This window comes from Pimephales promelas, chromosome 8 (assembly GCF_988280905.1).
Source record: "Pimephales promelas chromosome 8, fPimPro1.hap1.1, whole genome shotgun sequence".
Taxonomy (NCBI): Eukaryota; Metazoa; Chordata; class Actinopteri; order Cypriniformes; family Leuciscidae; genus Pimephales; species Pimephales promelas.
In genome coordinates, this window is record NC_142776.1 from 21,338,729 (window position 1) to 21,457,528 (window position 118,800).

At 37.2% G+C, this 118,800-nt stretch overlaps 4 protein-coding genes, 1 long non-coding RNA gene and 2 other non-coding genes across 15 annotated transcripts; 4 read left to right on the plus strand and 3 right to left on the minus strand.

Moving 5' to 3' along the window:
- Nucleotides 1–297: 297 nt before the first annotated feature.
- On the minus strand, nucleotides 298–4,115 carry LOC120493013 (uncharacterized). Its single transcript, XM_039691379.2, has 4 exons — nucleotides 3,977–4,115; nucleotides 2,250–2,671; nucleotides 1,055–1,159; nucleotides 298–770 (listed from the first exon to the last, which is right to left on the minus strand). Exons 2-4 carry the CDS (start codon nucleotides 2,600–2,602, stop codon nucleotides 725–727), a joined length of 504 nt encoding a protein of 167 aa, XP_039547313.2. The 5' UTR covers nucleotides 2,603–2,671; nucleotides 3,977–4,115; the 3' UTR covers nucleotides 298–724.
- A 789-nt stretch (nucleotides 4,116–4,904) lies between these two features.
- trnap-ugg (transfer RNA proline (anticodon UGG)) lies at nucleotides 4,905–4,976 on the minus strand. Its single transcript has one exon. It is a non-coding gene; the product is annotated as a tRNA-Pro (tRNA).
- A 316-nt stretch (nucleotides 4,977–5,292) lies between these two features.
- On the minus strand, nucleotides 5,293–5,364 carry trnap-cgg (transfer RNA proline (anticodon CGG)). The gene has a single exon. It is a non-coding gene; the product is annotated as a tRNA-Pro (tRNA).
- Nucleotides 5,365–6,566: 1,202 nt separating this feature from the next.
- Nucleotides 6,567–22,081, plus strand: cep63 (centrosomal protein 63). Of its 3 annotated transcripts, none has more exons than XM_039691650.2 (15): nucleotides 6,567–6,725; nucleotides 7,277–7,369; nucleotides 7,516–7,693; nucleotides 11,998–12,093; nucleotides 12,230–12,352; nucleotides 12,456–12,569; nucleotides 15,011–15,202; nucleotides 16,247–16,392; nucleotides 16,514–16,660; nucleotides 16,763–16,865; nucleotides 17,040–17,237; nucleotides 17,336–17,422; nucleotides 18,042–18,244; nucleotides 19,998–20,319; nucleotides 21,410–22,081. In XM_039691650.2, exons 2-15 carry the CDS (start codon nucleotides 7,329–7,331, stop codon nucleotides 21,584–21,586), a joined length of 2,127 nt encoding a protein of 708 aa, XP_039547584.2. In that variant the 5' UTR covers nucleotides 6,567–6,725; nucleotides 7,277–7,328; the 3' UTR covers nucleotides 21,587–22,081. The 3 variants fall into 3 exon arrangements, with proteins under 3 accessions (XP_039547584.2, XP_039547585.2, XP_039547586.2); XM_039691651.2 differs by having other exon boundaries at nucleotides 19,998–20,298; XM_039691652.2 differs by having other exon boundaries at nucleotides 15,011–15,166.
- Nucleotides 22,082–23,280: 1,199 nt separating this feature from the next.
- LOC148977718 (uncharacterized) lies at nucleotides 23,281–60,243 on the plus strand. Its single transcript, XR_016169495.1, has 3 exons — nucleotides 23,281–23,543; nucleotides 23,693–23,799; nucleotides 60,210–60,243. It is a non-coding gene; the product is annotated as an uncharacterized LOC148977718 (long non-coding RNA).
- Nucleotides 60,244–60,733: 490 nt separating this feature from the next.
- amotl2a (angiomotin like 2a) lies at nucleotides 60,734–69,838 on the plus strand. Of its 2 annotated transcripts, none has more exons than XM_039691630.2 (11): nucleotides 60,734–60,926; nucleotides 61,575–62,305; nucleotides 62,391–62,583; nucleotides 64,142–64,286; nucleotides 64,382–64,468; nucleotides 65,888–66,183; nucleotides 66,270–66,469; nucleotides 66,568–66,669; nucleotides 66,786–66,952; nucleotides 67,461–67,634; nucleotides 67,950–69,838. In XM_039691630.2, exons 2-11 carry the CDS (start codon nucleotides 61,581–61,583, stop codon nucleotides 68,018–68,020), a joined length of 2,160 nt encoding a protein of 719 aa, XP_039547564.2. In that variant the 5' UTR covers nucleotides 60,734–60,926; nucleotides 61,575–61,580; the 3' UTR covers nucleotides 68,021–69,838. The 2 variants fall into 2 exon arrangements, with proteins under 2 accessions (XP_039547564.2, XP_039547563.2); XM_039691629.2 differs by having other exon boundaries at nucleotides 60,736–60,926; nucleotides 61,515–62,305.
- A 17,692-nt stretch (nucleotides 69,839–87,530) lies between these two features.
- On the plus strand, nucleotides 87,531–117,435 carry sap130a (Sin3A associated protein 130 a). Of its 6 annotated transcripts, none has more exons than XM_089134145.1 (21): nucleotides 87,531–87,550; nucleotides 91,477–91,587; nucleotides 93,624–93,895; nucleotides 96,876–97,040; nucleotides 97,143–97,263; nucleotides 100,511–100,635; nucleotides 101,132–101,256; nucleotides 101,367–101,511; nucleotides 101,681–101,771; nucleotides 101,853–101,954; nucleotides 103,702–103,843; nucleotides 104,106–104,224; nucleotides 104,318–104,602; nucleotides 105,051–105,231; nucleotides 105,448–105,546; nucleotides 108,310–108,665; nucleotides 110,538–110,786; nucleotides 113,335–113,460; nucleotides 113,617–113,720; nucleotides 114,643–114,756; nucleotides 116,292–117,435. In XM_089134145.1, the coding sequence occupies exons 2-21, from the start codon at nucleotides 91,491–91,493 to the stop codon at nucleotides 116,448–116,450; spliced, it is 3,177 nt and encodes a 1,058-aa protein (XP_088990271.1). In that variant the 5' UTR covers nucleotides 87,531–87,550; nucleotides 91,477–91,490; the 3' UTR covers nucleotides 116,451–117,435. The 6 variants fall into 6 exon arrangements, with proteins under 6 accessions (XP_088990271.1, XP_088990272.1, XP_088990274.1 ...); XM_089134146.1 differs by having other exon boundaries at nucleotides 93,624–93,874; XM_039691512.2 differs by lacking the exon at nucleotides 87,531–87,550 and adding an exon at nucleotides 90,549–90,670.
- The last annotated feature ends 1,365 nt before the right edge of the window (nucleotides 117,436–118,800 follow it).

The window sequence follows — 118,800 nt, forward strand, 5'->3', positions numbered from 1 at the left end:
CAAGTACCATGCAATTTTAACATGCTATAAAAAATGATCTGTGGGGTATTTTTCAGCTAAATCTTTACATAGGCCTACACACTCTTGGGGACATCAGAAATATATTTTACATCTCGTAAAAAAAGGAATTATACCATCCCTTTAAGATTTATCTCATAAATTGGTCTTTATATTAAAAAAAGGATGTTAAGAAGGGAGTCCCTAAATGTGGGGTCCTTGGTATCAAAACGTTTGAAGCCCCTTGTTGTAGCTAGTCATGTAAAAAAAAAAAAGTCAGAGAGAAAGAGACCAACAACATTTAGCAATCAAGATGTTTAATTTACAATAAGTAATAAATTATATAAATAACAAAATATCTTTAGGGGATCAGAATCTTTTGACAAGATGCCATCTGCTCCAAACGTCCCGTTTCGCATCTGGGACCCTACCCCTCTCGGGACAGCTGAAACAAATCCGGCCTCAGCAGCTGGGATGGATTAAGGATGGAATATCTAATGAGAAGTTCCCCTCAGATGGAGGAGCGGGATGCAGGCTTCTGGCTATTCAAGTGGAAAATGCAGTCGGAGAAGCACATGGAGGGGATTGTGTTTGTTTAAACGACCTTTTCCATTGCTCCAGCTTTCTCGGTACATCAGGCGTAATTAACACATGGCAAACACTTTTAAGGACAGCAAAAAAACAGACGGCGAAACGTCTATTGTTAATCCACTGTCTCTTCTGCTTTTCAGAATATCTCTTCTGGTGAAATCCTTCGCCATGACATCATTTCTCTGTGTTGAAAGACAAAGCTAAAATCAGTAAAACTAAAAAAGGTTGACATGTTTTCTTTATTGCTTTACTTTTGATGAATCAAGCTGCCGCAATAATGTTTAAAAAATATTCACCCAGAAATGAACGTCCTGTAATCATTTACTCTCCTGAATATCATTCCTTTTTTATTTTCTGATTTTGACTGAAATGACTGAATTTTCATTTGTGGGTGAATGAACTAGATATAAAATGCAAAATGACTTTTTGAACTGGTGTCATACATTACAGTAGACGGACGACTCACACATTGCAGGTGGGAACAATCCTCTCTTCAGGATGTCTCGAAAAAATCATTCTTTTCAGGAAAGATGGGAGTCGGAGTTTAGGTCTGTATTGTTTCGGCACTGGACTAAAAACCAGAGACAAGAGGAAGAAGGTATGAATAGGAACACTGATGCATTCAAGACTTACTTTTTTGTCACAACAGAGTTATACAACACAAGATTTAAGAACAAAATGCTCTACTAACAAGACCAAATGTAACAACGGATGTGCGTTTTCTGCTGGTTTTCTGGCTACTTATAAACAGAATCATGTGAGGTTGCTTTTTTAAAAGGCTCACTTTACTCTGTAAATTAATTTCAGCATCTGGTTGCATGTTACACATTAGTCACCAGTCACTATACTGTACTTGAAGGGTCAATGAAGTAAAAGAAAGAAAAAGACTTCTAGTTTAAAATGCATAAAATACATTTTTAACAAACATTTACATTTAATGACTCTCAAAATTTAATCAAATAAAAATGAATAACATATTTTCTTTATAACTCGAATGTATTTGAGTGTTTCTGAAAGTTTTAGAACATATTTTTCAATGCAAATATAATTATGTTTTTGGGGAGAACCTGACATTTTTCAAGTGAGCCTGAACTAACGGTCAAATAATCTGATATTTTAAGAGAAGTATTGATATAATTATTATACATGTTGATATAATACCTGTTTGTATCACAGGAGGACCTTTTTCAAAATATTAATAATATTTTGTTATATTTATATCTTTTAATATTTTATTATTAACTGCTTTTTTCCCATAAGGAATAATAACAGCTTTTGCCGTTCAACCAAAAATGAAAATTCTGTCATCATTTACTCTCCCTCAAGTTGTTCCAAACATGTATGAATGTCTTTCGTCTGCTCAACAAAACAGAAAATATTTTGAAGAATATGTTTTTTCCATAGTATAGAAAAAAATACTGTGGAAGTCAATGGGGCCCTTCTTTTGAAGAAGAAAATAAGTCCATACCGGTTTGGAACAACTTAAAGGCGAGTAAATGATGACAGAATTTTCATTTTTCTTGGTGAATTACTGTCATCATCATCATCAGGATCAGTTTTTACTTAATGCCCCAATGAATACATTTAATTCAGAAATTAAAAACACACTCCTCACAGAAGTCACTCAAGTCACTGTATCAATAGATCATGTTGTCACTCACCATTCAGCCTGCGATGAGGGCAGAACCTGTATATTAGAGTTTTTCTCCTCTTCCTCCTTTTCCTGCTTTCTCTCGTTCTCCTCCTCCTCCTCCTCCTCCTGTTCAGCAGAAATGTTGTCCCACAGTTGGCTATTGACAAAAAGAGCCTTCTGCAAGCTGAGCCCACAGTCCAGACAGGTCACCTGACGACAGAGGGGACAGCGAATGGTGCGCAGGCCGCTGTAATGCAGCCCCATAGTCTCCAGACAGGGGGTGCAGAATGTGTGGTTACAGTGGAGAGTTCTGGGAACACGGTCGGTGCGAGAGTAACGCAGGTAACAGACCCCACATTCCTGATCCTCAAACAGCACCATGGCGGAAAACTTTTATACAGTTGCTGATATAATGTTTTTGTAGTTCTGTCTTCTGGACAGTGTTTAGTACTGTGAAAAAAAAAAGAAAAAGATGAAACTTTTAGGTGTACCTCGTGCACATGGACATAACTGTTGTGTAAAGGCAGCGTTCACCCAAAAATTACTTTCTTGAAACTTAAAAGAGGATATTTTTAAAATGTCTCTGTGTTGTTTCGATCCAAAGTTGGTCTAAAGTTGTTAGGATATCACTATGTTCTCAAAAATATCTTCTTTTGTATTCCTCATTAAAAAAAAAAAAGCATATAGATTTGGAATGATGAGTAAACAGTGACAGAATTTTCATATTTGGGTTAAACCTTTAATAACAAAAAGTTTAAATCTTGAAGCAGATGGCAAAGCCAGCATTGACAACCAACCAAGCATCCATCCTTATAGTATTCAACTCTAATGCTGCAGACCACCTGTTCGTCTAGAATATTATATTAGTATTTAATTTGACCTCTGAGTGTTGACCTCTGACCTAATGCAGACAATAGGCCTACTGCATGAAAAAGAATGGTGACAAGATCTCTGGTTTCTGCAGCCAAGAACCTCTATATTTAAGTTCACCAGAATATTCCATAACAGTGCTCTTACATAATATTACATGTTACGTTTTGCTCTCTTGTTAGTGATGGTCAAAGATTATATGAGATACATCTTTAGTCAAACTGTAACTTAACTTTTATGTCAAACCATTTGAACAGTATGCTCTTTGTTTATTGAAACAGCACACTGCAAACATCACTAAATTAATGATTGTTTATGTCCTTTTCCAGTGAAAATATCTAAACAACCAACAAATGTAATATACATGACAAACGATAGTTAGAATTAAGCTTATATCTCACAAACCGTTAGATTAAGATAAACACTTTTCAATCTTGTTGGAAGAAAAATATCAAACTCAAGTTGTGTTTTTTTTTTTAAAGTCTTAATATCGCATGCAGTTTTGTTTATAAAGTACATTTATTTAGTTTTAAGGATGTTTGGATATATTTTACTGGAAAAGAAGACAAAATACTGATTAAGAGACTTTAATCAGAGACTATAATATCTTAAAATATGCCAATGGCATTGTTTTTGCCTCAAGATGACCACCAGTAATGTTTTTTTCTCCTAAGGCATGTTTATAAAAACTATACTAACTAACTAAAGTCTACTCATGACTTATTCTAAGCCCTATCTCTAAAAAAAACAGGCTTAAGATAGCTTGTCATGTAAATTAATATTAAAATGATTTTTAGTCTATTCAATGACACACACACACACACACAAAAATGTAAATCAACCTTAGTTTAAGAAAGAAACTAAGAAATCAAGAAATATACTTACAGAACAGTGACTAGTAGTTCAGCCTAATTCAGTTATCTGTATAGACTGTTGCAGCTCTTTGTCTGAAGATTAACTCGTCTGAGTGAGAAATAGTAGGTGTGTGAATAACAGCAAACTGGCTCTGCTGTCAGTGTGAATAACCGCGGCGTGCTTTAAGGAGGCTGTGGAGTCGTGGGGGTGGTTATATCTGCCTTTCTCCTCCCCCATTGGCAATTCTAGCATGTATTTCTAGCTAACCTCTAGGTTATTTGGGATTTCAGAGTAGCTCACCTCAGTTTCCTTACGGGAAAAGTCAAGAAATACTGTAGGCCTAAGTTCAGAAATTCCATTCTTAAAGATGTCATAACTTGACATGAAAAAACTTTTTAGGAGAGAAGGAAAAAACCCTGAAGGGGAACTGTCATCAGTGACAAATATTGAAATGCAATCTATAAAATTATAATAATTTGAATGTAATGATTATAATATTTGTAAATGGATAATTAAAAAATATAGTCAACTATCAAATAATGGGTTATCAAATGGCTTAATTTCCAAAAACCGTTTAAGGGATACAAGTTAATATCCTTCAATAGCATGTCAGTCAAGATTTGAGGGACTTGCGAGGGTTCATATCAGCAGAGTGCTGGATAGGAAAAGAGAAGAAAAAGGGGAAAAAAATACTGATCAGTATGTTTGATATTATCGGTAGGCTATAGTGTCTTAAACTTAAAAAGGAGGTCATATTATTTATAAATTATAATAGATTAGGTCTAATTCTGAAATGATAGATTTGTAAAGTATCTTTCTTATCTTAATGTTTTGACAATGACATCAACATCAACGATATCAACAATGATATCAGTATGTACATTACTATTGTTAAATGTTATTATAAAACTTTATCAAAAAAAAGTATCTTCATATAGCCTAACAAATTACAAAATATGGGCTCGTCCGGGATTTGAACCCGGGACCTCTCGCACCCAAAGCGAGAATCATACCCCTAGACCAACGAGCCGCTTACAAAATCCTCCGCACTATTAGTAAATGAATCATTATGTAAAATTAACTAACTACAAAATTATCATGATGCTGTGAGTAAATTGTTCTTATTAACCAATTCTTTGACCTTGAGTGCAATTATTGTTCGTTTTCTGCATAAAGGCCCTTTCACACCGGACGCGTAACGGAAAAGCGAAACGAAAAAGCGAATAGTTCGCCTGAGTCTAGGTCTGTGTTTACGTACTCTTTACGTTGTACGTACATCCCGTCATGCATAACATATCGTAATTTTCCGGTGTATCTATATTTTATCACTAATCCTAAAAAACATTGGGCTCGTCCGGGATTTGAACCCGGGACCTCTCGCACCCGAAGCGAGAATCATACCCCTAGACCAACGAGCCACGTGCATCAAACAGTGCAACCTGAGAGAGTATAAACTTTAAATTCCACCACCATATACGGAAGTCACTATAACTTTAGTGTTGTTTCTGTATGCAAATACAATGTCATCAACTGAGCGACATCAAAACAATAATTAACGAATCTTATTATCCACGTTCAATATTGAAATACTGTAATATAATTGTTTAGCACATTTTACATTGTAGAACATGCATAATTCTTTTGAGCTCATTTATTTATTGACATTAATTACATAAATCACAGGAAAAATCCGCATACTTAGTGTCCATTACTAATTAGCTAACTACTTACCAAAAACACGTGTTTTTGTAAACACTCATGTGCGGTATTATAAAGTGTGAAGTGTTTTCATTTTGTTAAAACCTAGTCACTTAGGTTATGCAGTAGTCGGTAGGTGAACTAATGTTTTGAAGCTCTCTCGTATTCTCTGCTAAAGCTTACTGATGCTGCTTCTCTGAAGATGGGAGAATAAATTACCCACAGTCCTTTACGATAATGTCGAGTGTTTATACAGCTGCTAGTCTTGTGCCTGTCACCGTAGTCGTGAAAAGATTGATATTCTGTTGTGTTTATGTTTAGATCCAAAGTGACACCACAAATATATTGGGTTTGAATATACTCATCATGGTTTATGAGGGCGCAAAAACTCATAAAAATCATTATTGTGCTTTTCTTGCGAGTCGACAACCAAATAAGCCTACAATCTCTTATAGTTTATGAGTTCTAAAGTACAGAGTACTTAGAGAGAAAGGCACTATTAACTATTGGTATAAAACGACTCCAATGAGGAACGACTCCAATAGCCGTACTGTACTGTATGATATGTAAGCCCATTTTTTGCCAAATAAGAAAAAAAAATGCATTGATAAATCGTAATGAAGGGAAATCGAAATTATGAAAGGTTATGAAATAAAAGTTCAAAATGGCACTAAATAATTATTTCAATTTAATTTCATAATTATGAGATACAAAAATGAAATTATGAGTTTTAAGTCAAATTTATGTTTTTTTATATTATATCAAATTTTATATTTAGTATGTCGTTTATTTCAACGTTTCATCTCATTAACATAAAATATAAAATCGACTTTTATAATTATTAATTATTATTTCCAAAAGCATGATTCCCCCACTATGTGTTGGAAACCAAATGGGCTTCCGTTTCCGATGGGTTTCCATAGTACTGCACACGTGACACACAGTGCGGAAGCATAGGGAGAGTGGCTGACTTCTGTTCGCTTGTTGTGATGTTCTTGGTTGTTGTTCGCTTTCAACTGTTGCGTTTCTGTCACCCCTACAACCCCAGTTGACAAACATGATGTCAAGTGTCCCTGGAGTTGTAAGTGAGATTTGTAATTTCGAAATATAAACGTTAACAATAACTTTATTTTGAATTCAAAGGTCGTGGAGTACGTTCATTTTCTCGGCAAACTGACAAGTAGCTAACGTTAGACAATGCGCGAACTTGTTCTCCACGCTTATAGGCTAATTTTAGCCAAGTAGTTATTTGGTACTAACATAATAGTACATTAATAAGACCCAGTGTGCAAGCCAGTTATCAGCTTGATTTTATCACTTTATATAACTTTAGTTAGTTGTTCAGCTTTCAATAATAGCTCAGCATGTAATACCTCTTTATAATTGGAAGACCACTGGCTCATTCATCTATTTATTTGTTAACATTTGTTTATTTGATACCAGTGATATACTGTTTTATCTGATTCCCGAAAGCCTGAAATCACAATATGTCAGAAGTTCATTCTACTTCAGCACACATATTATATAAATGGCATTTGTAGTATAGTTGCCCTTGGTAACTAATGCAAATACACTACTAGATGTGATATTGTGATGTACACACCAATGATCTCTCTTTTCTCTTGCATGCAGTCCAGATTTTGATCATGTAATAACTATGTACATGGAAGGTCACTGAGAAATAATGGAGGAATTTCTGAGCACGCTCCGTGATCATGATGTCAGGTAAGGGGGATAATTCAAATTTTGCTCAATCTTCATTTATATATATATATATATATAAATTGCTGACTTAAATGCTGTGTTATGTATTTAGGAATACAGAATTCACTATTGTTTACATGCTGTTTGTCTTCTCTTCATCTCCTCAGCTCTGTCCTGTCATCCTGTGAGCCAGAATTACAGGAGTTGATGCGGCAGATTGACATCATGGTGGGGCACAAGCGGCGTGAGTGGGAAGCTGAGGTTCAAACCATGGAGCTGCGACTGCAGAATACACAGGAGGAACTCAAGTCAGCCAGGGCTCTGCTCGACAAGAGGAGCTCAGAGGTACTATATCACACCTTGATCACCTGGCTATGGTCATATTTAAGTTTGGAGTTTGAGGCTATTGTGTTACACCAAACAAAGAATGTCCACATTTTTTTATTGTTCAATCAATGTATAAATTAATCATTAATGAAGCACAATTATTTTTCCCTATGTTCAGTTAAAGAGCACCTATCATGGATTTTTGCTCTAAGGGAATGAAAACATCCAGCAAAGATTTATATCTGAAAGTGCACCGTATATAAAGTTACTGTCTTTCAAAAGTGAGAGTCGACTCTGAGTCTATGAAATGAATCGTTTTTGTTCGTCACATCGTGACGTAGAGAGGTCATGGCCGCTCCCAACAACTGGGCGCGCAGACTTGAAGTGACGTCTAGAACACATTCAAATACTTCAGCTGTATCGCATCATGTCGAGAAGACGCTGTGTTCTACATTGCAAAGACAGGTCAGCCACTTGCTTCCATTGTCCAGGGATGAGCATGTGAAGAATCAGTGGTCAGAGTTCATATTTGCAACAGTATAGAGAGCCTAAGTCCTGCCCCTCCTCTTCCGGCTCATGGGACCTTATTTCGGAAAAAATATGTATGGTAGTCAATGGCGAGAGACAACTTATCTTTTTATTCTGTCTGAACTGTGCCCTCAATTACACATATGATGTTTGTCAATTTAAACGATAATTCTGAAAGTAAAAAATGTCACCGTTTGTCATAAAACAGGAGAGTAACTTTTAGTTTTATGTGAAAATCGCTCAATGAACTACATCTGCGAATCAACGAGCAAGGTCCGCTGCTTGTGTGTGTGCAGTCTGGTACAAAACACTCAGGCATGACGGCGTAACATTATGATTATAACGTAAGACTACAGAAACAATGACAGACATTAGCCTCAGTAAAGTTACCTTCATTCATTGAGAGAAAATGTGCACCTTTGGGGGTTGTAGTCTTTGCAATTATGTATTTCTTATACCTTATACCTTAACGGTTTCGCATAAAACGGCGACTTTCTTTACTTTAAAAATGTATCTTTTAAATTGACAAACATCATATGTGCAATTCAGGGCACAATTCAAACGAGATCAAAATATTTGTTGTCTCTCACCATTGACTACCATACAATATTTTTCCGAAATAAGGTCCCATGGTGGTCGACCGGAAAGGGAGGGACTTAGGCCCTCTATAGCCCGAACCTTGTGTTCTCATCATTTTAATGACGAATCATTCGCAAGCCGGTTGTTCATGGATCAGGTTCGTCCTCCTCCGAATCACAATCTGTAAGTAATATTGATAATGTTTGCTGTTATGTTTTCTGTAGCATGCACAATATAGTTATATTGTGTTGTGTGTGTTGTGTTGTGAACTGAAGCTGCCAGTATCCCAATATGGTGCTGATATCTTGGAACTTGAGTCTGCACAGTAGCAATTTTGGGACCAGCCATGCGCAGTAGTGAGGAGGAAGTAAAGCCGCGAAATCAAGGCCTCGCCCTCACTCTCACAGAATCAATCGCAAGCACACACTCGGGCACTTTAAAAAAAAATGAATTATAGAAATGTATATAGTAAATTTAAAGCTCCAATCTCCTCAGTCCTCAGAAGATCCGAAAAAAAAAGTCTGTTGGTGCTTCAGTGACTTTTTTTTTTTTGGCTTTCTTTTTTTTATTGCAGAAAGGTAACATACAGACAATAACAGAACATAAACAACCAAAACAAAAATAAATACATAAATAAATAATACAGCATAGTTCACATTCAATTTTAACAAATAAGAGTATTACAAAACACCAGGGGTATTGAAGAGTGCATCATAGCTTTGTAAATATTTCACAGATTTTTCATTTTTTAACAATCTTAGCAAAATTTCACATGCATAAACAAAAATTCCTTAATTCATCTCCTATGTTAAATTTATTTTGGTATGACTTTGATTCCTACATTGCTTCAGTGACTACTTCGCTCAGAGAACCTGTCAATCATGACATCACACCACCGCATCAAATAAATGACTAAAAACTAACTTATTTTAAAAGCAAACTCTTGAAATTACATCAGAGTGATAAAAACTATCATTAATGACAGAAATAGTCTTGGGAAAAATGATATTTGATGTGTTCAGTTGGTCTCGCGTGCTGTTGAATAACATGGGGAGGCGGGGTTTATGATCTATACTAGGACCGTCCACCGGGGTGCGATCGAGACGTATATAGGGCATCTAGTAACATTATTGGTCACTCACTCATGGTTTACCACTACACCTGGGGTAAAATTTTGTGTTGCCACCCTGTGGTGATTTTACGAGACTACATGATTTGTACATTTGATGTAACGGGCCACATGTTGTATATTTTAACTGATAAGCTGCAGGCCGTTTGAAATCCATCCCTGGGCCGAGATTGGCCCGTGGCATCTGATCGATTTTTGTAGGCAACATTGCCCACAAGATATCCCACAATCCTCTGTTCGATTCCATGACAGTTTTAAAAAAATTAAAATGCCATTTTAATAATACGCTTTTGACCTACCTTTGCCATGTTTGATGTCGTTTGTAGTATGGTATTAAACATTTGCTTAGTTACTTACCAAAGCTCTCTCTATTTGTTGTAGATCAACTGTTCATTGGCTGATTTGTGATTAGTACTATACTTTATGAGACACAGTATGTTCCAGACTGCATTCAACACAATGAAACAAAAAATTTGGCCACAAGTTATTCGTAAGGACTAAGTTGGTTTTGTTTTACTCTTTCAATGGTGAGATCTCTTTGTAAATATTGTGGCTCAGCAAAATCACGTCATTTGCTCTGCCTTCACCCCTGGCAGATGCTTAGGGTGAGAGAGGTGATGATGTCCCTGCTGGAGCTCCAGGATGGTGGTTTCCAAATGTTGAAGTTGGTAGTGGAAAAGGGAATACAGCAGGTGATCTGCATGAAGGCGTGGGTCTCCCTGCATGACTGGACTAGACCAAACTCTGTGCTTTTGTTTGAGCATTAACTACGTGACCTATTAGTTAGATCAGGAGTGTTAACAAAGCTACGTTGATTGTTGTTTTGATTGGCTCTAAACGTCTATGTTGCTTTAAGTTTCTCTGATCAGAAATCATCATGATCATGACACCACTACTGTAATATTGTGAGTAATATAGGCCAAGGCAGTATTCTGTTATGTTTCTGTTATATTTTTAAAGGTATTTCATTTATAATTTAGTTTTGTTAGATCAGCTAGACATGACGCATCATATCAGTATAACTGACTTAATGAATTAGATTTAAAGTGTAGATACATGCATCTAATGTTGCTTTAAATAAAATACTATATTATATGATATATTATGAGATCATGTTGAAAATCTGTGCTTCAATATCTAATGTTAAACTAAACAAAGAGTTTCAAAATCTGAAATATAAAAAAACTGTAAAAAGACAAATACAGGGGTTGGACAAAAAAAACTGAAACACCTGGTTTTACTACACAATAATTTGTTAGAATGGTGAGGGCCTCATTTTGCATCCAAATACAGCACCAATTGACAGATAGAAGTCCTTCACAGTGACCAGAGGGATTATGAGCCGTTCCTCTTCCAGAACAGTGTCCAGGTCACTATATGATGCTGGTGGACTCGCTCCTCCAAAACACCTCAATAATATTCAGATCTGGTGACTGTGCAGACCATGGTTCAACGTCACTTTCATCTTCATCAAACCCTTCTGTCACAAGTCTTGCTGTGTGTGTTGGTGCATGATCATGCGGTTTGAGCATCAGGTGCTCATGATCCTCCAGAAGGGTTTGGTAGTCCTCGGCAGTGTCGTGTCCATCAAATCCAATCAGGATTGTCATGATATTGGAGCTCAAACCATCACTGATCCACCCGTGCTTCACTCTGAAGATTGGCCGCCAGGCATATAGATGTGAAACCTCCAACATTGGCCAGTGTTTCAGTTTCATTGTCCAACCCCTGTAAGTAAAATTGTGACAGAGAGTTCTGCTGTCATTGCAAAAATTAGACGGCAAATACTACAGGAAGTTCATATTATTCTTTTTTTAATTAAATTTGAATAAATCTAAAATTGAAATGCTGATAATATAATTTGCAATGAAAAATGTTTCATTTCAGAGAAAAAAAAGCATTTTGACTAGTGGTCTCAGACCCCAGCATCATGTACATCTGTGTTGACTGCATTGTTATGCATTATATGCTATAAAAAAAAGTGAACGGCCATCTTTCATTGTAAGAAGATCACACTCCACACTAGGTGTCATGTTTGAGCTGCAGTTCACACAGGCTCTGACAAGCATGATCTTATGTTCTTCAGATCAAGGTGCTCGGGAAACAGCTAGATGAGATGCAAGCTGGAAAACAAGAGCTGGTTGTGAAGTATGAAGAACATCTGCAGCATGTAAAAGATGAGGTAAGATCAGCATTTATTTTAGCCAAAGTAGTGGTGGTACATATTATTGTTACATACACAGTATTTTACTCAAACACGCGGTATGACCTGATTCTACAAAACATTTCTTTTTTTTAACAATAACTCCTTTCAACAGTTGTCTAAATTGAAACGCAGCTATGAAAAGCTACAGCGTAAACATCTGAAGGAGACTCGAGACGGAGCTCTGAGCAGAGAGGAGGACAGGACTGAGATGTCCCTCCTCAATAGAAAAATGGAGGTACAGAGACTGGCTAAATATAAAGTGGACTTCATTGTTTGTATCAGAATAATTTAATAGTTTTAGTTCAATAATTATTTTTTTATTTATTTTTTTAATGTAGGAGTTTCGTCTGCGTTCAGCAGAATGGGAACAGCAGAGAATGCAGTATCAAAGACAAGTGACCTCACTGGAGGAACAAAGGAAGAATCTGGCTGAACAGTTTTCCCTCATTCAGGTGGACTTTATTTCAAAGCTAACTTTTATACCAGGTTTGACAATTGAGTCAAGCATGACATTTTTGAGGTTTCTGGTACAAGAACCCACAAATTAGCTCTGAGCTCAACACTGTTAGGATTGTTTAATAGTACGGGTGGTTGGCTTCCAGGAGTTGCGTTAAGATGGTTTTTCTCATAACTTCTTCATGGAAGATGTGGCATTTTGGACCCCCTGCTTTTCTATGCTTCTTGTAGAAGTACAGTGTCGCTTATCATTATGCTGAAGATACATTACTATTAGGGGTGGGGAAAAAATCGATTCTCGATGCATCGCGATGCGGACGTGGACGATCCTGAATCGATTCACAAATGTCAAAAAATCGATTTCAAAAAAAAATTTTGATATGTATTTATAATAACGTAAAATTGACGGAACGCGAAAGACGGAACTCTGAAGCGCGGAAGTGCAGTGGCGGGACCGTCTGTGGCGTGCACATAACAGAGATGAGATGGCACGCGAGATCCAAACACTTTCCTTGTTAGGTTAAAAGCTGACGTGTGGAAATATTTTGGCTTCTGAAGTTGAAGGGGGAAAGGAGCTGGACAAGAGCCGCACTAGTTGTACGCTTTGTGGAATAAAACCAACGACGGAAACACGACAAATATGATAAGCCATATGACACCTTTCCAGGCAGCCAGACGAGGAAAAACACTCGGCTGCACCAGTCGTTATATTATTTATTTACTGCAAGTATGCTCCTAGTTTAAGCACACATTTAATTTCCTGGTCGGTCTTTGTAATGTTAATAAAATATATTGTGCATTAATTCTTTATGGGTCATTAATTTGTACTTTTAAAGCAAATTATTTATAGTCACACACAAAAGATTCAGATAATCGATTTGTATCATTATAAATGTCTTGTACTTTAACTTTTGATCAACTTAATTTATCCTTGATGAATAAAAGTATAGATTTCTTTTGCCCAAAAAATTAAATAAAAATTCTTACCGACTCCAAACATTTGAACGGTATTTTTTAATGTTACAAAAGCTTTCTATTTCAGATAAATGCTGTTCTTTTGAATTTCTGGGTGATTCTCTGAATCGGGTGCCCTTCAAGTCCCCCAAACTTGCTTCAAATATTTTCAATTGAAGGAAATCACAAAATACATTTTAATGCTGTCAATTAATAGAACCAGGTGCATTTGCATTATAATGCAACAAAATTGCTTTTGAAATTTTTTTTAAAGTTAATAAATTTAAAGATAATGAGTTGCCTAAGTAGTAGACAACAAGCATGTTTTCATGTCCTCACTAACCATCATTATATTTTCAATGAATATCAAACAAATAAAAAGTGCAATTAATACCAAAATGTTGCTGCTGCTAATATAATCATATGTTGATCTAGTGTATTTTCGTTTACTGTTGTGAAATGGAAAATCAATAATCGGTAATCGAGAATCGTTAATAATTGAAAATCGACTGTAATCGAATCGGGACTTCAATAATCGTAATCGAATCGAATCGGGAAATCAGACAGATTAACCACCCCTAATTACTATATTACTTTCCTTCCAGGTCTAATGTTTATTGTTCCAGTAATAATTTCTTGTCTTGAGGGAGTTAAATTTCCTAAAGCTTAATGAGGATTAAAAAGTGAGGTCATTGCATTTGGTTCTTTGTTGTATATTTCTGGCATTGAAAACCAGTGAAGTACTTTAACCTTGCACAGTAGAGGTAAGAACTTGGGTATCATCTTTGATTTTGTTTTGTTTTTTCATCTCAGGTTCATTGCCAAATTAAAACAGTTCCTCTCACAGAAGGATTTGGATATAATGATTCTTATTATTACATCCCGGCTGGATTATTGTAAAGCTTTGTATGTGGGTTTGTTGTCTATTTCACGTCTGCAATTCGTGCAAAATTCAGCATTAAGACCATTTTCCGAGTACCAGGATATATACGTATCAACCCCGTTCTTGCTTGCCTACTTGGCTTCCAGTTAATTAGAGAGCTAAATGTAAGTTTCTGCTATATGTTTATAAGGTCTTGCAAGCCACACAGTACATTTGCTGATCTCCTTGAATCACACTTTATATCTAAGTCTCTTCCTTTATCAAATCAGTTACTTCTCTCTGTTCTCCATTCCTGCTTGAAAACCAATGGTGATCGGGCATTCGTAGTTGTGGATGCACTTCCATTTTATGTTAGGTCCTCTTCTTCATTGGCCATATTTAAATCTACAAAAAAAAAAATGCTGTTTGAGGTATTTATAGGGTTTTGTAATGTTTTACTTGTTTATTTTATTTGTAACACTTTGCTAATATTGTTTAATTCTGGTATTACATTTTTCTTAACTGTACTAGACTTTGGTACAACTTTTGTTGTTTTAAAATGTGCTTCATAAATAAACTTGAATTTATTATTAAATATGTGTCAAATTTTGGGTGTCTCAGTCTCAGGGTGTAGGTCGGTCGCAGGAGCAGGGGGAACTCCAGCGGTTGCGCTCTCAGCTGCAGAGGGCTCAGGGCACCCTACATACACAAGAACTGGAACTGGAGAGACTTCGGCTGCTACAGGATGAGCTGGGAGACTCCATCAAGGAACAGCAGGTCAGCTGCCCCGCTGCAGCCCACATACGGGGACAGGTAGATGCAGATCCACAAGTAAAGTAGAGCTAGAAATGGTGTCTTGAGTGTTGTACATAGTGTAGTACGTACTACTTGAGAATCAAGAGAAAAAGTAGGTATATGCCTTCATCTTTTATATCCCCCTGGGGAGTTCCTGCTTAAGACCTTAAAGGGTTAATGAAAGGTCTGGCATGGTGTATTCACCGTCATGTCGTTCCAAATCCAATAAGATTTTAGTTTATTTCCAGAACGCATGAAGATATTTTTTAATATTCTTAACATTATAATTTTTGTCCTTCCATTAAGAGTCCATGAAACGAAAATTTTCAAGCTTCAAAAAGTATATAAAGGCATTGTAAATTAGAGACACTTCTGAAGAGACACAAATGCTTTATTTGATGAACAGATTTAAATTAGGCTTTTATCCACATAGGAACATTGATCAATGTACATACAAAAAGCACTTCAAATATGGTCAAATAAAGCTTAAACGTGCTTGTTTGATGCACAAGAACCAATGAGGCCCAAAATTGGTTCTTGTCCAAACCTCAAGCCCAAATTAAATCTGTTCATCATGTAAAGCAATCATATATGTTTATAAGACTTGGATTAAACTGCTCTATTAATATGGATTACTTTTTTTACTCTCTGTATGAACCTTTTGAAGCTTGAAAAATGTCTTTCATTTTTAATGATTTTTCATGAATCTGATTGGGTTCTTTAGTTCAGCTCACTTATTCAATGTTTCATTCTCAGCAGTTATCAGGTAACGGTATCAGTGGGTAAATTAAAATTTTGGGTTGTTTCACACATGACTTCAGTTATATAGTGCACACATTTTATGGATAAATTCTCTGATAGTTTTTTGGTGCTTTTCTTTTAAAATTTTGAAAGCTCGGAGTCAAAGCACATCATTCCACCATAACCTGAAGGCTGCATTAAATGATGTTTTAATAGCTGCTGCATCACTATTATTGTAAAGTGTACAAGAAAAGTGGTGAATGTGGTTTTAAATCAAATATGTTATAATAATAGAAATAATAGTAAAGCTATTCTCTGCAGGTTTTGAGTGAAGAGGGAGAGGAGCTGAAGGCCACACTGAATGCTCAGGATCAGTTTGTACGTAGCACAGGAGTCCAGCAGCAGCAGTTACGCCGGGAAGTGTCCCGACTCAACCAAACTCTGCAAGCAAAAGAGCAAGTCATAAGGTAAGTTATCATAATCATTTCAATGTTCCATGGTCATTTAACAACAGTCTATATTGTTACTTGCTAGGTATCAAGCTCAGTATGCAACCATGATTTACAAACCACTTATCCTTTTGTTTAGGTCTTTAGAGGAATGTTTAGCATCACACGGTTCGTCTCCAAGCTTGGCCTCCCTTAGACAAGATCTAGAGAAAGCCACAGCCAAGCTGAACAGTTCCCAGGCCTGTGAGAGTCACTTGAAAACTGAGGTTATCAAACTCCGAGACAAGTGAGATGTTTTCTTCAAGAGAATATACAACAGCGGTTGTGTAACTAATAATTAAAAGCTCATTCTGGAATATAAACCTTGAACTTCATTTTGTTTTGTCAGGTTGGAGAGCATGCGAAAGCATAAAGCAGAGATGAGCAGACGAGAAAATGAGTGGAAACAGATGGAAGAGGAACACGCTCGCTGTTCGGCCGAAATCAAACGTGTATGAGCAATACAGTTTTTACAGATTTTAATGTATAATCAGTGTGTAGTTAGGCAGCTTTATCCATTTTTAACTCACTTGGCTGTCTCATTCACAACGAGAGAAATGATTGTGAAAGATGTATTAATGTCAAATTACTGACAAACAAATGTTGATAACTCTTTGTGCCTGTAGTTGCGTGAAGAGATTGAGAGGGCCGAACAGACTCGTTGTGGGGAGTTGGAGGGAATGAGAAAGGAGGTGTCTCAGTTAACCAGTGAACTTCATCAGCGTGACATCACCATTGCCACACTCACTGGCTCCGCCTCTAGTATTGAGCGACAGCTACAGGCAGAAGTAGAAAGAGCAGAGCGTCGGGCATCAGAACTCAAGGTCCACAAAAACCTGCTATTCATGGCCCTATATTAATAGACTTACTAGTTTATTAAATCATGCATAAACTGATTGTGTTCTCATTTTGGATTTTGTAGGTGACACAGGTCCAGCTTGAAACTCTAAAGCTTGAGAATCAGCATCTGAATGATCTTCTAGAGAGAGTCGAGTCAAGATCACCTAAGGTTTCCATCCTTTGCTCAGTTAACCTTCATTTTAACTTAAGTGTTCATGTTTAAGTAATGTTTTGGACTTTATTAAAGCTGCATCAACACTATTGATATTTGAAATCCATTGCTCTGCCCCCAATCATACTGAACATGCTATGCAACACAGGTAACGACTAACAGCTGGTGTATCAGACAGCTTGCGCATGTGTGGATGAATTGGCTGTGAATCAAAAACAACAATAGTATTTCTTGGTTCTGTGAAACATGGCAAAACCAATGTTACTCATGTATCGAGCAGAAAGAAAGCAACCTCGGCATCCTTTTTCAGGCCTTCCCGCTCTCTAATGTTTCTACAGACTTTTCCACGATGCAGTTAAGTGCTCACGAAAGATATGAGTTTTCAGCTGTTTCTTGAAAATTGTCAGAGATTCGATTGGGAAGATCATTCCACCAGCAAGCAACAGTGAACAAAAACGTTTTTGAGAGTGATTTTGTGCCTCTCTGTGATGGTACCTTACAACTGGTATTTGAATTTCTGATGCAATGCAGATTATTTATTTCTGTTTTGCATCCTTTCAATTTTTCATGTCATTGTTGCTCATTCATTTTCATTTTCTCTTTGTTTCTGTCTTAGAGGGGTAATGGAGAACTGGCAAGTCTTAGAGACAGCTACGTGTCATCTCTGAACAGTTTGGAGGAGGAGAACAGGCAGCTGAGGCTGGAAATGACTGAGCTACGAGCTCGCATGGAGGCCAACAACCAGACCTGGCAGGACAAGTATGAGAGAGCGTTACTACAAAATCAGAACAAGAACCATTCACACAATGCCCAAAACAGGTACAAAGTACTTCCAAATAAAAATGTTCTCTCATCTAAACCCATACAGTCTGAGAATTATAAGTCTAAGACCGCATTGAAAATTTGGGAGGAACAGAATTTTTTAAGGTTTTAAAGAGAATTATTTCTGAATCATCAAATTAGCAAAAATGTGACATTGACCATATGGTAGGGATGGGCAAATGAACGAAGCCTCATGATGCACTGAGGCTTTCCCATGAATGATTTCCCCTGAATCAAAGCATCAAGAGTGCTGAAAACAGTGCCATCTTGTGGCAGGTCAAATTTATAGCAGCCATGTTTATGAGAAGCTGAGTGTGCAGCGCCATTGTTTTACCCATTAAGCACAAATAATAGCCTGAACACTGAATGTTCAGTTTTCTTATAATATAATTCACATATTAAAGTGTGGCATTAAAATAAATGTAACAATTATATTTGACTAAATATAAAAGTACCGTCACAGTTGCTTGATGCAAGTAAATGTTGGTCTAATGATTTTATGGTTTTATTTTATGGTCAGAATATTTGATCATGTAACATAGGCTATATATATATATTATATATAAAAATGTTAGTAAATGGACTTAAACTTTTAAACTTCCGACACGCAAAGTGTAGCATTCACATGACTGGAAAGAAATTGAGGCTTCATTTCTCATTGATCTCGTGTTTCACTACTATACATCACTACTATATAGACTCTTTGTATAAAAAGTCAGATTTCCTTGCTTCATTTGATAGGAACAAGTATGCTGTCATACAAACATACAAATTGGGGTCGGTAAGACTTTTGCTGCCTCCCAATTCGCCTACTTATACTATGCCCTAAAAGTATGTACTCTTTTTTTTTTTTTCTGAAAAAAGTACATACTTTTGAGGCTGTAGCAAAAGTAGACAAGCTTTGGGACATCTTTAACGGATAGATCTGTCGTGTGCATCCTATCACCGCAAACTGCCCTGTCAATCATCTTGTCACAGTTAAAATCCTCCATTTAATAATAAAGATCCTCTACTCGTTTCAGAGAGAAATGTAGTAGCACGTTCATCTGCCATGCAGAGACTCTCGTCATGTGTTTGCAATTTGAATGTAATTATCTATTTAAAAGTTAATGGCTAAACGTGTCTTTACAAAATTTCACAATGCTCCTGCAGATGCAATATAATGTAGCCAACATTGAATAAATACATTTTCGTTTTTTAACTCGTGTTTGTAGTTCTATTTGAATCCTTGTCCAACGTGCGATGGGTTGTGGGCAATATTAGCCAACAGAGTGTGCATCGATCTGCACTTTGGATTCTGACCGGAAATAGTAGACCATCCGGGTATCTTTGGAGCACTCATTTCAACATACTACGATTTGGGTCGTACTAATTCTATTTTGGAAATACTATTTAGGACGGATGGCATATGAATTGGGGCGCAGCATTATTTTAAAAATACAGTGAAACAGCTAAAAAAATGTTTTCTATTCAATATATTTTAAAAAGTAAGTTATTCCTGTGATGGCAAAGTTACTTTTTCAGCAGCCATTACTGCAGTAATCCGTGTCTCATGATCCTTTAGAAGTATTTCTAATATTCTGATTTGGTATCCAAGAAACCTTTCTTCTTATAATTACCTTATATATTAAAAAGGGTTTAAATAGAAACATGTTTGTAACATAAATGTCCTTGCTGAATAAGAGTATGTATTTCTTTATAGTGTAAAACGCTAGTTAATATTAAGCAAGTCTGTAATGTGCTGTCATAGATTTGATGAGGATGTACAGCGCAGACACCAGGAGGAGCTGCAGGCCATGGAGACTCGGATGCAGGAAAGAGCCTCGCAATATGAGGACCAAATACAGACTCTCCTCAAACAGCTTGAGAACCTGGCACGAACTTCCCCTCATCACTCCTATGGCCAATCACAAGAGACCAGGATGGCTGTGTCTCCAGTCGACTCGTCTGCGTCATCTGCCTCATCCTCATCTTCAACTCGTAAAGCTCATAGGATGGCAACTCTGCTCAGTGCGGCAGTTAATGGAGAAGACGCTCAAGCTTCCAGCTCGGTAGACAACTTTCTGCCTTTGGTCAGTAATAGAGATATGGGTCAGTGACATGATGCTAATTTGTTTGTCCCCATCTCTTAATTTATTCTAAAAGATATATAAAAAAAATCTACATTAAAATTCATTTAGTATGATTTTTGGGGGATAATGTAAAAAAAAATGTCAGGGTGATGCAATGGGTGTTTGTGTACAGTCTTATTTGACACTGACCCATGTACACAAATTAGAGCCAGACCGATATATCAGCAGGTCGATATTCCAAAATATCGGTATCGGGAGTTATAATGGCCGATAAATGAACATTTCAAAAATAAAATAAAAACGGACGAAACATGCTTGAACCATGTCATGAGTGTTGGAGTTGTGTTGTTTGTCCACCAGAGGGCACTCTACACCGTCACCGTCCCTGTTGACAAAACAAACATTGCTTGAATAACAATTAAAAGAACATCCCCATCAGTTCTCTTAACTCAAATAAGCATGACAAAAATTGACTATCATGTCCAGTTTTGCTGCTGTTAAATAAGCCGAGAGGTGAAGCGGAATTAGCTAGTAATAATTACGTTACGTTGTTACAGTGTAGTTGACTGACTGTCCTTTTAACTTTAGACAATGTGACTGAAGTATTTCTTTAATAGTGCGTGACTGTTATAGCAATGAGACGTCTCATCTCTCCTTGTCCTGTTATATTGAAAATGTATTACAATTTGCAGTATGACGTTATCCATTGCTAAATTATGGCTCATCATAGACTAGCTAACCACAAAGCTAGCTAATGCCACTATCATCAGTCTGTTCTGTTATGACAATAATGTTATGACAATAACAAAATGCATTATCATATTATTTTAGTTAAAACTCATAAATAACTACAAATAACTAATGTCAGGGAAATCTGTTAATTTTTTGTTGCGTGTTTCTTAAAAAATAAATCGGCTGATATATCGAAATATAGGATTTTAAAACCAACAAATATTTGTATCGGCCTTCAAAATCCTTTATCGGTCGGGCTCTAACACAAATCTGAAATCTTTTTCTGAGACAAGCCAACTGTGTAATACTGTGACACTGCACAACATCCTTAACGGTCAGTTCCTCCCTCTTCCTCCAGGACTCCACTGTATCTCCAAATGGCTCAGTGACCAAACGGTTTCTAGAGGAGGAAGCGCTGCGGTCTCAAGAGCTGCTTCAGAAACTTGAAGGTCACATTCAGAGCATGGAGCAGGAAAACGCCAACACCGTCTGCAAATACCTGGGCAAGGACAGCAGCCCTCAAAACGACCACTGAGTCCTAAGTGCCTCGACATGTACTTGCGGAGATATATACAGGTCATGAAGACATCTTCACATGGCCATTTTTATTTGAGAGGTATAATAGGTTTTGGCAGCTTGTTGAGATTCATAGTTGCTGCGAGATGATTGGACAAGACCCTTGTAACACCAGGGCAGCTCTACACAAAAATGCCACCAAAAGCAGTGCCAAAACTTTTGTCCAAAAAAGTGCTGAATACCTCCAAGTTTATTGCGCTAGTGAAGGAAAGACCATGTGCATGCTCCCTTTTTCACTGTACCTTGACCTTTCAAATGGCCCATTGCATCTACCGTCATCATCTATTTGAGCACTTTAGACATATCTGTACTGTTTTTGCTGTGCCTTTTTCTCTCTTTCCTTTCTTTATTATATAATCAATATTTATATACAGTATCTTTTTTGTAAACCTAACTGACATGATTGTGACGAACGTATGTTTTAAGGGTTGAATTAAAAGAAATTGTTTTCATAGCCGTGTTTGTTATGGGAGTGGATGAGGTTGTGTGAATGGTTTTATTTCTTCGTCATTTTGTGTTTCAAGCAAAAGGCTGTTTGGACATGTGATGGGATCAGATACATTCTCTGGGGTCGTATCCTTTGGCGGTGTTGCAAAGCGGAGATATGAAGTTGACGTCAAACACACAAGCTTTCTCTCGAGTCTCCACCAATGTTAAGTGGCCTATAACAGACCGCTGTAATGATTTAGTAAAGTTTCACCCCAAGAATGCACGGACTATTCCAGGCCTGACAGTTTACAGCACACACACACACGTTCGACATGAGAACGCACATGGAATGTTAATGTCATCCTCCTGCACACATGGAAATAGCTAAAGGCTGTTATTTAGCACAGAGGGGAAAGACTTATATTTTACCAACGGAATGATCCTGAGTGGGAGACGTGCTCCCTCACTTTTTAAAAAATGGGGGGAATAGGAATATTCTAAAATCTAATTTGCTTTGGAATGTCTCTCTCTCTCTCTCTATCCCCCACTCCTTCTCTCCTTCTTCCCTTCCTTAGCTTACCAAGTGCTGGAAATATGTTTTGCCGGGCTCCGGTCCAGCAGTTTTGCGATCGGAATTCCATAACCTTGGTTACCAGGCCTGCAAAGCTCAACAAACAGCGCTGAGGAATTTGGCAGTGTGGAAGTTTACTCTTTTGCTTGCAGAGGAAAAGCATTTTTTTATTTGCATGGATCTTATGAATCTTGAGGCCCTGGACAAAGTCAAGGGCGAACTGAGATTAATCAACACTTGACTTGCTTGACTGGTTGAACAGAGACCAAGAATGTATCTGATAATTTTGTTTCGAAACTTTTACTTTAAAAGGTCAAAACTTTCAGAATGTAATACTTTTTTTTTTAAATTACTTTTTGCATAATAGACTTTTTGACCATGTAATATATGGAATTCAGCCATAAAACCCTTGTAAAGTGAGACTAGCTTCAAACCTAAAGACAAAAATTCAGTCATTATCTGTAACTATGAACTTTTTTGGGTTCTGTGGAAAACAAAAAAAACATATATTTAAAATAAAACCCCCTAAATGTTTTTTTCATACAGTTATTGTCTGTGGGGTTTACTGTTGTTTAGACCCCTGATATTCTGCAGTTCAATTAGGTTTGGAACGTAAGGAGGGTGATTCAATGATGACAATTTTAATTTGTTGTTTGAACTCCTGCTGGACCTCAAACGTTAGGAATGTGTGAAAAGTTCACCTCGTTTGAGATCGCGCGAGCGAACGTAATCTTAATGTTTTATATAGGTTGCGGCATCCAGGAAAAGCACAAGTGTGCCATTTACATCTTACCTCTCTGTTGTAAACACAGCATCAGCTCACGTGTGTTGCTAGACGTCATTAGGCGACAGGAAGCTCGTGCTCAAGACTGCCATGATTGTGTTCAGGACGTTTTTCCTAGGTTGTGGATTACAGGTAATATTGTTCAGTTTCTTCAACAGACCGATTTTTTCGCTTCATAAGACCTCAATGTATCGTCAGGAGCCACATGTTTTGATTTTATTATTTTATTTTGCATGTAATATGTTTATGTTTTTGTTCTGTTTTGTTTTTAACTCTTGAAGTGACGGCACTTGATACATGATGAATTACCAAGGACCACGGTTTAGCAAAACATCTTTACAATCCTACTGAAAAAAAAAAAAATCACCTACATCTTGGATGGCCAAGGGTGAGTAAATTTAAAATATATTACCTTTACAACCCAAATAGATGGCGCAAGCACGATTCGCAATGTATTTACATTAATTCTATAACATTTGTAATGAGTTTTTTTTTTACAGTTATAATGGTAACACTTTATTTTACAGCGTTGTTGTTATACGTTAGCTTACTTGCATAATAATAAAAATTGTGCATAATTATATGCAATTTGCCCAGCCTAAAGCAAAATCTAACCTGAATCCAGTTACTCAGTACTTTTTTGTAATTAACTTACTCTGTAACAACGACACTTACACAAAAAGCGTAATCTGTAAAAAATAATATTAAATTGTATTTTGAAACTCAGTTTTACAACAGACCCCCAAAACCTCCCACCCTCAGGTAGGGTATTATACTATTCAGTAGCTCCTTTTGGTGTTCCTTTGGCTTTCTCAAAGTAATACTTTAAAGTGGTCCAATTATACTTTTCCCCCCCACTTTTTCTGCTTTAGTTAGTGTGTAATGTTGCTGTTTGAGCATACATATATATATATATATATATATATATTTTTTTTTTTTTTTGCAAGGTTACTATGCTCCACTCCAAAGGGATATATTTCATTTAACAGAAGCCCCTTTTCAACAACTACTACAACGAACTGCTCGTTTAACTTTGCACTACAACATTTTCCGGATCTGATGAAGTCACATTGTTACTCATTTAAATAATGAAGTTATTCACAGAAGTTACGCCAAAAAGGGAACGAGGCCTGGTTGAGCTGCATTAGAGATGACAGTGTTGTTGCTATGTTAAAGAGATACTGTTTTTTCCACAATGTTTTCAAAAATATTTGCTTGACCTTCCTAAGACTGATGAACTTGGTTAAAATCGATTCGAATTGAATCGATCGATTACTGTTTGTATTACCATAGTTTTCTGACAAATATCACAATTAAATGATGGCTAACATTGTCAGGATCTGAATCAGGCTCGAATTGTTTTGAAATACCATACCAACTTTATTTGTAATGCACATTTAAAAACAACAAAATAAATAACTTTAATATTTATACTAGAGAAGAACTACAGTTTTGAGGGGACTGGGGAGGGACATTTCCGGAAAACTTGTTTAGCGCTGCCACAACACATTGGGCCAGCTAATCAATCACAGCACATTTCGTATTTCGGAAGGAGGGGCTTCATCGAAATTGGCGTGTTTGAGTCAGACTGAGGAGAGAGGTGCTGTAATAATGTAAAATATGTAAAAATAATGCGTTCTCTGAACAATCAAGCATGAAAACATATTCTAGTACACCCCAATCAATAACATCAAAATCAAGACTTCATAAAAAGGCACAATAGGACCCCTTTAAAACTAGCATTTGTAGCCCATCAGGCCTGTTATGGATTAATCTCTTTCATTCTTTAGCACGAGACCATAATGGCCCTGATCCAGATTGAAGAGGCTGTTTCAGTTGTAATTCATGGCACCAGGTGACTAGTGGTTGAATACACTTCTTTAACAAGTAAACTAACATTTTCCATCAAGCTCTTCCAAAGTAATACTCCCCGTCATGTTGTTTCAAAAACCTTTATGACATTATTTCTTCTGCAGAACACAAAAGAAGATATTTTAATCTAGAGAATGTTCTTGCTCGCACAATGAAACCCACTGGGGTCCAAAACATCACTACTTATTGAGTTCCATTCTAAAAACACACACACACACACACACACACGCACACACGTCTTTTTCTGGGTAGTCCATTGTCGTCTGATGATAACTCCTCCTATAATTTTTGGCTTCTTTGATCACTGTATAGTCCGATGCGGGATGCACACGGCCTTTTCCAGACAGGCCATATAAAAGTTTCTCCTGATTGTCTTAAGGGGGCAGAAACAAGCATGGCGTAGTTTCTCTGGTGTCTTTTTAGTCAGGCGATGTTCAGTTCTCCTGTCTTCATAACTTTGAACTCCATTCTGATAAAGTTACTACCAGAGCTTGCGATTTACTGCACTAGGGGCTTTATCACACACTTCTTAAGAAAGCCTTTTAGATAAAGTACATTATCTTATGTGGACGGCGACTTGGCAGCATTCTCACACACAACATGACCAAGCCATCTAAGTTGGTAGAGCATTAAGGTTGCTTAATACTCCAACAGTTTCAGGATCTTAATATGTGGCACTCGATCTTGCCATGTCACTTTGAATGCGCTGCAGGCATCTAATGTGGAAAGATTCCAACATTTTCAGATGTCGAGCATAGATGGTCCATGTTTCACAACCATAGAGGAGGGTGATGAGGCAGATTGCCCGATAAACAGCAATCTTTGTGTGTTGATGTAAGTTAGTATTGCTGAACACTCTTGTCCTCAGTCTCCCGAATAAAGATGTAGCCTGTTTGATCCTGTGTTGAATATCTTACACACTACACACACACACACACACACGCACACTCACAGAGAGATATTTTTGCAGTTTTTGAATTCCACAGATGTTTGAAAAGACATGAGAGTAAATACATTTTTGGCTGAACTATCCCTTTAACAGCAGCATATTCCACCAACCATTATTAATCATGGTTACTAAGAACAGTTTGCATGAAACATGCTTTGTTGAGCAATGAGATAACGATGTCATGAATGTTCCAACCAATTGCATGTTCTCCTAAGCTATTGGATCAGTTGAAGCCATGTGCCCCCAGAGGCAGAAGTACCAAACATGACCTGACCCTCAGCAAGAAAATGTTCCACTACATAGCTTCCAATAGACAAACATGTAGGTGTAATCATAGGCTTGTAAAACTGCAGAGGTGATGTCAATGCTGGCCTTTACACTGCACATATCAATGCCAGAGAATCTTTAATATAAGAAGTGGAGCTGAAGCAAACAGACAAACAACACAGTTCATGTGCTTGCAGCATCTCCACTTTAAGTGTTTAGAACCATGACGTCTTTATCTCATTCCTGAATGTAGCTTGCTTGCATATCTGAGCTTCTAATGTGACTAACAGGTGTATGCGTTATATCTTTATACATGCACCACATTCCGTACATTTAGTGTAATAAATAGCTTCTTTAAAAGAGTGAAATTCCATTTCTGACACCACAGGATTTAATTTTGCTTTGTAACTGAAGACGTAAAAAAGGATCAGAGCTACCTGATACTGAGTTCAGACTCAGAGACTCCACTCACTATGTATAAATGCAAGAGAATATATTTATTAACTGTAAGGTCATTCCGTGTCAACTTAACCAGATGTCCCCGGCTAAAAATGATTTAATTTGATTTCTTTCTGGTGACAGAAATACTTTATATTTATTAGAAGCCAAAATATGAAATGTCATATGTTGGACTCTCTTTTGCTTTCAGAACTGCCTTTAATTATTTTTTGGCTTAGATTCAACAAGTTGCTGGAAATATTCCTCAGAGATTTTGGCCCATATTGACATGATGGCATTAGGCAGTTGCTGCAGATTTGTCGGCTGTAAATCTCCCGTTCCACCACATCACAAAGTTGCTCTATTGGATTGAGATCCGGTGAATGTGGAAGCCATTTAACTCATTGTCATGTTTAAGAAACCAGTTTGAGATGATCTGAGCTTTGTGACATGGTGCATTATCCTGCTGGAAGTAGCCATCAGAGGATGGCACACTGTGGTCATAAAGAGATGGATATGGTCAGCAACAATACTCAGGTAGGCTGTGGCATTAAAACAATGCTCTGTTGGTACTAAGGGACCCAAAGTGTGCGAAAAAAAAATCCCCAATATTATTAAAGGGATAGTTTACTTTGAAATTAATTTTTGATATGTTTTAGCTTACCTCAAGGGCATGTAGGTGTCAAGATGTAGGTGTCTTTGTTTCCACTTTTCAATTTTGATATTTTTAGGTCAAACCGTTCTTGTCTCTCAGTCAAATAATGGAGATTTATGGTGTCCACCCTGGGTTCACCTCAAAGAGCATGCACAGAGAAGTCCAAATTAAACATGATTTAATGACTCGTAAATGTAAGTACACATTGATGGCCTAAGACACGAAACTAGCGTTTTTTGTGAGTAAGCGAACAGTATTTATATCGTTTTTACCTCTTGTACCCACAGCCACGTCCAAGTGATCTGAAGGCACGGGCGCTTCGGTCTGAAGGAAGTGATGTATTGCGTGGTTGCGGAAAAAAAATCGACGTTGTCTGTTGTTATATCGAAATCGTCTTCCATTGCAATTTCCTGTAAATCCGGGGCTTTCCGACGCTTGCTGGCGCTTGCGCAGACAGAAGCGCCCTCGCCCTCAGAGTACTTGGACGTGACTGTGATTACAAGAGGTAAAAACGAATCTGAATATGAATCCTGTTCGTTTTCTCACACAAACCGTTCATTTCTGGTCTTAGGCCATCAATGTGTACTTACATTTATGAGTCATTAAATCATGTTTAATTTTGACTTCTCTGTGCATGCTCTTTGAGGTGGACCCATGGGTGGACCCCATAGACTTCCATTATATGACTGACAGACAAGATCGGTTTGACCTAAAAATATTAAAATTGAAAATACTGTGCAAACAAACACACCTACATCTTGGATGCCCTTGAGATAAGCTAAAACATATCAAAAAATCATTCTTATTTCGAAAAATATAAACTGTGTATTATACACTGTACACTTTTAACATAAATAAAGATTATTAGAGTATGCTTTGCTAGAAAATACTATTTTAGTCTTTCTACTTAAAAAATTCACGTTTAATCCAATGTGTTTCTTGCTATTTCTTTGTAATTTGTTTGTGAAGTTGATCTTCCTCATAAAATACAACTGCATGAATAGAATATGACCCAGTTCACCGTCCCTTGTTTGCTTTTATTCTTGGAAATATCCTTCCTGTAAAAAATGACTTGCAAAGGTAGGATTCTTTCTTCCTTTCTCTTTTCAGGAAGCATCTGTTGCATTGCTGTTCTAGATAGCTTGCATTCCTTGACGAGATAAGAGGAGTAAGAGACACTTTCCCACGTTTGCTGTTGCTGACCATACAGTGCTTACGCCTTTATCTCACATTCCAGAGCCTGGCGAAACCTCCGGGGGGCAGCGTGCCTCACTTCCAGCCCACAGTCTGTGTGTTTGTGTACATGATTGTGTATGGAGGAGCTCATTGTTCATCTCTGTCATGAAAGTGAGTAAAGGCCTGGCTGGCAAGACCTCACATTAAACTGCTCCAAACGCCCTCAGGATTCTCCGAATGTCTCGCAGACAGACGTGGGCTGGGTTTTATCAGAATGATTCAATGTGTGAGGAACAATGCCAAGGATCCTCTGAACAAACAGCTTGCCTATGAGCACCTCCATTCAAGGATTAATGCGCCATGGTCAATTCATTCTAGACTAGTCTCCTTTGCCCTGAATATAGCAATATTTGCCTTATCAGTTTGTCCATGGGGAAGTTATTCAGCACTGACTGCTCGCTCTTATCTAGGTTCAGTGTGTAACAGAGATAGTGAATTCTTTTTGCATTTCACAAAGCAGTCAATGGACAAAGCATTCAACCATTTTAGCCATGTTTAAAACATGTCTATTTAGCATTCATTCATGGAAAAGGGCCAGTTCCTGTTTTGGTCCTGATATGGTGCCACTCTGAGGTGCCGTCTCAACCTGACAGGCCGCCACTGTGTCATATAGCAGCCAGATGGAAACGTTCATGCGATTGGTCACCTATCTGATCTAAATTCAGTGGAAACAGGCTGTGGCGTGACTATCTGTATAGCAATGTGTGAGGTAGAAAGAAACTGGGTTATTTTGGTGCCTGCACATAACGAATTATGGCAATGGGACTGGGACTGTGTGGGGCCGAGGCATCATGCAGCTTTATATGTAAAGGTTTATTCGTTGTTGTTTTTTTAAGAGAAGGAGGCACCAGTAAAAGTCTTATTTTTCTTTTGTCACCATTAAATTAAAATTGCCAATTCTTTTTTTTCATGGGATATTGATGTATTTGTTATAAATGTTTTTTACCATGCACATCAAATTCATGTGCTCTCATCATTTTTTAATAAAAATAATATCCCCTCTTTGCAACGACACTCTGATGACGTGTTTGCTGGCAACATGGCATTGTGACTTTTGCGTAAACATACGCCACTTTCAAGTCAAGTGGCGTGTTATGTATACGCATTTTCGTGAATGCGTGTATTTTTACGCCGTTAGATGTCCGAGTGATTCCATGTGTATACTAAATACATGGCGTTAAATCTGGGGAGCGATATTTTTTTTTCCCTAGGATGGTAGGGGAAGACTCATAAATGGTATTAACCCCAGTGACGGGTAGGTTTAGGGACGGGGTTGGGGTAGGTCATAGATTTACAGCAAATATACAGTAATGTAACGTTAAGTCAACAGCGTTCATAAACACGCCGAAAAGCGATTATGCGTGTTGATAGCACGCCAAAAATGAAAATGCGTGTAATACATACGCCATTTCATGAGAACAGTCTGTTACTGACGTGATGGCTGGACAACTTGTCACTATCTGATTGCTGCAATAGTAAAACATGGTGAACAAACTCAAGTCCCGTCCTACGTATTTATTTATACAGTGGGGGGAACTGTTTTTGATACACTGCCGATTTTGCAGGTTTTGCAACCAAAGCATGTAGAAGTAATTTGTATCAGGTACTCTTTAACTGCGAGTGAGAATCTAAAACAAAAATCCAGAAAATCACATTGTATGATTTTTGAGTAATTAATTTGCATTTTATTGCATGACATACGTATTTGATATATCAGAAAAAAGATCATACGTTTCCAGTAGTTCTTGATCAGGTTTGCACGCACTGCACTGCAGGAGGGATTTTGGCCCACTCCTCCATACAATCCTTCTCCAGGTCCTTCAGGTTTCGGAGCTTTCGCTGGGCAATGCAGACTTTCAACTCGCTCCAAAGATTTTCTGTTGGGTTCAGGTCTGCACTGACTAGGCCACTTCAGGACCTTGAGACGCAGAGTGCACATGCTGCTGTTTTGAAGCATGCGATCATCTGAGAAAAATACATTTTTCACGTAAATCTGACCTTTAAATTAAATGAAAATTAAATCCTAAAACTCTTAGGCTTTTTTTTAACAAATTAGTCCTATTATATTTTTTTGACGAGTGCTGCAAACTACAAACACTCATGTTACAATATTACTCACTGCTCCTAATGTGTGTGCACCAACTTGGATGGGTTGGTTAAACGTTGAAGACAGACAAATTCCGAGAATGAGTTACCATACTTGGCCTTCACTTCACTTGTCAGAAATAATAACACCATGCTCTAATTTTATCGCAGGATATTTACTTCCCTCCCTTCTGTCTTTAGGTAGGACTATGTGTAGTGTAACCACTAGTATTATGTAATCCTAAATTGTGTCATAGCCTCTTTGAGCCCTAATGAGGGCGGCCATTTGTCGTAATTAGATTGGGTTGCCCTTTATGCGCAGCATTCAATCTCTGCTTTGCCCATCTCTCCACCACTAAGAACTTATGTAATAGAATGGACACACACCCCAGGGTGTGTATGCATCCATTTTGGGTGTAATTCTGTTGTGTTGGTATAGCAATAGACTTGAATTTGTGTCCTTCTGTGTGTCATTTGCCCCATTTAGGAATGACAAAAGCAGAATATGAGGATTAGAACACCTTCATTTGTGAATCAATGGCAGCTCTTGGGCCTAAGGTGAAGAAAGTCATTCATATTCAAACCCTTTCATAACTGTTGTCTTTCCAGGAAGAAATCAAACTGAAAAGTTTCAGCCTGTTATTTAGCTTTATTGAGTTTAGGTAATATTTTGGTAAATGGTTTAACTGTAAAGTCCAAGAATAAGAGTTTTCAGACCTGTACATTATTTGCTTTGGTTCAAAACAGGGTCTTAAAAGTTACAATATTGCATGTTCTTGGTTCGGTTTGCTTTTACAAAGCGTAGTGTAGCAAAATTTGTCAACGCAAGTCACATGCGAGCAAATATTCACATTTTCACTCGTAGGCGATCTCGGACTGATTATTTTGGTGAGGGTCTGAGCACTATTTCTGGTGTCATTTATGTATATATTAACTAACCAAACAAAGGGAGAGGGATAAGAATCCTCTTTAAAGAAATAGTTTACGCAATGGTTTTTCGCACTTGAAATAGCTGGGTCATTCTAAACATCAGGTAAATGGAATACTGTTTTTTTTTTTTCTTTTAATATTTCACACCTGGGGTTAAAAATTAATCCTGGCTATTCATAAGCTAATGTTTCACACTGTACATCTCTACACCTTGGGCTAACGTGCATATTTGCAGTGTCCGTGTCATTGAGTGGATGAACATTCCAAGCGACCCGTTTAACTAAATGCCCTACCTAGCATTGCACATCCTCCTATTATTTGTACCTGTATCTGCAAACCTTTCCTGAATAGACTTTTGGACTATAAATATAAGAATAAAACTCTTTTTTACTCCAATTAACATGTTTTCTTTCGCCATTTGACATTTCCCCTCAAACACTAAAATCAATATACAATGCAATGTGTTTCCGTGACTTTCCAAAGCATGTGTATAATACGGAGTATGTTATTGTCTGTTGCTAAGCATTTATCCATAATATTCTGTGATAAATGTAACAGTAAACATTTTTCTAAATATCTCTGTTAGTGCTTCTTAAAACAAAGAAATACACTATGGGTATGGAACGTAATGGGGGCGAGTAAATATTGACAGACGTTTCACTTTTGGGTGAACTATCACTTAGTGTGTGTGTTTGTTTATGTTGATGCTGATGTTTATGATTGTGACACCGCAAAAGCTAACAACCTTGAAGCGATTTTTTTATCTTTTGCATATCAGTGTATTGCACTGTTTTTCTTCACAGCTTTTTCCTGTAGAGAATTCAACTCCACTCTTTTATCGACATACATTATTATGCAGTAGCAGCTTAGTGCTTCTTATCTGGACCTGCCAACATGCTGACATTCCTTTCAGCTGTTGATTGTGCTGGATTCTCGTTTGCTGTTTTCCTAGAACTGAAGAGGTGGAGGGGAAGTGTGATTGTGTTTAAGGAATGCGAAATGTGCAGGGAGAGGGTGTGCCAACTTTGGAGGGTCAAAGCCGAGGCTCATTGTACATACGGGAGTCTGATTTCTTCATGTGCTCTTGCTGTACTGACGATAGAGTCTTTCAGGAGGGATTGCCTGTTTACATTCTTACTTGGAGGATTGACGCAAACTCAGAAAATATTTTGGTTTTGAAGGCCCCTTAGAAATGTGTTGAGGGGTGTTTTGAGAATTTGTGGATTTGCCTCAGTGTGTGAGAAAATGACTGCTCTCGATTTGTTCTTATTTGGGCCTGTGGTGTAGACTTGACTCCACAAGGCAGTCAGACTAGCGATTTCTATCCTCATGCTAACTTGCTTTCTTAGTTTATGCGAGACCAGGGCCAGTTGCCACAATTCCTCCAAATAAAATTTGATGAAGTGTCAAGTTGGGGGTAAATTGTAAAAAAAAATTATTTTCTTTACCTTTTACAGTTTTGCTCTTTCATGAATTGTTTTGCATGTTTTACTTCAGACTGCGGGCAAAAGTGAACCAAATCAATATGTTTTGCTCATATATGTCTCCAATTTGGTTTCCCAAAACAGTGTGAACAGCACAAACCACATGGAATCTGATCTTTTTAATTCTGATTTGGGCCACTTTCATATGTGTTCCTAAATCAGGTACAGGTCTGATTATTTATTTAGACTATATTGTTTGGCAGTGCACTCTTAGAAAAAAAGGGTTCATTCGGGTTCTATATATGAAGCATATGGTTCTTTACTCAACTCCAAAGAACTTTTTAAATAGGCTAACTAAGGTTCTATAATGACAAGAAAGACCCCTTTTGGCACAAAGGTTCTTTATAAGCTATTATTCATTCATATATAGATTAGTCTGCAACATTTTGTAGTTGTAATTCAATTATTGTATATTAAACTGTTGTTGTAACTTAATATCACATTTTAATCATGCTGATTTTTGGAGGAGAAAAACTGAAATTGCACTCTTCGTGTGATATTGATTAACTACATTAAATGATATAAATATATAAATTTTCTAACCCCCATATCTTGAATTTTGTGATTATTCACATGCATTCACAAATACATTTTAGGGTCTTGATGTTTGTCAATAATATGAAATAATTAATCCAGAAAGGACAAAACAAATGATAATGAATGCACCTCATCAAATGTTACATATAGAACCTTTTTTCCTGGTTGCATAGAACCCTAAAGTGTTCTTATGATTTATTCTGTATAGAACCTTTTATGGGTTTCAAATACGTAGCGCTTATAGAACCTTTTCTTCTAAGAGTGCGCGACCTCACACCAACACAAATTACATTTGATCCAATTTTCGCATTCGATTTTGCCTGTTAAAAGTGCTGTATGCGATTTTTAGCGGAATGCAACAAGAGCGCTCATGCTCGTGTGCTGCTAGATCTCAAAAGCGAGCAGTCATTACCGGCCACATGGAGACTTTCAACGCAACGGCGAAATAATCACACAACATGCTAGAAACTAATGTAAACTCCCACTGCAGGTACAATAATAGCCTACTTTTGTCAGCTTGACGTTGAACTAATGCTCTGTGCTCGTACCATGATAATGTTACAATAAACTGCATTTAGCCGACATGTGATGCTATATAGCATAAGCCATTTCACTTACTATTTTCGTGTATCTTTCACAATCAGCAATGTCAACATAGGTGAATGTATAATATGATAACGAAAACGGTTAGTGAACTTAACTGAACAGTTTCAGTGTATCAGTAAGATCGTAGGAAGTAACATTACTGTACTGAACGTGTCTGGAAATGGGTATTATAAACAAAATGATAGTAGTGGGATGAGTGGCGTTAGTCAGTAGATCTAGTAAATAAAATAAGTTACATCCTAAAGCACCGACTTTTTGTTATCGTGGAACATTCTTTTGTATTCATGTCATGTTTCATGTAGTTTGCTATTTCACTAGACTTTACTATGTTGATCCACTTTTTCGTCCGGAGTCGATCAGATTCACGTTTTGCCTGACGAGCTTGGGCAGATGAAACTTTTTTGTTTTTATATTTATGTGGAGTTTGTGTTGGAGTCTGTGTTGTGCTGGAGGCAGGACGTTTTGGGGGGTTATCAGACTCCATGTCGTCAGCTGAAGTGCCGTTTGTCGCATGGTTGACTGTATAAAGACTGGATAGAGACATGGTTGACTGGATAGAGAGGCTCGGGAGCGCGCATGCACGTCACATCTGATGGATTTCACAGGAAATCCGACCCGGAGATCTCACTTATAAATATGAATATTGGCCTTCAGAGGTAATAGCAAAACCCGAAAAGTGGATCATTGCAATGTGTGATTACAACCCCTTCAAACACAGGCAATAAAAAAGGATTCATTTTATAAAAAAAAGTTACATATAGGACCTTTAAGACAAATGCATAAATTAGTTAACCGGTTTTCTTTACAGTGCAATGCTGATTAAAATACCTCTCCATAAAAACAAATCTGTTTCATCACATGTGAATTTTCTTGTCAGTCTGAACAGATGCATTAACAGCCATTTCATTTTCGACCCAAATGTTTGTCTTGGTGTGAACGGGCCTTCAGTCTGAATAGTCATGTAATCGAAATTCAATCTACTTTTGTATCACTCTTGATCAACATTGACATTCGTTCAAAATTCTACAGTGGTTGAAGTCACTCCAAATATTTTACATACCAGTAGTTCTTTCGCCACTCATTGAATATGGAAGACAGCTGCGAAGGTAGTCAGTGGTGGTGGGACAGTAAGATGTTAGAATTCTTAAGTGAAGCCATTCACGTCACAATCCCTCCACTTGACTCTAGCAGGTTCCAGTGCATCAGCTATTTACCCAGCCAACATTACGATGCGATGGTGCTCATTTTAGTTCAACAATTCAAAGTCATCATGTTGTGAGGATACTGGTGTAAACTAACTTTCAATCAAAACTCAAATTGCAGAGTCATTTTTGTTAATATAGTCATTCTTTTGTAATACAATCCAACTATTCTCCCTTTAATTCCCGTAAATAGTGTTGTTACAGTAACACAATAAGTTGCACATTATAATGATATTTATTTAAGGTGTCTCCCACGTTGGAGGGTTACTTCCTTAATGGAATAGGATATTCAGAACAGATTGAGCCTATAATCATAATTTAATCAGCCCTGTTGCCCAGTATTTTGTTGTTGTCACACCTGGTTTATGGTCAATCACTGTTGCAGCAGCTATTTTAAAAAATGAATTAGAGAGGATACTGTGCTACTGCTGAATTGAAACGAATTGCAAAATCTGTTATCTGCTACGCATAATATTTTGGATACTTTGAAAATACTTTCAGCTAGTAATAAGCTCCATTTCACAGATTGTATACAATAGTTAACTATGCAGTCTACAGAATTCCCACTATAATATAGGCAGAAAATGAAAAAAAAAAAGATGCGTGCGAGCGAGATCCATTGGTCTACCGATGGGTAAACAAACCAAGAATGTTGCCTATTACAATGAATCTGGCAAAGCATATCGGCCCTCAGATCTGAATCGATGGTCCTCATTAATTACACCGTTATGATGGAAAACAGGTCAGGGGTGACAGAAGGAGAGGGGGTCCATTCAGGGGGTCACATGCACTCTTATCTCATCCATCTAAAAGCAGGAAATGATAACACTGCCTCTGTGGATCCACAGGGAGAAATTGAGGCATTTGTGGAATCCAGCATGACAGCAGGAGGCCATACAATAGGAGTGACAATGTTAATGTGTGCTTGCAGGCATAGAGCAAAGCCTGTGAACTCCTACTGAGTTAATGGGCAATCAGATTCTCTTCTGTTCAGCCTCGTTTGATCTTTTATAATGCAACAACAGATGGGCTCATTTGAATTTATGCAGTGTTTTTCATGCCATCTTGAAACTTGTATCCGTATACCATTCACAGTTTTGAAATTCAGAGAGCTCATTGTAAAATAGCAGCGGGGTGAAGCACATTCCTTTGAGGAGACGGAGATGTGTTTTTCATCATATTTGAGGCCCTTCTCCAAAGTTGCCTCAATCCTGACATGTTTTGTTCTCTCTGTCTTTCTGTCTTCCTGTCTTCTTCTTAATGTTTAATTGTAGTGTGTTTCGCTGGAATGACGAAAACCATATTGCCAAAGCATTTGCAGCAGAACTGCGTATGTTGAGAATTTGTGTAATGTAAAGTAGCAATAAAAATAGTACACATAAACAAGTAATATTAACAAACATATAAGATTTGTTGGTAACACTTTATAATAACTGCACACTATTAATCATTTGTTAAGCATGAGTAAACAGTTAATTCATCATTTATAAAGCATTAATAGACATTAATAAGCAGTTTAAAGCTATAAATGTTTTTTTCTTGATTTATAAGCATATCTATAATGCATTTAATAATTGTATTTTCATCCTTTGTTAATGATCGATTAATAATTTCTTAATGAAGTAGAGCATTATTTACAAACCCGTTATTTAAGAGTTGCCAGTCATTCAAGATCACTTAGGAAGTGTAGGTAAGTGTAGTAAATATAGTTATAAAGCATTTAGTAGTGGTCAGTTAACTGTTTTGTGAGCTCATCTAAAATGAGGACTAGTTATGCCTTGTAAAGCATTATAAAGGAGTTTTAAAGGCGCATCAATTTTAAACAGTGATATGTAACTAACACAACACAGTGACACAGATCATAGAAATATTTAACAGACTTTAAATCTCCTTTATAAATGCTTTACAAGGCATGAATAGTCCTCACAGTTGACTGGCATTACTAAATGCTTTATAACTATCCGACTTATCCCTGAATTACAGCATAAATACATGTTAATAAAGCATTTATTAACACATTGTGTAACCATCACAAGTCCCGCCCCTTCCGCTAACCCCGCTGGACCTCTAGGTTGAAAAATCGTCAATGCAAGTGAATGAGAGAAAATAATTATTTTCTAATCCCGTTGTCTGTGAATTTTTTATATAATTCTCATGTAAAGAATGCCACAATTTAGTGGGTAGAATTTTCATACGGTTAGACTTTGTGTGAGAGCACTTTGTGGACTACAACTCTTCGCTGCTTTCGACGCGTTTGATGTACGTCACCACCACTAGTAGCACATGGATCCCGCTAAACAAACCATTGTTTGAATGGTGACATTTGGGTACAAAACAACACACAGACATCTCGATCTAATTCCTTAGATTATTGCATCGTGATTTGTGGAGGGAAAATGTGTTATGCGGCGACGTCACATATGTGACGTGTAGTCTTTCTCGTTATGTCTATTCCACAACTGCTAGCCAAAGAATCATACAATATACTGTCAAACTCATTACATGAGAAATTATATAAAAAAATTCACAGACAACATACACAATTCAAACGGGATCAGAAAATTATTTTTTCTCATTCTTGCATTGACAGTTTTTCAACCTAGAGGTCCACTTGGAGTTTTACGGATGGGCGGGACTTACCAGCTCTATATATCTGAATAATAAGATGAATGATTGTACATTTAAATAGTTTATTAATCATTTACTTACACGTTCTAAGTAATCTTATGAACCACTGACAACTCTTAAATAACTGGTTTATAAAAAATGCAATTCTTCATTTAGAAATGATAAATTGATCATTAATAAAGGATGAAAATACAATTATTAAATAAATTATAGATATATTTTTAAATCAAGAAGAAAGCATTTATAGCTGTATTTATAAACTGCTTATTAATGTCTATTAAGGCTTTATGAATGATGAATTAACTGTTTACTCATGCTTAACTAATGATTATTAGCGTGTAGTTATTATAAAGTGTTACCGATTTGTTTGTTTCTGAAAGAACTATATTCACCAAGACTGCATTTACATTGATCAAAAATAGAGTAAAACAGATAAGATGGGATTGTACTGATAGTCAATGGAATGCAAAAAAGAAAAGACAGCAACAGAAGATCAGTGAATAGCTCTGTTTCAAAATATTGAAAATATCTATCTAAATATTTTTGATATTTAGGGGGAAAAAACAGTAATATCAATATTACAATATTGTTTTTTAGGGCTGTCAAACGATTAATCGTGATTAATCGCATCCAAAATAAAAGTCTGTGTTTAAATATATGTGGGTGCACTGTGTATAATTATTTTATATATAAATAAAAATGAATAAATAAATGTATATAGATTTATATATATATATATATATATATATATATATATATATATACTTTATAATATATATATATATATAAATATAAATATTTTAGATATAATATTTTTTTCTTAATTATACATGCCTGTGTGTATTTATATAAATGTACAAAATAATTATAGTGCACCCACATATATTATGTAAACACAAACTTTTATTTTGGATGCGATTAATCGCGATTAATCGTTTGACAGCCCTAATTTATATATAATGTTTCAAAAGGCACTTCATATTTCCACAGTGGAAAACTGTTATGTTATGCTACTCATTCTTTGATGAATAGAGTAGTTCAAAAGAAGACCTTTTGAAAGTTTTTACTGTCATTTTTGATTAATTGAATTAAAAATATATATCACTGACCGCAAACATTTGAACAGTAGTGTATAAAATACAAAGTAACTACAATCTAAGAATAAACTTAAGAAAGTAGCGATTTACTAAACTACTTGTGAACAACTAATTATTAAAAAAAAAAACTTAACCAAAGATTTAAAAAAAAAAAAGACAAAAAATAGTGATAATGAGTTTAAGTTTAGTGATGAAGACTTTCTGGTGTATGATGAGCAGGTGTGAGGCTGGTCTTATCTCGTCTGCTCTCATCCATGTCCTGAGAAAGCTCCGGGTCTGTGCATGACATTAACCGCTCCATTGCACGTCTGGCGAGGGCTATCAGCAGGTCAAATGTCCCTCCCATCCTTAATGATCAGCACACACATACAATAGGAGGATGTAACAGGTCCTGCCCTACCATGGGTCCTTTTACAGTACATTAGTGTGTGTGTGTGTGTGTGTGTGTGTGTGTGTTTCTTCATTCCGATCATCACTGACCACCCATCTGCGCTGTCTCTCTGGTATGTCATCTTTAGCTGCACTGGCAGCGTGGTGAGTTGGGTCAGTCGGAGCATTCCCGTGGTCAGTAGTAAGATGTTTGTTCAGTTGGCTCCATATGTTTTCTCAGGCTGTAACCTATGGCTATGCGGGTCAAAGACTCATCAGGAAAAAGGAGAGACTGCCAAACTAAAGTAGCATTGCAATACTCAATACAAAATCAATACTTAAAATCTAAATAATTTATCATCAAGCAATATATTTTTTTATTTGTATAAATTTGATTGCCCATTCTGGCCTTGTTTGTTTGTGGGCATAATTTATATAAAAAAAAAAATAATAATAACAAAAAATTAATATAAAATTAATATATTTAAAATATATTTTATTTTATTTACTTTTATTTATTTAAATAAATGTGTGTGTGTGTGTGTGTGTGTAGATTATATATATATATATATATATATAAACATTTTCCTCCTATTTCACATTTCTCCTATTTCGACGTTCTTTGAAATTTCAGTATTATTATTGTTTCATTGGTGTATGCAGTAGCATGCCGATGAATATTTGTTGATTTTTAAATCAAATTTTATCATCTAGTATTGTTTTTTATTATTATTATTAAATGTGATTGCTCATGTTCTGTTCAGTTTTTTGTGGACAGATTTTATTTTATTTTAAATATGTATTCTTATTTTCATTTATTAATTCAAGTATTTTTTTAAACCTTGGCTCTCTCTCTCTCTCTCTCTCTCTCTCTCTCTCTCTCTCTCTCTCTCTCTCTCTCTCTCTCTCTCTATCCTCCCCCCTTAATTTACTCTTTATTTATTTCACCTTATGATTTTTTAAATGTCAATATCCTTATATTTGCTTGTGTAGTGTATATCTGCAGAATTTACTTGATTAACTAATATAAAAAGACTGAATTAGAGATACTGCTAGAAAAATACATGATCAATATATGATGCAATATGATCTTACACCATGTTTATTGACATGCTATCTTTCATATCTCAGTGAGTTCACACGTGGAAAGGAATGTTGATTACATAAAGATGCTCACCTGACAAATGTTCTGCATGCTGCTATATGCCCTAGAGCAGAAGCCAGTAAACAAGCAGTCTTCTTGTCTACAACTACAGACTTCCCTGTTTAGCTCTGTGATGCATCCCTGGAATGTTGGGAAATACAGAAATAGTCACTATAAAAATAGTGTTAGGAAAATGAGATATAATCTAAGAGGTCTCTCTCTCTCTCACACACACACTCTTACATTCACACTGAGAAAAACAGAGCAATGTCAGCTCCATTCTTGTCTCAGTTTACATACTAGCTAAAGTTAAAGAGCAACAGATAGGTGCCAAGACAAGAATGTGGAAATTCAGGTTTGGATGAAGGTAGTCCAGAAAGCGGGAGAAATAGAGATCTTCTTGTTAGCAAAAATTATCACCTCTATACTTACAAAGAGTTCTTTGGAACTGTTTTTGTATTTTTTTTTTTTTTGGCTGTTTGTAAATTATATATGTGTGTGTGTGTGTGTGTGTGTGTGTGTGTGTGTGTGTGCCAGGATGCAATAAATACAAAGCAAAATTACATTGTTACATAGAAATATATTTCAAATAAATGGTGTTCTTTTGACGTTTAAAAAAAATCCCCCAAAAAGTATCACGGTTTCCACGAAAATATTAAGCAGCACAACGGTTTTCAACATTGATAATAAAAACAAATGTTTCTTTAACATTAAATCGGCATCAGACTGGAGTAGTGGCTGCGGAAAATACTGCTTTTTACAGGATTAAATTACATTTTAAAATGAATTACAATAACATTTATATTTAATTATAGTAAGATTTCACAATATTACTGTTTTTACTGCAGCCTCTGTGTGAGCATAAGAGACTCCTTTAAAAACATTACAAAATGTTGCTGAACTTTGAACAGTAGAGAATAAAAAAAAATGTTACATAGGAATTTTGTCATTTGATCCACAGAAGATCATAACATTTCATCATAAAACATAAAACTAATTATTTTCAGGTTAATTTACACCAGATCTTTAATGTGGCCTCAGACCTTTGGGCATACTGTATAGTGGATGAAAGCTTTTCAGCGTGCTGGAATGAACATGACTTTCTGATTCCAACTCGTGTTTCTCTCACAGTGTCTGTTCTTTCTTTCCCACACATTTCCTCCCGCTCTCTTTGTGTGTTTGGCAGTACATTGTTCTGAATGGCAGTAGGAGTGAGCTGTGGTCTCAGGTAACTGACTGGAAGTGAAGGCCTCGTTGAGTCTTTCCATGGCTGCTGTATTTTTTACGCTCATTCATTACGCTCCTTCTCTTATTCCCCTTTTTGGCTTTATGTGGTTTTGGCTGGGCTAGTTTAACACAGCCTCTGGGTATGGAGCCCCATTTCCTCTTGCCCAGTCAAATGGTAATTACACTCTTTAATGTTAAAAGGTGAGTCGGCTTTCGTACTTCAACTATTGTGATGTGCTTATAATGGAAGGAAGTAAAGGAGGGCTGTTAAATGCGTCTCATGTTACCCTTGGATGGGTGTTAAGTATGTCATGTATTGTCATATTTATGCCAGTGTCATAATATGGAATGAAGTTGGATGACTAGGATTTTGCAATCCGAATATTCAAAACAGTTACTCAACCCACAGTGACACACAATCATTTTTCTTGCATTAATGTTGTATATGAATCACACTTAATTTGAGCATACAATTTTTATGCTTTTTTGAAGAGTTGTGGACCCTCCTCCTCCTCTTCCATGTGAGGTTCCAGGCACGTACATTGTTGCCATGAGGGCCCCCCATCCCCCTACCCCGATGTCCTCTTTTTAAAAGGCGTCTGCTTCACTTCCAGCGACACGGTTTCAGGGTTCAGGCTCTGTGTGTTAAATGTGTGTATAGCCGGAAGCACTCGCTCCAGACGCCAGGCTGGAAAATAGCAGGAATTGCATTTTGAAATCCCAGGAAACATCCGTAATTTCTGCCTGCATTCCTTTGCAGTTGACTGAACGCTCTCTGCCCAAGCACCTCCCATCAGGAAGTGCCTGACAATGGGAGCAGAGTGCCAGAAACAGGCAGACAGACAGGCAGGACAGAGCTGGGGGCAGCCAGGGGTATCCAAAGTCCATTCCCCTTGCCCTCCTACCCTAATTAAACAAACCAATGCTTGTATAACACAAGCAATGGTGGTTATTTACAGGCGATACCAAAAACTTTGTCTTTACAAATATATATTTTAATTTACAGAATAATTTACAGTAGTGGTCCCAGACTTTTTGAACCATTTGTTTATAGAAAAATGCATTCTCTCCTACATTAAAAAAAATACTAATTAACAGATAATGAGGCGTATACATGGAAAAATATACAAGCTATTTTTTATATTAAAACTACTGAAAGCATTCTTTTCTCTCACATTCTGCTTATTTTTTTTTTTTTTTCGTGTGTCTTTTTAATGAATTGTTAGTCATTCCTTAAACTCGCAATACACTCCCATTCAAGATTTTGGGGTCAGTAAGATTTTTTTTTAAATTGGAATTTTTTCTTTTTAATTGAGAGAGAGAAAATTATACATTTATACACAATTCCGAAAGTGACACTAAAGATATTTGTAATGTTACAACATATTTCTATTTCAAATTAATACTGTTCTTTTTAACTCTTTATTTTAAAGTATCCTGAAAAAAAAAATGTTTCATGTATCCACAAAAATATTAAGCAGTACTGCATCGTTGATAATAAGAAATGTTTCTTGAGCACAAAATCAGCAAATTAGAATATAATAATAATTTCTGAAGGAACATGTGACTCTATAGACTGTAATTGGCTGCTGAAAACACATTGGGTATAATGATGAATGAAACTGCCTGTTTAAACAAGAAACTTATTTGAACTTCAGTAAATAAAATAAAAAATTGGACCAACATAGGAACATTTTGTTTGACAAATGTAAAAGTTACACATACTGGGAGATTCACTTCATGTTGCCCCAAAACTAATTTATTACTGATTTATTTTTAATGAGCTGAATTAAAATATGTGTAAAAAAAAACATTCTTCAATTAAATTAATGGTAATGGCAACTTATCACATTCATTTGGAGGGGTTTAGTCTAATTCTAAAGTGTCCATGTGTATTTTTTATTGTCTAATAGCATGAACAGTCAATCTGTTGTTTACGTATGGCTTTATATTATTGGTTCATTATCATGTTGCAACATCTTTTGAGTTGAAGATCTTATACAGATGCCCATTATGCTGTACTGTTATTTGACACAGCTTAGAATTCATTGGCCCCTAAATGACTAAGCTAAGCAGCAATGCACTTCTTTGCTTTATGCAAGAGGTTTTGTTATTGTCATGTTGTGTTACTCTCTTGTTGTGCAAAAGATCAAACGTCTCAGTTTCCTATGTAATGGTGTCAGTTGAATGCATTTTTTAGTAGGCTACTCTGTTAGAGTGCTAAACATGGTTCTGTTCACACACAACAGAACTATCTTTCTAATAAAAAGAAAGTGCTGTAACATTGGTTTTGGATTTTGTTCATGTCTTGTATTAAGTTCATGTTCACAGTGTTAATTCAGTCATGTCTTGATTCCCTGTTTCGCTCATATGATCCTGTCATGTGCATCCCCTGTTCTTCTGACCTTGTTTCATGCGTCACGTTCTCTTTGGTTGTTTCATCAATTCTGTCTTGTCATTGGTTTATCGTCTTAATTATTCATATCTGTATCTTGTTAGTCTTTAGACTGTGTTTATTTAGACTCTGTACTGTAAAAAGCACTATATACATACATTCTCGACTTGACTTGACTAAGTGTGTGTGTGTGCGTATGTGTGTATATATACCGTTTCCATGTTTCCATTTTTTTCCTGTCTTTGTTAACCTGCTGTTGGTGAGTCTTTGTTTCAATGTATGGTCAAGTTTATGTCAAGTCACTGTCTAGTTTTGTTTATTTTGCTGTGTTAAATAAGCTGTGCATGGATTCAACTTTAAATTGCGTTTTGACTGTTACTGTTACAGTGCCACATTCCACATTAATGTAACCAAACTGACTGAGTTTTCATGACTCGTTTGTGAATTTGAGGACAGGTTTGACTTATATTTGCTTTATGAACTGGTGTTCTGTCACATCGGATCTATCTATTAATTATTTAATGACAACACTTGCTCATCTATCTTTTTTAATCTTAAAAATTTTAAGGGGTAGTTCACCCAAAAATGAAAATTCTGTCAGTATTTACTCACCCTCATGTTGTTTTAACCCCGTAAGACCACTCCTGCATACTAGTCCATAGGCTTCTTGAGGAATAGAAATTTGCCGGCCTCGAAAAGTTAACTTAAAGACATCGTTAAAATAGTCCAAGTGACTACAGTGGCTCAATCGTAACTTTATCAAGCAACGAGAACACTTTTGTGCACAAAAACAAACAAAAATAACGACTTTATTTCAACTATTCATTTACTTCTCTATGGGCCTGTATCAGTTAACGTAGCATGATAGCGTATAGCTACGTCACACGTAGGCTCACTATTGGCCGACGCTGGTCATGTGTGTGATGCGTGTGACGTACAATATCAGAAGCTTACGCTATTAAACTAGTAACCTGACTCGATGCAGAGAGAGAAGTAAATTAATAGTTGAAATAAAGTCGTTATTTTTGTTGTTTTTGCGCACAAAAAGTATTCTCGTTGCTTGATAAACTTAAGATTGAGCCACTGTCGTCACTTTGACTATTTTAATGATGTCTTTAATACATTTTCGAGGCCGGCAAGTTTCAATTCCTCAAGAAGCCTATATGGACTAGTATGCAGGAGTGATCCAGCTCTCAGATTTCATCTAAAATATCTTAATTTGTGTTCTGAAGATGAACGAAGGTCTTACGGGGTTGGAACAACATGAGGGTGAGTAAATACTAACAGGATTTTCATTTTTGGGTGAACTAACCCTTTAAACTCTAAACTGACCTTTACAGACTCTATAGATAAGTATTGTTTACTCTGAAAATATACATATTGGTATCATAAAATGAAAACATACAGATTCATACAATCAATACAGATCTGTTTTTATTTATTTATTTTAAATAGGCATTCAGCATTTTTAAGGAAACAGCCTCTTTGAAGCCAAATTATGAAAAGAACTTCATCCGGCACCATATATGCAGACAAAAAAAGAAGCAGAAGGCGCCACAACAATCATGCTGCAACAATACTGTGAGATTCCACTCAGCAGCTGGACAGTGAGATACACAGCCCAGCCCTATCCCTTCAGTCCTGCTCTTCGCCACCTGGCCTATGCGTGTCTCTGTATGTGTGCGAGTCTTGTCACTAGGCATAGAAGGCTTAGAAGCATCCATCTGATTTCAATGGTTGACGAGACATCCCATGGATCCCCAGTCAAAATGGCCTAGAGAGACAACTTTATCAAAGCTGGTGGGGGAGGTTTCCAGACCATCTGCTCTTGTGTCCTGGTGCTGCACATGAGACCTGATCCGTTTAGATCGTTATCACATACTGAAGAAAATGCTAAATGCTGTATCAGCAATGAACGTTGAGTTTACTATGACTTTAATATGAGCTGAGCTCTGGGATTAATTAAATAACAGAAAGGGATCTGATTGAGAACTTGCTGAAGGTTTCTATCCTCACTGTATAAAAAAGCAAACATGTAAAAGGTAATATATATACCATTGGAAAGTTTGAGGTCAGTAAAAATGTTTTTGAAATAAATCTATTAAGTTAAAGAAGGCTGTTTATTTGATTAAAAAATACAGTGAAAAAAATTAGTATTGTGACATTTTATTACAGTTTAAAATAACTGCCATAATAACTGTTTATAATAATCTTCATCGGATTTTGTGCTGAAGGAACATTTCTTATTCAGTTTAAAGGGGTCATGAATTGACAAATCAAAATTTCCTTGATCTTGTTTTGACACGTCATAGTACTATTATAAAAACCCTGTAAATTTCAAACTTCCTTATTAATCCAAAAATAGTTTTATTGAAACCAGGCTACAAAAATGAGTCGTTTCAGATTTTGTCACATTATTATGTCATAGTGTGACGAAAGATCAGTGTCTACGTCATTGCCTCTTTAGCCCCGCCAACCCATTTCACACGTCATGATATAGACGGAAACAGGTTTACTCCAGCAAGAAAACGATAGATGTGCCTTTTACAAGACATTTTACAGTGCCATGTTGTGGAAAATAGTCTTTGCATTAGCATCCTTGTGATCCTAACACATCTAGAAAGTGTGGATGAATTTTATTTTTAACGCCGTTCCAGATTGTGTCGACAAGACAATGTTTGTTCGCTTCATTTTACTTCAGATTTGTTTTTTTCAAACAAGACAGTTCGAAGCAGACTGAAAATAAACGATTGATGCCGTGTCGACAGCAATGTGTGTGTGAGCAACAACACTGTAAAAAGTGATCAGTTGACTTAACTTATAAAAGTGAGGAAACCTGTTCACTTGCAATTATTAAGTAATTATAGTATATAAAAGTATATATAATAAATAAATAATTGTTCATAAAATAAAAGTTCACACAATTGATTTTTTTTCAATTGCACATGAAGTTTTTTTTTTCTTAATAATTTACTTAATAAGGCAGTGGGTTTTTTCACTTTTTTTAGTCAACTCGACTGAATGTTTTCAGAATATGTCACTATTGCTTTGTCTGTTACTGATCGTTTGATTAGTATTGAGTATTTATCGCGCAGCCAAACTGAATAGTTCTGAATAGTTGTGATTTGCTGTTTTTTCCTTTGCTTCGGCATAGGGTTAATAGGGGATTCCAACGCTGTCTCACGACCAATTCGCACAAATTCGTACGAGTGATTAAAAAGTGGCTAATTCGTACTAATTCATATACAAATTCGTACGATTTGTCTAAACCCACGTGATGGGTAGGTTTAGGGGCAGGTCATTCGTACGAATCATACGAATTGGCCAATCCGTAAAATATGTACGAATTAGCTAAAATCGTACTAATTCTTACAAGTGAGGTCGTACGAATTGTTACGAATTAGCCACCTCCGTATACGGAAGAAAACGCAAACAATGTTGATTTAAGCCATTTGCTGTAATCCTAAAAAAAACCTGAGTGAACGACATCTCATTGTCATCTCATCAACATTACAACACATTTGATTTTATTTAAAACACAATGTATATGTTTTTCGCTAAATAAGAATAGGACAAACGAATAGCGCAAGAATGACATTGCGACAAACAATGGTACGTTCAATTATCATCTAAAATTGTGGTAAAGTTTATTTGCCACAACTGAGACTTAGAAAGCAATACGTATAAATATTTGACATTGTATGTTATATATACTGTCAGTAGCTACATTTACATAGACACAATCGGATTGAAATCAATATGATTGATGAATCCGATCAAGGTGTTTACATGAATTATAACTAAAGTGATCAGGTTGATGTGCGCGTTTATATGTCACAAGATTCAAATCGGAATTGATTTTTTGACATGCGCACACTGCACGGATATGCACTGTTCATGCATAAGCATAACTATTAGTTCTGTATTTGTTTTAAACAACAGACTTTTTATCCATCTTTTTAATTTTTATCCGTCTCTGGTCATGATTTGGTGACGATGAGCATGAACCGTTTTGCCGTGCTGATTGTATTTATCACACAGTAAAAGTCCGCGCCCAAAAGTTGTGTGTGGATGAGAATGTAAAACAAGCACTGTTGGGACGTTGTCCTGCTTCACTTCACAGACATGGAGTGAAATGAGAATTTTTTAACAAAGGAACATTCATTTGTATGACACTTTATTCAACAGGAAGAACAGCTCGTTCCGTGCGTCATACGTCATTACGCTATTTCAACGTCATTGCACATGCGCAGTCCTTTTAGTTTCGGCTTTCAATCCGATCAAGTGTTTACATGTTTTCTCGCTCGGATTACAAAAAGAGTAAACCACCCCTTTCAATCCGATCGAAATTCTAGTCGGATTCTAGTTTACTTGGTTTTTTGTCCGATTGAGCCGTCAATCCGATTAAAAGGGTCCATGTAAACGCAGCTACTGTTGGCAAACAAGTATATAATTACAGCATTTGCTAACAAAGTGAAACATTTATGCATATTATGCTTTAATGAGTGGTATCTGTAAGACTTTTTTTTCTGAGAAAGAAAGTAATACTTTTAATTCAGCAAAGACACACACACATATATACATCCCCCTAAATAATATATGGGGTAGGTTAGGTTCACATCGTGGAAGACCTCAATAACAATTGCCCCTTATGATGGCTGAAAGACTCTCCTGATGTGAAGCTGAAACGCTATCCAGCCCAGACTATTTTACACCTGCTCTCGTCATAATAGCCGTGTGGAATGCGGGGAGAAAGTGAGAGAATACCTCTTATTCATAAAGCTGCTCTGAGGGGGGACAGGTGCTGTCAAGGGGGGAAACCTTGCAGCGTATGGGGGGACTGTTGGTAAACACATTAAGGGAGTTTGGAACAGAAGTGGCTGAGGTGATTGCTAAACCGTTTTTATCTATCATTACAATTTTAGCCTATCATAGAAAATACATGTAACATTGCATTACAATGTTGATTTGGAAACTTTTTAATTCTTAAAACTTATTTTCACATATGATTTTCTAACAGAGGGGAACGGCTTCAGTAATATTTGTCAAATGGAAAAAAGGAAAAAGGCATATTTTCACACACACATCCATGGTAGACTCCAAACATAAAACAGGACATGAAGTTAATAATGTTCTTGTCTGGTGCTTCTGTGGCCTGTTTATATCAATAAATTCAGGGGTTTTTTTTTTTACTTTCCGTGCACAAGTAGAAATTTAGAGAGTAACACGAGAGGTTCCCCTGTATGTGTTTGTGTTTGAAAGGAAGCAGAGGGGGTTTGAAGAGTGAATGCTCTCTTCTCAGATGTGCCATATGGTGTTCGTGTGACAGGTGCATCTGCTACTGAATTCCTCAGGCTTTGTTTACAGAAAACAACAGCAAAATCAAACACAAATCTTATTTAACGTAATAAAGTAATCATATTATAGTATATCATACTTTAAAATATATATATATATATATATATATATATATATATATATGTATATATATAAATGTTTACATATTTTAATTGATATCATATTAATTGATATGCTCCTTCGGTATCACTCTTAAAAGTAAAGGGGATTTTTGCAATAGAAGTAAAAAAAATTCTTAGTGTGAAGAATATTTCAATAATATGAAAAACCTTTTCCCACTATAAATAAAGAACCTTTTGTGCAATGGAAATGTTCCATGGATTTTAAAGGTTCTTCATGCCTCCTTAAAATAATATTTTTTAAGAGCATACAATAAGAAGTTAAAGAAAATGTAAATTGCCCCATGTGTTTACTAAACAGCGCACGATGAGGGTTAAATATTATCAGCAAAAACAGTGAAGTGGAATCTGGTGCATGCTAAAGAGATCGTGTTTATGGTATAAACAAGCTTTGTTTTTCTTCTGAGTGCCATAAACAGAAGAAATTGGGTCCAATAGAAAATTGGAATAGTTTTCCGCAACAGTGATATCATGGAATGTCTGACCGTCTGTGAGGCACAAGGGCAGATTTTCACATAGCTTTCTCTAACCCTTTTTATAAATTACTCCACTGTAACTAACAGTTGGTTTATTCATTTTTTTATTATCTTTAGTGGTAAGCACAAATCGTCAATATCCAGGGGTTTACTTTGCTATTGCGTTTGTATTTATTATTTATTATAAAATCAATACGAGAGCCAGACCGATATATCGGCCGGCCGATATTATCAGCTGATATTAGGTATTTTCCAAACTATCGTATCGGCAGTTATAATGGCCGATTAATGAATATTTTAAAAAATAAAATAAAAACGGATGAAACACATTTCAATCATCTCTCCTTGTCCTGTTATATTGAAATATGTTTTACAATTTTCAGTATAGACGTTATCTATTGCTAAATTATGGCTCATCATAGACTAGCTAACCACAAAGCTAATGCCACTATCATCAGTGGAAGACCGCTAACATTAACATTAATGAGCTTAGAAACCACAATGAACTTTTTCTGCCTAAATAAAGTAATGATTACTGTATTTATAACTAGCACATCTGTAGTTAGTCCCTGCATTGTAAAATGTAAGTTAGACTTGCGAGGAGTGAACATTTAGACATAGAGAAAAAGTATCAGACGTATCTTGTGCATGAAAGTTAGCTTTTCTTTTACACGTATGTGAAATCCTACGACGCCAAGTGTGCGTTGCAGACTGTCGTTCTGTTATGGATTTAGGATCGCTAAATATTAGGTTTTAGACAGGCAGCAACTGATGATTGAAAATGGTTTGATGTAGCTTGATGGAAAGATTTTAAGAAGTGAATTTAAGTGCTTATAAGGCAATGTAGGGACTAATTATTATTTTATTTATCAGAACTTTAATATATTTTGATGTTCCTCTGTTCTGACAATAAAAGAAACAAGTTTCTTTTTAAAATGCTTTATCATATTATTTTAGTTAAAACTCATAAATAACTACAATTAACAATTTTAGGGAAATCTTTTAATGTTTTGTTGCGTGTGTCTGAAAAAAAATATATATATATATATCGGCCGATATATCGGAATATCGGATTTTAAAACAAAAAAATATTTCTATCGGTATCGGCCTTCAAAATCCTTTATCGGTCGGGCTCTAGAGATTCTATATGTTAACATTAGTTGCAACAACTAACGTGACATAACAATGAACTGTGCTTTTGAAGGATTTATTAAACTTGGTTTATTTTAATTTCCACATGGTAATACAATGATTAATTTCAATTTGTTTAAAAGAAAAATAACCAACTAATCATGAAATAATAATGTACAATATAAACAATATACATTTATAAACAAACATTGACCTAGATTAATACATTTTGTTGTTCATTGTTCATGATACCTAATGTTATTAAAGGGGGGTTGACTGCTTTTTTTTCTTTGCATGGTTCTGTTTATGGGGTGCAATATAACATGTATTCGTTGGTTTTCTTTTTTAAAAAGTCTTATTTTTCATAAACTTCACCTTTATTGTAAGCCGCGCTATCCTCTGACCCTGAACGAGTGGTCGACTTCCTGAGTCTATGAAACCACTCCCTCAGAAACAGGCAGTGGGCTCAGATTGGTTAGTTTGGGCTGGTGTGTGGTGATTGGCTAAACTGTCGCTCACGTTGTCCGGATACTTCACACCCATTATTACCTTTACGGGCGAAACGTGCCTGCGCTCAGATGTAAATAATGCTGTGAACTGCAGTATCATTTTGAGGCAGAATCAGACCGAGAAAGCGGCGATAAAGAGAGTCCAGCAGAACCTCACCACACATAGCTCTTACTAAACGTTTCTGAATGGTAATTTTCTACATTTTTTAACTTTATACACGTTTGTGTAACACAATAGCATCTGACTGCAACAATAACAACTGACTGGCTACTAATGTTACACAAACAGCGTTGGCAAGTTTACGGTCTTGATCAAATCGAAAATAACGTCATAAAGCATTATATACATGAAAAATACGTTTACAACATTAGTACTTATACAAAATTCAGGTCCATAATGTTTGTACGCGTTTGTCGTAGACACAAAATAGCATAACTAGTAGCCTAGTGGCTATAAAGCCAGCGCTGGCATTTGAAAAAAAGAAAACACAGGCTACGTCTGGAATTATACATGCAAATACATTTAATATGATGAAGTCTTAGCCTACTTACAGGTTGTGGCCCAACAACTGCTGCCTCTGGTTTTAAAGTTGGAACTGCTTCATGTTTTAGTAACAGTTTCTTGTTGAATCCGGCATTGAATTCGTGGAGATTCTCGAAGCTGTCTTCCGTAAAATGCGCAGCACAGAGCGCTAAATTACGATCGTCATTTTCAGGAACATAATCAAACATAAATTGTATCCATTGTTGACGAAGTACAGCGTCCGTGGGAAGCTCGAACACAGAAGACTTGACAGCTGGGTGAACACAACACACTCAGAAATATGCGCATGCCCTTTTTTGCATATTCCGGAGGGAGGGTTGATGCAAATGTATGAGTTAGTGACGTCTAAAACCCAGCTGTAGTCCCAATCGAGTCGTTTTTGTAGGCAATATACTTCCTGATTTTTAAAAGACGATATCTCTGCTTATCTCTGAACTTTCAGCGCTGCAACTTTGCAGATACTCTTCATGCACCAAGAGCAACATTACACACTATTTAAAATGAAAAAAGTGAAATCGCAATCAACCCCCCCCCCCCTTTAAAGCTAACAAACTGAACTTTATTTAAAGTGTTTCATATTAGAAAGCAGATTTTATAAGTTTGCTATTTTGCTATTTTTGCTATATTGCTATTTTATAAGTTTGCTATTTTGAGTGCAGCTTTTTTGGTTTGCTATTTTATTTTATTTTTTATTTTTATTTTATTTATTTTTTTGCTGCTAATCCTTCAAGCTGTCGACATCACTTTCCTCCTGACTGCTCTACTTACAATCTTCTTTTCTCTCGAACATGGTAGATGATGATGATGTTTTATTTTATTTTATTAGCATTAATGACACAGACAACAGCAGGAATATTAGGCTCCTGTCACTTTAAGGAATTGCTGAAGTGTGCAGTGAAATTTAAAATCATACAGTGATGTGTGTGTGTGTGTGTGTGTGTGTGTGTGTGTGTATGTCAGGTTTGTATTGTAGTCCAGTGCTTTAGGCACATGAACAGCCCTTTGTTCTTTGTGTGGACTCTGATGTGCTGGCCAAAGCTTTCATTGTGTTCTGTGAAGTAGAGAAGAAAATTGCAACCTGCCTTTGAAGGCCACTGTCAGTGAGACATTTGGAGCTCAAAGGAGCGGTCAAAGAGTAGACGTCACAAGCATGTGACAGCATCCTGGGCCTTGACCCCCACTATTACACTCAACGCACACCTGGATACCTAGAAAAGTGATTCTTTTCAATATGTGTTGTGGAACATTTAGTCATCAAATACCAAATAGATTCATTCCCCGCAGAATCACCTGAAAGAAAGCTCTGTCACTCCAGTGATCGAGGGGAAGATTTAGATGACGCCCCGAGGGCTGAGACAAGAGCCCTCAGTATGCCTGGCCTCACCTGTCATAGCTAATATTCCAATGGTCATGGACAGCTCCACATTTTCAATAGTAATTTTAAGATGTGAGCAGCTGTCCTTTGCATAGGGTTATTTGAAAGGGGTTAAGGGGTCATTAATGGACTACTGGCCCTCAGGCCAGAATGGATTTGGTTAGGCAAATGAAAGGCCAAAAGGCTGGTTGAAATATGGCAGAGATGATGAGAGAGATAGAGATCACTGCCCCAGCAGCTGCCCTTTGACATTAGAAAGACCCAGGTCTATGTTTTGTTTTATAGATATAGTAAGCAAGATTGATCTTACTACCTCGCTGTTTTCTCCGAAATCCCAGTTTAAGGGGATGCTTTGATTGAAATATTGTGATTTTATCAAGCCCATAAAACAGATATGCCTGATTCCAGCCTTACTGAAGAACTACCAGATCATCACCAATCCTCCACCAAATTTCACAGTGGGTTCCAGGCTTCTCCAGGTCTCTATCTAACTAATAGAGGACCAAGTGTTGGGCAAAGCTGAAAACTGAACTCATCAGAGAAGATCACAGTCAGCCACACCCGTCTTTGTGAAGGATGCATGACTCAAGCCACGTACAAGGTTATCCTGGAAGAAAATGAGCTTTCTTCTGCTCTGACAGTGTTTCCTACTCGAAGGATTGTTTTTATCCCACAGGACAATGCTCCATGCAACACAGCCAGACTCTTTGAATGGAGGACAACCAGATCAAGACTCTGTCATGGCCAACCCAAACTCCATACCTGAACCTCATTGAAAACCTCTGGAATGTGATCAAGAGGAAAGACACAATGTCACAATTGAATTTTTGTGGCAGGAGTGGCATAAAGTCACCCAACAGCAATGTGACCGACTGGTAGAGAGAATGCCTAGAAACATGAAAGCTGTACTTGGAAACAAAGACTTTAGATATACAAAGATGGTGCACTCGTGTTACTATGAATGGAAGAAAGTGCAACGCCCCAATATGGCCGAATTAGTCATTTGCTGCGTCCCAATTCGCTTACTTATACTACGCCCTAAAAGTATGTACTTTTTTTGTGAGGAAAAAGTACATACTTTTGAGTGTGTAGCAAAAGAGTAGGCAAGCTTTGGGACATACTATCACGTGCATTCTGTCACCGTAAACTGCCCTGTCAATCATCTTGTCACAGTTAAAATCCTCCATTCTATCTAATTTTATTTCCTACCGTTTCGGAGAGCACGTTCATCTGCCAATTGTGGGTCTTTCATGCTCTCCTCATGTGTTTGCAATTTGAATATAATGATGCATTTAAAACGTAACGGCTAAACGTGTCTTTACAAAAGTTCACAATGCTGCTGCTGCATGCAATATAATGTGGACAACATTGAATAAATTCATTTTCGTCAGGTTAGATACTGATAATGAATCACTCAAAGCTCTTTATCTAAACCTCTATACACAACTGCGTCCTCCGTATCAACTACGTGTCTGTAGTTTTTTAACACTTTTTACTCGTGTTTGTAGTTCTAACCGAATCCTCGTCCAACGCGCAATGGTTTGTGGTTCAAATGGTTCAATGGTTCAAATCTTTGAAACACTCATTTCAACATACTACGATTTGGGACGTACTAATTCTATTTTCGAATACTATTTAGGACGGATAGTATGCGAATTGGGACGCAGGGTTTGTGTCACCAGTTTTGGAGACGTACGCTTAGGACTGCACATGCGCCTTGGCTGGTCTAGCCTGAATTTTTTTTAAAGTTTTTTAAATGGTATTTGAGCATAAGAAGCAACATTTATGAGATAGTGGTTGTCAGATTTCACTGATGATTTAAAATATGGGATTTAATCGTAAGTTTGGTGAACAGCTTTGGAGAACTTGATGTTTCCCTATTCAAAGAGATAGGAGCTGCACTTGCATGACTGAAATAGCTGCCAAATGGCCCGCCGAGTGAAATGACTTGCCTGAAAGGAACTTTTTTTTTGGAAATCAGAGTTATTCCATATTGGTTATAAAATATTGATTCCTTAACTTTATTGAAATTAAAACATTAGTATTGTGTTGTTTGAAAATTTATATAAACTTGTTTGCATTATTCGAGATCTGAAAACATGGATTTTTTTTTTCCTTCAAATAAATGATCTAAATGACAACATTTTTATTTGAAGTTTGAAATAAATGTTGCCAGTAGTTTACAGAAAAAAACACAAATGTTAATTGTACTTATACATATAATAGTAAATCCAGAGAAACTGCTACATTTTGCATATCTCTGTTGTTGTTTTTCTTTGACTGCTTCAGTTTGAGAAGAAACTTCTTTGTGAGTTTGTTTTATCCGTTATGAGAACAAAACTAAACAACCTTCTTATACTTACATATTGTGGGTTGTGGGGTAGAGTACGTAAGACAAAAAAAGGTTATAAAGTTTGTTTATAACACTGTTAAACTATTAGTTCAAACAAATGAGCTCACCTGTGAACCCCCTGCATCGCATGTTAGGCAAGTGCAGTTGGGTCAGTCTGTAAATACATTTATAGACATGTGTTTGTCATTGTCTGCAAATGTCTAATCAATTAAAAAAAAGTTTTCTGTTTTTGAATTTTAGGTCAATCTGTTTAATATTTTAAAAATGAAAAACCCATGATCCTCATACTATTTGTTCAAAGTCTAAAAGCACACACATTTTTGAGCGGCACACACAGAGCTAACTTTGTCTTGTGTACATGCAGTAGCTCATGCGTGTAGACATGTTGTTTTTAAAGAAAAGGCTAATTAAGTTGAAAACCCCTCCTCAACCCTCTTTTCCCACCCATACTGGCCGCCACACTGGCCCCAATGCACATGCTAATGTGTGGAATGCGGCCATTTCCTCCCTCTCTAGGAAGACAAAGAGAATCAATGCAGAGACAGTCTTCCCCCCTCTCCTTATAACCTTATGTTCTCCTGAAAAAAATGCCTCTCTAGATATTACACATTCACCTTTATGATGGAACAAGCAATGCTATTTTAAGACCTAATTGCATAATTAGAGAAGAAACTGTGATATAGCTCACATTAAAAGCCCACAGTGAAACTTCAATAGTTATTTGTTTTCTTATTATAAATATAGGATTTAATATAGCAAAGCATTCTCATTTTATAGCTGCACCTATACAGGAGCTTGCAAAAGAATTCATTGGAGATTGATGTCTTTTAAGCTGAATGGGTGAAGCAAATAAAGATTACCTACAGTGTTTTTGTAACTGCCATTAACTATAGTTGTACTTATCTAAATAAAACATTTGTATGTGTTTGAATACTGACAAAAAAGGAACATGATATGATTGGAGTCCAAATGTCTGCTCAACAAGTGCAGGCTTGATTTCTACACACAGCTGCCACTCACAAAAGGCAGGGACTTTCTTACTTTCCAATGCGTCTTCTCCAGAGCAGGTGGTGTATTCAATACATAGTCGTAAAAATGATATTTAAGATTATGTGTTTTCAAAAATGTCATTCTTTTCGTTTTAACATAAACTAATAAACATAAACTATTTCAATTAATTTTGTCCGTCAAAAATGAAAGAATTACTAATAAAACAAATGTGTTATGCAAAATAGCTTTCTGAATCATTATTTAATATTTATATGTTTATGCTTTTTAACAAACATTGATTAGTGCTGATTCTATGGAGTTTGAATAAATACATTTTGAACATTATTTAAATAAAATCAAAGAAAAAATAAACGGTTATTGTTTAGTGAATGAGAGATGAGAGTAAATTGGGCACAGTTTTATTTTTTTAAAGCAGTAGAACAGAAACCATTTTGTAAAAATAGAGAGTAAAAGTTTCGAAACAACAACAACAACAACAACAACAACAAAAAACACTTGAATGTGAGCTCTACCTCTATTCAAACTAAATATCTCCAAAAACAATATTCATACATTAGGGAAACTTGAAATTTGCAATGTGTGACATTTCAATATAGTAAATGCACAACTCTATGTCATAGATTCAGAGTTTTGAATTAATTCTTCAAAAGTTGCCAATTGCACACAAACCTTACATATCTTTCTTTATCAGCAGATCTGTCATCTACAGCATTGCGGCTTTATTCTTTTTCATTGCCTGTAAATATATGTTTGTACACCAAAATAGGAGCTATGATTAATAAATGTGTCAGTTGTGTGAAAAGAGGGTTTGCATTGTGTGATGGGGTCAGGCGTGTGTGTTTGTGAATAGAGTGTTTGTGTAAAGTGTGTAAGGGAGGTGTAGGGTATACGAGCAGATGGTAGACCTCTCCCCTGTAATGTCTGCTTGAGAGAGAACAATACGTCTCTCTTTCTGAGGCATGATTAAGGGGTGGAAGAGGATTGCTCTCCACGGACAGCTGGTTGGCAGCATGCCTCAAACACACATACAGACACCCCCTCCCCATCATCCACACAGACACACTCAGCAATTAACTGACACGGGCCACAGCTTAAATATTCACCAGCCCAGAGCAAACAAAAGACCTTCAAATCGATTCTCTAATGGCTCATGGTCTATATTTCACTTGTGCATTTGTCTTTTTGATTCTTTCTCCTGCTTTAGCACAGCCCCCACCTCAAAAAAAAAAAAAAAAAAAAAAAACACGCTCATGTATGACTTTCTTTCTTCCATGGAGCACAATAGGAGAATGAAATCCTCGGTCACAATTCACTTAAATTGCATATATATATATATATATATATATATATATATATATATATATATATATATATTGCATCCAAAATAAAAGTTTGTGTTTACATAATATATGTGTGTGTGCAGTCTACAATTATTTTCTATGCATAAAATACATATGCATGCATGTATACATAGACGTTGGAACAGGGGGGGCGGGAGGGGCGGCCGCCCCCCCTCCTACGGGCGCCCCCCTCCCCCGGCCGCCCCCTAAATTCACCTAAGCACGGGCGTCAGTTTGAAATTTGCTGGGCACAGAGACACATTCGGAAGTGCTGGGTACAAACTTGTCAAACTGTGCAGCCTTTCTATTCAACCCATAAATAAATACGTCGATCCGCCAAATTTTATTTGACCGTTTGAATGGTCTAGTGGTAGATCTTTTGCCCAGAGTGCCAGAGGTTACGGGTTCTAATCCGCCCTAGGTACAGTTTTTTTTCTCTCTCATCAAAACAGAATATGTCCATCTGTGGTTACAGTCAATATCAAGCATAGGACACATTTATTTTGTGATTTTACCGGAATGAATAGAGTCTCCGACGTAAAGGCGATTAAAGTGCGCGTCCGAGTGAAGACTGCGCGCCACAGAGAACAGCCTACAACTGACAGCAGCGGCAACAAGCGTTCCTCTTGATTTCAAAAACAAAACATTTTAGCGCTAGATCTCTTATTTAAACGAACTAAATTAATGCTCTGCTTAACAGGATATGTTTTATTCATGTTTAAAACGTTTTATTTTCCGATATATGGTGACTCAAGCACTGATGGATCAAGGAGCGGTCCATCAGTAGAGTCACCATATCGGAAAACATTTGGAATGGGTCAGACATAGCCCACAGTAAATCTGTCTTATTATGTTTTTTAAAAGAATTTCGTTTTTATAAATTGTATTTCATTTTAATCAATCGTTTTAATCAACAAGTTGACTGATAAATTCTCAGAAAATGGATTTAATACCAATATTTTGAAACGGTGCGTAATTCCGACAGCCAACCCCCCCCCCCCCCCCCCCCCCCGGGGATTCCCCCGGGAATCCTGCCCCCCCTCTCACAAAATAGTTCCAACGTCCCTGCATGTATATAAGAATTTATTTGCACGTAAATACTATATATATATATATATATATATATATATATATATACATATTTATATATTAATAACAGATTTTCTTAAATATATACATGCATATAATTAACCTGTGCAAAGATTAATTGTGATTAACGCATACAAAATAAAAGTTTGTTACATAATATATTTGTGTGTGCTGTGTATAATTATTTTGTATATATAAATACACACAGTATTTATATATACAACATATTATACACAGCACACACAAATATATTATGTAACAAACTTTTATTTTGGATGCGATTAATCGCAATTAATCTTTGCATATATAGGTGAATTGTGACTGATGCTATCAGTCCCTACAATTCTGCCTAACATCTTTTGTGTTCCACAGAAGAAAGTCATACAGGTTGGATTAACATAAGGGTGAGTAAATAATATGGCTATCCCTTTGATGAACTATATTGTGAATGGGACTTCAAATCAGGCAAATATAACAATATAGGAAGTGAGTGCGTTTTTTTTTTCTTGTTTGTTTTTTGTGTAGGCTACATGCATTTACATGCAAGTCATGCATTTATGAGTAGGCTTAATTGAGCGCGCTGAAACTTCACAAGAACGTGTAGTAAAGCAAAACAACAAAGGGTACAGATCTCTGCTACTTTTACTGCATTCCTCTCACCGTTAAAAACAAAAGCGCCTTCCAGAAGCAGGACAAATGCGCACGGGGCTGCGAGTGAATGCAGTTCCGCTGGTCGCGCGCACTGCCCGCCCCCCTTCAGCAGCGCGCTCCGCTTGGGTCGAACGGTTCTCCCTGCGATACCCGAGAGGGGGCGGGGCGAGCGACAAGCGGAACTGCTTTTGATCCCCGAGGGACTGCAGCCTTCGCATTCCGCGCATTCCAAAGGCCGTGAACAATCGGAGCTCGGTCATTTATTAGCAGAGCCCCTCCCCTCCTGATCTCAGTCTGCTGGAGGAGCTCTCCAGACGCGCACGCAAGTCAAACATACGCATGGAAATAAAAGCCGTACTCAAAGAATTTCCTTAAGGATTATATCGTCAACCAGATATATCGTCCGTGTTTTTTTATTCGTAATGCTACTGTGATTTGGTGAGTTTTTAAGGAGTTTTAAAGTAGCTTGTTGTTGTTTAAAACTGAGTTTTATGTCACATCTTGCTTAGTTTCTTGCTGCTTTTGATACTGTGCGTAAACGATAGGGTTTGCTTTGTATGTTGTATTTGTTAATCCAACTGTTTTTACTTGAATTTGAATACTTTAGTGGAATAGACTATGTTGCATTGTGACTTAACTAGAAAAGAATGAGGAACTAGCTCTAACATTCATAATATCCCTTTGTTTCCATGCTCACTTTGGTATGTTTAAATGTATTGCTACAGTAGTGGTTGTAAAACAAAGGTGACCCACTGGATAGGAATTTGTGTTTGTAGCAGGAAATCATTTTCGCAACTTTGGAAAGTTATTTGATCCTACTCAATTTTTGTTCACTTCTAATTCTTATCAAGATTATAAACCTAAGAAGAAACCCAGTGCATTATTTTGGTATTTTGGGTAAATGTGGTGTTGCTATGGGTAAAGCCAGTCAGCCTAGAAGCATGAGGAGTGAGGCACCACTCAGTGTTTGCTGTTGTAGAGTGTTGCAATATAAATGAGTAATTTTAATTCTTTTTTTTTTTTCAGGTTCACAGTTCAGAAAAGTCTCATAACACACTATCGTTTATTGTTGTCTGCAAAACATAGACTGAAATGAGAACAGCAGAGGATTCGTCAGGCACTGTGCTGCACCGACTGATTCAAGAGCAGCTCCGTTATGGGAACCCTACTGACCCTACTCTGTTGGCCATCCAGCAGCAGGCACTGCGTGGAGGCAGCAGTGGAGGAGGTGCAGGAAGCCCTCGTTCATCTCTGGAAAGCCTAACGCAAGAGGAATCACTTTCTCCCCAGTTGTCCACCCGACAGGAGCCCCAGGGCCAAGAGCACCAGGGGGACTACCAGCATTTAGAGAGTCCAGTCTGCCACCTCTATCAGCTCCACACAGAGGAGCTGCCAACTTATGAGGAAGCAAAAGCACACTCACAGTACCTGGCCTACCAGAGAGATCAGGTAGGGCTTCAGCACTGCAGCCTGGAGACCCCTGGAGTGGTTGGAGGAGCCGAGCAGGACGAGGGCATGTGGGACGTGAAGCGGGAGCATGCTCGCTCGCTCAGCGAACGCCTCTTGCAGCTCTCGTTGGAGAGGAACTATGCCCATGACAATATTTCCATGAGCTCATCGCATAGCTTCCCTCAGCTCTCCAATAATCACTCTGGTCCTGTTGTGAATGAGAGGTTGATTCATGAGCCAGACCAACGCGGTCCACCCCCGGAGTACCCCTTTATGGTCAGATCCCCTGGATATATGCTTAGTCATTCACAGGAACATGGGCACTATTATAAAGAGCCCCCTCCTGCTTTCCACTCGCAGCATCACAGGTATAATCAGCTAGTTTTTATCACTTTATATTACATATAGGTACATTGTGGGTGCACACTAATGGCTTATATTTATTTCTAACAGGTTATTTCCAACCCAATCGCAAGCGCCTCACCACAGCGCCCTGCCCATGTTGACCCCTGCTGGCCAGGATGTCATTGTTGGAGGATACAGCATCCCGGTGAAAAACTGCCAAATAGAGCAGCTTATTAAAGAGAACGAGAGACTGAAGGGAGAAGTTGAGAGCTACAGCGAGAAGGCGACAAGGCTGCAGAAGGTAAGAGAGGACTCTTTGTTGCTGGTGGCTTCTAGAAACCTCCTAGAACTGTGATATTCTTGGTATTGTGCCACAGTTTTCCAATAGATGCAAAGGAGACAGCTGTGGCCTTTGATTTCAGTCTCTGAAATGACCCTACAAAGAGTGTGGAACAAGAAATCATTGTGCCCTGGTGTCTTCTAGCTGCTGCATTCTAAAGAGATTAGCCCTCTTGCAGTGTAGGAATGTGGGAAAGGGAGAGGATCACCAGAATTTCGATGTAATTTGAAAAGGACTCATTCCTAGTGACCGAGTGAAAATTCCCAGTAACTTAATTAGCATGTGAAACACTGAATTTACCCATGCCTGCAATGCCAAACATTTTTCTGTAATGTGATAATGTCATCACTGAAATACCAGAGTGTCAAGGCAAAACAAGGAGGGAGAAAACAAGCTTATGTTTGTTTTGCAAAGGATTATTGGGCATTGTGTATTTTGTGCAGTGTCATAACATAGATTGAATTTCAGTCCAGATTCATGCTTAGATTTGTTGTGATTCCAAGCGCTATCTTAAAAGTATGCCGTCCTAGAACAGTGGGTCATAAAGATCAAACTTTCTCGCCGACAAAAGAGCGATAAATTGTAAATCAGAGAACTCTAAAGGGGGAGGCCTCTCTGGGATGTTCTGTAGCCCTCTTTGTTGGGATTCCAATGGGATGCCAATTGGAGCAGATGTCTTGGCTCATCTCAGTGTCCGAGAATGAAGAAGGGGCTTTGCGTAGCCCACAGCTGACAGACTGGGCTGCTAAGAGCAACAACCAGACCCCACAGCTGTGGTTTCCATGACTGAATGGCCCCTTTCACTTTCACTCTTTAACAAATCCCCACATGGCACCCAGGGTCCTGCTTGTAAATTTACCAAGTAGTTTTAAAGTATAAATTAATAGAAATCAGTTATCTGATGTTGTGTAATTCATTTTTTTCTTTAAACGTACTCTTTCACAAGATATTTTCTGGGTCACAAATGCCATGCAGGTGCATATAGTGTTAAGTATTGTTCCTGTCTCAGTGAATGGTATGCATTCAAAACACACATTTCCTTTGTTCCCTGCATTTACCTTTGGCATCCCGCCCTGTATGGAGATGAATGTGCAGACACCTGGGACTCATAAGTGTTCTTTCAGGAATGTTGATTCAATTCCCAGTCCCTGGAGAGCTCTGTGAGAGTGATTCACTTGTGGGCAAGCACCATGAAGAGCTCAGCCAAGCACATTCTTCCCCTTTTTCCCTTTCTCTTCTTTTTTTTTTTGTCTATCTGTCATCCTTGTGCTTTGATATTTTGGTGTAAGAAAGAAAGGTTAAATTCACCCAAAAATGAAAATTGTCATATACTTAGCGTGATGTTGTTCCAAACAAGCATTAAATCCATCCATCCATCCCTCTGAACAGAAAAGAAGGCTCTTGGCATAATGTCCAAAATGCTCTTCCTTGCAGTGAGAGTAAATGGGGACTAGGAATTTAGGAATGTCTGTCTGTTAATAAATAACAGATATTAAAATGTCTTTCTCCTCTCTTTCAGCTCGAACAGGAGATTCAGAGGATATCGGAGGCATATGAGACTCTTATGAAGGGATCTGCTAAGAGAGAAGCCCTTGAGAAAACCATGAGAAACAAGCTTGAGAGTGAAATCAAGCGACTTCATGACTTCAACAGAGATCTCAGGGGTAATATATTTCACATAGCTGAGCTAATTGTCTTAAATATGAGCTACATGTTTAGGTATGAGGTGATAGATACTAATTGTTGACTCCCACATTAGACCGCCTGGAAACGGCCAATAAACAGAGAGCAGCCATGGAAGTTGAAGACAAGAGTCGGCATGCCTTCACCAAACTGGTTGAGCAAAGTAAGAATTCCCCTTTGCTCCTCTATAAATTATCCTTCTCCCAAATGTGTAGTCAAGCATGAAAGCAGCCCCAGCTGTTCCCATTGAGTTTTTTCTGTTTATGCTGTAGGCATAATAATGCATTCCTCTTAACAATGCACTGCGTGTTTATCATTGATGTGATTTCTGACATTTGGTTTGATATATTGCTGGCTACACTGAAATGGGCCATAAGCATAGCAAGACTTTTTCTAAACATATTGTGTTGTTTTGGTACATGCTATAGTCTTCGTTTCAGAATGTTGTTTTTGGAATTTGACCCAACCATTATTAACACTAAGTAAATGTGACCTGGATTCCTGAAATATTTTCAGGTATTTTGGGATATTCCATCCTCCTGGAATGTTTCCCAACAGCCCCCACCATTATTTCAGCCTCTGAGGCCCTAAGCACCCTCTTCTGATGCCCTGTGCACTGGCTCTCCATTTTTGGGCATATTAGCACTAAAGAATTCAGAGCTGTGTTAGGGTAAACTGGATTTGTTTTGCTAATCCTAATAGGGATTGTTGTTCAGCATTTGATTTGTATGATCCCAAGAGTAGACGTATAAAGTGATCCTTCATATTTGCATAATAAAATTGGTTTACCCCAAAGGGGAAAATGTTTATGCAAACAAAAATTATCAATGTTTCCTTCTGAGCCAACACATAGCTCCATGGAAGCATGTCAAAGCCACGATTCGGCATCTCTGAAGGCTTAAAAATGTGCAGGTTATTATGCTTTATGACCTAGTGGAACATTTGCTTTACTTGTTTACTGCCTGCCTCAGAGGCATTCCAGAGATCCAGTTAGTACAAAGACGTGCCTGTGTGCGTAAGTGGATAAGAGAAAATCTGCATTCCATTAAAAGGCATTTGCTTTGGGTTGTATAATCAGCGTAGAAGCGGAATAGAAGACTAATTGCTGTCTAATTTTTTTTTTTTATCTCACAAGGCATTCAGAGTGACCCAAAAACAACTGAGCTGGGCTTTAGTATGTCCCTTTTCAGTATGCAAAGTCATCTTAGAGGGTTTGAGGAATCAGCCTCCCAAATGGGAATATAGTGAATCGCTTTTGTAATCTGGGAATTCTAAAGCAAGTCTGCAGCGTAGGTCAAAGGACACAGGGAAACTCGGCCACTCCCCTGCAAACCCAGACAGACATGTGTAAATCAAGCCTGCCTCTTTTGTTCCAGACTCTTGTGGGAAGCTTATCCCCTGAGAATTGGTTAGAATGAGACTACAGCCCAGGGAATGTTCTCGACACACCCCAGTCTTACAGCATGGTCATTCATTTTGTGGCCTGTGTAACAACTAAGCATGATGACTGAGTAGCACTACTTGTACCCTTACCGTAGTAGTGGTACATGGTTCTCACAATGTCTGTTTTTTCTGTCCATAGATGAGGATCACCTTCGAGAGCGGGAACGTCTGGAAAAAGAGCTGCAGCATCTGCGGGGCTCAGGGGAAGAATGGAAGAGGCGGCGTGAAGCCTTGGAACAAGCGCTGATCTCCGCTCAGACACGAAATAGGCAGCTGGAAGAAGAGTTACGCAGGAAAAGAGCATACGTGGAAAAGGTGGAGAGGATGCAGAGTGCCCTAGCGCAATTGCAGGCAGCATGCGAGAAGAGGGAGGCGCTGGAGTTACGACTGAGGACAAGGCTGGAGCAGGAACTGAAGAGCCTGAGAGCGCAGCAGGTAAAAAAAGACAATATTTTGTTCACCCAGTTGGTGTGTGAGAATAAACGTCTTGGGATCGAAAAGTAAAACGTTTTCTCTTTCAGTGGCAGTCTCATGCCCAGCAAACGAGCCCTGGGTCCTACTCGGACCTTAACGCGTCCTCTCTACACCAGCAACTGAGGGAGAGGGAGGAGCAGGTTCTGGCCCTGGAAGCTGACATCACTCGCTGGGAGCAAAAGTATCTTGAGGAGAGCACGATGCGTCAGTTCGCCATGGATGCCGCTGCTACTGCTGCAGCTCAGAGGTGAGTCAAAAGAATAGACAACCTTTGTGTCAAAGATTGGAAATAGAAATAACTTGACATCATTTTTGACTCATGTATAACTGTAATGCTCTTTCCAGGGATACAACAATCATCAACCATTCACCCCGTCATTCACCCAATAGCAGCTTCAATGAGGACCTGCCGTCCCCCAACCACAGGCATCAGGAGATGGAAAACAGGTACGTCCACTATTATGCTCCTATCTGCAACTGGAAAGTCAGTCTATATTTGTTAGCAAAATTAAATATTTTGTTTCCTTTAGTGTCTATTTCCTTAAAGTAGTTTGTTTTATCAGGATTCGAGCACTTTATGCTCAACTTTTGGAGAAGGATGCTATTATAAAGGTCATGCAGCAGCGGTCACGAAGAGAGCAAGGCCGACTTGAACCGCAAGGCCTACGACCTGCTCGATCTGTGCCCTCCATCAACACGGTTGCCACACCTAGTACCACCCGAACCAAAGGTGAGCATAGTAGCCTTAAGTCAGGGGTGTCAAATCTTGTTGCTGGATGGCCATCTTCCTGCAGAGTTTAGCTTCAACCTGACAGTCTGCCCTTTCTAGTAATCTTAGACCTTGATTAGCTGGGTTGTAGCTAAACTTTTCAGGATGTTGGGCCTCCAAGAGCAGGATTGGACTCCTTCCATAGGCCAATGTGCCTGTGTCCTATTTGAACCGAAAAAGACATACATGTATACTTTCAGTTGGACAACTGGCTTCTTCTTTACTTAGTGGCTATGTAATGTCGCCAAGGAAGAATGTGGCATCCGAAATAAAATGAGTGTGGCGACTAGCCAGTGTTCCTTAAATAGGTAACATCTCATGAAACGGAATGCATTTCAGTCTCCCTCTTTTCTAGAATAGATTCTCCAGAATAGTAAAGGGAGTTTACAGGATGGCAAATGTTTGCGTGGTGGCATGCATATGTTTAAACCAGTAATTAAACTGCTTCCTTTTCCGTCTGCGATTTCAGGGAAGAGCCTCTCAGATGACCAGACAGCAGCCGCGTCAATGCCTCCATTGCCCCTTCAGCTCTCCAAAACTCAGTGTCGAGACCGCAGCACCCAGTGTGAAGAGCCTTCAGATGAGGCCAACCCTAAAGCAGAACCTGTTGAAGCTATATCTGCTCTACAGCCTTACATTTCTGGTGCGTAAACTCGTGTGCATGAACCCATCCTCACTCATCTCACTTCTTTATTTGGTGTCTCTGGAACACTTTGATAAGATTTGTTGGTTGACATGACAAATCGAATGTGTAGTATCAGGTGCTAAAAGCAACACTTAATGGTAGACCTTCTATAATGATGGTGCATACTTGCCCTTTTGAACCAAAGTTGTTAAAGAATAACCTGAGCACCATGTCAAGGCAACAGTTGGGGAATGAACTCAAACAAAACAGTCAAAGCTTTTTTGCTCTCCAGATACTAGCCAACAAAGCTGAAGATCTTACATTTCATTACAGATTCGACTTCTCTCAACACAACCCAGATGACCAGCGCTGTTGAAAATGACATGGTAGAGATCCTTATCTGAATTCTGAGACGAACAGTGTTCAGCTTGATGCTGCCTTCTGCTCTTACACACTGAATGTTCTCCTTGGGTCTCCGTCTGAGGTCCAATCATGTCAAGAGAAGGTGTGCTTGCTTTGAGAAGGAACTCCCCATTGAAGCCGGTCAGTGTTTGTATCAGGAAGTGAGAGGAACAGATGGTGGGAGTAACCTAAAACTGATCCTTGGTGAAGGAGAGCTGAGCTCTCTTGACCGTTCCTCCACACGTTAAATGAAAGTTTTTCATCTCGCCTGGTTACTCAACCTGGACTGTGAGATGTATGGTCTGAATGTAAGGTACTTGGACAGTACATTACAGAGCTCCAAAAAGCTACCACAAGACTTATAAACGCATCGTATATGTTGATGTTCTTTTGTATTTATGATTATTGCTGCTGATTGTGTTTGAAGAGTGTTGTCAGAATGGAGTAATAGGAAGTAATCCCACTGTTGTGAAACATTTGTTTGTTTGTTTTTTACTTTCCTCAAAGGAACAACCAAGGGCAGTGTTGGTTCTTTTTTTTTTCCCCTGTTTTTTTACCACTTAAGTATACCAACCCATGTAAGACTATATCCCACATTCCTAGATAAAATGCACAGACGAATATATCCCTAACTTTATATACTCCATGTATAGTAGATGTGCCATCGCAACTGCTTCGTCCTGAAATATCAAGAAAAGAATAGTTTGGATTGTTGGAGGCCAAATGGAGTTTGAACCGGGAGGCCTAGGATTAGACAATTTACAGGAATAGTTGGGTAATACCTTAACTAGCACTCCCTTTGACTAAATTATCCTTACAGTTGGCGTTCTTACTATAACTGACTGACAGTGGGCGCTTCTCACTTCCTGATTTAAGTGGCGGAATGGGAAGCCTCCTTTTGGGAACAGTGGAAGGGTACATACTCTTTTAGTGACACTTATGGTAAGTGTTACTTAGGAGGGACAGGAGCTGATGTTTCAGATGCCATATTATTATTATTTTGCACCCAGAACTGCAACCACCATACTTGCCACTCCCTCGCAGACAAGCTGGAGCTAATCTTCCCACATTCCTCTGTGGTGGAATGCCCCTGCTCAGAGGAAAAAAGCTATCTCCAGACTGACCCTTGGCCTTGCTCATAACGGTTGCCATTTAGACTACCATCCTCTTTTTGGATCTGTTTATTTTCGTAGTGCTGCAGTAGCTGGATCTCCTGCAAGCATTTAAATGCTAGTTTTGATGTTGACTCAAAGGTTCTCTAATGTAGTGACTGTGACTTGCCTTGATTTGAGACAGAGACATTTCTGCCTGTCTGAAACATCTGTTCTCAACCAAGACTACACTTGCATTGGTTTGTGGTGGGATAATGGTATAAACAGTTAAACTAACAAAAACAAACAGTCTTATCTATGTGGGTAATGTGTTAATTTAACCTTTTCTCACTTTTATTAAATGCTTATTTTCCTATTGTCTCCGATACGAAGCATTGCTGGCCAATGCTTTGTATTGGGAGTCATGCTTGTTTTGTTCACTACTCGGACTGTTTACAGAAAGGACGGTTTTGAATTGAGAGAATTTAATATATTTTGTATATTATTTTACTTTTTGGTATTTAGTAATGTGATCATGCCAAAGATTTGCATTACAATTAAGTTATATAATAAAACTGAGCATTAGCTACGTGAAATGTAGATACGCAGTTCAAACTGGTTGACCCATATTTGGATGTTGCCGTGAACTTCAAGAATGGGGAATTGTTTTGTATGTCATTAACATTTCAGTTATTTGAATAAAACTTTAATATATATCTTTACAAAGACTGTGTCTGCTGGTTTTTGTCTTGGCTGAGAAGGTGGGGGGGAAATAAAGTCTTAAACCATAGCGGACATTATAGACTGTAAGTGTACAATAAATTTACACTCAACCCCTCTCCGAATTGCTCACTCGTTTTCATTCACACCTTCAAGTGAACGGTATCAATGGATTAACGTAGGGAATAGTGATTGAGGGTTTAGGTTCGAATTTCAAGTTCAGCTCAAGACTTGAATTGGATGTGTATGAGAAGGGAGACATACAAAACGTGCAGTGGTGGGGGTCCTCACGACAGGTTTGAGAAGCACTGCTCTATAGAATAAATGCTTGTAGTATAAATTAAATTTGGCTGTATACAGCTGTCATGTGGCTTACAGCTGCGTCGCTTCACTGCCATTCACAACTCCTCTCCTGTGGTCTGTTTTAGGCACTTCCGAATCTGGAAGTTAAAGGTCATATTGCTTATTTTTTTTGCATGTTTTTGAATACAGACATTCTACTCTTTTCATGTACAGTTTTTTGCCTAATGATATAGTAGGGAAATGGGCATATTTGGAGGCAGGGTAGAGCGTTCACCTGCTTTAGGCAAATTAAACCTAACCAGACAAGGGTCTCAACTGTTTGGAATGCTTTGCAAGCCATATTGATTTAAAACTTTATAGCTCAACATTGAGAGGAATTTGCCCTCTGAGTAAAACATGTTAAAGCATTCCATTCCAAATGGGGAAGAAGAAAATGTCTGACATGTTAGGTAAGAAGGGGAATTAAAATGCTTCAGAGTTTAGGTCTAATCCTGATCAAACTCACCTGCCTGTACCTTTCTAGAGCTGTGTTTGAGATTGACCCCTATACCTTCATTCCTTATTCCCTAGCCTATTAGTCCACTAATAGTCCAGTGAAAGAGCGAATGAAAACAAGTGAGTGAATTCGGACACTAAGTGCGCCGGAAGGGCTGTCACTTTTGCATAGTTTTTGCTTGCTTTAATAATCATAATAAAGATTTGAAACCTTACAAACTTGCAGGTCCAGTAGTGATGACAAGATTTATCTTGAATTCTGTCATGGAAACTAGCATAATGAATGGATTGATGGATAATTCACCTGTGCGCACCATCTGACTAGACGTGGGAATTCATTCAGCTCGACTCTCATAGTGCATTATGGGTTTTTTCTAGCAGTTGAGTGTACATCAGTTGTACACTCATTAATGTGTTGCATTATGGAATTGAATGAGTGCACTCGATAAAGTCCACTATGGTTTCGGTCACCACAACAAATGACTGTCCCCTCAAATAGTGCCCCGTTTAAGGGTATAAGGAGATATTTCGGACACCGCCTAGTAATCCAGAAGACTTTGATTAGCTTGGTTGGAGCTAAACTCTGCAAGACCTCATTTTTACTCATTTAGCTGATGCTTTTTTCCAAAGCGACTAAAAATTGCTGTCAGAGGTCGCATGCCTCTGGAGCAACTAGGGGTCAAAGGGATAGTTCACTTCGAAATTAATTTTTGATATGTTTTAGCTTACCTCAAGGGCATCCTTGGTGGGGGTAGGTGTCTTTGTTTCCACAGTATTTTCAATTTTGACATTTTTCAGTCAAACCGTTGTTGTCTATCAGTCATACACTGGAGGCTAAGGGGGTCCACCAAAAAGCATGCACAGAGAAGTCAAAATTAAACATGATTTAATGACTCGTAAATGTAAGTACACATTGATGGCCTAAGACACGAAACGAGTGGTTTTTGTGAGAAAACGAACAGTATTTATATTGTTTTTACCTCGTGTAATCACAGTGACGTCCAAGTGATCTGAATCAGTTGTGCAATGTCCAACTGAACCGAACTGAACCAGTTCAATGTTACGCCGGAAGTGATCGTTTGCGTGTGACGCCACTCAATATTTACACGGAGATTTCGGAAGTTTTACCTTTTACTAAACATATTTAGATATGTTTACACAGAGCGAAGCGCCCGTGCCGTCAGATCATTTTGTCATGGCTATGATTACAAGAGGTAAAAACGATATAAATACTGTTCGGTTTCTCACACAAACCGCTCGTTTCGTGTCTTAGGCCATCAATGTGTACTTACATGTACGAGTCATTAAATCATGTTTAATTTGGACTTCTCTGTGCATGCTTTTTGAGGTGAACCGATTGAGGACCCCCTTCACCTCCAGTGTATGACTGACAGACAACAACGGTTTGACCAAAAACTGTCAAAATTGAAAATGCCGTGGAAACAAAGACACCTACATCTTGGATCCCCTTGAGGTAAGCTAAAACATATCAAAAATTAATTTTAAAGTGAACTATCCCTTTAAGTGTCTTGCTCAGGGACACATTGGTGTCTCACAGTGGATTCGAACCCGTATCTCTCACACCAAAGGCATGTGTCTTATCCATGCACCATCACCTCCTTGAGCCAGAGTTGTGAAGCTCTGCATTATTGAGATCTCAGATTTGAGGAACACTGCTTTAGAAGAGACAACATATTACTTGAGTCTTAAAAAAAAGATTCCTGTCGTATAGACAGGAATCTTATGAGGAAGTCTCACTTTTCACATTTAATATCATTGCTGTATAGGGTAAACAACCAGAGGGGATTTGTATTAGGTGCAAAACTATATAAAAAACGCCTGGTAGAATTTTACCTTCCCTGTAATGTCAGTGACATAAATCTCTTAAGAATTTTGACTCCCAAGTTCTGTTCATCTGATGCATTTTTTAAATATTTTTTTGAAGAATGCAGACAAATGATTCATGGTGTAAAAGCAGCCATTTTGGTACTCCAGTCTGCCAACTCAATATTCGAGTTTCAAGATAAACTACCTGGTATTATTCATTAATATCATGATCTTTGCTCACACTCTGACCAAAATGAATATTTTTACCCATTAAAAGCTGTGAGACACCTAACCGTGTTAAATAAGTCCACTGAGAAGAGGACTGTGTGCTCTTCAGAGGGTTTCTGTTTGCAGTATAAATATTTTGCCTCGCATGCCTCCCTCAGTAGGTGTGAGCTAGCATTCCATAAATGCTTTGCGAGATACCTGGCTGATGGGTTTACTTGTGACGGATCAGTGTGACTTTTCTCAGCTGCAAAAGTACAGACGCAAGGAATGCTCCAACTGGAATGTCCCTCTCATCAGGGGGCTCCAGTACACTTCAAGGTCAACCAATGGCCTGTTAGCAGTCACCTCCTTCCACCACCAGAGCCATCAATGTCCAAGTGCAACAGCAGGTTGCTGGGCTTATAAATCATTTGGATACCACTGTGCCTTCATATAATGTAAAGCATTTCTTGTCTCACTCGGACAGTCTTCTTCATTTCTGGTGTGCTGTCTAGGTGAGAGGTCAGATTGGTGGACTAAGAGCTTCAACATCTGTTAGTGCGCATACTAGGATCACACGTTGCTCCATAGGGAATGTCATTCTTGGCTCTCTGCTAGTATTAGCAGGCTTCCCAGGCTCCCCAAAATTCAGCAGAATCATCTGGGACTGAGTCCATTCCAGAAACATCTGCAATTTAACATTGTAAAGCTTTCTTTTTTAGAACAGGACTGGTTGAAGGCATCAGTGGTTTCTTTAGATGAACATGTAGTGCTGTTTTGGTGTATTATATCAGTCAAAACTTAAAGGGACAGTTCGCTCAAAAAAATAAGATTCTGTCATTCATTCACCCTCATGTCTTTCTAAAAACTGATCACTTTTTTTCTTCTGTGGAACATAAAAGAATGTATTTTGAGAAATGTGCCTTCTTCTCGAATATGCCAAATGCTTCTGTACAATAATACATTATGCACCAGAGAAACATCTGGACATCTTGGTGCAGACATCTTTAGAATTTTGTCTTTAACCTTTGCGGTAATTTGTATATTTCTATGACATGGATGTTGACTTAGCTGGTGAAGTGGATTTTTGTTAGAATAAACGAAAGTTGTCATGAGCATTGTAATATTTGAAGTGGAGGTCATAACAAATATCATTCATAAATCCGTAAGATCTTACCTTCATGCTGTGGAATACAAACAGTAAGGAAGAACACAACAAGTACAGCGCTGAAAAGGGGCGGGGTTACAAGGTCTATGGTAGGTGAAAAACAGTATGTGAATTGAGTATTGTGTCTGAATTAGTATTCATAAAACAGGATAGGTGAAAAGTAGCAGAATAACCTACATGATTCTGAAGCGCACATCTGATGGAGACTTTACGATCCCATTGAGCCATGGGGGGAGGATTTGTGAATGGCAGTGAAGGGACACAACTGATGCCGCGGGTCACATGACAATGACAACATGGCTGATGTAATTTGACAGAATTTAATTTATACTACCATACTATAAAGAACATACTTTTGTGAAGTAAGTTGTAACCAAATGTAGTACCTATATGCAATTGTGGGTGTTTTTTGGTCCACACAATGGCAGTCAAAGGGCTCCAAAGTTGTGTTGTTTTCAAAATATCTACTTTTGTGTCCCGCAAAAGAAATAAATGCTTACAGCTTACCACTTCTCATGAATAAGCCATCTTGCAAATGTTTTACACTATAGTGTTCAGAAATGTTTTTCCAGTGATGCCCACACTGACTCAGCCAATGGAAAGCACATTATTATTATTGGGTCACATTATATTACTTGGTCAAGGACCTTAGTAACACATACAAATAATTCAAATAAGTCAAAATGTTGTGTTTTACACCAGTTTCCATGGTGATGCCCTAAGATTTTAAAACCTCCAAGAGTGTGGATGGAGTGAATTTCCCTCATCGACTCTTTCCCCTTTTCATTTCCAAAGAAGGTTATGGCTAATTTCAAGTTTGAAAATATACATTCTTTTTTGTCTTATACCTTTGGCAATTGACTTTATGCCCAGCTGCACTACTTCCTGAACTTCAGCCAGCTCCTTGTTTCCTGTCAGCCATTATTGGACAAATTGATTAATTCAGGTGTGCCTGACCTCAGTAGTCATGGCAACAATAATCAGACACACCTGAATTAATTAAGTTTGTCCAATAATGGCGAACAGGAAACAAGGAGCTGGCTGAAGTTCAGGAAGTAGTGCAGCTAGGCATAAAGCCAATTGTTTGAAGCCATCTGTATGGACTCTTAAAGGGACATTGTGTAGGAATTTCTCCCATCTAGCGGTGAAAATGTATTTTGCATTCAAACGAATTGTGCTCTCCAGCGCCTCGCTTTTTCAAATGCGCGTTGCATCCATGGTAGCCATTATGTACCAAAAAGCTATGACAGGATGTCTTCTAATAGCACTTCGTCGAGTGTTCCTTCAGGTTTGTTATTTCAAACAAACAGCAACTTGACACAACGAACAAATGAATGTTACAGTATGAAATACTGACTGTGAAAAACATGAAATATTGTAATGTAACCCAGCAGTAGAACGGAGCCTCTAGTGCATAAACTTGTGGGTACTAAAATTCACAATATTGTAGCAGGTAAAAAAAAACATGTTGATTGTATATAGTTAAGTTAAATAAGTTGAACATTTAAACATAAGAGTTCATTAAAGAAATTAACTGCAAGGATTTATGTTGACGCTTCCCCTTTAAGAAAGTCACACTGAGCGCGTGCAGCTGCGCGCACCATTTTGTACAGCTACAGATGAAGAGTGAACAGATTCATTTTGAGTTTAACTCAATAGACTGTAAAAAATAGGTTTAACTTGAGTAAAGTTGATATTAACACTGTTAATATCATTTAACACTCAAAAAGGATAGATAGCCTACTGATACGTAGTCAGCAACCTAAAGGGAATGCATTTGGGTGAATGACGATTGTTTGGTGAGTTTGGCTCATATTGTTTGATATGCTGTTTAATGGCTTTAAAGAGTTATCAGTTACACGAAAATACTATACTGTTTAACTGTTTTATATCAACAAAAATTGAATGTACGCTGTCTATAGTGAATGTTGTTAAAAATTTATTGTAAGATGTTGGGAGGACAAAATGCCGTTTCACGCCATTTTGTGTTGGGTGCTGGTAATATTATGCTTTGATTTAGTTTTTTGTTTTTCTGAGAGTTAGTTGTATGTATGGATGTTTTTATGACCTGTTATGTAGGTCAGGTTTTATGTTCCAGAAAAAAAAAACGGACAAAGACTCTTCCTTGGAGTGTGCGTGTGCATGACACGCCGTTTCTCCCAGTTCACACGACAACACACAACCGGCGTTTTCAGAAATCTCCACTTTGAGTTTTTAAAAATAATTGTTTTCAGTGATAAAAACGGCGTTTCCGTGTAAATGAGAGGGCAAAACGGAGAGAAATATCGGCGTTTTCCCATCGTGTAAACGGGGCCTAAGATGGCGAGCCAACCCGGATTGTAACCCTCATCTCCTTTCGGTAACCAGGGGACCTGTTGCATCCCCTTTTAACACATTGACAGAGCATAGGAGTGATTGTTGTATTTGGATCGGATTACTATCCTTTTCTCAATTTTTCTCAACTGGATTGGATCTGAGTCTTTTTCCATTGAACACTTTGAACTGTATTATAAAGAAAAGGAAGTACACAGCTTTATTACACACAAACTGAACTTTATTGCATTCATTGCATGAACTGAAAAAAGTGCATTACATATTCTGAAGTGAACTCAAACAAAGTTACATTACCAATTTTTCCATTTTAGTTAGTGGTTCATTGTTTGTTTGGTGTGATTGTGTTGCTTTAAGTGCAACTAATTTGTTTTTCTTCTTTTACCTGTGGGGGAAAAAAGAGGTTAATATAAGAGGAAAAAGAAGTTGATTTATTCCTAATAATTAACAAATTGGGTTAATCACTCAGCTGGGCAGATTTGTGAAATTAAGTAATTTTACAAAATACATATAATTTAAGTATTGTTTCATTATACTCACCTCTTTGTTATTTTTTCCCCTTTTAATTTCTTTTTCATTTGATTCAAAACAATTGTCTATATTGCTGTGTTACAGTAAAGTATCTTTAACGCATTCAACGTATGGACTCTATCATGAGTTTTATGTTTTCCACCCCACTCCTTTAGAACCTAGAATTGATCCAGCGGCTTCAGTGTTGTATCTTAGGACTCAGGTGTGTTACAGTAAGTTATAGCTTTTTTTATTTGTTAAATTCTCTGAAATACGTGCATTGTTAAATATCATCATCAACTTTTAACTATAAATGATTATCTGTCTACAAAATAAAGTAGACAACCAAACAATGAAAAAAATCTATACACCTGGTTCCCGACATTAACTCGTTTTTTGTAATCCCCTCCGGTCACGTTCACTTTTATGATCTATTTTGAACTTTTTTTTGCCGGGGCAGTGACAAGCGCCTTTCACTGCTCTGCTCCTCCGCTTCTGCTGCTTTCATTTACGTTATGCTGGCTCTGAATTGAAATGCGCTGTGGAAACGCGTTGGCCTAGTACTTTTTGTCCCTCGCTGCTATTGAAGTTTTTCAAGATGGCGGAAATACATGGAAGCCTCCGTGGACCTACCCGTCCCATGTATATAAAGATAATACATTCTTCGTTTACGAGGATAAGTCAAATGGTAAAGGACTGCATTTATATAGCGCTTTCACAGACCCAATGGCCACCAAAGCGCTTACATATTGCCTCACATTCACCCATTCACTCACTCATTCATACACCGACGGCGGTGTAATTAAAATAATTGGCAGAGGTATTTGTACCCTATTGAGTACCATATTTATGAATAAAAATGTTGATTTAAAATAATAAAATGCATGAAGTACACATCGTCCCTTTAAATAAACCCACAGGCCTAAAATCATAAAACAATTACAATTATATAATCGAAACTAAGAGAGTGTAAAATTCATCTGTAGAAATTTCAAGAGATTAGACAACAAACAAACAAAAAGCCTTGAAACCAATTAGCTTCTTCAGACTAACCTGACAGCACAAAAGGGCTCCACAAATGGAGGGTGTGGAACTTGTGAGTCAGGATAATCTTTTCAGGCAGATGGACCTCTACTATCTGAAAACTGAGTGCTGAAGGTGGAGTAACAGGAAGTGCCGAAAGTATCATCTTCCTGTAGAGATCTGAATCTGACACCTAACATGTTTTGAGGTGGATTATTATGTTTTATGCAATGATCAGTTCAGATCTTATGAGTCAGGGTGAGGTGTATTAAGGTGAGGTAAGTCTCTGTGCAGTCAGTTGTGCTTTAAAAATGTTCATCAGGTTTAACACACGTAAGTGAAATTACTCAGTCAAATTATGAAACTTTGAACAAAAAAGACAAACAATAAAATCCACATTGTCATATCATAGTATAGTCAAATAAGATTCATTTTGAGATGCATATTTCGATCATAGTGTCATGTCCACCACACCTCAATTCTTGTGTTTAAAAGTATTCTGTGACTGTGGTGACATTTTTAACATTTCTGAAATAAAATAGAAGACTCCAGTCTTTTGTCTATCTATCTATCTATCTATCTATCTATCTATCTATCTATCTATCTATCTATCTATCTATCTATCTATCTATCTATCTATCTATCTATCTATCTATCTATCTATCTATCTATCTATCTATCTATCTATCTATCTATCTATCTATCTATCTATCTATAGCACACAATAAATACAGGAATTGTTAATTTCTTTCACCTTTTATTTAGGTTATTGATGTTTAAACTATTTTATGCATAATTTTTATAGTGAAAAACAAACATTTGGTTCTGGACAAGAGTAAAACAATGAAATGTAAACATAAAAGACATAGCAAAAGTAGGCTAAATGATGAAGGCACCTTTAACTTTTTTATAGGCTGTTGGCTAAGTTATAGGCTAAATCTCATTAAAGTCTTAATGAGATCTAGCCTATAACTAAAAAAAAAAAAAAAACATTTTTAAAATAAAAATCAACCCATGGGGCATAAAATAGTCTGACATTGAAGACACTATGTTTTATAGGAATTTGAATGGCACATCCAATCTGTATTTATAATTATTTTACATGTATTTTTGAACAGGTAGGTTGATAAAGACAAAACTCGTAATGCAATTTTCAGTGTACAGAAAGCATCCTTTCCGGGGGCCTGTTTCAGAAAGGAGGTTAAGTGAAAACTCTGAGTATGTTAACCCTGAAATGAGGGAAATTCTGGGTTTTCCGTTTCAGAAAGTGGGGTATATCAAACCCGAGAAAGCAGAGTAAGTCAAGCCCGTTTCTGAAAGAGAGGTAACTTATCATTTACCATGGTAACTTACTCTGTGAACCTAACCTGGTCGGGAGCAGGTTTTCTTCAGTAAACCCAGAGTTTCTTGCGGTCTCCTCCCCTTTTTTAAAGAGGAAGTGCTGTTTAAACACCAACAATAATACTAAAATGTATTTACACATTCTTTAAGCAATTATATTGTTTGTCCATGGTTTAATTGACTAAATCTGTTTTGCAGCACTTTGCCAAAAAAATGAAAGGATTAAAACGTTTGCTAAACTTTTATTTGATTACCCCCGTTTTTGATAATATATTTCTATTAAATCATTAAAAAAAATGGAATAAAAAACATTTAATAGAACTCAATTAATTTTTCAAACATAATTCAATAAGCTATTAATGATAAAAAATAAGATGTTAATCTTATTCATAATCAATTATTGAAGTTAGTTGATTACAAATGTTTTATTGAAGAAATGTTTAATTTATTTAACTGTCATTTTAACTGATGATAATAATAACAGTAATTTAAGACTGCAGTTTATATTAATAATAAACCGTGATATTTTCTGAGACGGTTCTCATACTGTGAGTCCCCCACTGTTAAACAAGTTACTCAGCAACTTTTACTCATGTTTTAATTTAACTACTTTTTACTTAAGTATATTTTTAGACTTGTATTTTTACTTTTACTTAAGTAAAAATTTATCAAAGTAATAGTAGCCTACTTTAGGTTGAATAACATTCTTCCAGTTTCACTTCTGATATTATAACAGTAAGTTACTCTAAAATAGTTATGAATTATTAAAAGCATATGACATCTTCAACGGTGTAGTTAGATTAATGTAATAATGACTATCTCTAGAAAGTATTGGTCTATAGGCTACATATTACTAAATCCTATATCAACCTCAACCACTTGATTAATACGAGGAGAGACAAGAAACTGCACTTTTAATGCTTTCAAATTAACAATATACAATTGCATGAATTATTCTTGAATTGATCAGGTGTATAGAGGGAGAAGGTTACATAAAAAATATACCTTTTAAAATGTATGTTAAATCCACTATTGTTGTATACTGAATTGGTCTATAGTATGCAGTAGCCTATTTAATGTAATCATATGCATCATATTTTATTTTAAATTACAGAAGAGTAATCCCTTCAATTAAATAACAATATTTAGATTACTTGGTAATTAATTACACCCAACACCTCTTTTTGTCTGGCGCTGTTGCCATGGTGACTCATAATATCTGCGCTCCATTGATAATGGCTTTTTATATAGTTGTGGTGCACACGCTTAACTCAGAGTCAGTCAACTCAGAGTTGATTGAACTAACTCATTTCAGCTGTTCTGTAACCGAAAACTTGGAGTTTCCCATCTCAGGGTAAGCCAACTCCGAGTTCAAGCTTTAACTCAGAGTTGGTTGAACCTCCTTATTGAAACGGGGCCCCAGATCACTTACGTAAGCTGGAAGTCTCGATGAGGCCAAATCTCACCGTGACTCTTTTCTAAAGATAGCCTAATTATGATCTGTTATTATGCCTCTAGCCTATAGAGAACATCCATCGACTTACATCAGGAGATCCACGGGAAGGTCAGACATGCCTGACGGATGCCAGACTGATGAAGTGTTCAAATTACCTGGCAAAAGGGTCAAAGCATCTAGTTGCAGCATTGCAAATATGAATTAGTCATTGCGAAGTGTCTGCAACCTGTATTATTTTTCATGCTGTGTATTATGAAATGTTAAAATAGCAATCAGTTTTCAAATGTTCTCATGTTTGTAAGGAAACTCTTCTGAATTCCATGCTTTCATTGAAACAAGTTCAGATACAGTTTGTTTTACCCCCATGTGATGATTTTTCCCAGTAACAGCATACCATGTTAACCCAGATAAGGTCCTTGCACTGCAATGTAATGCATGCTGGAATGTTCACTATGCTGTTTCACAAGAGCTCAATCCAGGTCAGACACTGACAGGTGAGGATGGACAGTGTCCACGTGCTCTCGCCTCATGTTTGAGCATGGCATAGAGAGAATGTGGATAAAAATGGCTTTTTATAAGTGCCCTCTCATCTTAACCTTTGTGGTACATTAAAGTGCATAATGCATGTTGGCATGCGTTTTTTCTTGCCAACATGATTTTTTCTTGCGCATGAGTCTTGTTACCAGTTCATGAACAGAAGAATCCAAGCACCCTGTTTTGGGGCCTGTCAAATGTGAATTGGTATAATTCTCCCCACACCAAACAATTTAGGAAATGTTTATTTTCATTTTTTTTTTTTCCCACTGCTGTGCTGCTGTCTTGATTCTGGTGGTCAAAACTGGCTGAAGTCAATACGCGTAACATTGCTTTTGTGTGTGTGTGTGTGTGTGTGTGTGAAATGAATGTGCTATTTTTTTATTTAATATTTTATATTTTGAGGTAATTTCATGATTTCAAACAATATTCACTGTTAATTTCTATATAGAAAAAATATAATAAATAAGAATAAACCCCTATTATGATATTTAATTAATTCAGTAATTACAAAATAAAGCAAACATAGCAAATAACTAAATGATTCAAGTTCATCTTTTGACATATCATTCAAAGTAAAAACACTTTTCTTCCAAAGTGTGCTTTACTTCTTACTGAAATAAATGTGCAAATGTGCAATCTTATATTCTGCAACTTCTATAATTATATATCTCAGAACCATAAAACAAGCAGAATATCACATAAAACAGACTACGGGTGATATAATTCCTTTTCTGCCATTGATTTTTAACCTATTCCCATTGTAAACATGAGGAAGACCGCGCTCAACAACAAAGCTATACTTTCCAAAGTCAGACACATTGTGTTTTCATCTCAGAGTTGTGGAAGTTTTAAACCTGTCACAAAATAAATTATTTTACTCTTGCATAAGGGAATTTGCATAATGTGTAATGCATAACCTAACCAACTGTCCTGACCCCATGCGTGCACATTTAAGGTTGTGTTTTTTTGCACTCTCCAGGCCTTTACCACAATTTATAAGTATTTATTGAATTCATTGCAATACCTTCAAAAACAGGGTAAAGGAAATCATGAATGTTTCAGTAGTGAGACAAGAGTTTTTATCTTTTTAACTGTCCTGGATCTTGTATTTCTGATATGCAGACAACTATTGCGCAAAAGACAATCATTAAGCAACAAACCAGTCGGAGCTTAGATAGTAGTTCATTCACAGATGCTTAAATACAGCCAGGAAAAGTTGAGCAAAAGAAATCTGCTGTCCATCACCTCCCTTTTTATGCTATTTTGCTGGAGCTTTATTGTGAAAGTGAAGCCATTCATGGAAAAATCCAGAGATTACACAATGAGAAAGAGAAACAGAAGGTGAAGCATGTCATGTGGCTTGGTTTAAATCAGATCGCATTTTGTGCCCTTTACTTTAATGTCATGTTTCTTCATGGGGGACTTACCATGTAATAAATGCACATGAATAAAAGCGTCAACTAAAACACTGAATAGAATGTCGACTCAGTGACTTTGAAGATATAATTGTTCAGATTAAGAGAAGGAGATTCCATTAATCCAAATATAGACCCAAAACATGCGAGAAGCACCTTACTTGACAGATGGAAATAACCCCGCTCTCATCAGGAAAAACATTTTTGACTAGAGCACAGCAGTGGCTGTTGCCAAACATCTTGGGTATCCTGACGTAATGCTCCATATATGTGCTAGTAACATGAAGCTAAAGCCATGGGATTGTTGTTCATGCACTGAGACTTTTCAGGTCTAAAACAGTCTGTTGTACCTCCTAACCTCATCCTGGGCATTTGCTTATGCAGAATTGATCGCCTCTTTCTATAATAACATGACAATAACATGAGGCATTGCTTTAGCCTCAGACAAATATATCAAGATATTATTGCATGGACATTTGAGAAGGGATAACAACTTTTACTATACTGCAATTGTTGAGTGAAAATGTTCTTAGAACAACGTTCATGTAACGTCCTTGTGATGTTATTTGTTCTTAAATGATGTTCTCATAATGTTGAATATAAACGTTCTTATAACAGTGTTCATGGAACGTGCTTGTGATGCTATTTGTACTTGACTGATGTTCTTAATACAGTCTCATCCCAAGAAGTCATATAACTGACGTCTTGGGACGTCAACATCAGCCTTTTTTGGGTACCCTTAAACGTTGGTTACATGACGATCCCGGGCCGTCATACAACTGACGCTTTACCTTTAACGCCGGTTAGGTAACGGGGTAGGTTTAGGTCTGGGGTAGGGTTAGGATCCGATAACGTCATCTAACTGACGTTTGGGTACCCTAAAAAGGCGTATGTTGACGTATGGTCAAAAGACGTCCCAAGACATCAGTTATATGACGTCTTGGGATGAGAATTACAGTAAGAGTTCTTCGAACTGTTGATCCTATTGAGAACGTTCTTAGAACAACATTCTCAGATACAAAAATATGTTCTTAGAATGTTTTATAACATTCCCATAAAGAAATTGTTATCTCTGGATGTTTTATGAACATTTCAATCATCTGGGGCTTTTTTTAAGTATTAAAGAACGTTTTTTTCTTTGTTTATGTGACGTTAGAAGAACATTCCATTCTATAATTCTGAAAATGTTATGAAAACGTAATTCTTTCAATGTTTTCTAAACGTTCAAAACATCCAGTTTTTAAAAAATGTTTTAGGAACGTTTTGTCTAACTATTTAACTTTTAAAGAACGTTAGTGAACGTTATGGGAACGCTCTCTATAAGGTTATAAAAAAAACTTGCAGGGAACGGGATTTAAAAATAAAGGGAAAGATCTTGAAAGTTCTCTTTAGGTTATAAAAAAGAACCTAAAGAACATTCCTGGAACGTTCTTATTTGGTTCCCAAAACAACCAAATGGGAACCATATGGGAGCATTAGGGGGAAAGTTCTGTGTTTGTTGGGTTCTTTGTTAGCTGGGATTGAACCCAATGCATTTCACTAATCAATCAGGACTTTGAATTTACATTCTGTAAAGGCAATTCTTCTAATTCTGAACTAAATTCTTTCACTGTCTTTCTATCACTCACAACTCTGCGACTGAACTCCATTCCATGCCATCTTTACACCAACCATCCAGCGTCTCCAGGCAACCATTAAACATTAATCCAGCTAACAAAAATAAGTTGTCAGAACGTTTTGCCAACATTCCCATTGGGTTAGGAAAACATTATTTCGTAATGCTTTTTAAACATTAAAAATGTCCAGTTTTTTTAATTGAGAAAGTTCCCTGCAGGTTATTTTTAGGTTTTCATTTATAACCCAAAGAAAACCTTTCCAGAATGTTCCCTGCGGGCTATTTTTAGGTTTTATTTTACAGTATATTTTAAAGAGAGCTTTCCAAAACATTCCCTGCAAGTTATAGGTGTTTTTACTTCTAAAAGAGAGCGTTCCCAAAACCTTCGCTAACGTTCTTTAAAGGTTTTAGGGGTGTGGTGACAGCGCAGTGGATAAGACACATGCCTTTGGTGTGAGAGACCTGGGGCCTCATTTATAAAACTGTGCATAGGATCCTTACTAAAAGTGTACGTGTGCCCGAAAGCCCCCCCCCAAAAAAATTCAGACTTATAAAACCGTTTGTACCGGAACCTGCGCAAATTTCGCTTTATAAATGCCAGTCAACGAAAGAATGCGCACATGCGTCTCCTCCCCGAAATAACCATATATGGAGATTACTACGCCTAGTTTTACTATGCATATCCTCATCTGCATATCATTTGCATATGATTATTCATCCACGTGATACCATGTTTAACGGTACAAGACGTTAGGAAAATATGAAATATGGATGTGCCATCGCATTATAACAAACATATATTTTTTTAGCCCATCCTTGCCTTGTTTTTGAATAAATAAATCAAATAGCGTTGAATACATGCCATAGAAAGTTTTTCTCAATCTTTTCCACTGGCCAAATAGTATTTTTAGTTGATTTATATTTTTAATGGAAACAGATAGACCTTGTTGTTCATTATTTGCACGTAACAATTTTCTCAGACAATCTGCTATTAGCTATCAGTTAAAACATTAAAACACAGCATGCCAGAGTAAAAGTGTTGCATTGCATTGCATTTGCATCCATAGGTCTATTTCTATATATTGAATACACTTTTTTTTTGTAACTTCTCAGTAATGATTTCATGTAGCCTAGTTTAAGTGTTTAACTCCATTAATGAGAATGGCATATTTAATATAAATGTTTATATAAGTAAAACATAGTTTTGTATTTATTTGTATTTTATTAGGAAAATACTTTGGTTTGATGTGTATATTTTTTGATTAGATCAGATAGCATTTTAAGGTGTAATATGGTGATTTTACAATGTGCCCCTGACATGTTACAATGTGGGGCATGTTGTCACATTTCACTTCCATTCTTGCAGGGTAAATCAAGAAAAAAGTACAAAGTCAAAAAGTGTTTCGTCCCATCATACAGGCACATGGATTCTCTTACAATTGCTATGCTGATGACACCCAGATCTACCTCTCATTTCAACCAGATGATCCCACAGTAGCTGCACGTATCTCAAGCTGTCTGGCGGACATCTCGGCATGGATGAAGGAACATCACCTGCAGCTCAACCTGGCTAAGACTGAACTTCTCGTCCACCCTGCCAATCCGTCTCTACAGCACGACTTCACTATCCAGCTTGATTCTTCCTCAATCACCCCATCAAGGTCGGTCAGAAAACTTGGAGTAATCTTTGATGACCAGCTGACCTTCTCAGACCATATTACAAAGACAGTTTGATCATGCAGGTTTGCAATGCACAACATCAGGAAGATCAGGCCTTTCCTAACTGAGCAGGCGACACAGCTTCTTGTCCAGGCATTTTTCTAGGCTTGATTACTACAATGCTCTTCTGGCTGGATTTCCATCATGTTCAAATAAACCTCTACAAATAATCCAGAATGCTGCTGCTCGTCTTGTCTTCAACGAGCCCAAAAGGGCCCACATCACTCCTCTGTTCATCTCTCTGCACTGGCTGCCACTCACTGCTCGCATCAAGTTCAAGGTGTTAACACTTGTTTACAGATTGACCACTGGCTCAGCTCCCTCTTGTTTTCACTCGCTCCATCGAGTCTACATCCCGACCAGAAGCCTATGATCGATCAATGAGCGGCGACGGCTTGTGGTACCATCACAAAAAGCCACAAAATCACTCTCTAGAATATTCTCATTCACAGTTCCATGCTGGTGGAACGATCTACCTATCATCATCTGGAATGCAGAATCCCTGACAGCATTCAAAAGACAACTGAAAACTCATCTCTTCCGTGAGCACTTAATATAAAAAGAAAAAAAAAACTTGCCTGGTTTATACTACTCTGAGTAATGATTGAACTTTGTATTTTGAGCACTTCTCGTGTTGTTGTTGCCTCTTAACGATGACTTGTTTGATTTAGTCCTCAGATGTAAGTTGCTTTGGATAAAAGCATCTGCTAAATGACTTAATTTAAATGTAGGCTTAAATGTAAATGTTACGTTGTGCCCCGCTTTCCCCCTACGCCTCTTTCAGGGCCTGTTTTGTGCGTACGCAACGGTTATAAATGAGGCCCCAGCTAACAATTTCAACATCCTGTATGAAGGGGTCAATACAGTACTGAGCAATTACATTTAATCCATTTTTAAAAACGTTCAACAGAACCCTCTTGATGTTTTAGACACACCACAGCCGCTTTTTGTTGGAATACTTTATTTAAAATATATATATAAAAAAATAGCTGCACATCTTGTAAATTTTAAGGATTGTATTGCTATCTGCACTGATTCCTTTTCCAGGATTTTAACTGTTGATAGTCCTGATATGTAGGCCTACTGACATAATTTTTTATAGCATATAGATCTAGGGAACTTGATGTTTGTTGTTTAGATTTAGCGTTGATGAAGTCCTGATTAGGTTAGTCTTCCAAATTCAGTTTAGGTATGCCATCTAGTGGAGAGAATAAAGACACTTTTTCAAAGATAGGCTATAAAATTATAAAAACAATAGGGCCTGAAATAGGTCCCAAATCTGGCTACACTGCAGCTAAACTATAAAGTTTATGACACTTGCAATTGATTCATCATGTTTTACCATATGTTTTAGGATTCTTTGAAATGCCCTGTAGAATGTATTTCTCACAACAAGGCAGTGGAATCATGAAATTTTTCTAAATTTAATTAGACTACTAAATCAATTTCTTCTTCTGACTACCCACCCCCACCCAAGGGGTTGCATCTTTGCAACTTTTTCAGGATATTTCTGCATCCTTGTCTGAAAAAAATATGATTTTATTGTGTGTGTTTTTTCCATATAGCTGATGCTGCATAACTATAATCTATATGCTGCTGTGCAGGAATATCTATATGCAGCGTGAAGTCACTATTGGGGTAGGCTATTAAAATATTTTCCCAAGAATGTCATGTCTGCAACATGTTTTATTTGTCTTTATGATTTATAATTTCAAGTTATTTGCGTGTTCTCTTCTCATTCAGGATGTGGTCTTCGGAGAGTCTATCTTGGCAGGTGAGATCGACTCCTCTCACGATTTATAAGAACAATCTCTGACAGTCCTAGCAAAGTGTATTTCACATTGTGGGCCCCGGCCTTGCACCCAGCGCAATTGACTTTGTACATCGACGCATGTATCATTTATTATTTTGCATCCGTGCAAAGTGGACTTCCCTCCACAGACGCACGACAGGTGTCGTGGCGAAAAGTGATGGTCCGCCGAAAATATGGCCGGCCGCGGGAGCGCGCGCAGCGTGTATCGCCCATTCTCTTTACGAATGCAGTTGCTTTTATGTGGATTTAAACATCACCCAGGGGGAGAGCGGGGCTGGTTGGGTCGAGGGTTGGTTGGCACACGGTTCAATTCTAGTACACCAGAGGGTGCTGCCACAAAAATCTGACATTAAAATGACTGCCCTCTTGACCTGAACACACCCATTTACTAAAATCATTGAACTTTCACTAACTGTTCAGGTGAGGATAACTTTTCTATTTTACTGTGTTAAAACAAAAAAAACCTTCTCCCCACTAAATACATTTTAGAACTATGATGGATAGAGATAATATAAAATGTAAGGATTCCAGTTGATATAGATAGGATCAGCTATATTTTGATATGAAATTTAAAAGTCTCTGATGAGTGATGCTAGGTGGCTAACATAATTTCAGTAAAGAGGTGTGTCCTAATATGGGTGGGGTTGGTTGACACACTGATTTGGGGGTTGGTTGGCACATATGTCATTATAGCCAATTGGTTATAAATGTATTAATTTATGCATTTTACATATGTTAAAACATAACATATATACATATAAATATATATAAATATATAAATATTATAATAATACTATTATATGTTGTATATTTATAAATATGGTCATATAATTATAATATCATCAAAAAGTTGATTTATTTTAGTAATTCCATTCAAAAAGTGAAACTTGGATATTATATTCATTCATTAGGCTACACACAGACTGATATATTTAAATTTTTATTTCCTTTAATTGTGATGATTAAAACTGACAACTCATGACAATCCCAAATTCAGTATCCCAGAAAATTAGAATATTATTGAGACCAATACAAAAAAAAAAAGAAGAAGATATTTAGAAATGTTGGCCAACTGAAAAGTATCAACATGAAAAGGTTCAACAGCACTCAATACTTAGTTGGGGCTCCTTTTGCCTGAATTACTGCAGCAATGTGGCGTGGAGTCAATCAGTCTGTGGCACTGCACAGGTGTTATGAGAGCCCCGGTTGCTCTGATAGTGGCCTTCAGCTCTTCTGCATTGTTGGGTCTGGTGTAGGCTACAGAATTAGACTGAGAGAGACCATTTAGAGGCCTTTGCAGGTGTTTTGAGTTAATTTGCTGATTAGAGTGGCACCAGGTGTCTTCAATATTGAACCTTTTCACAATATTCAAATATTCTGAGATACTGATTTTGGGGGTTTCATTAGTTGTCAGTTATAATCATCAAAATTAAAAGGAATGAACACTTGAAATATATCAGTCTGTGTGTAATGAATAAATTTAATATTCAAATGTAATTTTTTGAATGGAATTACTGAAATAAATAAACTTTTTGATGATATTCTAATTATACGACCAGCACCCGTATACTTTACAAACTGTATTTGTTTTTGGTTTGGTTAAAAATCGGCAGAAATGCTGTTGAATGTTATTCTGCATCTGGTTTGAATAAAATGGTCAAGTTCTTTTTATATTTGTCACCTCATTCTTTGTAACTATTGCATCTGTGCCAACCAACCCCATTGCATGTGCCAACTAACCCCCATAGTGGGGCTGGTTGGCACAGGTGCACAACATCACTTTAATGATGAATAAGACATTTTTAGGAATAATTTATTAACATTAAATATATCTGTTGAGTAGCTGAGATCTTAACCTTTCAGTTGTTACTGGTTAGACTATTTTAACATATAGCATGGCTGAGAAATATGACAGAGAGTGAAAAGTGTGTCAACCAACCCCGCTCTCCCCCTACTTTTGACCTATTAAAATACCTGTAAAGGGCCAATACAACCATAATAATGCAGTATTTCACCTGCCAAAATGTGATTGAAGCCTCTACTTATTGATTGAAAGGTTATTTCTGCCCTGAAATGTGTTACCATTCATGAGGGTTAAATCTGACTGATACTCTCACCCACTACTTTTTGCTTATTAAAATACCGCTAAAAGGCTCAATACAACCATTACACAGTATTTCACCTGCAAAAAAGTGATTGAAGCCTCTAGGCTACTTATTGATTGAAAGGTTATTAAAAGTAGTGGGTGAGTAGTAATCAGTCAGATTTAACCCTCGTAACTGCCCAGCCAGAGCAGCTTTTTTATAGCCTAACTCTTTAATAACAAGAATGCTATAAACTTGCTTCTTTAATCTTTTGTATACAATCTTATTGAATAATTGCCCTTTTAATTTTATTTCTTTGAATATGTAATTGTCATTTTTGCCATAAGATGCCACCATGTTCTTTTGTTCTTTTAAGATTATTTATTTATTAATATTTTTTTATCTAGAATGAGCACTGTAAGTTTGTAATAAGATTTGACGTTATTGATTTGTTTATTTGCTTTATTTCTCAATAATAATAAAAAAAACTTTGATATAGCCCATATGCTAAAAAGAGATTGAGAATTAATGAAACAAATTAATAAGTGGAGATTGAAAATTTTAAATAGCCTATAGAATTCAAAATCAACTTTCAGTTATGCATTTCTTTTAATATGCCTAATTTTGCATTTCTCTAAACTTTTTTGTTTTATCATTTTTGCATTGATAAGTGAATGTATTTAATTATTTATTTTAAATAATCGCATATAATTATTTATATATTTATTTACATGTATTATTTCGTGATCTTAAGGCCACAAGCACACATAAACTGGCAAAAATTGCGTATTTACAGTCAAATAATAAACAGAGACGAAAAAAATAAGAAAAAAAGTAGAGAAGCAAAATCAAAGAAAAAAAAAACATAAACATACGTGAACACTGATGCAGTTCGCATGGGATTTTATTTTGAAATCCTTTGCGCCGGTCCGCCATTTCGTGCTTTTTGGTTGATGCAGTGTTCACACTATGGAGTGGGAATAGCTTCAGAGACACGGTAGTATTTGCAATGTGTTTTATGATTTTTTTTTCCGTATATTTTTATAGTTTCTATTTATGTTTGTAGTACATGTACATATTTCTTATCATGCAATAACCCTGATATATAAACTGCACTTCATAAACAGATTCAAATAAGCTTTTGTCAACCAGCAATGGAACAGAGAAAAATAGCGCCTCTGTTTTGATCTATAACATTTACTATGTTATCATGGTTTGACGACTGGTTGTATGATTTACATCCGTAACCGGTTTAGTTTCGTGAAGTAAACATTAAAGCACCAAAAGTGACAGGTTTCGAAATCAGCTAGTGTTTATCACGGTATAAATTGAAGAAGAATATTAAAAGTCCCTCAGTATTGATGGATATTTTTTTTATCAATTAGAGCGAATGGAGAGTAATTTGTTGTATCGCATCGATCGTAGTTTGTTGTTTATTTAATTCGTTAATGTGTTTTCTTTGCAAGTAATTCCTGGTCTGTGTCAACAACACAACATGTTCCATCCTGAACTCTCTGTTGTTGAATGAGGCGTCCCTCGTGCGTTAGATCCAGCCGTAATTAACGTTAGACGTACCATAATGATCTCATCTAACGTTAGGTCTTTCAGATTGCTTGAAAAGTACTGGCAGGTTGAAGTATAGTTTGAAGTAAACTCTGTTGTACAGTAGTGGCCCTTAAGAAGCAGGATTTCACATCTGCTCTAGTCTAAAAGGACACTGTTTGTCTAGTTCTTTTCGATTTGTGATATTTTTATTTGCACTTAATACAGTAAGATATTAAACTTGCTTAACTTTCCTCACAGCTAATACACAGAAGATGAGCTCTCAGCAGTTTCCTAGGGCTGCGCTGCCTCCTGCTGGGGCCGGACCGGGTCAGACTTCTACTGACAGCAGCGTTTTAGGGACACACTCAGGTAGGATTGTGATACCACCACCAGACCATCTAGTTTGAGATGGGGTTGTCACTACACCAGCATTCCAGTAGTAGGTACTTGGTACTGAAAGAAAAACTAATATTGATGACAAAAAAAAAGCTGAAATAACAACCATGAAACTAGTGCCATCAAATTAATTTGAGGTTAATCGATTAAAAAAATAGTGTTTATATAATATGTGTATATATGTATTTTATTTATTATATATTTGTGTGTGTATATATATATATATATATATATATATATATATATACACACACACACACACACACAAACACAGGGCCTGAAGTTAACTTTTTAAAAAAAAATAAAAAATTCACCTGCCACAGAGACTTTTTACCAGCCATTTTCTTTTTTTTCCTATTTTTTGCCTCATAAAGGTAACCCCCCCCCCCCCCCCGAGAATTTCACAATATTGTTCTTTATCTTGTAAGAATACACATTTAAGTGCTGTCAAGTAATAATAACTCTAAAAACATACATTTAAAAAAAATCTTATCTGTGCAACTGTCCTGTAGCCTACGTCAGTGTTACATTATCTCATCCCATCTCACCAGCAGTTTAATACTCGCACATCCAAACGTAGTCTAGTCAGAAAAGGGCCTCATCTTCTTTCTGAACGCATGAACGTTCCGAAACAGCAGTCGCTGTCATAAATCAGCCGCTCACAAACCTTGCCATTGTCGCCAGTTGTCCACTTTGTATTAAAATGTCTTTTTACTTTTCTTTGACTCATCTCCGCCAATAGCAAAATTCACCTGCATTTGGCAGGTGGTCAGGTGTTAATTTCAGGCCCTGTGTATACTGTGTTTGACCCCTTTTCGACTTCAGAACTGCCTTAATTCTACGTGGCATTGATTCAACAAGGTGCTGAAAGCATTCTTTAGAAATATTGGATCATATTGATAGGATAGCATCTTGCAGTTGATGGAGATTTGTGGGATGCACATCACGTTCCACCACATCCCAAAGATGCTCTATTGGGTTGAGATCTGGTGACTGGGGGCCATTTTAGTACAGTGAACTCATTGTCATGTTCAAGAAACCAATTTAAAATGATTCGAGCTTTGTGACATGGTGCATTATCCTGCTGGATGTAGCCATCAGAAGATGGGTGGCCATAAAGGGATGGACATGGTCAGAAAAAAAATACATAGGGGTAAGGGGTTCAAATGTCGGTCGCCAGTACAATAGCCAAAGAGGGACATACCCGTTAATTCAAGCTTCGCGTTTACGTTTGAGTTAACACTCATGGACGAGGTCGAACTGGAAGCCATGTTAATCTTGACCTATCAGGCAAAAAGTGCATTTACATGCATGTTCTAAGCCCGATCATGCATAATAAGCTGACAATGCGTGTTGTCATGTAAATATATTAACCCATTTTCACTGTTATGACTGCTTTATATGATGTAACGATTAATTTCTTTCAGGCTTTTATTCACATATAAACACACAGAGAGTGCATCACATGGTAAACACAGAATCTCGTTCATATGTGTGCGCGTCACACGCTATGCATGCATCATGTGAATGGCTTTGTGTGTGTGTGTATCATGTGTTGTTCAGATATAAATGAAAAGGCCAATTTAAATCTGTTCATCATATGAAGCGACCGTATCTCCTCAGAAGAAAAACGCTTTGGTTACCTAGACTTTCAATAGAGGGACAGACAGACAGCTCTCAGGTTTCATTAAAAATATCTTAATTTGTGTTTCGAAGATGAACAAAAGTCGTATGGGTTTGGAACAACATGAAGGTGAGTAAATGATGACCGAATTAAATTTTTTGGGTGAACTATCTATTTAATGAGATAGTTAAGCAATTTAAAGTTAATGCAGTGTCACAATTATTGATATTTAAATGTCTGAGTTATGATTGACACAAAGAACCACAGAAAACCTGTCCATGTTCATCTGTAGGGATCTTTTTATTAGCAACATCCTAGTACTGAAGTACGAGTATTTTTGACATACCAATCGGCATGACATAATATGTTGAATATTGTGTTACAGTAGGCAGTGAGGACAGCAGGCTTGAAGTGGATCACCCTCAGGATCCTCCACCTGGCAGCAGCAGCGGCAGCACTTGTGGAATTGCATCATTCCGTGATGATAAGCAGGAGACGGTGGTGGTCAGGCCCTACCCACAGGTCCAAGCCCTCGGCCAGCCCCCTGCTCTGCCCCAGCATGTGCCTATCCAGCCCAGCCCTTCAGTAACTGTGGCCGCCCCATCAGTCCGTCTACTGCAGGGCCAGCTGTCCAACGTCAGTGAGGCCTCTGTAAAGGTCATTTATTTTCTCTTTCTTGGGTGTTGTGATTCTGTCAAAATATTAAAATATGCATTTTAGTCCCTGCCTCCACTCACTCACACGAGATCAGAATACCTGATCTACTTGCTCAACTTTACTATAGTAAACACAGCATAATGGCAAGTGGAGAATTGGTTTAATTCAGCCATATATGTTTGAACCAGAAAAAGAGAAAAAGAGCGAATTATACAGGCTCGTCAACAAATCAATGTATCAGAATGGTAATGCGATTTATGTATCACTCTTCACAACGTCGGACACATAACGGTAATTGATATGATTAGCCTTTGGCTTGACTGTGTTATCAAACAGCTAATATTGTGTTGCTAATGTTACACAAACCAATGTTTCTGTTCACCATCTGAGAGCCAGACAGCTGCCTTCTGAAAAACAGTATCCTTAGAAACGCTTTGAACATCATAGAAAGACAATGGAGAAAGGCATATAGTTCCTCATTACGTCGTAATATACATCTTATACATAATTCACCCGCTATATTGCTAAGTGTCCAAGATTTTTCATATTAACAGAAAAACATTCCAGGATAACCTGGCTTCTCTTGAGACTCACTCCCCTTCTTCACAGCAGTTAAAGGGGCAGTGTGTAATTTTTAGCGACATCTAGTGGTTCGGTTGCGAGTTGCACTAAGCCCACTGCTCACCCCTCCCTTTCGAAGAAGCTACGGTGGCTAAAACAGGACAAACATATTGTCGTCTGAGACAGCAGAGAATAGCCAGAGTAGGCCAAGAGCGTGTAACATTGTCACTGTTTCTGTACCTCAGTTCATTATAAACAAATTTACAAAGCCATAGTCAGCTGATTGTCTCACGAACGTAAACAGCACATTTCTCCCCACATAGCAAACCCATAATACAGTGTGGGAGAAGAACCACATGAAACTATGCAACTATATATTTATTCTAGCAGGGTAGTAAAAGTTAAGCTGGCTAAATAAAAGCCGTTACTGTGGCTGAGCTGGTTAAAGCGTAAAGCCTTGTTTAAACTTGACGCGTCCGCATGAGCCGAAAGGTTCCGACGCCTCCGCATCCTCTAGACACCATTTACTACACACAATAGGCTTTTTTTCTCTGATTTTGAAAACTCTTCGTGATCAACTTAAATGCTTCCAAGATCGACTTGTCGACCGCGACTGATGGGTTGGTGATTCCTGTAACATACTGTTTTACGGTCAGTGACAAGAGTACTATGTAATCAGCAGTCTCACGAACGTAACCAGCACATTTATCCTCAAATAGCAAAGCTATAACACAGCGAGGGAGAAGAACTAAGTTACATGAAACAATCCAACTACATATTTTACACCACTGACAAGGGAAAAGTCACTACTCGCTGTGTTTATGGCCAGCTTCTAACTTTCTGCTGATTCTCTTTCAAGTTATTGACGAAATGCGCTCTGTAGCATTGTTTGTTCGCTGTCGGCTATGGTAGAAACATGACGTCACAATATGTCGACCTTCATAGATAGGGGGTGCCCACGGTTATGTAGATCAAGATGTATCATTCTAAGGTAATAAAAACATTACAGTTTATTAATTAAGTTCTTTATACACCACTGAAAACTAGGGCTGTGCGATATGGACAAAAAATATGATCACGATTTTTTTTTTTCGATTTCGATTTTTAATCACGATTTTGACACAAACAGACATGCTTTACAATTTTAATGCATTCTGTGTGAATTTGAAACATATTTCCAAAGGAAATCAATTAGAGCTTTATCGTGTAGCACTAAATCTGGTAAAACTTGATATTGCTCTTTGTATTGTTATAAAACACTTTCATGAAAAACAAGATTACAAAAATCAAAAAGATCAATTATTTTTTATATAGTCTACTATAAAATTAAGACATATTAAGTATAGCGCAGATGTTTAATGAGGCATCAACATATGATAGATAGGACAGAACGAAAAAAGGCTATTAATAATCTTTTATTGAGCAAAGTATTTTGATATGATTATGAAAGACTCCAATACAGTGTGGCACTAAGCATTCATCGCGATTTTATTACGATTTCGATTAATCGCACGGCCCTACTGAAAACATAGTCATGAATGTCATATTGCATTTCTGTTAATAGATACTCCATTTTTACACATTGCACCTTTAATGATACTAAAGCCCGCCCACACTGAAAAATGAAAGCGTTTTGAATCCTTTCCAACTTGAAGAATCAAGGTGAAACAACTTGGTGTAAAGGGTAGAGTACCTTGATTATAGGGATACCAGGCATGGTGAAATAATATATGTAACAACACGATGCTGACTAATTTCAATTTAATGTGTAGACCCATATGATGAAATCAGGGGCCGGTAACATAAACTGTTAAGACTAGTCTCACAAGTTAGCCATCAATTTCATAACTTTAAGTCAGTTCCATATAAACGTAGATTGGCCTAATTTGATACCAAAAAGTAAGATTGACTGCCCCTTGACTAAATGCTAGTGGTTCATACTAGATCTTGAGATAATGACTTTACATAATGGCTAGCCTATGCAACTGGCCCCAAACATTTGAAAGAATCTAGAAGACCATCAAATGTTATGTTACATCAACTGCGTTGATTGCTTTCTCTTTAACTGTTCAGAACTGAAAGACAGGAATAAAGCTTAACCCTACATGTTTAATCACAATCCATGTCACTTGATGCATTTTTTTTCAAGTTGTTATTGTCAAATATATGCAAATATTCATTTTAATGTTGTTTATTATTTTGTTTATTTTTTATATTATATCATTTTTTTCATTATGTTGTATTTTATATATCTTTCTGGGATGTATACATGTACTCTGTTTATACAGTATGCACACACACAAATAAATATTATTATTATATATATTTGGGATACTTTAAATGCTAATTGTGAGTGAACCATCAGGATCACCTCAACTTATGCTACCTGAACAAATTATATTTTTTGTTAATTCTCCAGGCTGCCCTGAAGTCAACTATGCCCAGTCGTCTTATAGCACCTGCTCCGGCTGTTAGCCAAGGACATATTTCTGGTCCAGCCAAAGCGTCTGGACATATCACCGTTCCTCTTGAGAGCAGCATTGCTCCAGCCTCGATACCAGTGGCAACCATCAGTGGTCAGCAGGTATAAGCACAATCCACTAGGAGCTTCTTCTAATCAGGTTTCTTTACATTCACATAGTGTGCTTATTGTAAGAAAGATTTGAGATGAATAATGTTTCTCCAGGGACAGAGTAACCTGCATCATCTTATGGCCACTAACGTGCAGATCTTCAGGGGTGGTGCACCTGCGCTACAGATTGGATCTCCTGCTCCTTCCCACACTTTTACCTCCCATCTGCCCAGAGGTCAGTGATTTCATTCACACACTGCTGACATGTAAGGAATAATTGACGAGAATTACCTGAGTCTGTGCGTCTCTCAACAGTGTTTGGCAGCAGCGTCTCTAGTAATAACTAAACTGTTTATCTGCTCCAAGAATAGCGTTGTTATTACATTGCTAGTGAGACATGTCATATAGCTTTTAAGGCTTTTAAGTTGTTCCACTATTATACTGATAAAATAGACTGCTTGTCCTTACTATATGTGTGTGCGTTCTTCCACAAAGCCATACAAGACAAAAACATATAGATAAAATAAAACCAAGAAATAATTACAGTAATCAAATCATCAAAACTATACATCTTAGCAGTAGCAGCACATCAAACATACAACATACTTTTAAGTATTTGTAAGTATATCTTTACATTGTCTTCTAAATACATACAAGATTTGACTTTTTCATATATTTATTGGAACCATATTCCTATATTCCTGAAACCTCGATAAAGCACAGTTTTTTTTTAATGAAACTTATGTGTGGTGTGGACAAGCTAAAAAGAGTTGAGCCTTACTCGCTTGACATGTTCCAAAGTCATGTCTAAAACCCACATTTACAAGTTTTTCAGAGAAGAAACAGGGTGTATGATACTTGATTACCTTATAAAAATATACCAGCATTCGTAAATGTAGTTTATCCTTCACTAACAGCCGTGATAATGTTCTATGCATATCAATAACATTGGCCTGAAATGAATAATGAAGGACTAACCTATCTGCGCCACCTGAAAGTTTGGTCTCAGAAAAAGATCCATTATAAAATACATTCTGTTTACTATTAGAAAGATAACCATTCATCTGTCATGTGTATAAGAGCAGTACAAGTAGAGTGTCTTGGTCTATAAGAATGTTGTGCATTAGCAAGCAATCTATTTATTCTAAAATAATGTAACATTTGCTTAAAAGTAATCTTTTATAAAATCTTAGGGAAGTATACTAATTGACCTACAGTTAAAACCTGCAAAAAGTAAAGTTTTCCCTTTTTAAGTATGGTATAATTTTAGATTAATTTGAGTGGAAGAGAACGGGAGAAAGAGTTTTGTGTACATTGCAAAAAGTTTGAAAATAAGTTGTAGTTTTTATCCTATTGTTTACTGTATGTATTTATTTGGTCAATGTTGTTGCGGGGTTTAGCTCTTTTGCTGTTCTAGGCTATAAGGACCTTTGAAATAACTGAAATCATTTGGCGAAGTGATATGGAACTGTAATGTGGTCAAGACCTGCCTGAACTACTTTAGCATGTTTCCCTGAAAATAATTGCACACCTTAGAACGTTCGTCAACCAATCAGATTCGATCGGTCAACAGCCCCATACTGTAATATTGCTTGAAGGAATAGTTCACCCACAATTGAAAATTCTATAATTTTCTTAGAAATGGTTCCAAACTTGCATGACTTTCTTTGTGGAACAGCATTTTTTTTTTTTTTATGGTAAACGATGGTAATCAGTGGTAACCAAAATGTTCGGCTTCCAACGTTCTTCAAAATATCATCTTTTGTGTTCCACAGAAGAAAGTAATTCATACAGGTTTGAAACTACATGAAGGTGAGTAAATAATGACTGCATATTCATTTTTGGGTGAACTATCCTTTTAATGTCTTTATAAACTTGCTCATTTTACAGTTTTTCACTGAAACTTGCAGGGCTAACGCTGAAGTAGGCATGTGCTAGTTGACTAAATGGTAGGAAGTGTCCCGATATCTGGCGATATTAAAACATGACCATATTTCTCGTTAAGGTGAAAAGATGTCTTGCAATATCAGCATGATGGAGTTGAGATTGTAGAAAAAGATTTTGCAGTGCTTGCTTTGTTCTTCTGTCTTTTACTGCATACGATCATTGATACTCTGAAAGTTGAACTGAAGTGACATCTATTACAAGATGATTAGTTAAAAGATTTCAAAATGCACCTGCATATTGCATTTTGTGACTTCCAGTTGAATAAAATGCAAATTTTTGTCAATTTTTTTGTCAATCTATTTTGTCATTGAAGATTTTATAAAAATGAAAAAGTCTTGTTCTTATGAACCCAATATCGTGTATCGTCTCATGAGCTAAGTGTATCATCACACCGCTACTAAATGGTACTGCTGATTCTGGTTGACATTGGAAATACTAATTGACTGTTTCCCATTATAGTTTTACATTTTTATACATTAAATTTTATTATTTTTATGCTCTGACTATTTATAAAACAAAAACACAATTTTTAAATTTAGAAAGATTTATTATTATGATTATAAATATTAAAATGATTAGAGAGTAGACAGCATTGGTCTTTTTGCCATGTTACGATTATAATTGTAAAATTGATATGCTAGGTTTAAATTGTTCGTTCTTGTTTTTTGTTTTTCTGAATTCATCAATGCTTTCTAAATTTGGCTTTGATGGAACATTTTTCGGTTAATGTAACCTCTAGTTATAATATGTTGACTTGTTGACATATACTTGATATTCCACTTAGAATAGGGTTTTAGTTTAGCTTTTAATTGTCCTGCACTGTATAAATAGGATTGGCTAACATTGACTTGATGAATGCTTGTTGTTTTATGCAACAGATCAATTTTGACAATAATCAAAAAGCATGGCAAACAAATTGCAAGTATATGACTTGTTTTTCAGCTGTATTTAGCATTGGAGTATTTAGATGTTTTGTATTTTGTTACTCAGACAGTCCTATGCTAAGGGGGGGTAACATCTGTGTCACTAGTGCATGGGTCTATGAGTGTGATATTGCTCATAAATTTCCAAGTACATGAAAAAAATCAGTTTGAATAAGGAAAGCGGTATATTTGTCATGGTAATCCTTTCGGTGGTTAAAATAACCGCAGTCATTGCATGTGCTGCACTTTACTTGTACCATTTGTTTTACAAGTTTATTTTTATTATTCTATTTACCCTTTTTAGAATTTGACGGATAATAGACACTGTTAGATAAGTGAGATCTCTGATTGTCGTCCTTGAAAACCCAAAAAGTAGTGCTTTGAAAGTCCTGGAATTTCATTTTACAATATCTGTACGAAGTACGAACCCTTTTTTAAATGTCTGTAATGTTGTCCATTTACAGGCAAACATTCCTTTCTGCATGTTTTGCACTGCTGATTTATGCTAGAAATGACACACTTCACTTTTACGCGATGATGGTGAATTTTCTGGTGTTTTTGTTTGTTTGACATGAACTGAAGTTATATCTGTGCCTGTGTTTGGTGTTTCAGGTGCAGCTGCTGCAGCTGTCATGTCCAGCACTAAAGGCCCTACAGTTCTCAGACCAGCCGGAGGAGCCAACGCAGGCCCTAGCCAACCTGCAGCTGTGCAACACATCATACATCAGCCTATTCAGGTGCAGAAGCCTTACAACTTAATGATCATATACATATACAGACACAACGGTCTTCTCTGGTCTAAACAGCGCTTAATGTAAATGCCATGTTTAGAGCAGTGGTTCACTTCATCTCTTAAAGCCCCTCATTGTCCTCAACAATATTCAAAGGCCCCATGACATTTTTTTACTCTCAATAATTGAGCTTGGCATTACTACAAAATAGGTTATTCATTGTAAAAATTCCTATGGAGTTTTGATTTTATTAATTTGCTTTACTTTTCCAGGTTTACAAATCACTTTAATTAGGCTATCTCGTATATCCATATGAGAACCACTGGTTTAGAATGATCAGATAAACAAATGCACTTCAAGTCTCATGGCTCACTCTCATGGCTTTTTATGTGCTCTGTTTGATGTTGCTGTCAGTTTACAGAGTTCTAAAAAGAACTCTAGTTTATAGATCTGCAACATCTTCCTTTAGTTTCTGATATTTACCCACTGTCTGTATTCACAGTCTCGACCTTTGGTGACCACCTCAACGGCTGTTCTACCCACCATGGTGGCACCCATCACAGCTGCTAGAACCCAGTCCCCAGTCATCAACACCCCTGTCACACACTCTGCAGAGATGGCTCATGGGTAAATTATTGTATCTATCTCTTTGATGAGCACTATGTGAACAATGTGTCATGATTGGATTGTTTGGTGCTGTTCCAATAATAATCTTGAATTTGCTGGGTTTTTTTTAGGCGACCAGTAACCATTCACCCTCCACCAGCCGCCATCAACATCCAGCGTCCACCAGCCCCCCGGGACACTGCCACTCGCATCACCCTCCCCTCCCACCCAGCTATTGGAGCACAGAAGCCCCAGCCTCCTCACACTATCACACAAGTCAGTATGAATCTATTAATCTAAAGGTATTTGAATAAAGAAGGTTTTTTTTTAAACCTTTTTATGCCAAGAGCACTCAAATATTACAATCCCCTGCAAACGTGGAACATAATGCAACACACTTTCTTTCTATTACTTATGAACTTTGAGGGTTTTTTTCTGTTTGCAGAAGCCAATCTTCAACACTGTGACCCCTGTTGCCGCTGCCACTGTAGCTCCTATTTTAGCTACCAACAGTGCTACTTCAGCCACCACTACAGGTAACATTTTCCCCCCAAAGATTTCATCCACAGAGACGAGACATTTTCATGCAGTTCATAACTGTGTGTACCCCAAAATAGGCTCTGCAGCACACACCCAAATGACCAGTAGCACTATTGTCACTATGACAATGGCCTCTCACTCCCATGCTACAGCTGTGACCACCTCTGCTATTCCTGTTGGTAAGCACAACCCATTCTCTACATGTTTATAACATTCAAGATTGTTACTCAATGAAACTTTTGTCGAGTCATGCTAATACTTACGAGATCATTTTGCCATATCAATTAATATCGTTTTTGTATCATTTTTGTGAGGCATACAGATGCAGAATTTAAGTTAATGCAATTCATCAACTGTTATTTTTGACCAAAAACCCAAACAAACCTGACTTGTCAAGACAAACTTTGAATGTTGGCTTAAAGACTTTAAAGTTTGACCCTTTATTTACTTTACAGAGGGGTAGATGAATTGTTTTATAGATCGATTGGTGTTTGAATGAATGGATTGGATATTATTGATTGATAAATTGTTTGGATGGATGTAGATAGGTCATCGTTTCCATCCGAGTAGCCTGATAAATACATAATCTCTGGCCCTGTTTACACCTGCTATTAAGCTGCGTTTTGGCCGATCGGATCACAAGTGAACAACTCATAATGTTTTAGCGTATAAGTGTATATAGTTAGCCTGGGTTTCCCCATGCAGCGATTTTATTCACTCTGCTAGGCAGCCTGGACACCATGAACCAAATTTTCACCTGAGATAGGGAACCAATCACAGAACGGGGAGGGAGCAGTAAGACGATGACGACGTACATGCGACACACCGAAGCAGTTACTTTGTTTATGTCTATGGATCTATTTTGGCAGTGGACACGAAGTTACCTTTTGATACAGTCTTTGTGTAGAAATCTCCTAAATCTTCTTCTTCCTCATCTAATTTTCTGTCGCTCTACATATGTCATCTGGTATAATTGAAACGATTGGCTATGATCTACGTACAGGCGCATTTGATAGACATTCGTAGCACCCAATAATACGGCTCTGGGCATTTGTAAACCACGCCTCAAATACGAGAAAATGAACATGTGGTTTCCAGACCACGTCTCATTCTCAATGATACGTGGTTTGGCGTTAGCCAGGCTAGTATATAGTATAGACTAGGTCGAATACATTTTGAGCTTGTCCACTTTTGACCACTTCTAGAGGTAGTCGTTGAAATACATTCATACAGCCACAAAAGACCGCCTCCACACCACTCTCCACATACTGACCTAATGCATAAACATGGGAAGCGCACTAGCCAGATGGGATTTAAACTGTCGACTGAAGACCCAAGTTTGGTTTGAAAAGAAAACGTACAAAGTACGATGTTCTCTCACCACTCTTAATTTCTAACACACACTCACAGAAACGAAAGTTTATGCTCTCCGTATGTTTTTCCATAGTCTCCGGTCTCGTTCATGTATTTTGCTTGAGCTTATTTTGTCCATTAGATTGAAAGATCTGAAAAAACGCATACATTTGCCTGCCCATAGATCCTCCCCTCGAAGAAATCAGGACAGAAGTTGTTGAAAGTGGATAAAAGAGACGGATTAAAACACAAGGTGTAAACGGGAATGTGTCTCGCTTGTCTACTTGTGATCCAATCGACGCATCTTAATACCAATTGTAAACAAGGCCTCTGTAAGTAACAGGCCTTCCATATCCGACACAAAAGTAGTCTTAGTAAGTGTAAAAAATTGTCTATTGAGCAAGTTACCTAATAAATTTAATCATGAAGTAATGAAGGGGATGACGTCATAGCTTTATGGATGCGGGTCCCTATCCACCCAGGCCCATATGCACATGCACACCCTGAATGCCCAGGTGCGGATGGATGGATTGATTGATTTTCATTCTTGCTTAATATTTCTGCTCTGTCCAGCTAAAGTGGTTCCTCAGCCCATTGCCCACACATCCCCACGTATCCAGCCAGAGTATCCAGGAGAAAGGACCAACCTGATTTCCATTTCAGGTCATCGCTCTTCTCCAAACCCTGTCAACATGGAAGCCCGCAGTGATAACAGGTGAAACTATCTTGAATTAATCCAGGGGTGTCCAATCCTCCTCCTGGAGGACCACTTTTCTGTAAAGTTGAGCTCGAACCCCAGTTAAATGCACCTGAACCAAGGTAATCAAGGTCTTCAGGATTACAAAAAAGGACCTTAGTAACTTTAGGTGCAGGTTTGGACACCAGTGAATTAAGCTAACTAAATTAAAGTAATCAGTGAATTATCATTGAATTGAATTGAAGCTCGCCTCATGTTATCCATGTGTGTTCTTCTGCAGGCCGTCAGTGCCAGTGCAGTTTCAGTACTTCTTACCCACACAGTACTCATCCCCGTATCCTCTGACCCACACCTACACCCCCATCACCAGCTCTGTCTCCACCATCCGCCCCTACCCAGGTAAACACAACACACATGCTCAGCCAGAAACTTTGTGCTAATATCCAAATGTTTCTTAGACCTCTAACATGGACTCTGTGCTGTTTTCCTCAGTCACGGCTCCAGCTCAGAGCCCAGCTCTTCCTGCTCAGGCTGGTGTGGGTGTGGCCACCACTGTGCACTTGAACCCCATGCAGCTGATGGCGGTGGATCGCATAGGCCTGCCGTCTGCCCAGATCAGCACCCAGAACATCCAGTCAGCCTCTATGACAGCTCAGGGCATTCAACCTGCACCAATAGGAGTGCAGGGGCTGCATGCCACTGCACCAATCAGCACACAGAGCGTGCAGCCGGCTCCGGTTTCCACGCAACAGCAGCAATCAGAAGCAAAACCACCAGGTAATTTTAACAGAATGTTTTAATTTACATAAGAATGAAAAAATAAATAAATAGCTTGCCCTAATAGGCCAGTACTCACTATATTAAAACATTTTTTTTTTTCCGATATTGTGGAGATGTAAATGTCACCAAGGTAGTCTTATGTAGCTGGTTTTGTCGAAATTGGAACATAATTTAATGGGTTTAAATCTCAAAACATCATTTTATTTCATTATTTTCTAGCATTAGTGAGTTAAATTTATAGCTTTATAAGTTCTGTGAACCGTTTTGTGAACAAAAAGGATACATGCTTTTCAAACACAAAATTAAATGCATTTTTTTTGTGTTTGTGGGGCTAGTGAAAATGGTGTCATGACAAATAAAATGCTGTCTAATGAGTTTTTTTTTTTTTTTTGGACAATGTTTGTCCTGCTCATAAATATTTGATACAATCTCTTTTGTTACACAGGTGTCGTTTTGGCTGAAAATCCTGCTTTTGTAACTAATCCGATCGGGAGCACTTTCACTGGGACGCAGTCTGTCACTACGATGGTGCAGACACACCCCCAGGGGGTGGTGGGCACAGGTGCACCCACACTTGCCTCCTCCCCTCGGCCTAGCATCCTTCGAAAGAAACCTGTGAATGAAGGGTGAGTCAGCGTTCACTCCACAGCCTTCATCGTTGTTTCCACAGCATGTGTATTTATAGTATGCTAAGAGCCAAACTAGCCATCATATTATGATCAATTACGTTACTTTCTCATTAATGGCATCCTGAGAAGTAACAGAATCCAATGTGCTCACTGATTTTAAAGGCAGAGTTGATGTTAAAATAGTTTGAGACCACTTTTGGGGTGTGTTTCTAGGGCAGTACGTAAAAGTCTGATCCCAGCGCAGCCGAGCGATCCTAATGCTGGCCGAGTGGATAGTGGGATAAGACTGTCGGGATCCCCTCGCCCAGCGGGGTAAGCCCTGCCTGAAGATCCTTTATTATCCTAATAAGGATAGGACTAAAGGGTTCCCACGGTCCTGAATACACTTGAAGATATCATTGTTGAAGTTTGGTTTCCAGGCCTGAAAACCTCAAGAAAGAAAATTAGCATTAACATTTTCCACATTTTCAAAATCGCATTTATATATATATATAATTTTTTGTTAATCAGAAAATACTTTGTTCACCAACTGTGTACAAAGACAAACACACAATTAACTTGGTATGGTTTCCAGAAGTACTACTGTAGGTGTTTTCATGCATACATACTACACCGCCCAGACAAAAAAGAAAGTTGCTGTTTGGATATAAATAGGCAAATGCTTCACAATCTGAGCCTGATGAATCTTGACATCCTGAAATATGGCCACGATGTGTCTTCCTACATGGTTGTTTAAGAAATGATAAGCTACACACTCCATTTATTAGGGTTAGAAGAACTGTTGCCAAACATATAACATGCTAGAAACATAATTACTACAACAATGATCCAATCATAGACTCTTAACCCAAACAGCAACTTTTTTGGGCCGGGCAGTGTATATACACACAAGAATAGAGAGAAAAAAAATAAATAAGTAGAATTAAATAGTGTATTATACATCTAGAAAAATGGTACAAAACATACAAATAAGGTAGAAAAAGTAATATACATCTAGATGAGCATAACCAGGAGGCTTAATGAACAGATGTTCACTTTAAGTAAACTTAAATATACTGTATAAAAATAGGTATGGTAAATGTTTAATCTAAATTTTCTTTTAATCAAAATGTCATAAACTGGATCTTTTATTAAATAACTTCTCTCTGGTGATGTGCTCCAGTTATTTAGTCTGCTTAAACCTGCCCAGGAAAGTGAAATTACAAATGTTACTGTAATTAAGTAGTTTTTATCAGAAATTGTGCTTTAAAAAAAGCCTGCACACCAAGGCTCCAAAAATCTCACACAGGTGACATTTCGAGCACGCAGGCTCTTCTTCAGACTTTTTTTTCACCCTGTATTTTATTATTATTTTCTTTGTCGAGCATAACATGAGCATTTTTTAACAGTAGTGTGTGTGTGTGTGTGTGCTTTTGCCCTGTTCTTTTTTTTGCTTTAAGTAGTTTAAAAATTTTGTACTTTTACTTGAGTACATTTTAAGTGATGTAACTGTATGTTCACTCCACTGTTTTCCCTTCGTTTGTGGTCGTTACATGCATGTTTTAATTTGATCCATCAACATGATTGGCTGGGGAGTTCTTGAGACTCCTGTCAAATCAAATCGTGCATAGAAAACTTTAACCACAGCTGTAGATGGCGCCAACTGCTCTTCATCACAGTTGCTCTGGAAGCGCATCCTTCAAGCTGCAATTCAGTCGATATATCAGCAGTTCATTCTACCTTCATTCTTATTTCGAAGAAATATGTTAAGAATAATAGCAACTCATTTGCAGAGACCACTGTGCAAGGAAATGTTCATTTGTGTTGTTGTTTTTCTTTCGGAAAAGTTTTTCCTGGTAAAATACTTCTGTAAATTATATTATCAGCATATCAATTGGAGTCAGTGTAGCTGTGTAAAAGGTAGAGGTCAAATTCCCCTTTTTAGAACAATGTGCATTTATGTAAATGTAACATTCGGATGAATAAATTTAGCATGCTTATAGGTGAGATTACACCATGTTCTGGGGCAAGAACCTAAACTCGGCACAGCAGCTGTTATCTGATTTTTTTGATTTAATATAAAATACATCTGATATCACTAACACTGTATTTGTTATTTTATATGAAATAAAACAAATATTCTATGAATTTATCTAATTGCACATTTAAGTTGAGTAATGACAGACAAATCATATCAAAGAGACATAACATATCAGTTAGAGAGACATTCTTGATTAATTATACAGGTCAATTAATATTTGTAGATACCAATATCTTATTTCAAGGGTTGTTCTAATGACAATTAGAAATGTAAGTAAAAAATACATATTTTATTATTTATTTTATTATGTAATAAAGCATTACTTTTGTGGATTTTAGATTTCCCTTCCGTCGAAATCCCAGTTAACCCCTTTGCTGGGATTTGTGCATTATTAGCATTGTATTGTGTTTACTTTGCCTATTTCAGTGCAATTAAGTGAGGTTAACTGTTTGATTAAATTAGGGATTCTTATTTCTTAATCACAAAATGCTAAAACTGGTGCTGTTTTGTAGAGAATATCTTTTTAAAGTTGGCAGTCAAAATTAAAACTTTTGGAAGAGATAGATATTCTTTATTCTTTCTGACAAACAAGAGAATCTCCATTGAGAGTTTTCTAAAATAAATTTCTAAATCACTACTCGCTACTCTTGAGTTCTTTTAAATAAGCTACTCATTTACTCTTTCTCAAGTAGTTTTTTTTTGGGGGGGGCTTTTACTGTACTTGCACTTCATTTTTTGGAAAGTAATATTTTTAAATTGTATATGTTTCAGTTCTCTTTTCACCCCTGAGCTGTTCATCTCCGTCCATTTTTAGTGCAATGTCACATCTCAAAATCCAATGCATAGAGAGAGAGGAAAAGATATGTCGCTATTTCTGATGGGAATTACAAGAAATTGGGTGTGATTTTAAAATATATAATTCCTACTGGAAAAATCATGTCGGAAAATGTGGGAACCCTGTTAAGTTTTGACATGCATGTGATCTCATTGTCAAAAACTAGTTTTATGGAAGCAGTTCTTCATGTCTAATGTTGTTCTAATCTTTCTGTAATTAGAGTGAAGCACAAATCTGATGTTCATGTTGCCATGGCGCCCCCAGTCATGGCAACTGTGGAGGCTCTTCCAAGTCATGGAGGTGAGCAGCAGAAGCTGTCCACTCCTGCTCAACATCATTCACAGGCCATTCCCACCCTTTTGGCTCCACCAGCTCCGACGCCACCTTCTCAGCCCACTGCCGTTCTCTCAGCCCTGCCCGCAGCCATGGCTGTCACTCCCCCAGTGTCTGCCTCCATGGCCAATGCAGTGGCTTCTCCCACCCAGCCAGCGGCCAGCAGCACTGCTGCCCTGAGCTCCACTCTTCCAGATGTTAAAGTAAAACAGGAAATGGAGCCAATGGACACTTCACAAGCAGGTAGGTGTGCTTGTCAAAATAAGAGCCCACCTATCAGGGCTTGATACTTGATTTTTTTCCCAAGGAGCACATACTCCAGGGTGTCCGCGGGGTTTTAAAAAGTATTAAATAGTGATAAATCAAAATTGTCAAATTTAAGGCCATTAAAAGTGTTAAATTTAGTCTGAGAGGTATTATTTTTAAAAAATTAGGTATTATTTTTTTTCAGACTATCAGGTGTCCTATTTTGTGTTTGCGTTAGTCCGTATAAATATGGGCTTTAGCTTATCTTGGCACAATCAAAGATCTTTCATCTCTGTCTATGTTTGATGCTGACGTCATATTCAGGACGTCATATTCATGGCTGGACGTGGACGATATGACGATATATAGAGCCTATATAACCCTGATATAAGTGATCATCCGGATTTAGACCTACCTAATTGTATTTATATAAAGCGTTCACAGGCAAATTTGCTTTAGCCTATGTAGATCTATATATTGCTTTTATTTCCCTTTTAATGAAATCAGGCAAACATAAATGTCAGGTGACACGATTGCTGGCTGCATGTCAATATCCATGGATCACTGGATCTTTAGTAAGTTGTTTGGAGTCCAACTATATTGAGTCCAACATTTAGTTTAAATTGATCAAATTGTTAGTTTTAGTCGCATTTTCGTTTAATAGTTTCGCCTATTAAATCCAGTCACGCAACAGATCTTTTGCCACTCAGTCAGGTTGAGGGGGGTTGTACTGGCGGGAAAGTGATGTCAATGCATTCCCTCTATTGTTTGGTGTGTAAAAAAACATCAATGTCAACTGGATGGGAGCTAATGCACTTCGGTCATAAATGCAATCCACTAAACATAAAAATGGAATGCGTGCTCTAAATCTATTTGTTTTTGTATGTTATAAATGTCAAAATCTGTATAATAGAAAGGTCGCTGGTTATCACTTGCAATTCAGTGTCGTGATGGTTTTAAAAAAAATTCTGAAGGTAGTAAAAAAGGTATTAAAAAGTAGTAAATTTAACTTAAGGATTACTGTATATACCCTGTACTCCTAATTTAAGAAATTTAGGAGAACATAAAGAACTTTAGTGAAAAAGTATCAAATATTTTTTTTTTTACCTCATGGGATGCAAGACGGCATTTACAAGAAAAAGTATTCACAATTATATATTGTTTTTTTTTTTTAAATCTGCTTCGAACTGTATTTAATAATTTTGGATTTATACATGTTCTAAACATTGACATAAAGCTTAGAGACATTTTGAAATGCACACAAGTGAAATGCCAATAATAACAGGAAAAAATATGTTCTGCATATTGTGGGACTTTTAATTATAAACGTTCTAAAACATATTACAATCAAACACCATAAAGTCATAATTTATCAACAGTAGATCATAAGCAGTCCATTGTGGATGAGCCTATAGAAACTGTGAGCCTATAGAACGAGCAACAGCACTGCGTTTCGACTCTGAAACGTGCAGCGCTCACAGATTTAATTCAATCATAGCCTTTCATAGCTGGAATCGTGAAACATAAAACTTATGTTAAACAATTTAACACTTTTACGACCTTTAATTAAAAAAAAAAAGTGAGACTTTAGGGAGTCTTGGAGACCTAATTTTTATTCTCACATGTATTCCTAAATGCATGTTACAGTTTGCACAGATCTTTTTCTCATTCGCAAATGTGAGTGAAATGCTTGCACTGTCAAGCCCTGCCTATTCCTATAAAGTCATTTTATAATCTCTACAAACAATTCTACATCCCATTCAAGTGATGTTTGGTCACATCGACTGTTTTACAATGGCTTCTAATAACATGCTAGTCCAATGAAATTATTTGGCCACACCATTTATTTATACATTTTCTTGATCGCAGTGCCCTTAGTTCCTCCTTCGATGGGGATGGGTCCGGCTCCATCCCTCTCCTCCCAGGCCTTATCTTCTCAACCCGGAGACCTCCTGCCTGGGGCCTCCCCGAGGAAGAAGCCCCGCAAACAGCAGCATGTGATCTCCACTGAGGAGACGGAGATGATGGAGACCAACAGCACAGACGAAGAGAGAGCTAGCAGCCGACCTCCAGGAAACAGGCCAGAGAGGCACGAGTCTCCACCTAGAGAATATGTTGGTGAGCTTATATTTATATATAAACATACACATCCTTGGATATCTAGGTGCTGCATTAGCAACTGAAGCTGATTACTGTCATGCATCTGTGCATCTGCCCTTTTGGAAAGGTCAAGATGTGACCTTAAACTCATAAAAAATAATTGAAAGGTTTAGTCTGCATCATGCAACAGTCACTTGTAATACATTTTTATTATAAAATGTTGGTTGTCATTAATTTAGAAATATCAAAATTATAACAATACAGTTAAGGCCATTGCACACCGAGTCCGAAATTCGCATCCGAAATTTTCGCACGTTAAAAAAAAAATTCGACCTCACGTTATGTCAATCACGCTTGCACACCGCCTCCGAAACTTTCGTCCGTCATAAAATTAATCGGATCGGGTTCGATTTTCTGCGTTTTTCGCATCCAGAGCCAGCATTTTGAGAGGTCTTTTGACAATTCAGGGCTGGAGGGAGCTCGTCCTCAAATCATTGCACATATGCGCCGTGCTTTCAGTTTCGGTTTTCAATTCGATCAAGTGTTTATGTTCTCTTCTCTATATTGGATTATGAAATTAATAAACCCCCCTTTCAATCAGATTGAAATTTAGGATCGAATAAGGTGTGATTGAGCAGCCTATTCGATAACTAATGTATTATTTGGGCACAATATATACACAATAACAGCCTAGCTGTTCTGTCTGCCCAGCGCTTCCACCGGGCCGCGCGCGGGTGTGTGTTTGTCCGTGTGTGTGTCCATACCTGGTCCATTTCAGACTGACACACTGCCATTCTCCGTTCAGAATCGATTGGTTCACGGAAATTGGTGGTCTTGTTTTTAATATGTGGCTCCAGAATCGCTAGCAAAGCATCGAACTGTCCCACAGACATTCTGAGGTAAATTTTGAATCGCTCAGGATAAATTCGCAACTCCTTGATAAGGAACTCTCCTTCCTCTCGGCGCAATGTCAGGATTGGATGGACGTAATATTTTCTCTTTCTTCCCTTTTCAATAAGAGAGAGGGCAAAAATCATCCTCACTGCTTGACGAATCCATTTGGTATTTTTGCGTTTTTTCCCGCAAAGGTTTAAGAAATACGCAACGGACTCGGTGTGCAAGGTTTCTATGCGTGACGAATTTTTAGGCTGACGAACACGAAAATACGCATACGAATATTTCGTACTCGGTGTGCAATGGCCTTTAATCCTTCAGCTAAATTAAAAAGTATGGCTGCTGATTGATAAAAAAAAAAAAAAAAATTTGTATTTATTACTTTTCATTTAAAATTAGTTACTATTGCCAACTGCAAATAAATTTTAATTATAATTTATTAACAAGTACAGAACATTATTATATCTATTATGAATGATTATAGCAACTTTTAATTTAAGTCAACAAAACTGTTTTTACGTAAACTCATTATAATAAATATTCATGCAGAATGTGTGAACTAGTATTCTGCCAAAAAGACAAAAGTGCATAGCTATAAAGCAGTGCCCAACATTAAAGGGATCGTTCACTTTGAAATTAATTTTTGATATGTTTTAGCTTACCTCAAGGGCTTTGTTTCCACAGTATTTTCAATTTTGACATTTTTCAGTCAAACCGTTGTTGTCTATCAGTCATACACTGGAGGCTAAGGGGGTCCACCAAAAAGCATGCACAAAGAAGTCAAAATTAAACATGATTTAATGACTCGTAAATGAAAGTACACATTGATGGCCTAAGACACGAAACGAGCGGTTTTTGTGAGAAAACGAACAGTATTTATATAGTTTTTACCTCGTGTAATCACAGTGACGTCCAAGTGATCTGAATCAGTTGTGCAATGTCCAACTGAACCGAACTGAATCAATTCAATGTTACGCCGGAAGTGATCGCTTGCGTGTGACGTCACTCAATATTTACACGGAGATTTCAGAAGTTTTACCTTTCACTAAACATATTTAGATATACCGAAATCGTCTTCAATTGCGGTTTCCCGTATATCTAAATATGTTTAGTGAAAGGTAAAACTTCCGAAACCTCTGTATAAACAAAGAGTGACGTAGGCGCGCAAGCGATCACTTCCGGTGCATGCGCAGACCGAAGCGCCCGTGCCGTCAGATCATTTTGTCATCGCTATGATTACAAGAGGTAAAAACGATATAAATACTGTTCGTTTTCTCACACAAACCGCTCGTTTCGTGTTTTAAGCCATCAATGTGTACTTACATGTATGAATCATTAAATCATGTTTACGCTTTAAATCCATTACGCTGCGAGTGCAGTGCGCTTGCAGAGAGACTCGGCTCTTCCGACTTTTGATATTGTCATGTCCTGTATGGTGTGGACAAGCTGGAATCTCATCACACCGCGTTAGGTTAGGACACTGTGTGTGATTCCTTGAAACTTATTTGCGTGTGAAACTGAGAAACAGTATTTTAGTGTTCTTGCTGAGATCACCCTGATAGTGTTTTTTGGTTGCTTATTTATTTATTTCCCTTTTTCTTTAGCAGTGTAAATATGTAATGCTCCCCAAAAAGAGTGTACACTTGTTCAATTGTAACTTTGATTAATGTAGATGAGGACGGTGTTCGCTATGTGCCAGTCCGATCCAGACCTCCCCTCACTCTTCTACGGCATTACCGTAACCCGTGGAAGGCTGCCTATCACCACTTCCAGAGGTACAGTGACATCAAAGTCAAAGGTAGGTACCTTTCAAACATCCTGTCTGCTGTCTCAGTTTGGTCGTTGATTTATTTTGGTGTTCAGTTGTTTTCTTGTTTCCTTGTGATTATGTTTATACTATAGTATTGAATCAGGTCATGTAATGTGAGAATTCATCTTGCTACTCTCTCTGCAGAAGAGAAGAAAGGGAGCCTTCAGGACATGGCCAATCAGAGAGGAGTAGCATGCCGTGCTCAGGGCTGGAAAGTGCACCTGTGTGCCGCACAGTTGCTACAGCTGGTGGGTTCTGCAGCTGATGGTTTTACTTTCGCCATAAGTCTAAAGTGGCTTAAAGGACAACTCCGGCGTAAAATGAACCTTTGGTCTAATTACACATTGCTACCTAGTCAACCGTTATCTGAGATTTGTTTTCATGATTGCCGAATGTAAATAGTGTTATCTCTAAAAACAGTTTAGCCTATAACGCTAGTATAATACTAGTATATAGGGCATAGAGTAATGACAAATAAAAATCGCTTGTTATTACCAATATCAAGGCTCAAAATAGCCCCACACTAACACGACAGCATAACAAGGGTCCCTACATTCAAACCGAAGCATTGAGAACTTTGTCAGTGTCCAAACCGTTTTCTTCTCTTCAATATGTACACGTAGCCTACTGTTCGCGCTCACCTTATCACCTTATTCACATCTCACCAGCGCACATGGATCGGTGTTCGTAGATCGACTGGTAGAGACTATTTTTCAAAGATTCCTGTATTCGCGAAGTTGACTGTGCGTATAAAATGTCTTCTTATTAAACTGTTTGGACACTGACAAAGTTCTCAATGCTTCGGTTTGAATGTAGGGACCCTTATTATGCTGTCGTGTTAGTGTGGGGCTATTTTGAGCCTTGTTAGTGGTAATAACAAGCGATTTTTATTTGTCATTACTCTATGCCCTATATACTAACATTATACTAGCATTATAGGCTAAACTGTTTTTAGAGATAAAACTATTTACATTCGGCAATCATGAAAACAAATCTCAGATAACGGTTGACTAGGTAACAATGTGTAATTAGACCAAAGGTTCATTTTGCGCCGGAGTTGTCCTTTAAAAGAGTTGTATTGTGTTATACATGAAATATGTTATTCTGACAGCCTGTTGTTGAGGCAGTTAATGCAACGGTTTAATGAATTCCTTTCTTGTTTGTTGACAGTCTAACTTGGAGCATGACGTGTACAGCCGGCTGACCACCCTGCAGGAAGGGCTCATCCCAAAGAAGAGAGCGGGAGCTGATGATGAATTGCACCGCATAAATGAGCTCATACAGGTTAGTGTCTCCACGTTCCTCACCATGGAAACTACATTGAATGGGCACTAACTTGACTAACCAAAAACCACCTTAAAAGAGATGGTGACTAATGATAAAGCACCTAAACTGTACACTTCCTCTTATAATGTCATATCATTTTTAAGCTGAAAACACAGTGCAACAGAACATAAGGGTCTATATATTTGTCTGCCACAATAATTTAATGTCTTTTAATTGTCTTTTTTGATTGCTTTATTGATTGTCTTTTCATTGTCATAATTTTAGCATTTGAATTAACATCCCTAGAATGTGTGTGTATGTGTATATATATATATATATATATATATATGTGTATATATGTTTGTGTGTGTTTGTGTGTTTGTGTGTGTGTGTGTATACACATACACTTTTTTTTAGCAGTGCAAGTGTGTGTGTGTGTGTGTGTGTGTATATATATATATATATATGCTTTAGTACTGGTCAAAAGTTTGGAAACATTACTATTTTTTTTTTTTGACAGAAGTTTCTTATGTTCATCAAGGCTGCATTAGTTGATAAAAATACAGAAAAAAAAGAATATTGTGAAATATTATTACAATATAAAATAATAATTTTCTACTTATTTATGGTTAAATAATTTATTTCTGTGATGCAAAGCTGGATTTTCTCCAGTCGTCAATGTCACATGATATGATGTTTTGTTATCAATGTTGAAAAGAGAAAGAGTTGTGCTGCTTAATATTTTTTTGGGGAAACTGATGCCTTTTTCAGGATTCATTGATGAATATAAGGTAAAAAGAACAGCATTCATTCAAAATATAAATATTTTCTAACTTTTTATCAATTTATGAATTTCAAATTACTGACCCCAAACTTTTGAACGGTACTGTATGTTGTTTCTGTATATTTCTTTTGTAAATAAATGCTGTTCTTTTTTTTTCTTTTTTTTAAGTTTTTTTAAACATCAAAGAATCCTGAAATAATTATCACAGGTTATAAAAAATATTAAAGGGATACTCCACTTTTTTTTTGGAAATAGGCTCATTTTACAACTCCCCCAGAGTTAAACAGTTGAGTTTTTCCATTTTCGAATCCATTCAGTCAATTTTCTGATATTTAGAAGAATATCTGTAACCAGACGGTTTTTGCTCCCATTGACTTCCATAGTATATATTTTTTCCTACTATGGAAGTCAATGGTACCAGAAACTGTCTGGTTACTGACATTCTTCTAAATATCAGAAAATTGGCTGAATGGATTCTAAAACGGAAAACCTGTTTAATTCTGGGGGAGTTGTAAAATGAACCTATTTCCAAAAAACGTGGAGCATCCCTTTAAGCTGCACAACTGTTTTCAACATTGATAATACATCAGCATATTAGAATGATTTCTAAAGGACCACGTGGCACTGAAGACTGGAGTAACGGCTGATGAAAATTCCGATATTGATTTGATGAAAATTTTACCAACACATGTAAAAAGTGACCCCAAACCATACAGTAGCACACCATACTGTAAATTCATTCATGACCTTTTGACCTGATTCTGTCCAGGGTAACATGCAGCGCTGCAAGCTTGTGATGGATCAGGTGACTGAAGCTCGCGACACCATGATGAAAGTATTGGACCATAAGGACCGAGTCCTCAAGCTGCTCAACAAGAATGGAACTCCCAAGAAGAGCTCCAAGTTAAAGCGCAAAGAGCGGGCATAGAAGCCACTCCGCGGTCTTAATCTTCCTCCTTCAGCATAGTCGAACTCAAGAATGATCTTCAGAAGCTGGATATGTCATGGTTTATCAGGATGCTGTGCACAATCATCTACTTTTTCTTTTACAGTGTCAAAGAGAGAAAGAGAGACGTTTGTAAACCATCGAACTGTTTTTACAGGAACTGCTGATTACTGTGGACTGTCAGACTGTCCATTGGCTATAAGGCAGCCTGGTTAACCAATGCTTTTTGTTTTCCCCCTAAAGACATTTCCTTTCATTTTTTAAAAGAAATATTATGTTGTACTATTTTTGTTGTTGTTGATGTTGTTGTAGGGACTAAGCTTTTGCGGTAGTGATCAGAAGATCAGGTCATGTTTGCTAGATGTAACGCCTGTATTTAGTTCAATTCACACCAGTACAAACTGCACATATACACGCACTCGCAATAGTGTGTGAACTTTCCTTGTTTGGTGCCTTGTAACATGGGTGAAACTGGGGGACTTTCTTTGGTTGTGTGTGAGTGTGTGTGTGTGTGTGTGTGTGTGTGTGTGCGTGCGCGTTATACACAAAAGTGAAACACTCCCAAATTAGTCTACAAAATAAGCCCACAATGAAAATGTTTATAGTCTTGTACTAAACAGATAATGATACCCCTAACCCTTTAAGTTTGTTTTCCATCACTGCAAACATTCAAGCGCTATAGTAACTGATGATAGTACAAAGCGGTGAAATGTGTACTTGAAAGAATCAGTATAATTATGTGAATTTATATTATAAGACTGTGCGGATTGTTTTATGTTTCATTGTAAGAAGATTGGTGTTAGTGGAAGTGATGTGGTTTTCACAGTCTTTTTGTGTGATGTTTTACGGACTGTAAGTGAATGTTCTGCGTTTGAATAATATTATTTTTTTCATTCTTTCATTTTTCTGTGTGTACTTTCTGTGTGTTATGTGCTATTGCAGTAAAACTGGATACATTTACAAAGCATCTTGTTTAGCAAGTACATTTGGTACTGAATGCACCTCACAAGAACTAACATTTTAGGTGATAACGTGCATGAGACTGTTATATTTCGAATATAATCACATACGCTATGTTCTGCATTGTTAGGGGTCTTTTTTTTTCTTAAGCGCAACCAATGAAAGATCAGATATACAGCAGGAAATCTGGCCTGCTGTTTCTACTGTACCACAATGTTCAAATACAGGGATATTATAGACAGATATCAGTGTTAACTGTAATTAATTTATATTATATTATATTATTAATTAATTATATTAATGCTATAATTTTTTTTTGTTAGAGAATGGTAATCTAACATTAATTCTCCAAAAAAGTACATCTCAAGAGTTTAACAAATATATATATATATATATATATATATATGTGTATATACATGTATGTGTATATATATATATATATATATATATTATATGTGTGTGTATGTGTGTGTATATATATATATATATATATATATATATATGTGTGTGTGTGTGTATGTGTATATATATATATATATGTGTATGTGTGTGTATATACATACATATTTATTATGTATGTATATACATAAGGAAGTGGTCATTCCTGCATTTTGATAGTCAACCGTTTTATCTGATCATGATTCTTCCCAGTTTAAGGTCAAAATGCTTCAATTTGTTTTATTTGTAAATACATTTTATACAGTGATAGACATTTCATTACCTATCTAAGGATTTACGTGCTTTATTCTCTTAACCCTCTAGTGCTTTTCACGTGGCGATCAAAAATGACACATTTATTTCAATTAAATTAATGTACTGTATTTTAGTTTGATAATGTTTTTTATTTAATATTCTGTATTTTTAGTGAATTTTATGGTACTAAATTATATTTATGCTGTAGTTATAATCCATTTATTCCCTTTTTTGAGCATAGACCTGAAAAAGAAATTTCCAAATTAAACTCTCATAAATCTTGAATGCATTGAATCTCGACGACACTTTGCAAATGATTGCAAAAAAAGTTGAAGAAAGAATTTTACGTTATTGTTACAAAAATACAATGTATGTGAAATATATATTTTCTAAAAGATGTTTTACTCTAAAACTGAAAGAAAATCAAAGCCATAAATCTAAACAAGTTGTGTTCCAAATTTGAGCTTGATATCTCAAATAATGTGCTTTCAGTAAGATTTTGTTTGGGTGCAGTACCAAAAGTTTCCACTAGATGAAATTAGTCTCTCATTCATTTCCAATGCAGTTCCAATTGACCCGCGAGGAGTACAAGTGTGACTTTTTTTTTTTTCAGGACCATTTAACCTTTTCGAATCATGTCCATGATTTTTCGTGTGTGTTCACATAGCAAGTGCGAAAA

Excerpts from the sequence above, each read along its gene's own strand:
- LOC120493013 (XM_039691379.2), bottom strand. The coding sequence starts at position 2,602 with ATGGTGCTGTTTGAGGATCAGGAATGTGGGGTCTGTTACCTGCGTTAC. Across the intron at positions 1,160-2,249 it reads CCCTCATCGCAGGCTGAATG|TCCAGTGCCGAAACAATACA; the intron begins GTGAGTGACAAC and ends TCTGGTTTTTAG. Across the intron at positions 771-1,054 it reads ATTGTTCCCACCTGCAATGT|AGAAATGATGTCATGGCGAA; the intron begins GTGAGTCGTCCG and ends CTTTCAACACAG.
- cep63 (XM_039691650.2), top strand. The coding sequence starts at position 7,329 with ATGGAGGAATTTCTGAGCACGCTCCGTGATCATGATGTCAG. Across the intron at positions 16,866-17,039 it reads GTTCGGCCGAAATCAAACGT|TTGCGTGAAGAGATTGAGAG; the intron begins GTATGAGCAATA and ends TTGTGCCTGTAG. Across the intron at positions 20,320-21,409 it reads TAGACAACTTTCTGCCTTTG|GACTCCACTGTATCTCCAAA; the intron begins GTCAGTAATAGA and ends CTCTTCCTCCAG.
- amotl2a (XM_039691630.2), top strand. The coding sequence starts at position 61,581 with ATGAGAACAGCAGAGGATTCGTCAGGCACTGTGCTGCACCGACTGATT. Across the intron at positions 66,470-66,567 it reads GCTACTGCTGCAGCTCAGAG|GGATACAACAATCATCAACC; the intron begins GTGAGTCAAAAG and ends TGCTCTTTCCAG. Across the intron at positions 66,953-67,460 it reads TAGTACCACCCGAACCAAAG|GGAAGAGCCTCTCAGATGAC; the intron begins GTGAGCATAGTA and ends CTGCGATTTCAG.
- sap130a (XM_089134145.1), top strand. The coding sequence starts at position 91,491 with ATGAGCTCTCAGCAGTTTCCTAGGGCTGCGCTGCCTCCTGCTGGGGCC. Across the intron at positions 97,041-97,142 it reads CAACCATCAGTGGTCAGCAG|GGACAGAGTAACCTGCATCA; the intron begins GTATAAGCACAA and ends ATGTTTCTCCAG. Across the intron at positions 101,955-103,701 it reads CACCTCTGCTATTCCTGTTG|CTAAAGTGGTTCCTCAGCCC; the intron begins GTAAGCACAACC and ends TGCTCTGTCCAG.